The sequence below is a fragment of the Nuphar pumila genome, chromosome 14 (genome assembly GCF_984573655.1).
Source record: "Nuphar pumila chromosome 14, dmNupPumi1.hap1.1, whole genome shotgun sequence".
Classification (NCBI taxonomy): Eukaryota; Viridiplantae; Streptophyta; class Magnoliopsida; order Nymphaeales; family Nymphaeaceae; genus Nuphar; species Nuphar pumila.
In genome coordinates, this window is record NC_143262.1 from 88,779,417 (window position 1) to 88,923,595 (window position 144,179).

Sequence of the window (144,179 nt, forward strand, 5' to 3'; positions counted from 1 at the left end):
CATGACAAACATGTCGCAAATAGTGATAGATCTTACACCACGACCGTCACCAATTTACATCATATCTAGGAGAAGAGATACGTATCGACATGACTACATTGACACTACTTTCGGGCAATAGTCATAGCCCTATGGGCGTGAGACTCACCAATCCCACAGTAAGAGATCTCGGTCAGTACGTGGTCAGATGATGAGAGATTAGATGATGGATCGATAAGGAGTTACAAGGAGAGCATCCCTTAGCGCAAACTTTGCGTTTCAGAGAGGGTTTTGTATGACTAGTGCAAGAGTACAGCATATGTTCCGAGCCATTTAGGTGACTGCCATGAGTGTAACCAATTGAGGAATTGTAAATCTGATCGAGGAGTTATTGCTGAAGAAAATAGGAGATGAATAATTCAGGCCATAGACACAATATGACTTGTTGTATAAGCAAATAGAAGCATCCCAAGACTAGTTTAGGGATGAGCAACATCAAAAAATTTGTGAGAGAGAGGCAAAAAAAATGAAGATCTCACTGTTGATCTTGCCTCACCTAACCAACCTCTCACTTTACTCTTATATAATATGGGTATCATTTTTATGTCTGACGATCTCACGATTGATCATACTTTACTCCTATATAACTTGAATGCTCCTTCTATGACTCACCCTTAGTAGACGCGAATTGGTTTAAAGAGAGAACCAAGTTGTTGAGTAGTTAAAGAGTAACATGACGATGAATTTAGGGATGCTTAGCTTTATTTAGTCTAGTTCGATTATCCATTATTTTGCTTTGTGTTCTTTTTGTTTGCTTAGTAATATTTTATTTATGTGTACTTGGATGAGCAATAAAATAAGATATTTTAAGTAACTGAGTGGCGTAATCGCTAACATGTGATATAATTTTATACGAGTATAAATGAATCAAATAATAAGCCCATTACGTGGTTAATTCAATATCGCATATGGATTGTTTAACTCTATAGCTACATATAGTTTTACTACTTCAACTTTTAGAAAGCGGTTGCCAGTGGCACCTTCTCGATTGAGTGTTTCTTACTTAATAAAAACACCTATAGGAGCAACCACTATTGTGGATACTGTGTATCCGGAAATTGCAAGTTGCCTGTGAACTTGTTGCAACTCGATTTCAAGATATAGACGTTGTTCTGGGCATAGATTGATTGTCAAACCATCATGCCACTATCGATTGTAGAAGAAAGTGTGTCAGCTTTCAGATACCCCATACTTCAACTTTCACATACCAGGGTGTTAGAAAGTTACATAAGTCGGCTATCATATCGTGTTTAAAGGCTAATAAAAAAAAAAGATGCATGAGATTTCTTGCCTACATGAAGAGCATATGAGGATAGTTCTGTAGACATTTAGAGAACATAAGCTCTATGCCAAATTCTCTAAGTGTGATTTTTGGTTAGAACAAGTGTCCTTTCTTGGACACATTATTCTAAAGACGGGATTATGGTAGACCCTGCAAAGATTGAAGCAGTCACCAATTGGTCAAGATCCAAGAATTCTACTGAGATTCGCAGCTTTTTGGGATTAGCTGGGTACTATCGGAGATTCGTTGAAGGATTTTCGTTGTTGGCGGCTTCAATGACGAAGCTCACAAAGAAAAATGTAAAGTTCGAATGGAATGAGAAATGTGAGCAAAGTTTTCAGGAGATAAAGAAGCGTTTGACCACTGCTCCAGTGTTGGTCTTACCTTCTGGATCTGGAGGTTTCACTATTTATAGTGATGCCTCTCACAAAGGATTTGGTTGTGTTCTGATGCAACACGGAAAAGTGATAGCTTATGCATCTCGTCAGCTCAAAACACATGAAGTCAACTACCCGATGCATGATCTGGAGTTAGCAGCAGTAGTTCTTGCCCTTAAGATATGGAGGCACTACCTCTATGGCGAGCAATTTGAGGTCTTTACCGACCATCAAAGCCTTAAGTATCTGTTTTCTCAGAAAGATTTGAACTTGAGGCAAAGGAGATGGTTAGAATTTCTGAAAGATTATGATTTCGAGTTAAAATACCATCCGGGTAAGGCGAATGTTGTCGCTGATGCTCTTAGCAGAAAGGCAGGAGCTCTAGCTAGACTTGCAGATTGGGAGTTATTTTTTTCGGTGGCTCATCAGAAGGCAGAAGCTCAATGCTTACCAGGTCGATTATTATTTGTGCAAACCACATTGAAGTCAGAATTGTGGGATCAAATTAAAGAAAAGCAACCCATAGACCCAGAATTGATGCAAATAAGAAAGAAGATTTCAGAAAATGTAGAATCAGAATTCAATATTGATGAGCAAGGACTTATTAGATTTCGTCAGAGAGTGTGCATTCCCAAGGATAATCCACTTAGAAATGTGTTAATGGAAGAGGCACATCATTCTAGATATGCCATCCATCCCGGTAGCACTAAAATGTATCGAGATATGAAAGATACGTTTTGGTGGAGTGGTATGAAGAAAGACATTGCTGAGTTTGTTAGCAAATATCTAGTATGTCAGCAGGTAAAGATTGAGCACCAAAGACCAGGCGGTCTTTTGCAACCACTTCCCATTCCCGAGTGGAAGTGGGCGAACATATCAATGGACTTCGTTTCGGGGCTTCCTAAGACTAAGAATGGAATGGATTCGGTATGGGTGATTGTCGACAGGCTAACTAAGTCAGCTCACTTTTTAGTTTGTAAGACAACTCACTCGTGTGACCATTTGGCTCAATTGTTTATTAGAGAGATTGTGAGACTTCATGGAGTACCTGATTCAATTGTTTCAGATAGAGACTCGAAGTTCACATCACGATTTTGGCGAAGTTTTCAAGAAGCTATGGGGACACAATTAAAAATGAGTACAACTTTTCACCCTCAGTCTGATGGTCAGTCAGAGCGAACCATTCAGACCCTTGAGGACATGCTCCGGGCATGTAGTTTGGAGTATAGCGACTCGTGGAATGATATTTTGCCATTAATGGAGTTGGCCTACAACAATAGCTTTCAAGCAAGTATAGGCATGGCTCCATTTGAGGCATTGTATAGTCGACGATGTCGAACTCCCTTATGTTGGGATGAAGTCGGAGAAAGAAAATTATTAGGGCCCGAGATGGTTCAGCGGATGGCAGACCAGGTGAGATTCATTCGAGAGCGGCTTCTCACAGCACAAAGTCGTCAGAAGAGTTATGCGGATAAAAGACGTCGTGAGTTAGAATTTGAGCAAGGTGATCACGTGTTTTTAAAGATATCTCCGTTTAAGGGAGTAATGCGTTTTGGTCGAAGAGGAAAGTTGAACCCCAGATATATTGGATCATTTGAGATACTTGCGAGGGTTGGTCAGACAGCATACCGGTTAGCTCTACCACCTTCTTTATCTCGAATTCACAACGTGTTCCATGTTTCTATGTTGCGGAAGTACGTGTCAGATCCCTCCCATATATTGGATACAGTCGAGACTGTAATAGATTTACAAGAAGATTTGAGTATGAGAGAAAAGCCCATTGAAATCCTGGGCACGAAAGTGCAAAAGCTCAGAAACAAGGAGTTATCTTTGGTTTTGGTCAAGTGGAGTCATCACAACAATAAGGAGGCTACTTAGGAGCGTGAATCTGATATCCGCGAGCAATTTTCACATTTGTTTCCAGGTAAGATTCGGGACGAATCTTCTTTTAAGGAGGGTAGAATTGTAAAAACCCCTTCGGCAAAGTCGCCGGAGGGGATAAGCTTAAAAAAAAATAAAAAATAAAATAAAAGAAACGGTTTCCCCAAAGGGGAAACCGCGTAACGGGAAGGGGGTGAGGATAAACCTCACCCCCCAAAATCCACGGGAGGGGGGCGAGGTTATCCTCACCCCCTCACCCTGCGTGAGGGTTATAAAAACCCCCACGCAGGGTCTCCTTCCGCACCCCACTCAGACAGAAAGAGAGAGAGAGGTGTTTACCGGCGACGGCGACGGCGACGGCGGCGAGGTGAGTCTTCGCCTTCCTCCCCATCTCCTTCTTCGTTTTTCTTTTCGGTTGGAAGCACAGAGGGCCGGCAGCCATGGCTGCCGGCGAGTTTCAGAAAATGAAAAAAAAAAAAACAGAAACAGAGTGGGTGGGAGAGAGAGAGAGAGGGGATCGGCCAGCCGGCCGACGCCGGTGACCGATCTCCCTGCGTTGGGGCTGGCCGGCACCGGCCGCCGACCGATGCCCCCAGATATTCAGGGGGAGGGTCGGCCGGTGGCCGCCCCTCCCTGTTACCGAAAAGGGGGCTCTGCCCTTTCGTTTTTTTTAAGGGGGAGGACCGGTTCGGTCCGGGCATCCGGACCGAACCGGGTCGGTCTGGGGGCGACCTAGACCGAGCCCATCGGTCTGGGTCACGCCCAGACCGAGCCCTTCTTTTAAAAAAAAAAAATTGTTCGGCCTGGGTGCGACCCGGACCGACTCGCAACCCAGACCGAACCGAGTCGGTCCGGGTCGCACCCAGACCAAACCGGGTTAAGTGAGTGGGGGTGAACCGGTTCGGAGCAAACCGGTTCCAGCTGAATCGGTTCAGGGCGAACCGGCTCAAGCCGAACCGGTTCAGGATGAGCTGGTTCAGGCCGAACCGGTTCGGGTTGAACCGGTTCAGGCCAAACCGGGTTTGGTTTTTTCGGATTCAGATCGAACCGGTTCAGACCGAATCGGGTCTGAACCGACCCGGTGGAACCAAGGTCCAAACCGAACCAATTGGGTCTGGATCTGGGTTTTCAGTTCGGACCCAGTTCAATCTGGACCGATCTCAGATCCAGATTAACCAGGTTCAGATCTGACTGGATCAGTCTCGGATCTGGACCCAATCAAATAGGTCTGGACTCAGCTAGATGATCTTGGATCCTGTCAGGCAGATCTGGATCCAATCAGATTATCCAGGATCCAGTCTAGCAGGTCTAGATCCAGTCAATCTGTCCTGGATCCAGTCAGAATAGAATGGATCCGGTTCAGATCCAATCAGACTTTCTGGGTCCAGTCAAGCAGTTTTGGATCCAGTTATGATATGGATCTGAACCCAAACAAATAGAGTTTGGATCCAGATCAGAGCTGGATCATTAGATAATCTCGGATTGGCCCGAAATCTGAAATGCACCAAGAGATCCATTTGGATCCGTGGGATCCATTTCAGTAAAACGGGCATATCTTCGCACTCTGAACTCGGAATCGAGTGAGGTTCGGTGCGTTGGATTCGTATTAAAGAGGGGAGTCTAATAGTCTATGAAATTCAGTCAAACTTGAAATACAGAAACTGTGGTTTCTTTAATATGATTCGGGAGGGGTATTTTGGTAATTTTAGTAAGAAGTTTGTGAACTGATTAAAGTAAATTACCTTAATGACCAGATCCTAGTGTTAGAGCTTCGTGAGGCTCGATTTCGGAGAGAGCACAGAGTCAGCACTTGAGGTAAGGGATGTTATAAGTAATCTTAGATGTAAATAAACACGGTTACATTGTTTGTTATTTGTTTTTATTTAAGCATGATCGTTTTGAGAGACCATGACATGCATAAATTCCATGCTTGATAGTATGAGTTAAAATTTTATACATATGTGCTATGCAAGTTAGTTTGGTAAGTCATGCATGATGAAAAGAAATTTTATTGTGATTGCATGTCTAGATCATTGATTTATATCATGCATTGTGATGAGTTATATTTGGATTAGAGTCCCTTTTAGTCTATTCATGTTGTATGAGTGAACATTGTTGAGATCAGCATGCATGACCCCTTAAATCACGGAAGTGGCGACCTGTGGCAAGGGCTACCTGGTTCGCGGCCAGAGTGCAACCACCATGGAGAGTGGGCCGCCGATGATTTAATGATGTAGAGACACTACATCATTGCATGCTAAGTGAGAGCGGTGTGAGTCCTAACGTCATCATGAGATTAAGAATGAGATTGTTGTGATTATTCATGACACCACTCGTGAGGGAACGAGTAAACTTTATAAGTGAGAGTTTGTTCAATGTGTGAACCTAGTTATGACTTAGGATTTCACTCACACTGGTTTGAGACTCTAGAGGATCATGGATGGTTGATAACCATCATGTTAGGATATAGCATGAACCATGCCGAGATTGAGAGCTTGACCTCCCAGCTAGCTACCGGTGGGGTCCCCGTGGTGGTTCACTGCAGTGCCTGGTGGTCTGGGGACCACTGGGAGTGTGTGGTTCATTGTCTGGCCAACATGTAGAATTGGGGTGTTCTACAGGGTTGCTACGCCCATAGATGGCTATTACCGGTATAGCCATCCTAGTGATAGTTGTGTGAAAGAGAGTATTTGAGAATGATAATGGGGAAAATTAAAATATACAAATATGTGTGGTGTATCGAGAATTAAAATAAGACTAGGGGCTTAGACCCTTCTACAATTGTAAATTGTTGTTTAATTACTTATGATTATCTCTTACTGGGTAGTAGACTCACCCCCATTTGTGTTTAATTACAACTGTAGGTTCCAAGTATTAAATCAGTCGCTTGTGAGCAGTTCTTTTTCAGTCTTCAGCAGAGCAGTGGTATATTTCTACTTTCCTTGTCATTGAATAAGGTGAATTTGCTTTATTTCATTATGAATGATGAACAATTGTAAGAAAAAGTTTTATTATGCAATAAAATGAAAAGTTTTTTTTAGCCACTTTTTCACTGTGTAAGCTTTGCACTCTTCCCTCTGGGAAGTAATACCAACCGAACTCGGACTCCTGAGGTCCCAGATCGGGGTGTTACATATTGCCTCAAGACCTGGCGGCACTACCTTTTGGGTGCCGAGTTCATCGTCAAGACGGACAATGTGGCCACGAGCTATTTTCAAACACAAAAGAAGTTGACGCCTAAACAAGCTCGATGACAGATGTTTTTGGCTGAGTTCGACTTTGCCTTGGAGTACAAGGTTGGAAAGTCCAATGTTGTGGCGGATGCCTTGAGCCGTAGGGCTGAACTGGCAGATGCGCGCGCGGAGTCTTCTGAAGTGCATTTGGAGGGTGTATTGCTGAGCCGCATCCGCGAGGGTACGCAGCAGGATCCGACCGCACAACACCTTGTTTCTCTGGCGCAGGCAGGGAAGACTCAGCGATTTTGGCTACAGGATGGCCTCCTCGTAACAAAAGGGGGATGCATCTTTGTACCACGGTGGGGAAGCCTTCGCCAAGGGCTACTCAAGGAGTGCCATGATACACTATGGGCCGGCCATCCTGGTCAGGAGCGGACCTTAGCACTCCTTGAGCGCGGCTACTATTGGCCGCAGATGAGAGACGACGTTGAGGGGTATGTGCGGACATGCCTCATCTGCCAGCAAAATAAGGGGACAAACCAGAAGGTTGTCGGTCTCCTTGAGCCTCTACCAATTCCAGAACGTCCTTGGGATAGCATCTCCATGGACTTTATTGTTAGTCTGCCGAAGGTAGAGGGCCTCAGTTCTATTTTGGTTGTGGTGGATCGTTTCTCAAAGTAAGTCACCTTCATCCCAGCTTCCAAGGAGTGCCCTGCAGAAAAGACTGCAGAGTTGTTTGTAAAGCATGTGGTGAAGCATTGGGGCATACCAAAGAGCATTGTGAGTGATCGCGATGCTCGCTTCACGGGCAAGTTCTGGCGTGAAGTATTTCGGCTACTTGGCTCTGAGTTGCTGTTTTCAACAAGCTTCCATGCGCAGACAGATGGGCAGACAGAGCGTATCAACGGGATACTGGAGCAGTACCTTAGGTACTTTGTTAGTGCCAATCAGAAAAATTGGGTGAAGCTCCTTGATGTGACACAATTTTGTTATAATCTGCAGAAGAGCGAGTCTTCAAGCCACAGTCCGTTCGAGATAGCCACGGGGCAGCAACCACTGACCCCGCACACTCTTGCCACACAAAAAAAGGGAAGGCCATCATTCGCCTATCAGTTTGTTCACGACTGGCACGAGCAAAATGAGTTGGCGAATGCATTCTTACACAAAGCGGCAAAGAGAATGAAGAAGTGGGCGGACAAACACCGTCGGCCCGCAGGGTTCCAAGTTGGGGACCAAGTGTTGGTGAAGTTATATCCTGGTCGCACAGGCATCTTCCGCGGGCGACACCGCGGACTACTCAGAAAGTATGAGGGACCCTTCACCATCACAAAGAAGGTGGGCAAGCTGGCATATAAGCTGGAGTTACCCCCAGACTTCAAGGTGCACCCGGTGTTCCACGTGTGCAACCTCAAGCAGTTCCATCCAGATGATGGAGACCCGGAACGCAGTGTGCCACAACGCGCTCCCATCATGCAAAGGCCCCCGGCAGCACAACGGGCTGAGAAGCACCTCAGTCAGATCCTTCGCCACAAGGTCAACTACTTGGGACAAGCGAAGAAATACTTGGTGCAGTGGGAGGAAACAGTGGAATCAACGTGGGAGCCTGCATTTCGAATGAACAGCCGCTACCCGGCTGAAGTCAGGGCTTACCACGAAACAGATGGCGCCGAGGACGACGCATGATTTGAAGGAGGGAGAATGTTCCCTTGCAACTTACAGTGTACAGTTGCGCTTAGAGTCTGTTTTGCTTTTGTTGAGTCTGATGTAAGCTGCCCGGTTCAGGTGAATCAATACTCCGAAGGGGCAGCCCGTATACTTGAACTGTAATAGCCTGCGGGCAAAATTGTAAATGAAGTAAATGCGTTGAGCTTTCTTTTGTTCACCCTCGTTGTGATTGCTTCTTGTGATTCCAATTTCTCTCCCTCTATTCTCTCTTGCTCTCTTGCACTCTGATTACAAGCTTCTGCGACCGGCAAGCGAGCTGACGAGTAGGCTTGCGGCGTTAAGGAAGGACCGTCGCGCCGCGCTGGCCCATTGAAGGAAATAGGCCCGTGACAGAGAGAGTAGTGCGTTCTTTTGGCCCCTTTTTCGTTAGGTCTCATTATGCCCCTCCAAAAATTATAGTTTTAAGTCTTTTTTTCTCGTGTTAAACACTGTAGATATGATCTATAGGTTTTATTTAGTGGGAACAAGCTTTTGGATTGCCGGAATCTGACGGTGATCCAAAATCAATGGCTATGAAGGTACCAGTTTTTTCCAACTCAAAAAAACATATTTTTTGGTCAAAAAAAACATATTTTTTGGTCAAAAAAACATATTTTTTGGTCAAAAAAACATGATCGAAGAGTCGATTCTCACTAAATCGATCACGTTAAACACATCTAACGATCCAAATCTATCATATAACACTTAAAACCTATAGGGCAAAACCGGACAAAACGAGAAATAGGGCTTAATATGTTTAGTTCTTATTTATATATATATATATATATATATATATATATATATATATATATAGGGGGCAAGGCAGGGACCACGGGGAGAGAGAGAGAGAGATGGCTTTGATTCAAGTCAACAAATCTATGAAGTAAATAAATGGATTAAAAACAAAAGTGTACATCACATATTTGCCCCTTGTTCTCGTGCAACCATTTTCTGGTTTCCCGTTCAAAGATACAAAATTGGTATTCCTCAGAAACTTCTTCTATCTAATATAATATAGGTTTCTTTCATTCTGAAAGCACATAAAATATATGGTCCTCTGCCACAGTCTAAAATAAACCCTATATTGGTAAGGTTTGACATTATGGTCTGCTTAACATAGGGACCTAGTTGGCAATGTAGGTTCAAATGCCATCTTGAATTGAATAGTAGCTTGCATTCCATGACCATTCCAATACCTACAAACTGAACACAGTATAATATATGTGCACTGATTATGATAGAAGCATTTACTTGGTTATAACAAGAAAACTAAACACAGTATAATATATGTGCACTGATTATGATAGAAGCATTTACTTGGTTACAGCAAAAAAGTGGCAAGGTGGGCCAGGAGTGAGAGTGATGCTGCAGTGTGAACTTGATAGAAATTTGGGGAAAATGCACTTAGAATAATTGATGTGATAACGAAGGAGATTAAGCATCTGAAAGAGTAAAGTGCTGTGGGTGCGGCTGGAGACCCACAGTGAGGAAAAAAGGTGTAAAGAGAGCATCATTGAGGAGGGAAGGGCCCCCGGATGCCATTCGGACCTCACTTGTTCCTGAGTTGGGTGCAATGATTAAAGCTGGGAAAGAATAAGCACATTTATTTCGGAAGCGGATCAGCTCATGCTGAACATGAACTTTTTTGCTCATGCCAACATCGTGACCGTCCGTTTTGTATTTTGAAAAGTTAAAAAGTCAATATGATACGTGACATTCATCCAAAATGCAAACAGACGGCCAGGATGTTGGCATGAGCAAAAAAACTCATGTTCAGCATAACCTGATCTGCATCCTTTATTTGCCTTGGGGTATCAAGATGAGTAGTAGCAGTGAGATCATGCCAATCCATCACCACCCTCATCATTATGGTGTTTAGTTTTTCCCGTTATTTCAAAAAAGTGAAACAAAAAAGAAGAAGTTGGACATGGGTTATATGGCAATTTGAGCTAAGGACTAAGGGTCACCCTCAGGCGTCGACTAATTCATCTCAGTTCTCAACCAACAAGCTGTTTAAATGGCAATTGGTAGCTGCTTACACTTTAGGTGCTAAATGATATGTGTTAAATGGGTTTTTCTTCTCTTTTGGTGTATTTTTTTGCAGTTCTGATTCCATAAATGTGCTGAGCATGGTCCATTTAAGAAAAATCCACACCTGAATCATGTGTTTTCGATGAAAAAATGGTATTTGGAGTCGAAAAAAATTACAAAGATTTTGAATGGTTAATTTTTTGAACTTTATAAAAACTCATTCATGTGTAGGAATAAGTACATAGATCACACATACATATACAGTGATTGGTAGCTGCTCACACGGTGCAAAATGAACGAACTAAATGGATTTTTCAGCTTTTTTTATTTTATTTTTAGATTTTGGGATGTGATCATCTTTTGCAGACACATGGGTGGGCTTTTGTAAGGTTCAAAAAATCAACGTACAAAATCTTTGTAAATTTTTGAGGCTCCAAATATCATTTTTTCATCAAAAACACATGATCCAGGTGTTGATTCCTCATAAATCGATCATGCCCAACACATTTACAGGGTTAAAACTGCAAAGAAAACATAGAAAGGGCAAAAAAAACCCATTTAGCACATATCATTTGGCACCTAACTTGAGAACATCTACCGATTTCTCAAGACCATGGGATAAAGATCGCTACTATCAACTTATACTGTGACCATTCATGCAATTTCAAGCCAAACCAACAACTTTATCATTTGAAAGTCAAAACATAAGAATAGGTTTTATATGTGAAACAAAATGTGTGAAACAAATATTAGAAAAGGATGAAAGAAACTAATACTGTGGCACATTTCTACAGTGCCATTTTTACAAATTCAACAATCAACAAGTAAAGAAAGCAAAAAAATTACTGAAAAATAAGGAAATAGAGAGACGACTTTCTTGACGATATTGTCATTGAGGCTCTGAGTGTTCCTTCTTTGACGTGATTTTGTTCTGTAGTTTGGGGTGATTTGGTTGTTTTCGGGGGTTAGAGAGAGAAGGGTCGGTGGTGGCCAACGACGGGTGGTGGCTAGCGACAGTGGTAGCCGGAAATAGAGAGCTCAAAGAAGGCTTGGCTGAGAGAGAGAGAGAGATCGGGGGCTTGCGATGGTGGTGGCCGGAGACGATGGTGGCCGGCGATGGTGGTGGCCGATGATAGTGGTGGTGAGAGATAGGCATATAGAGGGCTCGATTGAGAGAGAGGGACGTATGTTGTGCGGTGGTGGTGGCTCTGCGGCCGGAGCAAGGAGAGAGAGAGAGGTGTCCGAAAAAAAAGAGTGCTGAAATGGTGGTGGACGGTGGCTGCGATGGTGGCCAGAGAAAGAGGGCCGTATGTTGTGCAATGGAGAGAGAGAGAGACAGCAAGCCGTGCGAAGAAGAGGGAGGGACCCAACCCCTAATAAAATTTGGACCGTCTGATCTGAGTTTATCGGACAATCCTACTTGGTTCAACACTTTACAGGTTCCCAGCTTTACATATTTCAGGGATCAGATACATAGAAAGAGAGAGAGAGTAGCGGGTAGGTGCCTACCGCTTTTTTGTGCCAACCGTGTGTTAATCCAGCTTTGGAAAGATAGTTTCTATTTTTTCTAAAATCTAACCATACAGATGTGATCTATATGCTTGATTTTGTGAGAATGGACTTTTGGATCTGATTCCAACACCAAGTTAGGTTTTTATAAGATTAAAAAATCAAAGGTTTATAATTTAAAAAAATATTGCATCCTTAAAAAGACATTGATTTCTCAAAAAACATAATCCAAATGTGATTTTCTAGCAAATCCATCATGCAGATACATCTTCTCAAGGGTCACATTTTTTAAAACAACCTAAAAACCCCAATCCAAGCTCGGTAGGCACACAGTAGGCACAAAAAGCGATAGGCACCTACCTACCTATATATATATATATATATTTGGTACAATTGAAGTCACCAAATTATATGAAATTAATGAGCTGAAAATCATAGGTTTTAGATTTTTTTTTAAATTAAATCTTATGGATGTGATCTACAATGTTTGTTTAGTGATAAATGAGTTTTGAATCATATAAGTGTGACACATAAGTAGGTCTTTTAAGGGCTTCAAAAATTAATAGTCTACAATAAAATAAAATTTTATGACTCAAAAAATCATATTTTTTTATCAAAATAACATGAACAAAGTTTTGATCCTTAGCAAACAAACCTTTCTGATTGAGTCGATAAAACTTAACCTATGATTTTCAGCTCAATAGTTACATATAATTTGATACCTTCCATAGCACCAAATATTAACCCTATATATATATATATATATATATATATATATATATATATATATATATATATATATATATATAGCTTCTAGACCATTTATCTCTTAGACCATCCTAGACATCTTTAAAAAACATACTTGCACAAGTTTTTTTTGCATAATCCAAACCTATCGATGTATTTAGCATTATTTATTTACTAAAAATCATGCTTTAGATTGAACCAATTTAACAAGAATTCTTGATTTTTAGTTAATCAAGATTTTAGTATAATATATATTGTTGAATTTTTTTAAGCTAAAAATACATCTAAACATGAAAATATTTAAACTAATGCATGTTTCTACTCAATAAAACATAAAAATCACGTCTATGGATTTAGATTAAATAAAAAACACATGCATGGAGTAATGTGTAAGTTTCTGACTATTTATCTTCAAGATTGTCCCAGACTCCTTTAAAAAAATATTTTTACATGTGTTTTTAATTACTTAATATAAACTTGTACATATGATTTTTATATTTTATTTTAATAAAAAATATGTTTTAGTTTAAACACTTTTCATGTTTAGATGTGTTTTTAGCTCAACAAAAAAAAAGCACTGGTTTATATTGCACCAAAAAAAATGATTAACTAAAAATCAAGAATTGGTATTAAATTGATTTGATCCAAAGCATGGTTCTTAGTAAATAAGTAATGATAAACCATCTATAAGTTTGAATTAAAAGGGTTTGGGACATAAATGATTTGGAACCTGCATATTATTCCACATGCAAGTGTGTTTTTTATTTTTGAAAGGCAAGTTGGGTTAGTCCGACCCCTATCAGATTCCATTAATCAATAAGAAAGGCATTACAAGGTCTATATATACTCTCTCTAAAAGGGAACAGACGGAGGGGGGTGGTTTTTCCATGATTTTTGAATCTGTCTTTGGCCAATTTGGCCAAGCATCTAGCCACTGGATTAGTTCTATATCTCATTTTTTGTATACAAAATCTATCAAAGCTATACAAAATTTGTTAACGGGCCCATCGGCGACTGTCAGGACCTTCATCTGTTGGAGGGGGTAGGGTTGTTCCATTGCCCTGAGAATCAGAAAATTAATCCTCAACACTCGCCTTGGGGTGGCTCATATCCATAGCACCTGCTGTTTCACATGGAGATCCGTTTTTTCGCCGCCATGTTCGGTTCCGTGTGTGGATCGACCCCGACTCCATCGGATGCTCCGAGTGCACAAGGCCCTTGCGGTTGGGACCAACTTCTCTTTTATTCAACAAGTTAATTGAGATTTAAAAAAAAAAAACTGCTGGGCCTTCTTTGTTTAAGCCTTTGTAGCACTTCTGGAGCGGGTCCGAGTGTTCGGATCAGTAAGTATCTGACTTGACCCAAAGTCCAGAATCAAGCTCCTTTTGCAGTGAATCATAGCCCAGAAATTGAAAATGAACCCTAGGGGAGGATTTAGTTTAGACCTAACCAAGACATTCTTATCCAGTTTCACAGGAGTTGAGAAAAAGGGGAAAGGCAGCAGGGGCTTATACCTTGGTACTGCATTCTTCGAACGATTAGACCACCGGGAAAGCATGTTCTAGCCGTCCACCTCAAAGGTTCCAGAAGTTGTTCATAGCACATTCTCGGAATCGTAAGCCTTGGCTTTTGGTTCTCAGGACTCGCCCTGCAGCATTTAATGGGGATCAAAACATTGCTAGCTTTACCTCCTACCACATTAGCCAAGGAGCGCCGAGTAGTTGGGAGGGTTAATGCTGGTTGTTGCAGTGGTTCAACGGCATTACTGGCCCCCCGATGTGGGTGCCATAGGTCCTAGGGTCGGGGTTATCTCGGCGGAGGGTGTCGGCCAACCGTTAACCCTCTTCCACCAGTCACCGATGTCGCCTTTCATATGTCTCCATCTCTTGGAGCCTTAGCCCATTCACAAGTCACTCTTACCAAACAAGGGTCTAAGATGGCCTACAATTATATATATGTGTGTATGTATATATACGTGTATATGATTTTATATACGTGAGTGTATAAGGATGATAGTGGATTGACGAAAAAATGGGGATTCCTTTTGGGATCGAGGACATAAAACGAAGAATAAACCAGGGATGAAGGTGAAAATCAAAACCCATACGGGATGAAGTTGGGGATGGACTTACTATTGCCTTTGCCTCGCCCCGTCCCCCTACTAGATCCCTGTTAATGAAATTATTATTATATTCTTATATGTTATAATATATATATATATATATATATATATATATATATATATATATATATATATATATATATATATATATATATATATATATATATTCCTAAACCTAAACTCTTATTCCTTTTTTATTTTCTTCTTATTCCTCTTAAAATAAAAATAAAGTTATTTTGAAACCGAGATGGGAATGGGGATGAGAAGACAAGGCGGGGATGAAGTGAGGAATAGAAGGCAAAATCTTGAGAAGAGACGGGGGTGGAGACATTGTCCCCCAAACTCACCCTGGTCCACTCTCATTCCTATGAGGGAATAGGCAGCCCTATATAATCATACCTAGCAATTGTAATACTAGAAACTGACAAAAGATAGCAATTATGAGTGTATAGGCAGCCCTATATAATCATACCTTGATACCAGAAACTGACAAAAGAAATACCATCTAAAAGGGAGTCTTATCAAAACCCATAACTGGCCATAGAATGTTTAAACTCATGAATGCCTTTCACTATAACAATTATGATAATTTTGGATCTAATTTGACTTAAAACAAGCCCCTCATTATTGACTTGCACTATTCTGTCATCAGATTGGGTAGAAACCATTAAGGTGGCACCGTCCATGCCGGCTGGTAGGACCCTAACATGGTGGTGGAACGAGGCCACAAAATGGTAGAGTATATCACCATCCTGATACATTCAAATGTGCAAGTATATCACCATCTTTTGGGCTAATGGTAAGTGCGGTCAATCTTGTGGTGGGAAATTGGTTGTCAACTAGTGCAGTTTTTGTTTACCATCTTGTCCATCCCCAAAGAGAAAGCACTCGTTCGTGAGCATTCGTTAGTTTGTTTTGGTTCAAGAACTCTTGGTCCATGTTGCACCAATATAAACAGATCTCAAAGTTGATCCATTCCATGTACCGAGCGCAGAGGTGATGATCCTTGCATGACAGTAGTTTAATATAGCTAGAAACTCATAACAGGTTTAACCACGTTATGTAATGACTAGGCATACAATGATCAGGGGCGTAGCTAGGATTCATGGTGGGGGGGGGCGCAAACAGGGGTGTAGCAAAAAAAAAAAATTTGTGTGATAGTCGGGGGTTCGGTCAATTTTTTTTTTTTGAGATAAAATAAAAAATGGCTACAATTATTAATAAAAATCTATTTTATATGGACAAATCAAACTATCTGATGCAGTCTTTCTCAACCTCAACGGAAAGTTCTTAAACATTATCTAATGGCAATATATAACAATGGTGCAATAATTTGGAGTTCATGACAATGCATAAATTTTATTTATGACAAACTAAATCAAAATATAAAAGCACCAACTAAAATGGACATCGACGGTTAGCCGCAGCATAAAAATCATCTATAAGAGAATCTATAACTGAAGTCATAGTATATTCTCGTTCGATGTATAATGTCATACAGTCAGCAAGAAAATCGTCGTTCATTTTGTTACGAATTTCCGTCTTCATATGCTTCATTACTGAAAATGCTCATTCTGTAGTGGTCGTAGAAACTGGTAATATCAATACAAGACGAAATAATCTAGTTAGCATGATATAACTTTCTGACCTTCGACTTGCAACCAACTTTTGATACAAATCAAGTAGAGTAGGTACATGAAATCGAGGATAAGAAACCACATCAATCTGATAATGTTGTAACTCTGCTTTCAAGTAAAATATATCTTGTGGTGTAAAATCTTGAGGATAGAACTTCTCTGCAAGCTTACAAATATCAACTATATTAAAAGATTCAAATGAGTTTCTAGGATCCAATGTCGCACTGAGAGAAAGAAGTTCTACTGATGTATCATTAAATCTAGTATTTAACTCCACCAACAAGAAATCTATAGCTTTATTGAAAACATCAAAATGATAGTGATGCTCAACTGAGGGATACTCACAGCCACGGGATCGACCAAGCATATATGAACCACTGAAATCAGGTAGGCAAATATCATTTGTTGAACAAAATGATGTTACCTCTTGAAGGAATTCTTCCCAACCATCTTCTCTCAAAGCTTGAAGCATAGTCTTTGTAGTGTAGACAAATCTCATAGCAGTCAAGATATTTTATTTTTTTTCTGAAGAGCCTGACATAGAATATCAGTAACTGCAAATATTCGATTCATCAAATGCAAGACAAATACAAATTTGAAACTTGTAATGCAAGTGTATGCACCATCAACTTCAGTCTGAGATCTAGCACTTGGAGAATTTGCAATTAGGCACTCAAATACTTTACATGTTGCAACGTACATATCCATCAAGCTCTTTACAGATTTATAATGAGAACTCTAATGAGTAGCTTCAGCTCTATGCAAGTTCCCAATCTGATTAGCCCCACTTCCTATCGACCGTTCCTCAGTTTCTAACAAATGCTCAATTTCTTTTTTATGTGCAACTTTCAACTCACCAATACGCTTAGGCGAAGAAGTAATAATGTTAACAACATTATACAAATGAGAAAAGAATTGCCAAATGTCACGAACATCCTTAAGTGCAGAAACCAATGTCAATTACAAATGATGCGCAAAACAATGGACATAATATGCATAAGGACAATCCTTCAGAAATAAAGCTTGGAGCTTATTCAAAGCACCCTGCATATTACTATCACCATCGTACCCTTGTCCTCGCATATTCTGAATTTAAAGGTTGTGACTACTAAGAATATCAGAAATTTGATTTTTCAGATTCAACGAGGTAGTATCATTAACACTTTTAATTGAAAAAAAATCTCTTAAAATTCCCTCTTCATTGACAAACCTCAATACAATGCACATTTGTTCTCATTTAGATGCATTTTGTGCTTCATCAACAAGGATACAATATGGTGCATCTCCAACTTCATTACGAATCATACCTTGTACTCAGTTTGTTATAATGTGCAAAATCTCCCTCTAGATATCTGGAGAAGTGTATGTGGCATTTCTCGGAGCATTAGCCAAAACAACTTTACCAACATCTGCGCTCATTTTTCCAAAATAATCAACCAGTTCAATAAAATTTTCACGATTCAATGAAGATAAAGATTCATCATGACCCCTAAATGCGCAACCTTGGAGTGTTAACCACTGAAGAGCTAATATTGAGGTTCTTACTCTCAAATGAGCTTTCTGACATTCCTCTTGGGATACAACATTCATCACTTTGTCAATGTGATGACCCGATCTCATCAAAATCTCTGTATTTCTTACGCATACATTATGATATGAAGACGGTGAAGAACCGACATGGATAAGAAAAGCACATTTTTTTCTTTGACTAACCCTCTTTCAACTATTAAACTCAATTGTTGTCAATGCTGAGAGATTCGAAAAATGACTATTATCAAGAAAAAAAAAGCAATAAAAACAATATGCTTTATCTTCTGTCAGAGAATACTCTAGCCAACGAAACTTATCATACCAATGTTCTTGACATCAACCCACTTGTTTACCATATTGTCTACTTGGGTATTGTGCAAGTTTTGGTTGAAAAGGTCCCGCCCTCAGATAAGCCTGTCTAATTAGATCTATTTCATTAACAGGGTGATCACACATACGCTTCCTTTTACCCGAATCTCTTTCAATATAAAAATCAGATTCTGAAGTTAGATTCGGAGATGAAATATGCTCAGGTGATGAAGGAATGGTTGGAGTAGGACTTGGAGTTTCCTCGACTTGTCCATCTAAAGAGTTGTCTAACTTCAAAAAAAATGATAACAAGTTTTTTCTTTTCATAGTGCTCGAAGATTGTCTTCTTTTCATTTTAAATTCTACAAATAAATAAGATACTACATGAGCATAACTTTGATTGTTTCAACTTACAGAAGTATTACTTTAACTGTTCAACACAATAATTATACATAAGTACACCGAATAAGATACAATTACTGATTCATGATAAATAATAAAAAAATAATTGAATAACATCATGTTAAGGTAGTGAAAAAAACTGGAGAAAAGCAAGTATAAATTTTTCACCGAATCAGATGCAACTACTGATTGGTGATGAAATTATTAATCAAACACGTAAACTATCAATAATCTACACAATTAATTATTACAATTTTACACAAGTATACCGAATCAGATACAGTTACTGATTGGTGATAAAATTATTAATCAAACACATAAATTATCAATAATCTACATAATTAATCATTATAATTCTACACAAGTGCACCAAATCAGATACAATTACTTATTGATGATAAAATTATTAATCAAATACGTAAACTATTAATAATCTATACAATTAATCATTACAATTCTACACAAGTACACCGAATCAGATACAGTTACTGGTTGGTAATAAATGACAGAAAAATACCAATATAACAGTATAAGTCTATACCAATTAACAAATTAACATTATAACAATTAATACTTAACAACTATAACAAACTAATAATCGTGCATAGGGTATGAATCAGGATAAATAACAACAATAAATTTGTAAATTGCAACTAGATAAGAGTTAAACATATACTTACAAGTCACTAGAAGAATAACTAGATAAGAGTTAGCACCACTGAAACGATATTCACTAATTCACAACCTTCAAATATATCTTCTTGTCCTTCAAATAAATTCACTGATTCACAACCTTCTCCTACTGTCGAAAGATAATTAATTTGGATATCAGAACATTAAAACATAAGTTAGAAGTCTGGACTTTTCTATAATTCTATATAATTTGAGTAGATAAAGTAGATAATTGATTCTATAATTCAGAAATCAGGACTTATTCAAAAATTCAGAAGTCATTTATTCACAACCTTCTCCTAGCTTTGTTCCAACTAAAATGAGTAGATAAAGTAGAATTATTGCACCAAAAAACATAAATTACCATCAACTGTCAGCATTCATCTTCCACTTTAATTTAATTTGTAAGTTAAACAATTAACATGAGATAAAAGACTGAGAGACATCTGCATATATGTATATATGTATATAATATATACATATATACATAGGAATATATGCATAGGAGCTCATTCAGGAACAAAAAATAGGATTTATCCCCAAAATAGGTAAAAAAAAAAAATTTAAATAAAATTTGATAAAAAAATAGATGCAGTGAATTTTTTTAGGTCAAGATCAACCCTACTTCAGAGTTGATTTGATCAAATCCACTCTAATCCACCTATAATTTGATTAAATTAAACTAGCACATATTTAATTAGTCAAATTACCCAAAAGATTGGTGTCTCATTATCGTGCTCGGTCAATGTTTCATCGTCATGCTTAATCGATGTCTCATCATATCACTCACTCAGGAGCACGGGAGCAGCGCCGGAGGCTTGGAGGAGAAGCGTGGGCGGCCGGCGTCGGAGGAGAAGCTCGGTCGGCATCGGAGAAGAAGCTGGGCGACTGAGCGACGTTGGATATGATCAGTCATCGGGAGTTGGGGGATTTGGGGAAAACGAGGGCAAGGGCTAGGTTACTCAAAATCAAGATCGAAGAAGAAGAGGGGCTGAGGGGTAATAAGTTAAACGGGTCAGATCCAACACAGGCGGGTCCCCGCCCTTGCCAGGTGCTGGATCTTACCCAAGAATCAGGGCTGGGCTAGGACTGGGCTTTTAAAAATATATATATAATTGAGCCAGACCCCCCCCCCCCCCCCCTCGCTCTGCCTTTGACAATGATCATAGCATATCATATTAGAGATTTAATCAAGGCCCAATTTGAGGTCATCAGACCAATGGCACTTACTAGAGCTTATGTCACATGGACACGACTCTGGATGTGATAATAGAATGTTTTTTAAGAAGTTTAAGAAGCTTTTCACTATGACTAATGTATAAAGATATACGTTATGAATACTATATCCTTGTGACATAGGGTAGAGTATAGTTAAGCAGGAAACTTCTAGCTTCTAAAAAAGGAGGGAAATATTTGAGAAACTCAATTTTGAAATATGGGAAAATCGATTATCTTTAATGTGAAGTTCGCTTCATTATTTTTCAAATTGATTCTCTTTGACTTTCTTAATGTTTTCCTTTTGCTTGTCACTTCTCACTTGCTTCTAAGTTTCTCAAAGCTTCCCCTCTTTTTTTAGAAGCGAGGAGTTTTCTGCCTATGTCACAAGGATATTGTATTGTTACATTTATATTGTATATCTTTATGAGAAACTCGATTATCTCTAATGTGAAGCTCGCTTCTTCTTAATTTTTCAAATTGATTCTCTTTGGCTTTCTTAACGTTTCCCTCTTGCTTGTCACTTTTCACTTGCTTCCTTTTCACTTCATATGTTTTTCATATTAAAAAATAATAAGTTTGATAACAAGCTTTCATGTTAGTTTATATGATTTTATACTTGTATTCATCAGTGTTGTGAGAGGCGTACGCCTCACAGGCAAGGCGCACGCTCAAGGTACTGAGGCGCACACTCAGTACCTGAAGCGCTGCCTCCTCAACGGTGATTTTGAGATTTTCTTTTTTTAACAGTCCTGGTCAGGTAAAAAATGATGAAGATATCGAGCAATTTACAACATTATGCCCAACTTATCATCTATTTACAAAAGGCCGTTTGATTTCAGAGCTATTACATTAAACAACCTGTTTATTTATTTTTGTTAAGGTACTTTATCTGAATGCATTTTAATGGCAGCCTGAGGTATAAAATGGTGTTTTTTTTTCAGTTTTTGTAGGAATTCCAAGCTTACATGTATAAGTTTTAATTAAACAAAAAAACTTCTGAGGGGCAAGGCGGGTTTGTCGGCGACCTCATGGATCTGTCGGCGGCCTTTTTTATATATACATGGAAAAACCGCTCTCAACATCAGATGTAGCCAGTGAGGGTCTGTCGGCGGCCTTTTTTTATATATACATGGAAAAACCGCTCTCAACATCAGATGTAGCCAGTGAGGGTTTGTCGGCGGCCTCATGGTACATACTACAAATCGTCGTCCTCCAATGCATAATTTGGTACACTCTCTTCATCTTCCTCTTTGAGTACTGCGGTGCGCGGTTTCTCATCGGCGAGCAGTTCTTGGAAAATGCTGCAAGCATCGTCTTATTCAAGGTCGATTCTGACGTCGCCTCCCTGTTCGGCCCCGATCAGTTAATGGCGGACGCAGAGATCAGTGATGAATCTTTATTTTATTTTCTTATGATTTTGTACTAAAATAACTAAAAGCAAATTAGTAGTTCTTATTTAAAATTTTCATTATTTTATTAATATTATATATTTTATTATTTTGATCATGAAGCTTACGCTTCAACGCCTCACTTCATAACATGCTCAACGCCTCACTTCGCCTCATGGCATTTAACAACCTTGGTATTCATGTCGTTTCTATTTTGCTTTCTCCCGGACTTCATATTGCTTTCAATGAGTTTATTTTTCATTTGGCATGCACTTATATAATCGCTTCACAACTGCTTCTTGCTTCCAGCTTCATATTACTATTTAACACTCGCTTCCCGCATTGCTTCTCGCATCCATTTCGTTTCCTGGTAGCTATGGGGGTAGAGCATATCAAAAATTTTAAGATTTGTGAAATATTTTTGCAACTACGAGGATGTAGATCATACTGCATTGTGTTCCTACACATCCATAGAGATTTTGAAGAATGGCAACTTATGAGTGGCCTTAGAATCTCGCGCGTGTTGATTTGATTCACTGCAAATGCTTTGTGCATCACCTTTTCACACCAAACTACAGTTTAGATAATCAAAAAAAAAAAAAGGAACAAAAAGAAAAAGAAAAAAAGGATAAGTGTCAAGTGTGGCGATTTGCACCAACCAGCCATTATCCAAGAGCCGTGCTGTAATAGATCTCTCTCTCTCTCTAAAAAAGGAGTGGCCTTGAAAAGGAGGCCTCATGTTTTGTGAGAGAAATTGGGGGTGAGGTCAATATTGAGGACATGTCTTTCCATTAGGTGTCACATGATTCTTGCCCCCATCATAGACCCCACCACATTCTTTAAAAGATCACTCCCCAACCTTTTCCTTTTTAGGATGCGGGCCTCAAAGACCATGTCCTTTGTGTTTGGAATCATTGCATCCACAATGGACCTAACAATAAGGCCTACTCTAGTTACTAGTCAAGAACAAAAGGGGGCATTTATGCCCAACAGTAATGGAATTTGCCTCAATAATGTAGCTATGTGGCCTTTGGCCTTGAGGTCAGAAAGAGGTGGATCATTCTCATCTCAAACCAACCGAGTGGTGATGAGTTTGATCCATCTTTTAGTTGGTCTAGGATCTGCTTCTGATCCAATGTTGTCAGTATCATTGCTAATCGGCCTGAATCAATCGATTCATATGGTATTGATAGAAAATCCATATGAAACTGACCTGAACAAGCTTTTTTTCAAATAAATATAAAATGGTCAAATACGTTTTTAATATTTTTAGTACTATTTTAACATTGTTGTGATGTGTCTTTTTGTGGTTAAAAGTTTGCCGAATCAGTTTCATTCAGCCCGAATCACCCAGTTCTCTGAATCGATTCAGGGTCCGAGATGATTCTTACAACATTGGTCTGATCCCCTGTGGTTGATCAAGGTCCGGATCTTGATCTAATCCTGCAGGATTGAAGTTACTTTGTTTTATTCAATTGTTGCATGCAATACGTTGGGTCTCATATGCCCTGATGAGACAAAGGCCGGGACCATGTGATATATTCAACCAAGCAAGTACCACCATGATCCAAGATTGATCCAGTTGGTTAGAGTTCAGGCTGACCTGCACCCACTAATGGACTGGTTTTCACTAGGACTATGCCTCATGGTTTGGTGCCAACTCATGAAGGACCAATTTGGCTTAAATCAATCATCGTTATGTTTTGTACTTCCAAGCTCTTTCTTAAAGCTGATAAATTTGCTTATAGTCGTCATGTGTTTTTTTTTTTTGACACAAAATGCTGGGGTTAGGCAGACCCCTACCAGTTATACAACCATATACCATTGGAATTCGAACTTGCAACATCCCAACACAAGGTGACATGCACTAACTGCTCTTGCCAGACAAGTGGAGCCCCGTTGGTATAGGCATCATGAACTTGTCTGGATGAGATTTAGGGTTTTGGGTCATCCGCAATGCCATAAAAACATTTTTGTTGGTTCAATGAAAAGGACTAGTGGAATAACTCACATAACATCACTCTTTATGCTTTTTCTTGTGTTTAAGTTGGTGACATAAGGGGAGTGAAAGGGGCTGATCAATATTCATGAAACAATATTGCAGGGATAGAACCTAAGGTTTCATGTTTATGGTCTGTATCATCATTGTTGATGGGACAATATTGTTGGGGCAGAACTTGAGGCTTTATGTTTGTGGTTTATATTATGGATAAACACAGTGATGGCACTTTCAAAGGTGGAGCAAAACCTAGCCTGTATTACTTAAAAAGTATAAACTCCTATGGATATCTTGATTCAAATAATGGAGGATATGCACATTGTACCATTTACGAAATTACTGTGTGTGTGTGTGTTGTGCATGCATGCAAGAGCAAGAAGGTGATATATTATTTTACTATTTCAATAGGCTTTCTTGGAACCTTGCATAGAAGAGATGTAAAACAATGTTTCATATTATGTGATTTTGGAAAGGGATTACATCCTATGATTTTGTTGCCCCTGTCTGGTAATATCAAACATAAAGTTGTGAAATCTCGACTCTTGAAATGCCCAATACTGACCGGAATGGTTTTTTGGCACAGTAACTTTTTATTAAAGTAAATGATTAATGTCACTGGTCTAGTCAGTGGAGTCAACTATCAAGGTGATGACCTCCAAATCTCAACCCCCTCCACCTCCTTTATGGGTTAAATGATGAAAAGAAGAAAACATAAGTTTCCTTTTGACGTTATTCCTTTGGGCTATTAGGCAATTGGCATAATGTTTAAGAATGTGGGTGAGTAGTTCATGAACTATTCCAAATCAATGTGAACTTGGCTGGAAATCACACAAACCATGCTCCCCACTCATTTATTGGACATCACTCAGCTTTGTTAGTAAAAATGGCTCTCTCTCTCTCTCATTAGAATGGCTTTTAACTGATAAGGACATCTTGAGGTTATTTATGCGGTTACCTGTTCATGTGATCAAGGATGATTCTTTACACCTTGGTTTTGCACTTAGATGAGCCCGATTGCTTTCCCATATGCACAGTACAAATTTCCACTTTTATATATATATATCATTGGGAAGGTTCTTGGCTTGATCATTATCATAATCTTGAAAAACAGATTGACATTCACGCCATACTGTTGGGGAAATAATCTCAACCTTCTTTTGCCTGTGCTGACATTGTATTATTTCAATATCTTGGGAGTAAATGGGGCCAAATTAATTAAAAATAGCCAGTAATTAAAAAGTTGAGAAAAATTTAGACCATCTAATATAATTATTGGCAACATAGGTCTATTTTGTTGTAATATACTTGACAGATCATCTGGGCTAGAACCTAAAAGATTCATTGTTGATTTATGAAATTGAATCGGTGGTCTGTAAGCATTTTGCATAGGCCCCATGAGTATCATAGCTTGGGTAATATGGCTGCTTGAAAACTCATATCAAACACTAGGGACACCCAAGGCCATACCATGCAGACAACCAAGATGTTGGTCATACATGACCAAGGATGGCCATGATTCACGCATGGGTTCATGAGTTGAAACCACCCAGGAGTGGGGTTTATCCAAATAAAGCACATTTGAACGTGTTTTATTTGGATAAGCAACGTGAAGTAGTTATTGATTTTATCTCGTTAAAGAGAAAATCTGTAGATCTCTTGATACTGAGTAACGGCTACCCAGAGGGCATCAAACCATCACACTCTCCTTAACTAAGGGAGAGGATCTCACCTAACGAAGATCAATCAAAATCAAAAGTAAGAACCCCTCTAAAGAAGGCCTATTACAATACCTCATATCTTTATCTGTGCATCATGTACCCCTCATCCTCACACAAGAGTACTACAAAAATCTGTCAGTACTATCTTGGGTAATTACAATGTTTGACAAAATGTAGTTTTGAAACCATAATGTTGTTGATTTTGGTGGATCTCAATGTTGCTGCAATCGGTTTTCCAAAAATAAAAAAGAAAGCCGGAATCAGTTTGAACCCAATCGAATTGAATTGTTTTGAATCCATCTATCAAAAAATGATTCTATCATTTGGCCCAATATAGCTGAACTGGGGTTGAATCGGCTGTTTTTGCAGGAGGGCCTGAATGGCCTCCACTTGAACAAAGCTGCCTGATTCTATTCGAATTGGCTAATTTGATTCGATGTTGAGAACACAGGTGTATTTGATACACTTCAAAACACAGACACACACAGGTGGGTTTGATAATAACTAGCCGTACCAAGAATGGTTTATTGTGTAGAGAAAGTAGGACTTCTTAATGGGGTAGTATTTGCTACCTTCTTGGTAAGGAATTCCCTGATGAAAAAATGTAATATTTTTATTTTCATTTTTTGTTCACGTCTGACAATGTGATCTACATATTAAGTTTAATAGAAACAGATCTTTGAATAATGTATTTTTAACATGTCAGATTTTATGAGGATTGAAAATCAACTGCCTACAATGTACCAAATTTTTGAACCTCAGAAAAATATATTTTTTCACTCAAAAAAACTATGACCCAAGGTCGATTTTTACTGTTTTAACTATGTTAAACACATCCATAAGGTCAGTTTTGGTCAAAACAACCTCTCCCTATGAGTTTCAGCTAGGGAATTCCTTACCCAGGAGGGTAGCAAATGCTATCCCCTTCTTAAAGAAGGATGCAATAAAAACAATCCTGTCTGAGGGTGATTCTTCCATTACTTCTCCAATGGTCTAATAGAATGTAGATAGCTCAAGAGCATAATCACAGGACAACTAATAAAAACCCACATCATTCCTTCTAATCTGTATCCAACAGTGCCTAGGAGGTTGGCCTGTGACACATATTGCCTGTGTGCTTAGAATTTAGTAATACTTTGCCAGACCCGTCCGTGTGAGTGTGACCATGTCTACAGTAAAGGAAAAAAGAGGGTGGCAGAATGGCGTGTGTGCTCACACCAATTATTTAAAAAAGGAAAAAGAATTCCTTCATCCACCAACTCCTGCTAGTGGCTACAGTTCTTACTAACTGTCCCCTTCCCTTTTTTAGCTCCATTCTTTCTTTACATTTATTCTCACTGAGCCCTCTTTAAAACTCTGCAAAGATCTCAAAAAAAACCTCTATCAACAACCAAGTGTCGACAGCCAGCACCATGACAAAAGCAGAGGAAGGAGATGCTGATAAAACCACAGGACTTGACCACAAAACTACCAGTGGTGGGTTCAGAAACCATCTTGGCCTTACTACCAGAGAGACAGAGCTTAGACTTGGTCTCTCTATCTCTCATTATGAAGATGTCTGTGATGAAAACAAGGGAAGTAGAAGTGGGTATGTGGCAAGCCAGAAGAGTGGTGGTTCAGGCCTTGCTGTTGGTTGGAAGAGAGGGTTTTCACATGCCATTGGAGGTGTTGAAGACAAGAGAGTTGGCTCTAGTTTTGGAAATCGATGGTCTTTTATGCCATTGTGTTCTGTGGGGGTTGGTATGAGAGGCATTAATGGGATAGCAGATGGTTTTGGCAAGGATGAATGTGTGAAAGATTCAGGCCTGGGCCAAGAAAAGATGGGTTCAGAATCTTCAGATCAGAAACAAAAGATTGAGCCACCAACTGCTGCACTCCAGAGGCTGGTTTCTTCAGAAAAAATCTCTCCCCTTGTTTTTTTTTTATTGTTTTGAGTTCTGTCACAAGGCTTCTGTTTCTTTATAACTCTTTCTGTGCTTTCTTTTTTTTTCTTTTTCTTTTTTTGTTTTTTTCCTTTCATTTTCTGAGGAGTTTTCATGATTTGACCTCTTGGTTCTGCTGATAGGTCTTGGCTTTTATCTTTTTCCTTGTGGATTCGGCATCTGACATTCAGTTGAACGTGTTTCCCTTTTATTTCTTTACTCTTTGTGATAACCATCTTCAGGGTTGTTTCTGTTCATCAGTTTCATAATTACAAATATGGCCCTATGAGACAGATCAACTGACATGGGTGCCTATATATATATATATATATATATATATATATATATATATGGAACTTTATGGAAGCAAATGAAAAAAATGCTGGTTTAGTTGATTATGCATATTATCTGTGAAAGTGCAAATTATGAGGCATCTTCTTGGAAAACTGTGTTGGATTTATAGAAATGAGGAGAGCCACAAGGGTGACAGGGTTTACCCACATGGGTATAGGGTGTATTTGTAAATTTGCATACTGTGACTTAGTCTGTCATATGTCCCAGACTTCAGTGTCTGGCTTGTGAGTTGTGACTCTGGTTATCTAGCTATTTAGGGCAGTATTGGATTGCAGTTACCAACTCCACGCTTTGAATTGCAGAAATTTTCTGTCTTTGCTGGCTAGAAACTCTGCAGCATACATTGTCCTTTTCTTTTTATAGCGTTAGCCCCTCCTTTGCATCCTTGTCTTCTTAAGACTGCCAGTTTCATGTCAAAATAGTTCATGGTAGTATGCTCTTATCTTTATCTCCATCCTTTCTTTTTGCTTGCTTGCTTCCAACATCTCTTGTTTTTGTACATTCCTTTTGAGTCTTTGTTTATTTCACTCTACCTCTTCCTCACACACACACACACACACACACACACACACACACACATATATATATAGTGAAACATTAGTACATACTTTGTCTATGTCGGCTGCTTTCATCTTCTTTTCTTTGGGAGTTAACATCGTGGTAGCGTCCTGGCTGCTTTATGATACTGGTAACTGGCCCACTCACTTGATGAAACAAAGTCAGAAAATTACAGCAATATAAGAGGCATAAGCTAACTGTAATGCATGAAATCTTTTTGCCAGCAGAGAAAGCTAAGATGATCTGTGAAATTCAAGTGTCAGTTTGCATGTCTGCTTCTTTTCTTATTTGTTCTTTTCCTTGAAAGAATGTGTTCATGAGCATAGATAAAAACAAGTAATATTGGCTCTTCTCTTCTCTCTTTTGGGTTGCCATGGAAAATTCAGAGCGCCCCCTGTTGTGGGCTGGCCTCCGGTTCGCGCTTCACGGAAGAATTTAACTCCTCAACCAAGAACAGACATGGAGAAGGAGAAAGTGGTGGAGGTGGAGTCCTCAGAGAAGCCTGAGAAGAAGGTGGAAGATTCTCTGTTTGTGAAGGTTAACATGGACGGCTTCCCCATCGGCCGGAAGATCGATCTCAAGGCTTATAATGGTTATGTGTCTCTGTCTCAAGGGCTTCAGCAGCTCTTCAGCAGGTTCTTAGATGGTAAGCTCCTTTGTTTCTCTACAAAACTAAGTAATTCTGATAGTATGGAAGCCTTCTTTCTCTCTTATGTGAACCTCTCAATGTTTGTTTTCCATCTTTCCTTGAAGTCTTCTCTCTGTTTGACCTCTGGTTCTGTAATTTCAAGTTGATTTTTCTGACACCAAACTCTTTTTCAACATTTTCTTCTGTGGTTTCTACCCTTCATCATTGAAAATTGTTGTTGTTCTTTGGGATTGTCATGGCTGCTAAGTCTCCTTGTCATTTATGTATATGTGGTTGCTTTTGTGTACTGAACACTACGATGTCAATTTTGATAGTGATGTTCTTCTTTGGTCTTATCTTATCTGTGTTTCTCTGTCATTGTTTTGCTTGATTTTGCTTTTCTGTTTCAATTTTATTTTCTTTCTAATGAGTCTTAACTGTGATTGTCAGTACTTAAGAAGAAACCAATTTTTATCCTCCTATCTACGTGTTTTGCAGTTTTTCAAGGCATCCTATATCTCTTTGTTATCCTCATCATTATTCAATGAGATTTTTCATTTTTTCTAGGCAAAAATAAAAGTTTTGCTGGCCACTGGACCCGGGACTCGGTTCGGTTACGTTGACCAACTCGATCCGATTCTTTTAGTTGCGAATGATTTGAGTATTTGACCCAGCCATTATCCAAGCTGTTATGGACATTGGCAGGGTTGATCTCACACTGAGTCAGGCTTCAGTTGGTTCGAGTCTTTGCTGCCTAGAAACCTAGCTGCTGCCTGACTTGATGCACTGGCTCCTGTCTGCGATCCAAATCCTACCTGCATCATGTCCAATTGCCAACCAGCCTAGCCCGGTTAGTGCAACTTGCTCTTGCTATTATGCAAGTCAAACGGACCGCACCCAGTGCTGGCCTCTCGTATTTGAGCGAGTCGAAGAATTGGTCAAATCCGATGATCGAACCAGATTTGTATGAATCCTCCACAACCTGATCCGAACCCGGATACTTCAAAAACGTTATCATGGAGTCAATGTTAATCCTCATCGTCAATCTTTGTCTCTTCAAGATGGGTTGGCTTTAGGACTCATTGAATATGATTTGGCAAGGTTCTATAGCAACTTGTTGGCCTAACACTGATCAATTCTTTTGCAGCTAGACCAAGTTGTGGGTCAACCAGAATCCTGTCATGTCCAATCAGTGGGTAGACCATAACTGAGTTAGGCTGATTCCCTATTTCCATCGGACCCACTAGTTCAGATCCAATTCCCTATTGCCATGGGACCCAACCTACTATAAACCGGGCAACTTGACCCTAAATTTGTATGGACTTGGTCACTTGAGTATAGTCAGATAGAGCCTTTGAGGCTATAATCTTATCTGATATTCAAGGTCACAACTTGGTTTGGCTTAGACAAGTCAGTCCCATGTGTGCATCACCATAATAGGAGTTGGAGCCAAGCTTCCAACATAACAGTATGTCCAATCAATGATGGGACTCAACTTGATTTTTTTTCTTATTATGACAAGGAACGCTCACCGAGGAAAACCCCGGCTGGGGCCCCACAATCATGTCTTGTAGGGCCCCACCTCTAAAAGCTATGGACACACCCATGCACCAAGATCTGGTGTCTTCATCTCAAGACCCTCACAACCACCCTGCTTGCAACACTACTCAAGACTCAACTTGATGAAAGCCAATTGCATTCTTTCATTTAACCTACAACAGGAAATGGTCCAAATTCAGGAACTCTACACTTTTTTCTAATAAGCTTATGGTTGGATTAGGTGGGTCAGCTTAAGGTATTCAAGTTGAAGGATATCAGTAGTTCAATACGCGGGGGGCCGCATCCCTTATCCTAAGGCCGAAGCAGTAGGTTCCCTGGTAGGCAAGGGGCATGGCTGAGGGGTTTCTAACCGCTTGTGGGTGGACTATACTGCAAAGCATCAATCTCTCCCGGGTTTCACCACCTGAACTAGGGTTTTCCCTTGATTTAAAAAAAAAATGAACTCATTTTTCATGAACTCAGTCGTGTTTTGTGTGGGTCCATGTGACCCTTGACCTGGTTCGCATCCGACCGGGGTCAGTTGTGCCAAATGAAGCAATCTTTTGTTTTCAATTACTGATTTTTTACTATTTTAAAGGTGATTTAGTTTGTGATTTATTGTTTAATAATGTTTCTAGTTGACATCAAGATGGAAAAGGGAAGGGATGCTGCTGAACACGTCCTTGTTTACGAAGACAATGAAGGGGACCGTATGCTGGTTGGAGACGTGCCATGGGAGTGAGTATTTCTTCTCTTTGCATTTCTCTTTTCCGTGGGGACTAGGTCAATCATCAGATTGGGTCTCGGTCAACTCGAACCAGGCAACTAGGTCCTGCTCTAGTGGTCGAGTTCATCCATATGGGCTCGGTCCCGTTGCATTCGGCTGCTCGAGCACATACACCAACTTTGCGAAGTTATGTTGAATCGGGTTCATCCATGTGGACTTGGCCCTTTTGCTTGAGTCATGATTAACCCGTTCAGCTAAGTTATACTTGGGCCCATTTGGTGAAGTAGGTCCGGTTGCGTAGAGCCAAACTGTTTTTTTATGACAATGAACCGGAAAACCCCGGGTGGGGCCCATGATCACCCTCACCCTGCCTTATGTGGCCCACTTCTGAAAGCTATGGATAGACTAGTGCACCAGTGGGGTTTGATCTTGTGCCTTCATCTCAGCACCCCCTGCTGGCCACGTGGCACCCCCGCCCGCGGTGGTGCTTAGAGCCAAACTGGTTAATATTCCTGATTTCAACTTTTACTGAAGGACCTGACTATATTAACAATCCAAGGTCCAGTTTAGGACAAAGTCCTTGGGTTGACAGGATCTACAATTGGGCTTGCAACATGATAAATCAGTGCGTGTTTGGCATCACTAGAAAGCTGATCAAATAAACATCTGAGTTCATGAACTTGGTCATGTTTGCATCTAAAGTTTGAGCATACCCTAATGATACTACTACTAGGAATTGGAAAATGACTAGGGCTGGTAATCTAGCCCAACCAGGTGAACTTGGGCTTATTTCCTCTCTCTCTCTATATATATATCGGGTTTTAGGAGGGTTTTTTCTAATTTTTTTTTTTAAATCTGACCATGCAGATGTGATCTACATACTTGATTTTATAGGAATAGTTTCTTGATCATCGGATCACAAGTAGGTTTTTATAAGATTTAAAGATCCATGATCTACAATTTTCGAAAATATTCAATGCTTGAAAATCATATTTTTATAGAAAAAATATTATCCAAGTGTCATTTTCTGCCAAATCAGCCCAACACATCTGCAGGGTCAGATTTGTGAAAAATAACCTGAAAATACCTATTCACTGGTAGCAGGCTCAGAATGTGGTAGGCAGCTACCACTTTTCCATATATATCGGTATTTATAGTCCAGATCCAAATCCGGGTCTATCTCGACCAACTTGATCCCTTTGGCAGGGCTAGGCAAACCCTAAGGCCTATGGAGAACAAAGGTTAGTAGATGTGTCCAGATCCAAATCCGGGTCTATCTCGACCAACTTGATCCCTTTGGCAGGCCTAGGCCTAACTGCCCCCCAAACCCTAAGGCCTATGGAGAACAAAAGTTAGTAGATGTGACTAGTCAATGAAACATAAAACAAACAAGGAAAAGAAAAAGAAATCATATTCCACTACCCAGCGCGATATTCTACTGGCTAATAGTTTGAACTAAACTGCAGGCCAGTGACACTCTGCTTTAAAGACTTGACCTGCTTGATTGGATCTGGCTTGACCTGGGCCCAGATGCACTGGCCCACAGACTCCAAAGATTTGACCTGGTTTATTGGAGTTTGACATGAGCTAGGGACAGAATTAGGGTCGCTGAGTTTATGGACTCAATCCATAGTTTATGCAATTGACAAAGTCGGTGAGTCTTGACCCGTTGCTCATCCCAATTCTTCTTGGATCCGACCCGAACACCTGAGACTCAAAATTATACTTACAATAGTGTTCAAGCCAAAGTTTTACGATGATGAGGATAATTGGATCCGTGTAAAAGTTCTGGGAAGAACTGAGGATAATTGGAGTGGGCAGGATCCGGTTCAGCTCGCTTAGTCCCTAACCGGTAACTTAGTTCAATTTAGACGACGCTTCTTGAATGCCTCTAAAGCTTTTGGAAAATTAGACACATTAAGTGTAAAACTGCACCGCCGCGTCCCATTTGGACCGGGGATGAAGGACATAAAACGGGGATGGAGGCGGAAATGGAGGTTAAAATCAAAACACCTGCAGGAATGAAGGGCAGGATTTTGAGACACCATAACATTCAGAACACATGATCCAAAGCATGCCAAGTACAACAATAAGCACATCCAAAGCATGCTAATATTGCTCTAAAACATTTTTATGATTTTTTTTACTTTAAAAAAATCATAAATTGACCCATTCGAACGATTTGATTTGATTCGGTTCGAGTTTGTTTTTTTTTTTTTCGAAAACCCATTTGATTCAGAAACCAACTCTAAAAGGTGAGCCCATTTGGGCAAATGTCTAGTAGCTGACTGAGTTTATGAAGGTTTTTGCCTATCATGCTAACCAAGACTTGATCACATTTTCTTACCTAACTCTTGCTGCTAATCTAGTTCATTGTCATAAGTATACATTGCATGTGAATGGACCATGTCAATCATGGGCATGCCATGTGATGCATGGCCATCAATGTCCACTTTGGAATGAGACATGTCTATCATCCACACGATTGTATGTCTGAACCGGGATCCTGTTCCGAGTTGGTGGGTTCGAGATTGATCATGATTTAAAAGTTTCTCTCATCATGCCATTGACATGATTGTTGGTATTAAGCAACTCCTTGATCAGCCCACCTTCAATGGTGGTTCAGACCCTCTATTTTTTAATGGAGGAAGAAGGGAAGAAAGGGAAAGATGAGAGAATGAAAGAGAAAAAAAGAGACAAAACTCTAGAAAATCTCAATAGGAGGTATGAGACCCTCTTAACCCATTTTTATAAGTATTCTTTCTTCTTTCAAATATTTTCTAATTTTTAAATTTTCGGCTCAAACTTTCTAAATTCTAATACTTAACCTACCACTACTACACCACTTATTTGGTAAGTTTTGAATTGATTAAACTGCTTGATAAGTTTTGAATTGATTAAACTGCTGTTTGGATTAACGCTAAACATTGCCAAGTTCATGAACTCTAGTGCTCCTAGTAGTAAAATGGCTAAACTGCTGCTTGAGCTAATGCTAGACATGGCCAAGTTCATAAACTCTAGTGTTTCTAGTAGTAGAATAGCAAAACTGCTGCTTGGGCTTATGCTAAACATGGCCAAGTTCATGAAATCCAGTCCAGTGTTTCTATTAGTAAAATGGCTAACTTCCGGTTGGCCTAATGCCGAACATGACCAAGTTCATGATTTTAGTGCATCTGGTAGTAAAAATGGTTAAGCTGCTGTTTGTCTAATGTTAGACATGCCCACGTTCATAAACTCTAAGTGCGTGTTTGTTTCATGCACTTTCATATGAGACAGGTTCATTTTGCATGAAACAGGTGCAGTTCCTTGGAAAGACAGACAAATAAGGGTGCACATGAGCCGGTCTCGAGCCGACCTTAAGCTCAAAAAGCTTTGCTCGTTCAGAAAAAGATGTTTAAGCTAGGCTTGAACTCGAGCCTAACTTCAACAGCATGTGTATAAACTCGGCTCAAGTCAAGCTCGAGTCTGGCCTGACTTGGGTTGTTTTAAAAAAAAAAAAAAGCTTTTTCAATGAAAGTGAGAAGGGTGGGATTCAAAACACCCACCTCTCACACAAACGTCAAAAAAAAAACTACCCACTTGGATGAAACCTTTGTTTGTGCCTTTCATCCAAAAAAAAATTATACATGTCCTAAAACTAGCCACTGTATGACTATTTAAGCGAGTTTAACCAAGCTCTAATGCTTGATCAAGCGCCCATCATTTATATTTGATTTTGACACACAAAATCCAAAGATTTCCATGAATTTTCTCCATTTGGCAGGAAAACTGATTTCCAATGGCGTCCAAAAGCAGAGATGGGATCAGAAGATCGGCAAAGCGATCTATCAGGTGATCTAGCCAATCACATGTTGCCATATCGGCAAAGGTCAGGCCCCACTGAAAAAAGGGATCACACAATTGGTTAGATCACCACAGATCTTCTGCTCCCTCCTGAATGTGCTCATAAGATTACTAGAGGATTATGGTCACATCCTAACTTATCAGTTCTCATGTAAAACTGGACACTTATTATGGGAATTGTCTTTCCTAGCGAAACTTTCACACAGATTTTTTTTCTTTTCTCAGGATGTTCGTTAGCTCGGTAAAGAGGCTTTGGATAATCAATGGCTCAGAAGCACCTAACATTTGGTAAGTACAACTTAAAAGTTAATGACTAATTATCATTTTGTTGCCCACAAGGGCTCCTCTCATCTGGTAGGAGCCACTTGTGAATGTCACAAGTTGATGGGACAGTCACAAGTTCTAAACCCACGAGTGATGTCCCTTGCGGGCAAGGTCGAAGCTGGGTGTACTCCTCAGTGGGCAAGGTGACCTTAAGTGTTTTATCAACAGGAGGCCAGCCAAGGTGTGGTAGGTGATGGGAGGTTTTCCCTTGGATTATCCACAAACAAATTATCATTTTTTGACATGATACTGACATTTCTCTGCTTTATGCAGCTGCCACAAGATCAGCAAAGGATAAGTATGGTTGACAAAAATGAAACCCATGGTTCATCAGTGAGAAGGAAGGAGAGAGTATAAAGCTCATAGTTATGAGAGGGGGGGGTAAGGGATTGTTCTAATAGGTTTCTCTTTTTCTTATCAAGCTTGTGTTGGGGTTGTTTAAATATTCAAAGTATGGTCTGTTTTGACAATGTGTCCAATATTTTGGGGGTCTGAATGTTTTTGATAATCAAGCTTGGTAGCTAATGTATAAAGCCTACTATGTTTTCCAATATAACCGGGACTAAGTGTTTCTTCTTATAATCCTAGCTCTTCCCTTGTTGAATGAATTTCAATCTTTATGTTCTTGTTGCCTGCAGCTCCGGCTTTTCTGAGTTGCAATGGTAGCCTTAGAGTGTGTTTGCAAGCCTCCTTTCACACCGAGCCTTCTTCTGCAGTAAATGAATCCCGCAACAGGAAACGTTTCTGCGGAAAGGGATGTCCAGCATTGGTTTTGGGTGATGAAAGGGAACCCGATGTTTGTGTTGCCATGATGGACCCCACGAAAACACATCGTGGTCTTGTGTTTCCGCGGAAAGCCCTAGCTTTCCGTGGCACACGCAAACGGGCCTTTAATGTTTTTCTAACTTGATCAATGAGAGCACAATTGCTTCCTTGAAAAGCCATTACTAAATATTGTTGGATGTAGGAAGGAAAGGTGAGAGAATTCAAATGAAGAAAACGTGGGCTGTTTTCCTTTTTGGAAAAAAAAAAGGTTTGGTCTTGATGATGTGGAATAGTCTCATATTGAAGAGGTTTGAGTTTGTTGTGGACTTTATAACCTACATGTAAACTCTTACACTTATTCCTAAGAACAAGAGGATGAGATGACTACCATACACACACGCTTGCGCCTGTCGTGTCGGTTCGGGTTCGGGTAATTGGTCCTTTAGAGCCATATTCAATCAAGACCAAAGTACCTTTTTGCCCAAAGTTTCTGTGATTATTTGGATTCATTAATGGGTTATGAGAAATGATAATGGGTCACGACTCCTCATAGTCTGTGTCCGTTAACGGGTCTCGACTCCTCGGATTCTGTAACGGATCCCTTCCACGTTTTTGTAACCGTTCGTGGGTTATAAAAATGTTGTTAGGGCTGAAGTTACGCATATGCTAGACGCACAAAATTCTGAGGAAGAAAGACTATGTTTTCTCTCTCCCTGTTGCTCTCGCTCTCTCTTTCTTTGGGTTCTCCCTGAAGGGGCTTTCTGCAACAGCGGTTCAGAGAGGTTGTCTTCGAAGGACGATCCGTCGGAGTGCACCGATCCTGATCGTCGAGGCTATTGTATCCTGGGGGAAGGACGTTGAACCTTGTTTGCACTGTATGTGGGGGCGAATCTTCTCTAAGGGGAGTACTTTCGTACGCATTAGCCTGTTATACAATATTAACATGTTTTCGTTGTTTTTATTGTGTTCTCTGCATCTGTTTGTTCATGAGTTGTTATTTGAATTTTGGTATTATGCGGAAATCGATATGCTTGCTCCATGTTCATGTTTTGATCGACTGTTAATCATGATTTTCATGTTGCTGTATATCCTGATTTATGTCATGATGTTGATTGTAAAACTGTGTGATCTGAAATATGATCCATAAGTCTTAGAGAAGATTCTAAGCATGTCAACTTCTGCTTTTGTACCAAAAGCAGACATGTTCGATATGCCTGAGAAGTTTGTCGGTCAGAATTTCAAGCGTAAGCAGAAACGCATGAAAATCTGGTTCACTACGATAGGATTGTTATTTGTTCTAGAACTCGACTGCCCTTCAGTTTCTGAAACTGACCCTGATCCTGTTGTGGTTAGTGTTGCGATAGAGTGGAAAGAGAAGGACAGTATATGTCATGGTTGCATACTGTTGGCTCTGTCCAACACGTTGTTCAATGTATACTGTTCCCCGTCTACCACTGCTAAAGCCCTATGGGATCAACTTGACAAAAAGTACAATACTGAAGACCAAGGTTTTAAGAAGTACTCGGTTGCCAAGTTTCTGAAATATCAGATGGTAGAGTGTAAGTCGATCACTGAGCAGGCACACGAGTTTCTGCTGTTGCTCCAGTTTGGCTGAGGTTGATATGAAACTTCCTGAGAAGTTTCAAATAATGACCATTGTGAAGAAATTTCCTAAGTCTTAGGTATACTTTGGTATATCTCTCAAGCACCGTAGAGGGAAAATCTCTCTGGATGATCTTATGGTAGCCATTGTCATTGAAGAAGAACACAAAAGTCAGAAACAAATTATGATGCCAACTGAACAACCTAAAGTGAACATGATGACTGGATTTTTTAAGGGCAAAGGACAAAAACCAAAACCTGAAATGAAAAACCAATTTAAACCTAAGGCTAAAATCCAGAAAAAGGCAAAGAACAAACCGTGCTGGAACTGTGGGCAGGTTGGGCACTGGGCTAAGGAATGTCCTTTCAAGAAGGCCAAAGCTCATGGGACCACAAATGAAACGCCTCAAGTCAATATGGTGACTGAGGTCGTTGGGACTAGTACTGGGTATATTTCTGTTAACCCGCAAATCTATTACGTTTATGAGCCAACTGAGTGGTTGGTTGACACTAGGGCTAATGTGCATGTTTGTACTGATAAGTCTGTCTTTGTCTCATACCAGGCTGCTGCAGGCAGATCCATGACTATGGGCAATTCAACGGCTGCAAAGGTGTTAGGGATTGGATGCGTGGATCTGAAGTTTCCTTCAGGACAAGTTCTATCTTTACACAGAGTGCACCATGTGCCTGTAGTTAGAAGAAACATTTTAAGTGGTTCATGTCTTGTTAGAGAGGGTTATGAATTTAACTTTAAATGTAATAAAGTTGTTATTTTATATTCTGGAACCTTTATTGGCAAGGGGTATTTAGATGATGGTTTGTTTAAACTTCGTGTTGACCATGTTTGCAGTGATAAATTAGAGAAGAACGTTTCTTTTGATTCATTGTCTAATGTTGCATATAATATAGAATCATTTGATTTGTGGCATAATAGATTAGGTCATGTGAATTTCAATTCTGTGAAACGCATGATGAACTTGAAGATGATTCCTGAGCATTCCATAAATAAAATTAAAAAATGTAAAATTTGTGTGCAAGCAAAACAATGTAGGAAACCATTTCATATGATTGTTAGAGATTCTGAAATATTAGAACTGGTGCACACAGATATCTGTGAGTTTAATTGAGTGTTAACCAGAAATCATAAAAAGTATTTTATCACTTTTATAGATGATGAGACTAAATACTGTTATGTGTATATGCTAAAATCAAAAGATAAAGCTTTTGATAAGTTTCTTATTTTTAAGAATAAAGCGGAAACACAAACTAGTAGAAAACTTAAAAAATTGAGGTCTGATAGAGGGAGAGAATATACCTCTAACAAACTTGATGAATATTACAAATCTGTTGGCATAATTCATGAGTTTACAACTCCATATTCTCCTCAATCTAATGGGATTGCAGAAAGAAGGAATAGAACCCTAACTGACATGATAAATGCTCTACTTGGGAGTTCAGCATTACCTACCTATATGTGGGGGGATGCTCTGAATACGGCTTGCCATATTCTGAATAGAGTTCCTCAAAAGCATAAGGACAGTAGCCCTTTTGAACTCTGGAGAAATAAGAAATCGAGCTTAAAATACCTTAAAATGTGGGTGCCTTGCAAAGGTACTTGTCCCAGAGTACAACAGGAAGAAGCTAGGTTCTAAAACCGTAGATGTTGTCTTTTTGGGTTATGTAGAAAACAGTTATGCCTACAAGTTCTTAGTAATTAAGTCTAAGATATCTGGCATAAATGTAAACTCTACTGTTGAGCTTCGAGAAGCTACATTCTTTGAGGATGTATTTTCCATGGAAGTTGGTGTCCCTCAAAATCTTTCTTCTTTAGATATACTTTCAACTTCTGGTTTCATTCCCGAACATGTGGAAAAGATAACAGATGTGGGGGTAGAACCATCTTGTTCCCATCCTAGACCCATTGAGTCTGAGAAAGTGGCTGAACCTAGAAGGTGCAAGAGACCACGGATTACCAAGGATTTAGAAAGTGATTTTATCACTTACCTTATCGATGATGATCCTCTCACTTTTCGATATGCAATAGCTTCACTTGAAGAAACACATTGGAAAGAAGCTATAAAGAGTGGAATGGACTCCATTGTCTCTAATGGCACTTGGGAATTGGTTGACCTCCCTCGTGGTAGTTCCACTATTGAGTGCAAATAGATCTTTAAGAAGAAGTTGAAACCAGATGGATCCATTGACAAGTACAAGGCAAGACTAGTTGCCTAGGGGTTCAAACAAAATGAGAGAATAGATTATTTTAATATCTATTCTTCGGTTACTTGGATGACCACTATTAGGATGCTTATTGCACTAGCTTCCATTTATGATCTCTCAGTCTATCAAATGGACGTGAAAACTATCTTTTTACATGGTGATCTCAAAGAAGAGATCTATATTTATCAACCTGAAGGTTATGTGGCTCCTGGTAATGAAAACAAAGTTTGTAGACTTGTTAAGTCATTGTATGTACTAAAACAAACCCTTAAACAATAGCATGAGAAGTTTGATAATATTATTTTATCATTTGGCTTTGTTGTCAATTAATCTGATAAATGTGTTTATTGCAAAGTTAAAAGTGATGTTTGTATTATTTTATACATGTATGTAGATGATATTCTATTGTTTGATTTCAATATGAGAATTGTGAATGAGACAAAGTCGTTTCTTAGTAGTAAATTTGATATGAAGGATATGGGTGTTGCAAATGTGATCTTAGGCTTAAAGCTGACTCGTTCAGCTGAGGGGATAGTCATTTCTCAATCTCACTTTATTGAGAAAGTACTTAAGAAATTTGGTTATAACCAAGGAAGATCTGTAGCAACTCCATATGACCCTTCTATTCCTCTTCATAAGAATACTATTGGTATCCCTGTGTTTCAATTAAGGTATTCTCATATTATTAAAAGTTTGATATATCTTGCAAATTGCACGAGACCAGATATTTTGTTCTCCGTGACAAAATTAAGTAGATACACAAGTTGTCCAAATCGCACTCATTGGAAGGCATTGGAAAGGGTACTTAGGTACCTGAAAGAAACTATTTCCTTGAGTTTGCATTATAAGAGATTTCCTGTTGTTCTTGAGGGATATAGTGATGCGAGCTAGATAGCCATGAACTCTGGGAGTTATGGCATAACAGGGTATATATTTACCTTGGGTGACGGCGCAGTCGCCTGGAGATCAGTAAAGCAGACCATCATGTAACGATCTACTTTTGAGATTGAGCTCTGTGCTTTAGATATCACAGGATTGAAAGCTGAATTGTTAAAGGGACTTCTTGAGGAACTTCCTTTAATAAGCAAACCAATTCCTACTATATCTGTGCATTGTGACAATATGGCCACAATTGCAAAAAACAAAAGCACAAAATATAATCAAAAGCAAAGAAGACACATCTAAGTCAGAATAAAATCTGTAAGGAAATTGGTGTCTCAATTAGTGGCTATTGTGGACTATGTTGGATCCAAAGAGAACACAATTGATCCATTAACGAAAGGACTAGATAAGTCATTAGTCCGAAAATCCAGATAAGGGATGAGACTGAAACCCATAAGTAGTTCATCTATAGTAGCAACCCAACTTATCTGAGTGGAGATCCCACAAAGTAGGTTTAATGTAGTAATAACAAGCTGTAGGGTGAACTGAATAGCACCTTATTTATGGAATACTATGTATCTGTGTCTGTTCCTCTGATTACTCTAGAAAGGTGTTGTAGTTGCAAGTTAAGGAAGAATTAAAACTCTGATTGGGTTCAAAGCCTTATGGGCGAGATGTTAGCAGTGCATCTCTAGAGAAGCCCACCTATGTGAGCTTGATTGTGTGGTCGCAGTTTAAGGAATTGAGTTATTCCTAAAGTCGCTCATGAAACAGGATTCGGGTGCATGACCTTTAACGCACCACCCCTAAAGATTACAATCAGAACCTTTATCATGTTATTGCTAATGGACACTCCTACACCAAAGGTTCAAGTTCAAGACTCCAGTTCACTTCGTTCCTGTGAGGGTAAAGCTAGTCAATTAAGGTAGTGGTTCAAACCGGAAGGTACCATTACTGAAAGCATGATATGTCCTACTGCAGATTATCCCATCTTTGGTTTCTTCTCGCTTTCATTCTTTGAATCTATGGGGAAATGTTGAATATAGGAAGAAAAGGTGAGAAAATTCAAATGAAGAAAATGTGGGTTGTTTTCCTTTTTGAAAAAAAAAGGTTTGGTCTTGATTATGTGGAATAGTCCTATATTGAAGAGGTTTGAGTTTGTTGTGAGCTTTATAACCTACATGTAAACTCTTACACTTGTTCCTAAGAACAAGAGGATGTGATGACTATCAGACACACGCGTGCGCGCCCGCGTGTCGTGTCGAGCTCGGGTTCGGGTAATTGGCCCTTTAGGGTCATATCCAATCAAGACCAAAGTACCTTTTTGCCCAAAGTTTCTGTGATTATTTGGATTCATTAATGGGTTATAAGAAATGATAATAGGTCACAACTCATCATAGTCTGTGTCCGTTAATGGGTCTCGACTCCTCAGATTCCATAACGGATCCCTTCCACATTTTTGTAACCGTTCGTGAGTTGTAAAAACGTGGTTAGGGCTGAGGTTACGCATATACTAGACGCATAAAATTCTGAGGAAGAAAGACTCTGCGTTTTCTCTCTCCCTGCTCCTCTCGCTCTCTCTTTCTCTGGGTTCTCCCTGAAGGGGCTTTCTGCAACAACGGTTCAAAGAGGTTGTTTTCGAAGGACGATCCGTCGGAGTGCACCGATCTTGATCGTCAAGGCTATTGTATCATGGGGGAAGGACGTCAGAGCCTGTTTGTACTATATGTGGGGGCGAATATTCTCTAAGGGGAGTATTTTCGTACGTCTTAGCCTGTTATACAATATTAACATGTTTTCATTGTTTTTATTGTGTTCTCTGCATCTGTTTGTTCATGTGTTGTTGTCTGGATTTTGGTATTATGCGGAAATCGATATGCTTGCTCCCTGTTCCTGTTTCGATTGACTATTAATCATGATGTTAATCATGATTATCCTGATTTATGTTGTTGTATATCCTGATTTATGTCATGATGTTGATTGTGAAACTGTGTGATCTGAAATAGGATCCATCAAATATATCATAGTTGAGGTTCGCCGATGAGCCCCAGTAAGGTGTGGGTTTTGGAGGTGGGCTCATTAAGTGACTTGTGTTGCTTAGACAGTTCCTTGTCATTAAAAAAAGGAAGAAGAAGAAGAAATATTGTTGAGGAAGCCATGGGCATTTCTTGGTTGCCTCACAGTGGATGATTAAGTTCAAGAACCCTACTTTGAGGAAATGTGAGCTCAATAACTTGCACAGATTATCTTGCTTCAGAATGAAATGCATAAGAAACATTGTACTTTATGAAAGTAGTTTGCATGATACTGAACTGTTAACTTTAGAATAAAATTTGGGCTATGAGTAGGGCTGATAAATGATCCAAAGTCCAAACTGAGGGTGTTTAAATTTGGCTCATCCTTGTGGTAAACCGAGCCAAGCTCGCACTTATGGTGAGCCCGAGTTAAACGAGTTGAGTTTGTGGTATCTCATTTACAAAAAAATATATTTTTTAAGTTAAAAATAATAAAATTTAACCCTAAACCTATCGAGCCAAGCTTAAACAAGTTCACTAGCAAAATAAATACATTGTATCATGGTTGTAAAGCGACACTGGCACAGGAAATCTGTATGGAAGGCTTCCGTTTGCGGGCTTGATATTGAAATGGGCCGCAAGTGATGTAGCACTCTTGAAGCATGGCATATGGCCGTAAGTGTTCGAAAAGACCCCCGTGGCATGGAGTATTGAGTTGAGCATATGCACTTGAGAAGTTGTGTGCACACTTAGGCTTGCTTGCTGAGTTGCTTACGAGCAATGTTGTGTTGCCTCGTATCGTTGCCACATAACAACGTGCACATCACCATAGGCCCCATCGCACTGCACACACGTGCACCATTTTTTGCCGATGATGGATAAAATCTAGCACATTCTCTTTCACTCGAACAAATCAACATCTTCGTCGATACTTTTTTAATTGGGAGGTAACTGAAGCCAAACCGCAAGAGCTAGAATAGATCAAGTATCCTTAAGGAGTCCTTGTGCAAGGCAGAAAAGCAGAGTGGGGTCAAACAGTTTAACCATCTCTACTCTATGATATAAATTTATGTAAAATATATTTATTATTAGTTAAGAAGCCTATACCACATGTGTTTGGCCCAACACTCGCTGTTCTAGTTTGACATATAGTTACTAGAAGTTTCTTGCCAAATGGATAAACTCACTTTCCTGGAAGCACACTTCACAAGCAAGAAACTCCTTGCTTCTTCAAAATGAGGAGATGCTTGAGAAACTCACTTCCTTTTAATGGGAAGCTCGCTTCTTTCTTTCCTCCTCAAATTTATTCCTCATCGCTTCCTCAGAGTTTCCTTCGTTCTTTTTGTGTCTTCTCTCTCACTTCTTATATTTTTATATTAGAAAAGAGTAATTACTTGTAACAATATTGCATGTTGATTTTATATAACTTTCTGCTCATTTCCTCACTGCATATTTGCTTTATATGGATTCCCAATGTTGTCATCATCGGTATGGGCCCCTGAATCGTTTGGCCAACCATTTAGGTTGTTCAAATGAGCACCTTATGAGCCAAGCCAAGAGCAACTCATCTTGTTTCCTAGGCTTCATACTTATTTCATGGGCCATGGTTGTTTGTTTTCACCAATCTTGTCAAAATGGTTCTCTTAATCAATTTTCAAAAGGATTCAAAGAATCGGCTGATTCAGAGTCGTATCTAATCGGGCTGAGTGGTCGATTTAATTTGTTTAAAATTCAAAAAAATCACAAAAAAAAAATTTACAAAAAAAAAAATTAAAGGAAAGATCAGTTCAATCCCAATTCAGCTCAAATAGGATCAATGCAGGCTGATTCTACCGACTCGGGGTTGAATAACTAGCATGGATGGATTTGAACCCGAAACGAATCAATTTGGGACCAATTAGAATCGGCCGATTCGACAGGATTTTGATAACATTGGCTTGCACTCAATAATCTGTCGTGCTCACTGTACAAATTGGTACTCTCGACCTAACAAATTTGAAGAATGGGGCAACTATATGCCTTGATACTGTCTAAATACTCCAAACCTACTTGTTTCTTCTAGTAAAAGTGGTATAATTTTTAAGAAAGGGTATAAATTATTTAATTATAAATTACAGACAAAACTGTATGTTAATGAGGTTTATGTGCGGTTTTAAATATAAATAACTGATTTATATTTTAGCTGCATTCACCCTTTTTAACTAGTCTCCATTCACAGACCTGACGGGAGGGTTATCTTAGTTGGAAAGGGGCTTGGCTGTTACACGGGCAGTTGAGGGTTCGATTCCTGCTGGCATTATCCCCCTTGCTTAAGCCGTAGCAAGCATAAGCCCTGGGGTCGAGGGTACTAGCCATAGCATTTACTGCAGCCGGATGGCGACTATGTGTGTGTGTGTGGATGCAGGCATGTGTTCATATGTGTGTGTGTGCATGCGCAAGGTTATTTACTCAGTTCTATTGGATCTATTCCCATTTGTGTCAACCATAAAACCTAGGGCTGGGAAACGAGACGAGCAGCTTGCCATTCAGCTTGGCTCCGCTGGAAATTGAGCTCGATGAGCCGAGCTATGAGCCAGCTTATTTAACTAAACGAACCAAGTATGAACATGATTGGCTTGTATAGGTGTGTTTTATATATTATATATTTTATGTATATTATATATATTATATGTGTTTTATATATTATCAAGCTTAAAAACACTTAAGCTTAATTAAAAAAAAAAATGAACCAGCTCGTGATTGGCTCACCAAACTCGAGCTGGAGTGTACCCTTAACAAGCCGGGCCCGAACTGCCCATCCTCCACTCATTTACCAATTTGCAAGTGAAAGATGCACAGCTCTCAAGTGGGATGCACGCAGGGATACAAACGGATCAGATTCAAATAAGCTAAATACATAGAAAAGTTGGATCTAGATTGGGTCAGAACAGCTAAAAATCATAAAAGTTTTATACTGGATCCAGTCCATTTGCATCCCTAGGTGCGCGGAAAATCAAGGAGTAGAAGTTGAAAATATAGAGGAACACCAAACAGGTTAGCCCACCGAGTTTTACTACGCTGCCAGAACAGTGACCATCAAGGGCGTAGCTAAGGGGTAGCCCAGTCCTGCCTCCCGAAACAGTAAGATTTTTTTTTTTTAAAAGCCCAATCCTAGCCCAGCCCTAATTCCATATGAAATAGATTTTTATCCATTTTTGTAGCCCAGTCCAGTCCAGTCCAGTCCAGTCCAGTCCTAGCCCAGCCCTGACTGCAGCAAATAGTTTGATTTGTCCATATGAAATAGATTTTTATTAATAATTGTAGCCATTTTTTATTTTATCTCAAAAAAAAAATTCGAGGGAGGCACTGCCCCCGAACCCCCGACTATAAGTATGGCAGTGGACCTGAAAGGGAGGCTGGGGACAAGGTCTTCACACCTGCCCTGTCTCAAAATTCTGCCCTCCATCCCCGCCTTCATCCCTGCACAGGTTTTGATTTTAACTTCCATCCCTGGTCTAAACATGGTGAGGCGGGGCAGGGCCCTGTTTCTCTCCGGTCCAATGCTATCCCTAAAAATATTCTAGTTATTTTTACTAACGGGGATTGGGGACGGGGTGGGAAAAAACTTAAGTCCATCCTTGCACAGGTTTTGATTTTAACCGCTGTTCCATCCTTGTTTCATGTCCTCTATCCCCGGTCCAAACAGGGCGAGGTGGGGCGGAGCCCCGTTTTCTCTCTGTCCACTGCCATCCCTAAGTATAGCAAGCAGAGCGCTAGGTCTATTATCCTAGCGGCAGTTTCCCATGAAAACATCACAAAAATGTTAAAATGACTTTCAAAATAATAAGATTTTCTTTCCCCCTTTAATAATTTGTGGTAGTTTTGTACACCAAAAAATGAGTGATTGCAAGCCATAGTATGACCATGGCGTCAATACGTTATACGTGTTCCTCTTTTTTTTTTTTTTTTGCTTTTGGATGAGTAAAAGTTGATGAAAAGGCAAAAGAGAGATCTTGGACATGGTCTTCAATGTGGATCACAAAAATTATGGGAGTGTATTTCATTGTGGGCCCCACATAGCACAAAACAAACAAATTATCTAATTGGATCGGGTCTCCTTCATATCAAAACCCAGATAAATCGGGCTTATATTTTATGAAAATTGAAGATGGCTTAGAAATCTGATGGATCTTGAGTCAAAAGGTGATAAAGCAGTTCTGCTCATCTACTAGGAGCAGCGCCTGTACATCACCAAGTTGAGGGGACGTCACAAGTTTGAAACTCACTCGGATTGGGTTTGGTTCTGATTCAAGTAAAACCAGACCCAAAACTGATTTGAGATATTGGACTCACTATAAGAAAATTCATACCCAAAATCAATAAGGAATACATGAATCAGGCCCGGACTATACCAGGTAAAATAATTTTTTTTTTATCCTTTTTTACATTGAAAAATTGTGGATCTAATCGAAACTCAGGTCGGTTCTGAGTCTGGTATGAAATTTCACAAACCATACCTAGCTCCATATATTACTCGGACCCTTCAGGTATAACCCTGATTGTAATTGGATCCTCTTAGTTATCACCAAACACTACTGACCCTATAGGGTTTGGTACAAGTCGGGTTTGGGGCAAACCGGACCCATTGACACCCCCTAGGCAAATGACACTTGGGGTTTTTACACTAGTAAACTCACGAGTGAGTGAGGTGCTTTTCTTCTGTATTAAAAAAATGGATAGATCCAATCCAAACCTGGGGAACTCAGACCTGATAACTTCCGGATCCAGATAAGGTTAAAAGTTGCAACATCAGTTGTGTCTGGCAGTCGTGGGCCTCGTAGGGATGCAAATAGTTCGGATCCGAAACAGCTAAATACATGGAGATTCAGATCGGAATCGGATCCAGAACAGTTAAAAATTGCAAAAGTTCAGTACTGGATCCGACTCACTTGCATCCCTCGCGTCGTGGCACTCGTGGACAGCAAGGATTCAAGGAATAGCATGAACGTAAAATATTTCAATACCAAGGGCTTTTCAATTTCATTAGGGCTCAATTGACCAATTTATAAAATTTGAAATTTAGTTATTACCGCCCATCCCCTGTACGCGAAGTTCGCGCCACCCATCTGCCTCCACCCTTTCAGATCCGACGGCTCAAAATGCTTTCTGAAAAAGCAGGTAAACATCATCGGCCCTTGGATTTTATCGACGGCTGAGATTCTCTCTTCCTCTTCTTCCTCTCTCTCGCGCCCCCCTTGGCTCCTCTTCTCTCGGAGCGTTCTCTCTCTCTCTCTCTCTCTCGGTTTGGAGGCGTTCTATCCATATCGGAGGGGCAGAATTGTGAAGAAAGACCGGTTTTCGGGCGATTTTGCGGTGAGTAAAGTTTCTTAGGGTTTTTCTTTGCTTTTATCCTTTCTTTTTTTTGCCTGTCGCCGGCAACCGTATCAGGCCGGAGAACCGATTTCTAGTGGGTGATCTATTGGTTCTTGTTTTTTTGGAGTACGAAAGATCGATTCTTGTGTGTCTTTTAGTAAAAGGAACGGTTTTGTGCTGATTCTTTCTTGCGCATAAACGGAGTGTCGATTCTTTGCTGTGTGGCTGGGTCTCTCTCTCTCTCTCTCTCTCTCTCTCTCTCTCTCTCTCTCTCTCTCTCTCTCTCTCTTTCTCTCTCTCGGTTTCGAGGCATCCGATACGCCTTGGAACCGCAGAATTGTGAAGAAGACCGGTTTTCCGGCGATTCTCCGGTGAATAAAATTTCTTAGGGCTTTTCTTTGCTTTTCTCTTTTTTTTGGCCTTTTTCCGATGACCGTATCCGGACGGAGAATCGATTCGTAGTGGGTGATCTCTTGATTCTTCTTGTTTTTTTGGAGTCCGAAAGGTCGATTTTTGTGTGTGAGTAAAAGCAGCGGTTTTTGTGCCGATTTTTTCCTGCGAACGAGCGGAATATCAGACACTTTGCGGTTTGTGTGAGGGACTCTCTCTCTCTCTCTCAAAGATCCATTTTGCGTGTATTTTTGAGTAAGGGTACTTTTTTTGTGCCAATTCTTTCCTGCGCATGAACGGCACATCGACTCTGCGGTTTGGAGGACTCTGCGTGTGTGTGTGGAAACTGTTTTCTTTCGAATCTTGAAGGAAGCGCGATCCCTATGGCAGTAGTCTTGATAGAAAGCGGTTTTCCGACCAGCTACGGTGACATCGTACCTTTCTGCAGCCCAAAGATGCGACTTTTTCTCTGTCGGAAGCCGCAGTTTGCCTGAAGGAGGACTGCTTCTTGGGAGCGTTTTAGACGTCTTCCGCTGTCGAAGAAAATCTCTACTTGTTCGACTTCAAGCGGTTTTACGGCTGATTTTGTTACTCGATCTCTTTTTCCGTTAAAAAGAAAGCAGCTTTTTTCCGCGGAAAGGAGTTTTGATGCTTTTTTCAACTTTCCTTGTAAATTTCGAAGAAACACGCGGTTTTGTGCCGACTATTTTTTTGTTAGGAAGCGGTTTTCTGAACAGTCTACTGAAAAGACCGAATCATTGTGCAGTTTGAAGAAAGGTTCCCTTCTGTCTATCTCCTTGACGGAAAGAAGTTTTCCGTCTAGTTTACACATATTTCCGGAAAATTCTCTGTAAAACTGGGTTTTTAATCGAATATGAGTTCCAAGGGCTTGGTAAGTGAATTTTCTTGGTTTTTAATCCAACCAATTTAGTGTTTTTTTTCGTATCTAAGTGTGAAAGCTTCACGCCGCATTCACTGAGGGAAGAAGAAATTTTATGGCTTTCGAAATCAAGTCTTTTGGGGTTTTTTCTGTAACGAAATTGTTTTCTAGTTTAAAAATTTCTATGGGTTCTTATCGTTGGGGTTTTCCTTCTTGGTTAAGTAAAAGGAATTTCTGCCCATTGGTTTCATGATAGTAGGATTTCCTTGATCCGACGGTTATGCCGTCTCTATGACGGAGGAAAGAAACTTTCTGGCCGTCGATGAGTTTTCTTTTATGGTTTTTCTTCAAATTGGCAGGAAAATTTTTCCTAGTATCTCGTGAGGCTATTGCTGAAACTTTATTATTTTATTTCCTTTTCTAAATTTTTCCTTTAAGATCCCTTCGCTGCTACATTTCTTCTTTCTTTGCATCTCTGACATAATAGGTTTCTATATATTTTCCTTTTTTTGCCGACGTTTTTGTTTCCAGATTTATTATGACTTAGAGTCTGATTTGCATTCAACTGCCCATCTGCCTCTTTCTTTCTCTTGCCTTGTTTGCTTCTTCTTGTCTCCTTTGATTTCCTTGGAATCTTGATTGATGAAAAGAGCCCTCGCCTGGGTGTTTGTTTATATCTTGCAATTTGTTGGTCTGTGCCACACAATTTGATGTATATTAAGGCTTCTTTTTCTTTTTCTTTTTCTTTTTTGTTTTTTTTGTTTGTTAGTTTTGCTTGAGGAAAAGGCCCCCGATCCGATCAATCTTCTTGTTGGTACTTATCAGTACTAAATTTTACTGAAATTATTTGTGATGTTCCTTCATTGTTTGAGTTTTCATTTATGCTAGTTGAGTGTATCATTCAATATGGTTTCTTCTTTTTCTTAGTATTTTCTGTGGCCTGCAGAAAAAGTGAGATGCCTCCTGTGTGTGTGTGTGTGTGTGTGTGAAAATTGGTTATTGATGTGATGAATTCTAAGTGGCTGATTTTTCTGTTTCTGTTTCAGAATTGTGCTTGTTCATAGCAGCTGGATACAAGTGGTTTTAGCTCTCTGTTTGTGTTCCATCATTGAAATTTCAGTGTTATAGCATGGCAGGCGCAGGAAAGATGGAGAAATGTATCCTTTTTTCCCTTATGTTGTCAGTTGACAATAGCTTTTGGTTTGCTTTTGTTCATGTGAAAAAATATCAAGATAGTAATTGGTTTGTGAAGTAGCTTGTTTTAGTGCCTCTGAACTCTGAAGAACGTTATGTAGTTGTTGTGTCAGTGCCAAGTTGTACGTTTGCAGGTCTGTGTTAACTGGTATACTGGCACTAAATGGTTGTTGTTTGGGTCGATATTATTGAAAAATATATATATTTTTCTCCAACTTGTTTGATGCCAGAATATGCATCGGTTCGTAGTTAACAGCACGAGTTATTCAATCTGCTCACTAATTGAGTTTGTACTTGTCATTTATCTTGATCATGTTTTGTTGCTTGACTCAAAATCATCCAGCTATTGAGCAAACAAAACAAGTTTCTAAAGCAAATCCTCCTGCTAAATCATCTGGAGTGAATGTGGTACTCTCTCTCTCTCCTTGTTTTGTTGATTTGTGTTGCCCATATGTGCACATCCACGGATACACACATGCACGCCTACAAACAATGTCTCTTATTTTTGTGAAAATATCTCCAAGAATATCAAGTTCAAAGATGACTAATAACCCACAAGAATCACAAAGAGAGTAGGTGCACAAAGGCATAATGAAACACTTACAAAGGAGCACAATTACACAAAGGCATAAAAAAGTTATCTTTTATTGAGAGAGTAAGCACTCCAAAGCATAACCATACAATGGGAAAATACCCCTTATTTATAGACTACAAGGGATCCAAGGAGGGGCTCCCATATGACCGTTGGAGGGGTCCAACATCTATAATGTGGACCCTTCAATCAATAATAAAAAAAGAAAAAAGAAAAAAGAAAAAAGAAAAAAGAAAAAAGAAAAAAGAAAAAAGAAAAAAGAAAAAGAAAAATAAGAAAAGGGAAAAGCATATTCAAGTGAATATGTGTGTTATATGTGAAAAGACAGATTTACCCCTAGAGGGTATTACAAAGAAAATATATATGAAATACAATTTAAGACTTCCCTTCAAACTTACAATGTAATGACTGAAAGTTTGCCAAGAAGAAAATTGAATCTAGGAGAACACAACGCCTTAATAAAAAAACCAGTCAGTTGATATTCTGATGTTACATAAGGAAGATCTATAACTTTCTTCAGATATTCTTCTTTAACATAGTGACAATCCATCTAGATATACTTCGTGCGCTTATGAAATGAGTGATTTTTGACAATATAAATTACATTCTTGTTATCACAGCACAACTTTATGGATTACAACATGCCATTAATGAGCATGTGTTAAAATAGATAAAACGAATTGGGTCTGGATCTTAGGGTCCAGACCCAGATGTGAATGGCTACGTCTTTTCACCCTCCCTCAAGTTGTACATGGTTTTGAACCATGAACAACTTGTCTTTTAACATCCAGAATCTATCTTTGATAAGTCCTTTTGTAAACAAGTCGACAACTTGATCAGCAATCCGAATGTATTCTGGTTCAATTTTTTTTTTGTCGACCTTCTGTCTTATAAAATGTTGACAGGTATCTGATCCATGTTACTTCAGCTGTAGCAGCTGCCATTGATCTATATTCAACTTTTGTACTCGACTTGGCTATGGCCTTTTATTTTCTACTGCTCAAGGAGACAAGATTTAAGCCAATGAAAACACAGTATCCTGAGGCTGACCTACGCTCATCTGGGTCTCCTACCCAATCTGCATCTGTGTAAGTAAGAAGTTCATGCATGTGATGGTCATGCATACTTTTTCTGTACAGAAGACCATCTCTAATAGTTTCTTTTAAATATCGAAGAATGTGTTTAACAACTTCCATATGTCCAATATGTAGTTCATGCATGAACTGAGATACCTGATTGACAGAATAGACAATCTCGGGCCGAGTAAAGGTAAGATACTGAAGCATTCCTACTATCCTGCGATATCCTGTAGGATCCTCATACAAATCTCCTTCTTTGGGGACTGAGTTTCTGATGAAGTACATTGGGTGTGCTCTGAGGCTTGCAATCTGTCATACCTGCCTTGCTAAGAACATCAACGATATACTTATGTTGAGTAAGTGTCATGCATTCAAGAGTCCTGTCAACTTCTACTCCAAGAAAGTATCACAACTTACCAAGATCCTTCATCTTGAATCTATGGTTCAAAAGTTTTTTAACCTGTTCAATATGTTCATTAAAGTTACCTGTAATGATAATGTCGTCAACATATATCAATAACAGGGTAACTATATCTTTGCATTTGAATATGAAAAAAGAACGGTCAAGAAAAGATCGACTAAAACCATATTTTTCAACTTCAATCGAAAAACTGTCAAACCAAGATCGAAACGCCTACTTCAGACCATATATAGCTCTCTTTAACCTGCACATGTATTCTTTAGAGTTTCCTTCTGTATACCCAGTGGACTGCTCCATGTACACTTCCTCCTTCAGAGTTTCATGTAGAAACACATTTTTCACGTCCAGTTGGCTGAGAGTTCACTGATGTTCAACAACCAATGTCAGTATGACTCGGATAGTGCCCATTTTCACGACTGGATTGAAGGTCTCATCATATTCTTGTCCTTGCTCCTGTGTGTAGCCTTTGGCAACCAATTTAACTTTGTATCGCTCGATAGTGCCATCTGACTTATATTTTATCTTATACACCCACTTTGACCCAACCATATTTTGATTGTGTAGTCTGAGAACAATATCCCAAGTGCCACATTCATGAAGAGTCTCAATTTCTTCGTTCATGGCTTCAATCCATCTCTTAGAATTTATTGCTTGATAAAATGTTGTGAGTTGATCTTCCTTGCCGAGAGAGGCTAAAAAGAGTTGAAAATCCATTGTGAAGTTCTCATAACTAACCCACCTATCAATTGGATGTCGATATCGGGTAGATTTTCTGTGAACAGGTGATTGTATGAAAGCAGAAGGAGAATTCTGCTCCTGATTAGAGTTGAGAGGTATCTCTTTCTCACGTGTAGAGTAAACAATGCCTTTATACCTTTCGGGAGCCGACAGTGGTCTAGAAATCACACTTTCCTGAGTTCTTTGCGTAGCAGTGGATACATTTTCCTCACCTCTTTGATTACATTCAGAAGAACAAATATCATCAATACTAGAAAAGAGATCTGAGTTCAACTAAGGATGATAAACTTCAATGTTTGGAGGAGTGTCAACACTATGACCAAAATTTGATTCGTTAAACACAACATTTCTGAATATTTTGATGCGCTTGCTCACAGGATCCTAGCATTTGTACCTTTTGTAATCATCAACGTACCCAACAAATTTGCACTTTAAGGCCTTATCCTGAAACTTGTGTTGCATTGAACTGTCAACATGAACATAACATACGCACCAGAATACACGCAAATCATGATAATTTGGATGCACACTATGCAAAGAGAAATAGGGTGATTTGTTTTCCAGGATGTTCATGGGCAATCGATTTATGACATAAACTGCTGTATGAAAAGCCTCTGTCCAGAAGGAAACTGGAAGATTACTATCGTGCATCATGCTCATTGCACTCTCGACAATACGACGATGCTTTCGTTCAGCAATCCCATTCTGTTGAGGTGTATGAGGGCAAGACACCTGCCTCTTTATCCCATTTGATTGGAGAAAACTAATAAAATCATTTGAAGATAATTCACCCCCTCCATCACATTGAAAACAAATGATATTCTCAAAGAATTGATTTTGAACAAAGGAATGAAAATTTTGAAATAACTTGAAGGTTTCAAATTTACTTTTTATAAAGAAGATCCATGTATATCGAGAATAGCTGTCAACAAAAATGAGATAATATCTAGTGTCAGACATTGAAGAAACCGGGGTCAAACCCCAAACATCAGAATATATGATTTCAAATGGTCTTGAAGCTCTTTTATTAATGGAATGAAATAGAAGAACATGACTCTTACACTGAAGACTACTAGAACAGTTTTTATTATCGACACTTAAATTCAAACTTGACTTGGGAATAAGACTACTTGAAACAAGCTTATCAATAAAGTGACTACTATAATGACCCAGACGACCATGCCAAGGATTTGGCTCAATACATTCAGAAAGATTAAAAACACTATCAGAAGGAACTGAAGATGGTTATGTGAGCCTCAAGGTGGAGTCAACAGGCTGAACACGAGAGGAAGGATTCTCTTGGAACACATACATATTCCCTTGGTGTTTTCCTTCAGCGAATGTTTCCCTTGTGTGAAGGTCCTTAACACAAATAGAAAAAGGAGTAAACTCAACCGAATCTTTAATGTCATCAACAAGCTTAGATACAGAAACAATATTTTTCTTGATATTAGGAGCATGAATGACATTTGAAAGAGCAAGAGAAGAGTTAGACTTAGGAATTACATAATTTTCAATGTGCAAAATATGGTGTTGAGACCCATCTCCACTGACTATACTATTTCTACCAACATAAGGAACGAGATTTAGGAGCTTACCAGCATCACCAGTAACATGGGTGGCTGCACCAGAATCAACATACCAAGTGCCTTGATCATTCTGTTTGATGTTCAATTCAGCTATGGCAGATAACAAGAGTTTTTTGACTTCTCCACTATTCTTCAATGTATTTGTTCCCTTTCTTGTCTCCAATTGATTTCCTCTATTTTGCGGGTTAAACCAACAATTTGCCTTTATGTGCCCCCTTTTGTTATAGAGAAAGCAGGTAGGTATTGTTCTTTGCCTTTGCAGATTAGGAGGCATACTGGGAGTAGGTAATATTCTACGAGCTCCTTGTCCATTCCTCTCTTGACCTCTCCTTTCTCGAGATTCATACTTGCCACGTCCTTGACCATAGTTAACTCCGGTGGCAAGAACATCATGTGCTCCAATGGGGTTGTGATTACCTTCAGAGAATCCTTTCAAAGTCATTTCATACTGTAAGCGCTTAGCGCAGAGATCTTCAAATGTAGGTAAGTTTGGCAAACACAACAAGGAAGTAACCATCATATGATAATCGGGTCCCAGCTCGCTCAAGGTTTGTTGCACCATATCTTTGTCACTGATCGCGCAACCAACAATAGTCAACTAATCTGTGTAGTTTTTATTTAGCTTAAATACTCCATGACAATCATGGAGTCATTTCTCAGCATTTGAAACTCTTTTAAAAATAAAACTCTAGCTTGAGAAACTTGAGAATACGTCTCAATAAGACGATGCCATAGTTGCATAGCAGTGCAGTTATCTGGGGTTGCCACAAGCACTTCCTGTGACAGCGTGGAAGTGATGTAGGCAACCAAAGCCTGGTCTCGCTTCATCCAAGATATATATTCTGGATTTTTGACAAAAGTAATGGAAGTTTCACCCTCCCAAGTCTTGTCATCTTATGATATGAACTCTGGAGGAACAGAAACAGAGTCATCTAGGTGTTAAGAAAGGTATTGACTTCTTATGAATGGGATGATTTGTCTTTTCCATGTGAGAAAATTATAGTTGTTCAGTTTCTCATATACAAGTTGGCTAAGAAAGTTGGAAGAGAGGCCAGATTGAGAAGCAGAAAAAGAATCCATAGGCGATTGAAGGCGAAAGCAAGACTTTGAATCAGAACTAAGAACAAGTTTCAGAGAACTCTGCTACCTTTTTTTTTTCGAGGCAAAAACCGAGGTTATGCAGCAAGACGATCTGAATAAAAGTCAGCCAATGAAGTGCAAAACAGAAACACGTTATTTGAATATAACGTGCTTTTCTTTTCAAAAAAGAAAAACAAATAGGAAAGAAAAACAAATATGAATAAAAGAAAGGAAACCCGAAAGGAAAAGAGATCTGATGTTTTACTCATATCGAAATCTCTAAATATGACCTTGTCTTTTTGAAAAACAAAAAGAAACAATATAGACGTGATATGAAAAGAAATTGAAAACACGTCAAAAGAGAACGAGTAAGAAATAGGAAATAGAAAAATATGCAGAAACTTGCACAGAGAAGGAGAATAGGAAAGGATAGGATTCAGACAATATCCATTCGATTTTAGAAGAATACGTTGGCTGGAATATGCAGATTCAGATTTTAGAAATAGGAAAAGAAAATAGGCAGAAAAAAAGAGAATAGGAATATGCAGAAAAGAAAGGAATACATTGGCTGGAAAAGGAGTAAGAGAAGAAGAAATACCTTGGACTGAGACCTTGGAGAGGATTACCGCTCTGATACCATATCAACAAAGAACGAGAGGAGAGAGAAGCTCTGAAGGTTGCAGGAGAAACCCCAATAGGGTCGGCTATGCTTGCTTTTCATTAAGTAAACTCATGTACAGAAATTAGGGTACAAAAATACCCATTACAGACAATACTAAAATTATAACATGCCATTAATGAGCATGCATTAAAATAGATAAAATGAATTGGGTTTGGATCTCAGGGTCCAGACCCAGATGTGAATGGCTACGTCTTTTCAATGGGCCCTTGAACATGAACCCCCATGTCCTCCAATAGCTGGCGAATCCAAACAATCTCTATGGTTGTAGTTGCCATGACTTGATATTCAGCTTCAGTAGATGACAGGGACACCTTTTGTTGCTTCTTGCATCTCCAAAAAATTAATGATTCACCCAAGAACACGCAAAAACCAGTGGTGGAGTAACGGTTATTTAGATCACCTCCCCAATTAGAGTTAGTATAAGCAATTAAATTTAATTTAAAAGACGAAGATAAAAATACTCCCGTATTCAAAGATCCTTTTATATATCTAATGATTCGGAGAATTGCACTCATATGAACTGATGTAGGGGCATGCTGGAATTGACTTGCAAGATGAACGGCATGTGAAATATCAGGTCTAGTGATGCTAAGATACATCAAAGACCCAACAAGTTGCTTGTAAGGAGAGATCTTTTACACGAACCCCATTATCGATTTTTAACTTTGTTCCTACCACTTTAGGAGTTTCACAAACTTTATCATCTGTTATTCCTGACCTATCAATAATCTCAAATGCAAGTTTAGTTTGAGATAAAAAGTAACTCCTGTGAGAATAGGCAATTTCAATGCCTAAAAAGTATGTCAGAAATCCCAAGTCTGATATTTCAAATTTATCTTTTAGTATAGATTTTATACTCTTAATCATTTTAATATCATCACCTGTAATTAGTATATCATCAACATATAATAATAGAATCACAGTTTTTGCATTGGATTTCTTGACAAACAAGTCAGTAAAACATGAAGTAAATCCATTTTCGATCATTAAGTTATTAAATCGATCATACCAAGCTTTGAGAGCTTGTTTAAAACCATAAAGAGTTTTTTGTAGGTCAAAAACTTTACTGTTATGAACATTCATTCTTGGAGGAGCATCCATATAGACTTCTTCGTTTAGGTCACCATTTAAAAATGCATTTTCGACATCTATTTGATATATGTTTTATTTTTTAATTGAAGCAATAGTAATAAGACACCTAATAGTAATCATACGCACAACGGGGACAAAAGTTTCATCGTAGTCTATTCCATATTCTTGACTATACCCTTTGGCAACTAGTTAGACTTTATACTTTTCAAAAGCCCCATTACTCTTGGTCTTAACCTTAAAAACTCATCTACATCCTATTGTCTTCTTTCCACTTTATAGATCTTAAAATTCTCAAGTTTTAGTTTTTTTAAGGGCTTTAAGTTCATTATCCATGGTTTCTCTCCATTCGACAATTTTCTTGGCATCTTCAAAGTTTTTAGATTCTTCGTATGAATGGATGACACTAAGGCATGCTCTATATTTAGGTGAGAAGGATTCATAGGATATAAATCTATAAGGAATTCTTCTAGCTCTTTCGGTTCTTCGAGGATTTAGATTATTTGTAGAGGTAGGCTCACTAGATTCACTATATTTCTCAATTACACTTCTAAAAGTGTTTCTATCTATATGTGTATAGTTGATAGGGTCACTACATAGTTTTTCTTCGATAGGATGATCAATAGATTGATAAGAAGATTTATCATTCTCTTCTATATTTTCATCATCACTAAGATCATTATATACGAGTTCATCATCACTAGAAACATCATCATTTCTAGATAACAACTCAAACACAAAAGAATAATCTACATTCTCTTTATGAGGTTCACTTTCTTCAAAACCACTAACATTTTCTAAAAAGGTTACATTCCTAGAAACATATAATTTATCATTTTTAATATCATATTACCTAAAACCTTTTTGAGTTTTGGAATATCCAAGAAATGCACGAGGAATTGCCTTTGGTGAGAGTTTATCATTTTTATCGGTAAGAACAAAACATTTGCATCCAAAGACTCTTAACCTATTGTAGTCGGGTTCTTTTTTATATAGAATTTCAAAAGGTGAGATTTTATTTAAATTTTTTGAAGGAAAACGATTTATAAGATAAACAGATCCAAGAGCTGCCTCAGCCCAAAATCTTTTAAGAATGTTTCGAGAAATACGCAAAGTTCTAGTGGTTTCAATAATATGCCTATGTTTTTTTTCGGCTAGACCATTTTGTTGAGGTGTTTTGGGACAAGATTTTTGATGAACAATTTCATAGTTTTCAAGATAAATTTTAAATTTATTTGAAAGATATTTACTTCCAGAATCAGTCTTAAGATTTTTTAGGTTACCATTAAATTAATTTTTAATCATCACGTGATATGTTTTAAATGATGCAAAAACTTTGTGTTTATGCTTAATGAAATATATCCAACAATATCTATAATAATCATCAACAAAAATAACATAATATGCAAATCCTCCTTTAGATATAACGGGTATCGACCCCCATACATTCGAATACACAAGTTTAAATGGTTTGGTTGTGAACATAGATCTTTGTTCAAAAGGCAAGCTTCTCATTTTTTTCAAGAATACAATCATTGCAAGTGAAGTCACTTTTACAAAATCTTTAACAAAATTTAAATAAGAAAGCTTGATGGTGTTAGGATGCCCAAGTCTTTTATGCCAAACATTTATATCTTTATGTTGGGAAAGATTACAAAAAGATTGTTTTGGAATTTGTAAAAACTCCATGTATTTGAGATCTCATTTTCTAGAGCCTTCTCCAATCAACTTTCTGGACTGGCAAGCAAATTTAAATTTAATGAGAAGTTAACATCGCATTTATGGTCCAAGAGTTAGAGACCGCAAGCAAATTTAAATTTAATTTTGGTATAAATCTAACTTTGGGAATAAAAAAATCTTGTTTTTAAAACTTCTCAACTCCTTTGATTTCAAGAGAAGCACCATTTGCGGTTGAAACAAAAAAAAGGTAAAACATTTTTTGTATATTTTGAACGATAAAAATATTGGGAGTCACACCCGAATCTAAAAGCCAATGAATCTTATCGGGGGTAGAAAAAGATGATATAGCAGCACCGGAAATGGATCCTTTGAAGAGATGTTGAAGAGCTTCCATGACATGACTTAATTATAATGCTCCATTGTTGGAAGTAGATGGATTCTTCTCCTTGTGTGGTTGAAACGTGTTTCCACCTTCTTCTTTCACTTTTGACAAACCAGCTTAATATGTACTGGTTATTTACAAAAATGACAAATAATTTTTTCATACTCTTCCTTGATTCCATCTTCCATTTTGGCCTCCTTCCCTTACTCCTTGATTTTGATTTTGAAATTTGTTGAAATGAGGAGACTTATAGGTTTTCAAATTATTTACCGGCCTAGAGACGACATAAGCTCCTTCATTCTCATCTTTGGTTGAAGGCATAGCTAGAACACTTTGATTGGTTTTACTCATTCCAATTCGTGTTTCTTCCCCACTTAGCTTAGTAAGAACATTTTTAAGAGGTGGAGAAGTGAAAGGAGATAGAAGAGAAAATCTTATTTGCTCGAATTCGGGTCTAAGATCATTCAAGAAATTAAAAAATCGATATTCTTCTAATTGTTTGTGTTGTAGCTCAATGGCGTTTCCAATCTATTTTGGTTTAAGAATAGCAAGCTCATCCCAAATAGATGATAATTCGGTGAATATTCTCTAATAGTCATTTCGCCTTGTTGAAAGGTCAAAGACTTTTTTTGGAGGTAATATTTGTGAGATAAATCTCTCGAAGTATACATCTCAAAATATTCCCAAACTTGAAACGCCTTTTTAAACTTCAAAATGTTGGCATTGATTTTAGTCTCAACCAAAGAAAAAAATCCATAAAAGAATTTTGTAGTTTTTCATCTTCCATTCTTCATGTTTTTTGTTATACTTTTCAAAATCTTTCACTCTTTCCTCTCCATCAAGAACTTTTATTTTTCCTTTTTCAAATATAGTAATTTTTGCCTCGGGTTCTGGAATTGTATATTTGATGTAGCTCCAAAGCCCTTTTCCCTTGATATGAGCTTTCATATTATCGACCCAAACATAATAGTTTGACCCGTTGAGTTTGAATCCGAAGAAAAAATGAGTCATTTTCTGCTATTAAGGAGCTTTTATGAGAAACAAAAGAGTCTTTACAATTAGAACACTTACCATGATGGGTCTTCTTTTTGCTGTTTCTTAAAGCACATCAAACGGGAAGAATCTTACAAGAGCCTTCCACGCTAAAAAAGAAAAGAGATAAGAAGGCACGATTTTCGCGGCACCGATCACGATGACTATATCATATACTTCCACTTCTCATAAACCAAGCTCTGATACCATGCAAAAATATCTCCAAGAACATCAAGTTCAAAGATGACTTGAATAACCCACAAGAATCACAAAGAGAATAAGTGCACAAAGGCGCAACGAAAACACTCACAAATGAGCACAAATGCACAAAGGCATAAAAGATTTATCTTTTATTTGAGAGAGTAATCACTCCAAAGCATAACCATACAATGGGGAAACACCCCTTATTTATAGACTACAAGGGATCCATGGAGGGGCTCCCATATAGACGTTGGAGCCCCTCCAATGGTCATATTTATGACCGTTGGAGGGGCTCCAACGTCTATAATGTGGACCCCTCAATCAATAATAAAAAAACCAAAAAGGAAAAAGAGAAAAGAAAAAGAAAATTAAGAAAAGGAAAAAGCATATTCAAGTGAATATGCGTGTTACATGTGAAAAAACAGATTTACCCCTAGAGGGTATTACAAAGAATATATATATATAGAGAGAGAGAGATACATACAGACATATATATATGAAATATATATGTATATGTCTCTCTCTCTCTCTATATATATATATATATATATATGAGATACAATTTAACAATTTTGTGTGTACCATTCTGTACTATTTGCAGGTTCCTACGAGATATCATACTCGTTCTGATTTGACACCTGGACCAGTGGAGGTTTCTACTTTTTATTCCGGAGGAAGTGGTTTGGTTCAAGAGTTGCCAGTTGATCAGGGAATGTATTATCCTACAACTAATTGCTATGAATACTATTACCCTGGTAAGTTGCTGAATTCCATGAATTCATTGCTGTCAGCTTCTTTTCCTTCTGTCATTTTGGATCTCCTTATGTTTTGACATTTCAGTATACATGATTTTGTCTTGCAGGTTACGATGGTTCTTTTGGGGAGTGGGACAATATGGGCTATTTTCCTAATGGAAATGGACATGGACATGATATCCCTTATTTGGTGGGTTCTTCTTCTTTAATTTACATTAGTTTTAAGCAGTATACTAGTTAAACATGGTGCACTTGATTAACATTGATTTAGGTTTACCATTGATTGAGTATCTACACGTGTATGTGCGTGTGCATGCATTTCCACATGTTCATGTGTGCATGTGCATACATTGTTAGTAAGTCCTATAGTGTAGTCATCTGACTTGTTTCAGTTTCTTGGCTTGTTATGGATCTTTATTTATCTTCTTAGATTCTTATGCTTGGTTTGCAAAGGGCATTACTAGCTTGCTTATTCTGTTCTGAGTTTCTTTTGTTGTATGATAATCCTTTGCCACTTCTTAATAACTCGGTCTTCAGATATTCTCCCATATATTAGAAACTACTGCTTCATATTGTGATTTCTTTTCTTCAAATTCTTTTCAGGGTAATCCAACAGATGGTAATTCAATGGTTTACTATGTCCCTGGCTATGATCCATATGCCTGTGGGTCGTTGATGTCCCCTAGTGGACAATATTTTGGGCAACCTCCTTTTTATTCGACTGGAACGTATTCACAGCCTTTCCACTCTCCTGCTGTTCCTTATGGTACAGATGGTGTGCCATCTTTCTCATGGGACCTCATGCCTCTTGTTGGTGATGGTCTGAATGGACCTGCTGGATTTGGTAATTCTAAATCAAATGCAAATGGGAACACACCTGCGCACACAAAGGCCTCAAAACACACAAAACCAAGCATTGCTGCTGATACAAAGGGTTCTATGAAATCACCGTTGGATGATCCATCTCATGCTTCCACTGCATCCGTTAATGTTCCTGCCCCTGCGATCCAGAGTGAGCCTTTGAAGCCTTTGAGCAAGGTAGTATGTGAATGAGGCTATATGTTGGTTGTCTTTTACTTGTTTGCCTTTTTTGTGCCTTGGTGGACATTTTTAATTGTTTATTAATTTTAGATTTTGTATTGGTTTGATTCTAGTATCTTCTGTGCTGATTTTCCTCTCTTCCTTGAATTCACTATAACTGATTAGTCAATTTAAAAAGTCTTTCCGTCTTCTTATTCTCTCTCTTTTGACCTTTTAGCATTTCTTACAAATAATGTAGAACTTCCTCTTCTTTGAGGAGAATAGAAATATTTGGATTCACATAATGCTGTTGATGGTTTTTTCCCGAGTACTGAACTGTCTTTGAGCTCTAAGTTGCCTTACGGTGATTGTGTGTGAATATTTTTGTAGCATATGTTCAGTGGATCTTTATTTTCACATTGATTAGTATGCTGTTGCTTTTTGTTCTCTTTAAGGCTAAATCAGTATCATCATGTTTCTCACAGGTGCCATTTCTGGGATCTGGTTTTCAACCTGCCGTTCTTCCAAAAAAACATTTGACTCTCGGAAAATACGCATTGCACCCGAATCAAGGAAAAGGTGGCTTGCTTTCTCAAAATGGTTCCAGGAATTTTGTGCCCAATGGTCGGAGTTGGTATGGCAATGATGCTTTTAGGATGAGTGGCAAGCTTAATGTAAATGGATCTTTCGATAAGTTGGTGGAACAGAATCGTGGACCCCGTGCTAGCAAAGTTAAGGGGTCCCCAGTTGTAGAAGAAATCCTCGATAAGTTGAATCCTGCCATGCGAAGAGACCAATATAATTTGTTGGACTTTGAGACAAAATACGACCAGGCACTCTTTTTTGTCATAAAATCCTATAACGAAGACGATGTACATAAAAGCATTAAATATAACGTGTGGGCAAGCACCCCAAGTGGAAATGAGAAACTTGATGCTGCATTCCATAATGCTGTGGAGAGATCAAGTGCTAAGGGCAGTAGGTGTCCTGTATTCCTCTTCTTCTCGGTATGTTTTCAACTATCTGGTTCTGATCTTTCTCTAGAATTTGCCATACTAATTTAAGATACGATCTGGATACTTTTCACCTAGAATGCAGTGATATTAAAAACTTTCTTTCATTTCCAAGTGCTTTGGAAAGGTCTAGCAATAACTCTTTGCTATAAGGTATTTGTTTGTCTGCATGAAACGTTAATCTTTATAAAATAGTATTCGCTGCCCGTACTCCATAGCCTTCTGGTTCAATTTTTTGGTCAGGTATAATGTTCATTGAGTTTTTTAGTCAGGTTGGGGGTCACTTTGTGAGGTTTGAACCTGAGACCCCTCAGTTATGACAGTGTGACCTAACTGTCCATTATCTCATTCAACCGCAAATTGATATGCGAAAACAAATAAAGATCAAATGAATTTTAGTATTCTGATCTTTATGGAAATTCAAATTTTTAATGCAACTGTTGAAGTCCATCTTTTCCAACCTGGTTATTTAATTGATTTTCATTAGGTGATTTACTAATTTGCATGATATCGGTATCCATTAGTTGGTGCTATAGATATTCTTGGTAGTCTACTTATTCTGTGTTTGCTTTGTCCTGTTCTCCAGGTAAATGCTAGTGGACATTTTTGTGGGTTAGCAGAGATGATTGGAAAGGTAGATTTCAAGAAGAGCATGGATTTCTGGCAACAAGATAAGTGGAATGGGTTTTTCCCTTTGAAGTGGCACATAATTAAAGACATTCCCAACTCACAGTTCCGGCACATCATTTTAGAAAACAATGAAAACAAACCGGTGACAAATAGCAGGGATACACAGGAGGTGTGTACTGTTGATGCCTTCTTTCATGAAAGTTTTCAGTCATGGATGAAATTCATTTTTTATGTCTACCGGCAAGTATATAACATTTTTTTCCGCTGTTTTCTCTCAGATTAAATTTCTTCAAGGGTTGGAAATGCTTAAGATTTTTAAGAATTATGCTGCTAAGGATTCAATAATGGATGACTTTGGCTATTATGAAAGGCGAGAGAAATTACTGCTGGAGACCAGGAATATATCGCCTGTTTTGCCACCAAAAGTCGATTCGCAGGTGAGCTTTCTGTCTTACTGAATTACCATATGCCAAAAATTTCTTTCTATTTCTTTCATTGATTACAAATGTGGATCCCCACTCACAGTATGACAAAATATATGAAAACTTTTATCTTTTTTGCTGTATGTGTTTATGTTGCCATGGACTATTGTTACTAATGGGCGGAATTTGTGTTAACTGGTTTGCAGTTGGATGAAGTGGACACAGGGAAAACTAAGATTCTTGAAAATGATAGGAAACCTTCATTAATTACACTCACTAAGAACATGTCACTCTCTTCGCACCCTGTTCGACCAGGGACGAACCCCGCTAAGAAAAGTGGGACAAAGAAAGAAGACAACACGGAATGATCACGACAAGCTACGATCAATATGGTGGCATGGTGCAGCAGATATGAAAACATGGTCATCATGGTACCTTCTCATATTTTTTTATTGGAGAAGGATCTCCATTTTGGATATGGTCATGCCCTTCCCTCCGATTTCTGTACCATATCCTCTCCTAGTTCTTGCTTTCACCTCTTTTATATTTTTCTTTTTTTTTTGGGGGGGGGGGGGTTCTGTTATTAGTTTCATGCGAGTAATCTTATTTTGTAGGCTTACTGTGCAGTAATGTTAATAACCACAGTGAGCAATTTTCTTTTCTTTCTTTTTTTTAATCAGTTAGGCCTTGGGTTTTTAGATAATAGGATTCTGTTTAAGATGTTAGCCGGTAGTTTTGTGGGGTCCCTCCTTTTGCCTGGCCCTTATCTTGGCAATTTATAGTTATCAGGTCTTAAGTGTAGTGGAGGGAATTTTGAATAAAACAAAATTAGTATATTATTTCTTTCTTTTCTGTGAGTTGGTGTTCTCTATATCTACATTTTCTATTTGGAATTCAAGGAACTGCATTTCATGATATTGGTCTTGGTTATGATAGTGTGATCCTAACCATCTAGCTATCTCAGTCGAGCCCCAAGCATGTCCAGAGATACGCCAGGACACAGAGACATGCTTATCTTTGTGCAATTTTTTATTAAAAATAGTATACAAAGGTACACGACACTAAGGCAAGTTGAAGAACCCCGGTGACAGTTGCTAACCTCGTGGTCAAGGAACCTGCTAGTTGAAACTCTTGTGATTAAGTTTTTTCAGAGTTGTCAGTCAGGGAAGCGGGAGCCAGAAGAAGCACTTTCAAAATTTAGGAAGGGAGAAGCTTGGGACAACTTAGAAGCAAATCAAGAATCGTCTCGGAAGCTACCTAGGAAGCAAACCATGAATCGTCTTGAGAGAGAGAGAGAGAGAAGCAAAAAAAGTAAGAAAAATACAAAAAATAAAAAAGTATAGAGAAGCGAAGGGGAAGCGAGCTTTCCCTAAATGGGTTTCTTAAATTTTTTTTTTTTTGCTTCCCCGCACGTTTTGGAAGTACCATGTTTTGCACTTTCGAAACACAGGCGCTTTTCCATATAGTATGATGCTTCTGGTAACCATGAGTTTTTACCATATTTGACTCCATATGTATTTTGCGTGTTTAAAATAGTTGGAATCGACTTACAAATTATAATTTTTTTATGCAAAAATATGTTTTCTTAAAAGGTTGAAAATTCAATAAGGCCATTGACTTTTTCAAATGAGAAAATGCTATACATTGAAAAACATGGTCAGATTTCTATTTAGCCAAACATGTAGATCATAGATGGAAGGTCATATGCCCCAAAAAAAAAATCAGAGATCACAGTTTTTTTTTAAGACAAGCTGTACAACTATATCACTGGGTTTTAAACCTGCAACTTCCCAACACAAATTGACGTGCACTAGCTGCTCCTACCAGACAAACGGAGCCCCGTTGGTAAAGATCAGAGTTTTTCATTAAAGGGTTCCTTGCCCACTAGGGTGGTAAACATTACCCCTTTCATTAAAGGGTCCCTGACATGGTTTAAGTATGTGGCACTGGGTCTCTTGACAATGTCCAAGATCCAGTGATTTTCTAGTGGAAAAGATGAAATAGATTAGGTTGTACCTGTTTCCGCCTGGACCGGTTTCCATTTTGATCAAACTTTTTTTTCCATTTTTGAGCCTGAGCTAGATTTGAGATATATCTATTCAGAACCGGCAGGCAGGCTACATTATGGGTCGGATCCAATTCATACACAGTTTGGGACTGATCCGTTTGCTTTCCTAAATAATGAAAATGTTTGGCGCTTTTACTGTAAGTAGCCTATAAGTTGGTCCGACCCAAGGGGTTTGGTGTAGTGGGATTGGGCCTAGACCATTTGACGGGCAGTCTAGGTTCAAATCCCATGGGTGTCATCCCCCTGCATAAGCTGAAGCTTGGCGACTTCCTAGGGTGGAGGGGTAAGCCCTCGGAGTTTTATGATGGATGACATGCAGAGACCATAGTACGGCAGGCTAAGCCAGCATGGCTAGGTCTCTGCGCCTGGGGCAGTTTCTCCAAGTAAAAAAAAAAACTTATAAGTTGGACAGCTGTTTTGCAGTTCACCTTGTTATTAGGTTTTGGGAGAGATTTGGTATTTTAGGTTGGATAGGAGTAGGGGTGTCAATGGGTCGGGTTTGACTCGCACCCAACCTGTACCAAACCCTATAGGATCAGGGTTTGGTGATAAATAAGAACCCCTGATTAGAATCTGGGTCGGACCTGAAGCTCCAATTAATATATTGAGCCGGGTATGGTTTGTGAAATTCCGTACCAGACGTGAGCCTGACACAACTTCCAATTAAGATCCACAAATTTTCAATATAAAAATGATAAAAAATATTTTTTTATGATCTGGGTTTGGTTTGTGTAATCTTGATAGGATCCAGGTATGGGTTCTCTTATGGTAGGTTGACCCGAATCAGGACCTGGTATCATAATCTCAAATCAGGTTTGGTTCTGATTCCACATGGGTCCGAAGCAAACCAGACCCATTGACAACCGTAGATAAGGGTTAATAGGGGTTAGGGTTACCTAATCCCAAATACGTCCAAACCTTAAATTCGGTCTTCCTTTTGAGCCTGTGCCAAACCCTGGACTAATTTGGGTCAGGTTGACTCAAACCTTCTGGTCATGGGTCAGGTCAGTTCCTTTTATGGCCAGTCTGCGAACATGCAATTACCATTTACCAGAAATCAAGGGACTCACTTGAATGGATGTTACAAACCACCAACGCTCAGCCGCTCAGGATTTCCATGCGGATATTGGGAATTCCAGTTCCAAGAACAACATGAAATTTTATTGCGGCTGACGCAGCAATTAGGGCGGTCAACAGATCGGGTCAGGGTTGAACCGGACCCACACATAAAACTACTAACTGGGTTCGGGATTTATTGAGACAGGAAAATAGAATCCCATAGCAGGACTTGCATAATTCTAGAAATTTATTATCATTATTATTATTATTAATATTAATATTATTATTATTATAAAGTAATGGGTCCATGCTAAACCAATTTGGTGCTAAACCCCATGATAAATGGGGTTTTCGGGCTTATCCGGTGCTTTTCATGCGGTTCTGACCCCATAAATGTGTTGGGCATGGTTGATTTACTGAGAATCCACACCTGGATCATGTGTTTTGGATGAAAAAAAATGATGTTTGGAACCTCAAAGATTTTGGACCATTGATTTTTCGATCTTTATAAAAACCCATCAATGTGTTGGAATCAAACGCTTCAGCTGATCCCTCTAAAATCAAGTACATAGATCACATCTGCACGGTCAGAATTTAAAAATAAAATAAAATAACCAGAAAACCCCATTTAGCAGGCGGTTTAACACCAAATTGGTTTAACACGGACCCGTTACTCTCTCTCTCTCTCTCTCCTTACATCTTAGTGGTCAGGCCTATTTTTCTCTTAAATTAGATTTTCATAAAGCCTTTGATTCTGTGCATTGGCCCTTCTTATTTCAAATGTTATCCAATTTTGGCATTGGTCGTCGTTTTTCTGGGTGGGTGAAGGAATTGGTCTCTAATGCTCAGGCCATGATTAAGATTAACGGCACTAGAGGTGGTCAGATCAAATTGGGGCGTGGACTAAGGCAAAGCTGCCCTCTATCGCCTTTGTTGTTCAATGTCATTGCTGAGGGTCTCGTGGTGTTGCTCAAGCGTGCTGCGGAGAAGCGCCTGATAGATCCTCTAGATCTTCCGGATTTTTCGGACCATATTCTTATTTATGCTGATGATATGATTATTTTTGGGCGAGCAAACGTGCAACAAATGCTTAGATTCAAGCTTATTCTCCAGTTCTTTCTTTCTCTTTCTGGGCTTTCCCTAAATGATAGCAAATGCTCTATTACTATGTTCAATGTTCAGTATCCTATGCTTGCAGCGGGTCAACGGATTTTCAATTGTGCAATCTCTGAGTTGTCGATGACGTATTTGGGCCTGCCGTTACAAGTGAAGCGCCTCTCTTCCGCTGCTTGGGCTCCAACTATTTAAAAAGTGAAAAACAAGCTTTTTTCGTGGCAGGCGTCTTATCTCTCCATTGCTGGCCGTCTGACTTTAATCAGACATGTTCTTTCTTCTATCCCTGAATTCTTCATGTCAATGTTCGTGATGCCTGTGGGCGTGGAGAAGCAGATTTGTCGTTTAATGACGGATTTTCTTTGGTCTGGGTGTCAGCTTAAGAGTAAGCACCATTTGGTTGGTTGGCGAACGGTGTTGTTACCTAAGCGTATGGTTGGCTTAGGTGTTTTTGCTCCAAGACAGAGGAGTATTGCTCTTGTGGCCAAGCAATGTTGGATGGCCCATCAACCAGGTTCTCCTTGTGCTCGTTTGCTTCATGCTAAATATGGTGCTCCTGATTTATCTAACTTTCGTCATGGAACCCGGGGGCTGGCGATCTCGCACTTGCGAAGCATGTGGCTGAGAGCCTTATCGTCCTTCAGAGATCAAATTGGGGATGCAGGTAATTATGATTAGTGGTTGCATTGGGCTATTGCACCAAATGGTGCGTTCCACACCCATAAAGTGTATAGATCGTTGCTCCCCCCAGGAGCAGATTGGTTCCCTGAGTGTGCGTTATGGGGTAAGGGCCATACCCCAAGATCTCAGGTCTTGGCTTGGTTAATTTTGCATGATAGGGTTCAGACTCACAGTTATTTAAAGAAGTTGGGCTTTCAGTTCCCAAGTTGGTGTGTGCTGTGTCAAGCTGCTGAAGAAACTACTTTTCATTTATTTTGGTCCTGCCCAATCTTCGTGACCCTATTTAATAGCACGTGGAGATCTCCGAACGTAATTGTTAAAGAGGAGTCTTTTGCGCTTGATCTGCTCCTAGGCCCTATTGAAATTAGACGTTGCAAGCGGTGGAGACTGATCTGGAAGACATGGTTGCTTACTACTTGGTGGTTTGTTTGGATGGCACGCAATGATGCTACTTTCCGTCAAATTCCGGTCATCCTTAACAATATTGTCCATAAAATCTTGGTTGATGTATACGCGATTCTACGTATGCATCTTAGAGACCTCTCCTTCCGTCTGAACAACGTTCACTCATCGGTGGTTCCTTCTTATCCAGAGGATCCTGGTTGAGCTTGGCTTTGTTGTTTGTTGCTAGCTGGCTGTAGTTTCTTTTTCTTTTCCTTTTGCTTTTGTTTTTCTATATTTTAGTTTGTTCTCTATTTTGTTGGGTTCATGGGTTCAACATTTTGTTGATCTTCATGAGTGATAATGTTGATCCTCTTTCGGCTCTCTCTCTCTCTCTCTCTCTCTCTCTCTCTATATATATATATATATATATATATATATATATATATATATATAGAGAGAGAGAGAGAGAGAGAGTACCCAACAAACATGCTGAGTTGGGTCGGGCACCCGGCAAAAACCATGACCCAAACCGAGCCTGCATATTGCTCGTGTTGGGTTTGGGTCTACCACACATATTGTTTGGATCAGCCCTTTTCATGCCCATACCCGAACAAAAATTTCAATTTCACCCAAAACTCCCAGTATCCAAACATCCCCTTATTAGTGAAAAATGAAACTAAAAAGCAAGAATATAACTTACTATCATCCTGAAGATAAAAATATTTCCTCTAAATATGTCATAGTTATTTGTTTTTCTCCAACTAAAAACTTATTATACAGAGGTTTTTTATGCTTCATCTCTTTAGAAAAGAAAAGGAAGAGGCTACCAAACCTACAAGTACAGAACTCACTTAACAAGTTAACATCATTAGCTGCTATATACAGACATACCCTTAACATACTAGTAGAAACAATACCTAGGAAGGAAGCTGGAATGGACTCTCATTACCAGAGTGTTTGGACTTCTTGCCCATAATGTCGCCTTTACTGCAAGGTTCGACGTCGAGGAGCAACTTCACAACTTCTCTCATGGTTGGACGCAGAGAGGGAAGCTTGGTGGTACAGAACAAAGCTATCTTGAGCAGCTTGATCATGTCATGTTCAAGAGATGCAGAAATCCTGGAGTCCAGAATATCTAACACTTGTTCTCTGCCAACAAGATGAGCAGAAACCCAGTAGACAATGTCATTACCGTCCCCAAATTCAGGGTCGATGGCATGCCGTCCGGTCACAAGCTCGAGCAACACAACTCCGAGGCTGTACACATCACTCTTCTCTGTTGCTCTCATGGTATAAGCTAGTTCTGGACAATATTAAACAAGTAAAAATTGAGTTCCTGACCATGAATTTGCAGAACCCAAGTATGATCTACTAGTGATCCAGTAATGGAAGTAACCAGTATGTGTGAACCAGCATTCCAACAATCGGTATAAGTGACACCAACCATTAGTGCTGGTTTACGTTAACGATGATCCAGACAGTTGGTGTGCACCTCAACGCTTGTCGATTACATGGATTGCCGGTTATCTGGCCACTGCATCATTCTTGATAAAATTTAAGCACCAAGCAGGTGCAAGATTGTGCATGGGTATCACCAACTACAACTGTTGATTTTCAATGCCTACTGCAATAGTGGACAGTGAAGTTCCCGTCCTGGCCAACTGATTTTCACATTCGAAATCGATGGCCTGCATGGACCTCAAAGGATTGTGGTGTCCTTGGACCATTCCTGATGAATATCTTACAAGAAAGAATAGTGCTAAGAACAATTACCAGGAGCAATGTAGCCGTGTGTGCCAACAAAATCAGAGCTTGCTGAATCATTCCCTCCACTTAAGCTTTCAATTGTTCTAGCTACACCAAAATCTGCTACCTTGGGCTCATAAGTGTCATCCAACAATATGTTGGTTGATTTTATGTCCCTGTGAACGATGGCAGGCACACAGTCATGGTGCAGGTATGCAACCGCTCTAGCTGCTCCAATGGCCACTCTGCATCGGAGGCCCCAATCCAGTTCTGGCTTCCCTTTCTTTCTTTCGCAATTTAGTGCATCACGCAGATTGCCATTCTCCATGTACTCGAAAACAAGCAGGTTCAGTCCCCCTCCATAAACACAGGCATAGAGCTGTATGATGTTCTTGTGTCTGATTCTCCCTAGCACCTCCATTTCTGTTTCTGAAGCTTCCTGTGATCCAGGCTTGCTCCACAACTGTTTCACCGCAATAGTCCCCCTGTTCTTCAAATGCAGGCGGTACACTTTGCTGCTTCCACCACTTCCTATCAAATTCTCCTCCTCCAAATCACAGATCTCTTCGGCAGTGAAATTGATTTCACGAAATGATTTCATCTCCCATGTAAGCTCTTTGCTCATTTTCCCATCATCAAACCCAGTTTCTGCCATCGATAAGAGCCTGAATTTTTGGTAGAGCAAGATTAGCAGTCCCACAGAGACAATTAGCAGCAGAACAGCCACAATCCAGATAAAAAACTGCGGCTTTGCAGCATTTTGTTTATGGTAATAGCTTGGAGTACACACGTGCAGATGGTACTCGTTTTGATCTTGGATAGTTCTATCAATACAAAGATCAGGATTGTTGGAAAAGACTTCGCCTGTAGCTGCTGCTGTAAGAAGCATCGAAGGAACTTTGCCAGATAAATGATTGTAGGAGAAATCAAATGAGCTCAGTTTTAGCGACTGCAAGATATCTGGAATCCGACCCGAGAGCATGTTTCCAGATAGATTCAGTGAGTTCAAAGAGACCAACTCTGAGAAACTTGGAGGAATGTTTCCTGTAAAAGAGTTCTTTGCTAAGTTCAGGTCTGCTAGCTTGCTACACTTTGAGAGTTCTGAAGGTATTGATCCAGTTAAAGAATTCTTCTCCAAATGTAGAGTAGCCAATTGCTGAAGGTTCCCAATTTGAGATGGTAATGCACCACTAAAACCATTGTTGTTAGCAATGAGTTTCTGTAATTGCAGCTGCTGGCCAATCTCAGATGGGAGTTCACCTGAAAATCCATTGTTGTCAATTAACAACTCTATCAAACTGATCGACTGTCCTATCTGTGGACTAATTCCTCCCACAAAACTGTTATTGGATAGATCAATGATGACTGCAGAGGGTAAACCCCATAATCCATCTGGAATCCTTCCACTCAACAGATTGTTACTAACCCTAAACCTCTTTAAAGATTTGCAATTCCCATAGTCCTGTGGCAATGAGCCTGTGAACTTGTTCTCAAGGGCAAGAAGGAACTGTAAGTTTGAATTCTGGCACAGGTATCTCGGAAACTCGCCGGTGAAATCATTTTCTGAGATGTCAATGCTATTCAATGGCGAGTACTGCCCCAGATCTGGGGGAAACTCGCCATAAAATCCATTTTCGTAAATAGAAAATCCATCTAGATGACGGAGTTGCCCGAATCCAGCTGGGATCCTGCCGGTGAAGTAATTGGAATATACTTGGAAAACAGCAAGATTTGAAAGTTGGCCTAATGCTTCAGGCAATTCTCCGGCAAACATGTTATGTGAGATATCGAATTGCCTGAGAAGAGTGAGGTTTCCGATCTCGGGCAGTAGTTTACCATAGAGCTGATTCTGGTAGAGCTCGATCTTGTACAGTTTCTGCAAGTTGGAGATGCCACTTGATATTTTTCCAGCAAGAGCATTGCCGGAGAGATCGAGGGACCCGAGATTCTTCATCTGGTAAACAAACTCTGGCAACTTGCCGGTGAAATTGCATTTGGCCAAGTAGAGAAACGAAAGATTTCCCAGTAAATTCAAGCTTTCCGGTATCGATCCGGCACTGAAATGGTTATCTGCTAGACTGAGAGATGTCAAGCTAATCAAATTCCCAATCCACACCGGGAACTCGTCCGAGAAGAAGTTTTTCGAGAGGTCAAGAACGCGAAGGCCTCTGAGGGAAGACAAGTCCGGCAACTTGCCGACGAGGGCATTGCCAGAGAGATTCAAACTTTGGAGAGACGAGCAGTTGGCGATTTCCGGCGGGATCTGGCCGGAGATTGAATTGGACCCCAAACTGAAGATGGTAAGACTCGGAAGGCGGAATATCGAAGGGGAGAGAGTGCCGGAGAGCGACCGGTTCTCGAGCGAGATCCCGGCGACATGGCCGGAAAACTGGTCGCATGAAATTCCGGTGAAGTTGCAGGGGGAGCCGGCATCGATCCAATCGGACACGAATCCGGTTGGATCGGCCAATTGTTGCTTGAATTGGAGCAGAGCAAGAGTTTCTGGATTCTCGGGAGAGGCAAGAGTCAAAGAGAAGAGCAAAAGTAGGACAAGGAGAGGAAAAAGAAAACTGGGGTTTCCTGCCATTGAAAACTAAAGAGTCAGCATTTTCTAGAAATTCTTTTTTCCTTGTTTCTTTGGAAAATCTGGATCTTTTTTGTTTATTTCCTTCTCCTTCAGAATAGAGTTCTAGTCAAACGAAACCCAGAAATTCAAATTTCTTTGGCGGTTTGTCAAAGAAAACATTGAAATTCAAATTTTCGAGTCCTTCCCTCTTTCTAAAAATCTAGAAAAGTAGAATTCTTCTTCCAGAAACCATAAAAAAAGAACATGATAAAATCATTTTCTTAGGACAAGTAAGCGCGGGAAATCGTGAAGACATGGTAAAATCTCGATTTTGTTGCGAAAAAAAGCAGAAAGATAGGAATTTCTCAAAATAGGAGATCCCTTGACTTCTTGTTCACGATTTCGCTTAAAGAGACATTATTTCTACACGGAAAAAATCAGAAAGTTCATATTTCAATTATCCGATGCAAAAATTCTTTGTAAAAACAGCTAAAAATTTTCTTTGCGGGCGTAATTTGTGCATATAAACAGAAATCCCAAACAAAAAAACTTGAAAATTCATCTTTTTTTTTACAAACGTAGCTAACTTTGCACAAAATTCTTCAGGAAAAAAGAAAAATCTTACCTTTTACATCTCCAGAACTCTAAAATCCCTCAAAGGGATGCTAAAATACCGTCAAGATCTAACGATCAACATCGATCGACTTCTCGAGACTACGATTTCACAATTTCCCGAGAATTCAAGAGACCCCACCTCAAATTCCCACGATTTCTTCCGTTGGAGACTCGTAACTCCTCGAACGAGAACCCGCAGGCGAGTTATCGTTCTGGGGGAACAAATGAGTGATTTTTTTCCGCTCAGGAGGAAGAACAAAATGATCCCACCTCAAATAAAGAAAGAAATTATCGGAGGGAAAAATATTTTTGATTTGATCTCTCTCTCTCTCTTGCTTTTCGGCTCTCTCTCTCTCTCTGTAAATCTGGGGAAGAATTCTTCGAGAAAATCCATCCAAAGAAGATAAAACAAAAATGGAACGAGAGAAAAAGGGATAGAAAAGGATGAGGCCAAATGGGATGCCCTTGATCACCCGTTTGTTTCCCGGGAAAATGACCCATTTTCATAGTTTTCCTACGGTGGTGAAGCAAACATCTCTAAGAGAAACCAAATCGGTTACACTCATCCCTATCTTCACACCCCTCCTTGAGATTTATTGATGCAAGTTGTTTCGATCAAATCGAACTTTATAAATGTGATCTACATCATTCATTTGGTAAAGATCGATATTTAAATCGCTGAAATCTGACTTGTGTACCGGATTTTTTGGCGATTAAAAAATCAACTATTGGCAAAACACAATTTTATGAATTAAAAAATGATATTTTTTGTCAAAAAATATAGAATTCAAGAGCCGATTCTTGTTAAATCCACCATGTTGAATCCATCTATACGGTCAGATTTGATCAAAACTACCTACAACATAAGATTTGAGAGAGGGGTATGAAGATGGGGGATGACATAAGGGATGACTGGAACCAAACTCGCGAGAAATCGACAGGGGCTTGCTATGGTTCCCACTTTCTTCTTGTTTTTTTTCAGTGGAAAGTTGGATTTTCACATGAAAACATACCCAAGAGCCCCACTGAAGAAAAAAAATCTGACATGAGAAATGCAGGGCACACATGGTAACAGATTGTGTCTCGAGGGGTGCTCGTTTCGTAGGGAAGGCAATTCCCCACCTAGCGAAACAAATGGGCCCGCACTTTTACTTTCTACGTTGGTTTTTTCTCTTCGTTTACCTTGTATTGATCTTTCTTTGTTTTGTTTCTCCACCACATATTTCTCAAGATTGATTGATTGATTGGCCTTGTGATCATATCGGTGGCTTGTCTGGTGTGATGTTCTTTGGGAATGAGGTCCATGGGGGCTCCAAATTCTTATAAGTTCTTCATTATAAAAAAAAAAACAAAAAATCTTAAGGATTTTACCAATTGGAAGCCAGCCAAGGTGCAGTCGGTGATGGGATTCCCTTGAATTATCCAAAAGAAAACAAAAAATCATGGGAGCATGTTGACCACCTGTCAAGTTTATCCAAACACAGTGTGATAGGTCTCGTCTGATCAATCTTTTTTTCATCTCACTTGAGAATTTTTCATGTGATATTTAATAACTGTCCCACATCTCACTTAGAGAAATTTTCATCTCATTTTTGGAAAAAATGGAAGAGTGGCCCACATTAGATTCATCATGTAAGATGTGTGATTAGGATTTAATATAGCAGAAGAATCAGTCATATACAGTATTGCATATGACCTGATCTGCACTCTCTTAAAGCTGACTAAAAACACTAGGGATGGCAGTGTGTGTGTGTGTGAGGTGGCCTCCACCCCTGCCTTGTCTCAAAATTCTACCCTTCAATCCCTGCCTTCATCCTGCATGAGTTTTGATTTTAACCTTCATCCCTGCCTCTATCCTGGTTTCATGTCCTGCACTGCACCCCCAGTTCACCCGAAAGCAAAGCTGGCCCGTTCTCCAATAATTTTTGTATGATGGTAATGATGTGCTTTATGGTAGGAAGGGCAGGAGAGCAAAAGTTCACAAACCCTCATCGTTGAGCTGATTTGAATATCTATTACAAGGCCCTACAATAATTGCAGGGTTGCAGCTTTTCCATTCAATCAATAATTGCTACTTGAAGATTAATTTCATGGTGAGAGGGCCACATGAAATTGTTGGAAGTTCATGAACATTTGTATTTATTTCATGGTTCACGTGGTAACAAACAAGATCTAAATCTCCAAGAGATATGATGGGCCACAGTAGCCAAAATTAAACAAAATGTGAAACCAAAGTATGCCCCACGAATATTGATGCCCTATTTTTGAAAATAAATATGATATAGAAAAAATGTAATATTTTGAAATATCATATTTTTATCACGTTATTAGTATGGTATTCATGTGTATTTGTATTTTTTTATAGTTTTATGTTTTTTATTTTTACATATTTTAAAATTTTAAATAAACAAACAATTTTTCAAAAAAAAAATTAATAGATCCCTAGATTTTTTATTTTTTGCCAAGAAAAATTTGAAACCCACGAGTTGCATCACTTGCCACAAGGTTGAAGCTAGGTGTAGGGACCAAGGTTTTTGCCAACCAGAGGTCAGCCAATGTGCAGCCAGTGACGAGGGAGTTTTTTCCTTGGACTATCACAAAAAAAAAATATGCCCTAGGAATATTAATGCCCCCTTATCATTAGATAGCATTGTTACTGTAAGAAGTTTCATTAAATGTTTGCTAATCTATATCATAGTCATAAATCTTGTTATTGAGATTTTCACAGTAAAAAAAATCTTGCTATAAATTAAAAAGGTCTTTTTTTAATTGTTGGTGTATCTAAAATCTAAAATTAAAAAAAAAACATTAAAATATAAAAATATACATTATATAAATGTCAGATGAATATCATAATAATATCATGATAAAAACATGATATTTTCAAAAATATTGTGTTTTTCTTTTTGCGATGCTAGTGATTTTAAAAAATCTCAATATAAAATTGTTAGATTTTCGGAAAATGGCCGATAGTTGCGACTATTATCTATGTACCAAGTAATTGACTATTAGGTAGTAATTTATACTTTTCCACGAACAATTGCTTCCAAGTATTCAAAATTGAACCTGTATCATTCATTTCTTAAATTATATGGATAGGACATGATATTGCCTGATTTTTTTTTTTATGACTTGTCACACAGTAATGACAAAAAAAATGATTTTTCATAAACCTCACTCATTATTAAAGCAAACCTAACATCTCTTTTCTCATTTTTCAAAATCATCCTTCTTTTGTCAATCAAGAAAAGCCATCCCTTAGGGGGAGTTTGATTCGCGGACATGAGAGGATAAAGACACCATGTCTTGTCCTGTTCACGAACAACTTTATATAAGGACATATGAGGTAAATCGGGAACCTGATCCGCAAATGAACAACTAAGTTACGCTACTCCTACAGATCTAGGCTGCCAAAAATAAGAATAATAGAAATTGATAAATTAACTAATGCATAAAATCAAACAAAATAACAATTTTCAATCCAATCAACCCTTATAACGAGTATTTATATGAAAACACAAGAAATACTAGGCTTATTTCGAATCTAAGATGGTTTCATTACATCAAAATATATAAAACTAAATAGAAACTCAAATAAACCTTAACTAAACTGGATCCAAATGAATCACTTATGAACCCGGCTTGCACGCAGCTCTGCTCCTGTGTCATTCTCCTCAGGTTGGGGAAGACTTGCCTTCAAGTTTTGATCTTGCTTACGCTTCTTCTAGTTCCTCTCTACTTGAAGGAAACAAAAAAATGTTAATTTTTTTGTTATACAAATCTACTAGAACTGATGAGATCGAATCCAAAGATTGACTAAGCAAGTGCAGAATGATGATTTGATCCTTTGATGGTGGTCGTAGCAGAGACATAAAAAAGTCTTCACTTGAGACATGAACCAAATTAGAAAAGTTTAACTTAAGAGTGGTGCAGACCAACCACAATTCAGTTCACGACCAAGACACTGTACCTACACTACAAGAAAAGCCCTGATTACCGACGAACATTTGCGATGGATTTTTTTCGTCGCTAATTAGCGATGGAATTAGCGAGAGAACATGATTCGTCGCCAATCTTTGAAATATTTTCGAAATTAGCGATGGCATGAAGTCCATCGCAAATCCGTCGCTAATTAGCGACAAACAATTTTCGTCGCAAAAACTGTAGCAACCTAACGACGGATTTAGCGAGAAAAAATATTATGTCGTAAATTAGCGACGGATTTGCGATGGAATATTTTTCTCGCTAAATCCGTCGCTAATTTTTTATTAAATCTACCAAATTAGGGCATTAAATTCTCCCTCCTTCTGTCTCTCACTCGTTACGCTTAGGGCGCTTCCCCTCCCTCCTCCCCCAGGTTGACCCACGTCGTCGTATGGCGACCAACGCCGAGACCAGCCGGCGACGGTCACTTGCCCCCCGGCGACGCACCTCCGGCGACGCACCTCCGGCGATGCATCTTAGGCAACACCCGGACGACAGGTAAGGGGCTCGTTTTACTTTTTTTTTTTTATGTTTGTCGCCAGAGCTGTCGGTAAAACGGCGATGCCGCCGGGCAGCCAGTGGCACTGGCAAGGCCACCGTCATCCACGGCATTCTCGTCTTCCCGACGAGAAACCACCGACCGGAACCACAGCCCGACGGCCATGGGAACCAGAAAAGGGGGTTTTCAAAACCCTTTCCCGATTTTTTGTCGCTGGCAATCCGGCGGTCACACCCCCCACTGGTTGCTTCAGAGAAGCACACCAACTGTTCGACAACATGCCTCAACGGAATCTCATATCGTGGTCTTCGATCATTTCTGATTTTGCCTAACATGGTCGTGGAGAAGAAGCACTTTTACTCTTCTCTCGGTTCCAGGCAGCACACGAGAAGCCAAACCAGTTCATTTTAGCCAGTCTTTTGCAGGCTTGTTCGAGGTTAGGCGCAGTGGAAGAGGCCGCCCAGTTGCATGATTATGCAATGAAATCGGGTTACCATTCAGATGTCTTTGTGGGCATGGCTCTGATTGATGTTTACTCAAAGAATTGTTGCATTAAAGAAGTGCGATTGGTTTTTGATGAGTTGCCGGTGAAGAATGAAGTTAGTTGGACTTCAATTATTTCTAGATACTCACTTGTTGGAAAGAGTGAGGTTTCAATTAAACTATTCTGCCAGATGGCGGAAACTGATGTTCAGCCTGATAGGTATGTCCTCTCTAGCGTGATTAGTGCTTGCTCGCTTCTTTCATTGCTTCATCATGGCAAATAAATTCACACTTATATTACAAGGAAACAATGTGATTTAGATGTTTTGGTAAATAATGTGCTTATTGATATGTATTCAAAGTGTGCACAATTGAGTATTGCACGTAAGTTATTCAATCATATGATTGTTAAGAATGTCATCTCATGGACTATAATGATCACTGGTTACATGCAAAATTCATTTCATTGGGATGCCCTACAACTGTTTTCATTGATGAATGGACAGGGTTGGAGGCCAGATGGGTACACTTGCACATCTGTTCTGAATTCTTGTGGTGCGCTTGAGGCTTTCGGCTATGGTAAACAAATACATTGCTACACTATCAGGGCTAACGTTGAGCATGATGAATTTGTCAGGAATGGTCTTATTGACATGTACGCAAAATGCGATTCTGTAGCAGATGCGAGGAAAGTATTTGATACAATGGTTGATCACAATGTGGTTTCATTTAATGCAATGATTGAATGTTATGCTCAACGAGGTGAGCTTGAACCAGTGGTTGATCTTTTTAACGAGAGGAAGGTGGACATCATTGAACCCGAGCCTGTTGACGTTTGTCAGTGTGCTGGGAGCATCAGCATCATGCACAGATGTATGGTTGAGCAAACATATCCATGCCCTCATCATCAAGGCATGAATGCCATTGGATATTTTTGCTGGAAGTGCTCTTGTCGATGTGTATTCCAAATCTTCCAGTGTAGATGATGTATGAACTGTGTTTGAAGAGATGTAGGAAAGAGATGTTGTGGTGTGGAATGCTATGGTTTCTGGATATGCTCAAAATGCAAATGGAGAGGAGGCTCTCAAACTCCTCATAGAAATACAGCATGAAGGAATGATTCCCAACGAGTTTACTTATGTGGTCGGCTTTATAACAGCTAGTCAATTAGCTTCTCTCTTACATGGTGCGCAGCTTCAAACTAGTTATTGTGCCTTTTTTGTTTGGCATGGCCTTTTAGTATTCTTTGTTTGAATTGGGCATTGAGAGTGCCAACAAAACAAACAGAGAAAGTTGCTTCCTTTCTTCTGAAATTTGGATTTTTATCTCTTGGTCTAAAATTTTATGACTTTATTAAGAGTGTTATTTCTGTTAGGATCAACTAGTTGGTTTTGTTGAAAGAAAGGTAGTTCTTTTTTTTTCATCATTGACTTGTTTTCAGTGGCTAGTTCCATTAAAATAGGATGAAAAAAATAGCTGCCTTCATACACCAGTCATGAATTAGTTGAATTGTTTCCAAAGAGGGAGGGAGGGAGGGAGGGAGGGGGGTGGGTGGGAATTTTTCGACCTTATAAAGAAATTATTTATGTTTCATCTACCCACTTGATGAAACTTGTAGATACTTTGCTTATGAGCTATCATTTGATGGAAGCTATACTTTGAGGAGTTTTATGATGCCATACCATATGCTGAACATCTAAATCTTCTTATTCAAAATTCAGTCCTGCAATCAACTGGGCTTGGAGTTTTTATCCCCTGAAAGCTTGCAAGAGTCTCTTAAGCTGTCACAAGAAATCCGCTGTCTGCCAAAAGATCACGAAACCAAGAAGCATGCTTTGGAGGTTGTATCCTCAGACAGCTCGTATTATATTTTCTTTCTACTTGTTAACTTTGGAACTTTATTTGGTCATCTGTAATATTTTTCTCTTGTTGTTCAGGTGGGGAAAATGGCATTGTATGCTGCCAGTTGGGCTATAAGAGAAATTCGGAAGTTGGCACTTTATCCCAGGTTAGCAAGCACTTTCTTTTTCTGCAGAAGCAAAAAAATAGACATATTTTGTTATGTTTTGCACGATGAAAAGTACTTAAAACAAGTTTTAATAAACATTTCAGGCTCAATTCTGATATCCAAATCGAAGACAGAAACCTTACATCTCTAGTTTCGGAGAACTTGGAAAAAATCACAAAGCAAAGACAAATCACATGCAGTTGAGCTTTCATTATTTGAGTTTGCTAGTGCTTAAGCTGATAATCATGATGGTATTTTGTAACATAGATTACTTACTGTTGATGTATGATATATTTCTTTATGTGAAAGTTATATTGGTGAGAAAATTAGCATAGTGCATGTGAAGTTGGCTTTTGATTTTTCAATCCTGTTGTTGGTTTTATTGCTTTTCCTTCAGCAAAAACATGGAAAATAAGCTGCGGCGGCGCACAAGGTGCATGAGGCGCACGCCTCGCCTTGAGGCGCGCCTCAAGGCGTATGAGGCGTATGAGGCACATGCCTCAGGACTCTTTTTTTTTTAAATTTTGCGACGGATTAGCGACAGATATTATCCGTTGCTAATTTTTAGCGATGATATGTTTTGCGACAGATTGTATTTCGTCGCAACTCCGTCGCTAACTTGCCGACCAAAAGTTAGCGACGAAATTTATCTGAATATACTCCATCGCAAATCCGTCGCTAATTAGCGACGGATGTGCGACGAAAATAAGTCATCACAAATCTGTCGCTAATTAGCGATGGATTTGCGACAGATAAATTTTATCAGAATTTAGCGACTAGAATTATGCGACGGACGATATGCGTCGCTAATCTGTCGCTAAACACGTTAACGATGGAATTGGCGACGGATAGCGTCCGTCGCTATTTGGTGTTTTTCTTGTAGTGCTACTATTCTATTGCGGAAGCTTTCAACTTGAGATTTTGGAAATATGTCAGGGATTGTTACTACTAGAATTCAACATAGTAGATCATAGATTTTAGAAAAATATAGAACTGAAAAAATGCAGACAATGGAATGATCTTTCCAACGCACCAAAAAATAGAAATTTTTTGATGTTAGGGTGCGGAGATACACAATGATTATGAGACCTAACTAGCAGGTCACTAAGACCATCTCTCAGAGAATTGCTTGTTATGTTCGGGTCTGTTTTCAAAGACTGTAAGGATAGAATCTGCCAATGGATAAAACAAAAAATTTGAAGATATATTCGTTATCTTTTTAATGAATCCAGAAACATAATTTTTTGATATTAGGATAACGAGATATCACATAAACACCAAGACTGATTGATAAACTAGAACACAAGCATAGGAATAACAACCTCTATGTTTGGGTCCATTTTCATAGGCTATAGGAATAAAATCTACCAACAGACAGAACACAACAGTTGTTGAAATATTCGTCAGCTTTCCAACGAATCTAAGCATGTACATATCCGATTCAAAACTAAAGAGATATACCAAACATACTGTGGTTGGGTTAAACCGACTAGATTTTTGAAAAATCAAATAGTGAGCACAAATACAATAAATTATGGTCTAATTTTATCTTTAGGTGTTTAAAGTTCAACATACATTCAAAGACACTTCCAAAGGTGATTTCTACAATGTCAATATCCCTTCCTCCTTAACCCAACTCCTGTTAGATAAAAAAAATATAGGCAACACACGATCGATGATCAACCACACAAGCTTTTATAAAAAATTTAACTTCACAAATTCAGATTCTTTCAAAAGATGTTCAATTTTCAAATATTGAAGACACATAAGAACTCAACATTAATACGATAGATTCAGGAATCAATAACACTCGCAATACAAGTTCAACAAAATAAACAAATTTTTGTAGTCAAACAAAAAATTATGAAGATTGATCAATTTAAGCACAACGTTCTTCCGGGACAATGGCAACAATAGAAAGAATGAAGCCCACGATTGCCACAAGTTAACAGCAACTGCACAAGGGTTCACAATAGCAGCAAGGGTTTGACACAAATTCTTGTAGCAACAATATCCACTGCCTTGCAGGTTGCGCCATGAGTTCTTAAATAACCTATAATTTTCTTACTCATGACAAAGCTGAAGTCTCAAGGATTCAAGCTCACGTCACCTTCAATGAAAGCATTCCAGCCATTTTCAGAGCTTTAAAAAATTACAAATAAGAGGCAAAAAGCCCTTTGCATTTTTCAACATACTTTTATAGAGAAGTCAAAGCTAGCATAGCCTCTCATTGGCCATGTGGGAGGGAGTAACTCTTGAGGCCAATGAGAGGTCTCAATGCAAAATATGCAATCTTCTTGCACGACTCAAACCTCACATCCAACCAAACTAGGCCACATATAATGAAGCTTACAACACAATGGATCCATATTCACATTGGCTCAATAAATGCATCCTCTCAAGGTGGCCAATGTAGATCCAAAGTTTTAGTTTTGGATTCATCTCAAAATCCAACTTAAAAATTAAACTTTTAGCAAAAGAATGAACCCAAGGTCTAGATCCAAAGCTAGATAAAATAAAATAAAAACTACCCATATTTTCAATACATCCTATAGTACCCAAAGTTAAGCTTAACCGATATCAAAACTATCTGAATCCATAGAATTTGACACCATAAAAAACAAAAAATACAAACTTGTTGTTTAAAAATAAAAAAATAGAACCACACAACAACATTAATCTTCTGTCATTGATGAACAAAAAATCTCAAAAAAATTGAAGTATGCAAAATGACCAAAATGCTCCTAAGATCCATTTGAACCCAAGTTGGTCGAATTAGGCTTGGATCTTTTGGGGTAAGACTTTCCGGACCGTCTTCACAAGTGGATCACTCTCTTGCTCCTCACTAATATTTGTATGCTCTGGATACGCTGCATCAAAAAGGCACTTGGATCCTTTTAGAATCAATTGGACCCCAATATAGCTGAAATTGATCAAAGTAAGCTTGGATGGGTCCTGGGTCAAATGGATAGGATAGGTTTTCAACATAAGTTGGTTACATGATTTGTGTAGGAGTTAATGTTTGGATAGGTTCCAGTGGGTTTAAAAGGGAGTTTTATGGATCGAAAATAAATCTATTACATCAAAAGATCCAAAACTAAATATAAACTCAAATAAACCCTAATTAAACTAGATCCAAATGGATCTCTTATAAACCTTGCACTCAGCTCGCAGCTCTTACATCAATACCATAGAATATGTTTTATTTTATTTTTTTCTCAAATGTATCATATCCTGCTCTGTCATTTCCTATTCAAGGTGGGGAATGGCAAAGCACTCTGGGACAATAAAATGTATCTTAAAGGGATGTAGTGTCATGCCAGTTTGCATGTCCTGTGTTTGCATGGGTGTGAACTCGACGCGATGGGCACCTCGGGCATTCAAACACCCTCTTAAGGTCAGGTGCTAGAAAAGTGCATTTGTTCTAATATTTTGAAAGGGCACGAGGGGTAAGCTCATCGAGTTTTATGCTGTGAGGACAATGACTGTAAGTACCGCAGGCAGAATCAGCGCAGCTAGGTCTCTGTTCTTGGGGGTGGTTTCTCCGCATAAATATATAAAAAAAAAAGAATACAACAACAACAACAATAACTACGCCTTCATCCCAAAACAATTGGGGTAGGCCATATGAACCAAAAAAGAAAATCATTCTGGGTCTTTCACATGAATCCTTCTCCTCCCATCAAATAAGGTAGGGATGGTTTTGGGTATGATCAGTAAGGAAGGTGCAATTATAAAAAAAAAAAAAAAACAGAAAATTATACATATATACAGTCGAACCTGGTAGGTGACGTATAACTTGCAGCTTGGTCTTATGTCATCACCTTACCTCATGACGATGATGGCTACACTAGAGAGGATTGGGTCAGAGGTACATCATGGGTCTCTTGGATTTCATTCATGAATCTTTTGTTGTGCTCTCAGCCGTTCATTTGTCATGTTTCTAGATGTCGACCATCTAAAGCACGAATGGTTTAAAAAAAAAAATGTGGGGTCCAACTAGTGACATGCAACCCATCCATGGGTGTCTAGGTGTCGTTCATCATTGTGCATATTTTTAAATGTTTCCAAGCTGAAAGGGCATCTCAAGTTCTAAACCCACGGGCGTATTCTTAGTTGTGAGGTTAAAGCAGGCTGTGTCCTCTTTTGGACAAAAGAAACTTGAGGGTTTTACAGCAATATGCTCACGAGTGAATGAGATGATTTTCTCTTGTTATGTAAAAAAGAAAAAAAAAATCACTTTTGAGCTTAGGTTCTGGAAGTTGGCCTTGGAATAATAAGATCTACAAATTATTATAAAACTATGTCAAAGTGGTGACATTGAGAAAAGGTGAAGAGCTCACATTTATCACGATTTTTAGCTACATGGTTCGTCCAAGTAAATTGGGTAGGGTTTGACCGGGACCCGACCCAACCCGACCCGTACCAAACTCTATAGGGTTAGGGTTTGGTTATAAATAAGATGGTCCTATTAGAATCCGAGTTGGACCTGAAGTCGGGTATGGTTTGTGAAATTTCATACCAGATCCAGGCCCACCTGAGTTCTGATCAAGATCTGCAAATTTTCAATGTAAAAATGATTAGAAAATATTATTTTATCTAATATGATCTTTGTTCATGCAATCCTTATCTGATCCAGGTATGGTTTCTCTTATGGTGCACTACAACAAAGCAGTAGATTAGCGACGACCACATTCCGTCGCGAATCCGTCGCTAACCATGTTAGCGACGGATTAGCGACAACGAGGCGACAGTATGCTTACGTCGCGAATATTTCGACGCTAACTGGCGACGGAATAATTCCGTCGCCAGGTCCGTCGCTAATTGCGACGGAATAACGAGCGCTATATTCCGTCGCCAATCCGCCGGTACTAAACGGCGACCACAGCTTGGCGACGGATTTAATTCCGTCGCTAGATTAATATGAATAGCGACGGATGGTTCAGTCGCTAAGCCGTCGCTAGATTAATATGAATAGCGACGGAATCATCTATCGCTAATCCGTCGCAAACACGAAAAAAAATCAAAAAAAAATTATTTAAAAATTAATTACCGAGAACTGAACAATTTCTATTTCCTGTATAATTTATATTTCCTGTAAATAAAAAACAAACCGCACAAAAAAATTCATATAACAAGTATCTATAATAATTAATCGTTCCACCTTAAAATTAAGAAGTTTAATTATTTACAATTCAACAATTACAATTAGGAAAAATAAAAAAAATAGAACTTCTTCAACACAGTTCTCTAATCATCGCTAAGATTTTGTGCGTCTTCTTGTTCATTGTCTTTATCTGTCCCTTCAGCTCCACTACCCTGATTATCGCTAGCAGCCTACACAAGAAAAGAACAGTCAGTATTGATAAACAAAATATAATGAAATAAATTACACACTATATGTGATTCTATCATGTGCTCATGTGTGATCTAAGGCAATAAAAAAACTCTATATGTGATTCTATCATGCTCATATGTGTGCTAAGGCAGTCAAAAAATTGAATATGTGATTATAGCATGTTCATATATGTTCTAAAGCATCTAAAAAAACTCTATATGTGATTCTACCATGCTCAGATGTGCTTTAAGGCAGGCAAAAAACTATATATGTGATTCGATCATGCTCGTATGTGTGCTAAGGCAGTAAAAAAATTGAATATGTGAATATAGCATGCTCATATGTGCTCTAAGGCAGGCAAAGCCAAAAATTTTATATGTGATTCTATCATAAATGATATATAACATGTTCATATGTGTTCTAAGGCAGTTAAAAAACTCTATATGTTATTATAGCATGCTCATATGTGTGTTAAGGCAGTCAAAAAACAGAATATGTGATTATAATATGCTCATATGTGTTCTTAGGCAGTCAAAAAACTGAATATGTGATTATAGCATGCTCATATGTGTTCTAATGCAATCAAAAAAACTTTATATGTGATTCTATCATGCTCATATATGCTCTAAGGCAGACAAAAAGTTAAATATATATATATATATATATATATATATATATATATATATATATATATATGTGATTCTATCATGCTCATATGTGTGCTAAGGCAGTCAAAAAATTGAATATGTGATTATAGCATGTTCATATGTGTTCTAAGGCATATAAAAAAACTCTATATGTGATTCTACCATGCTCAGATGTGCTTTAAGGCAGGCAAAAAACTATATATGTGATTCGATCATGCTCGTATGTGTGCTAAGGCAGTAAAAAAATTGAATATGTGAATATAGCATGCTCATATGTGCTCTAAGGCAGGCAAAGCAACTTTATATGTGATTCTATCATGCTCATATGTGTGCTAAGGCAGTAAAAAAATTGAATATGTGATTATAGCATGTTTATATGTGTTCTAAGGCATCTAGAAAAACTCTATATGTGATTCTACCATGCTCAGATGTGCTTTAAGACAGTCAAAAAAACTATATATACGATTATACCTGAGAGGGACCTGGAATCGAAGATCCCCTATCCTGAACAGCGGCCTTGATCTCATTTCGGAGAAAGGGGGCGACGGTGTATTGGAAGTAGTTATTCAGTGATTCATTAATGATCTCGCGTACATCATCACCGAAAAGAATAGTCGGCTGCTTGGAGCTTATGTCGGCGCAAGAAGTCGGTGAGCCGTAACTGGAAGAACCAATAACTGGTGAAGTGTTCATATTACTCCCAAACCCGAACACGCGACCTTTTTTGGGTTCACCTGCTGCAGTCACCCATGCTGTAGGATCAAATGATGGATGCTGAGTAGCATCTTCGCCATATCGCTCTACCATCTGTTGCTCATATGCCTCCTACAAAATAATGTTTAAAGTATTCATTAATAATTAATGATAACATTATGATAACTTGCATATATATTGCAATGATTATTAATAGAATTAATACATACTGTTGTCGTTCTCGCCTTCTCTGATACGAAGACTCCCGTGGTCTTCCGTTTATGTGTTTCTACAAACACATCCTTATATGGTACACTGCCTCCTTTTTCTGCTTCCTGAGAAGTTAAATGACAAAAGATTTAGTACACAAGTTTGCAACAATACTTATAAAATTAATATTATATATTAATGAGTTACCATTTTCTTTAGGTGGCTCCCAAATGTCTTAGATCCACCTTTGTGTAGATGGGCTTCGGGCATCTTCGATCGATTTTGTGAAGCCTTCGCAGAGCGATTTTTAAATGCATCTCCCGCCCACATATCGCACATTTCATCCCAGTAATCTCTCCTGATAGTAATAGGACCATGGCCCTTCCACAGTAATGGATCATCTACTACGCCAGATGCTTTTTTTGCTGCAGTCTTCATAGTGTGCAGCATGTCTGCAAATCGATTGGCAGCCACCTTCTGCCACACCTTCCTTGCATCATTTTCTTCCACCGTAGTTGCAAAGCGATTTGAAGCCTACAAATATTTTCAGAAAGTTAGTAGACATTGCTTAAATAAATTAAATATGAAACACATTAACTATGAGTAACAACTGTATACCATGAATGAGGACCACAATCTGTCTAACACCTCCTTTGGGTACTCTTTCCATTGAGCAACTGGTCCTGGTAGATGTTGAAGAAGTGAATTCCTAATCTCCCGTACTACTTCTTGTGGCTCAAACCTCGTGCTGCACATGAATTGTTACACAGTAAATATCAATATAAAATATTTAAAAGATATGCAATAATTGAAAACAAAATACTTACGGTCGATTATCGATATACACTATTCGAATGAGTCTTCTTGTGCCAGCCTGAGAAGACCATGTTTCCTGTGTTGGTTGTTGACTTGTGTGATCAACTGGTGTAGGTGGGTCGTGTACAGGCGCAACATCATCTGTAAAAAAATACATTAGAAATTCTCAGAATGTGCATTTGAACTAATCAAGCATCTAATTAGTTATATGATATACCTATCACAGGAGCCCGTGAAGATGAAGGTTGAGTCTGGCTACTACTGAATGAGCGACCACTATAACCTCCACGAACCATATTCTAACAAATAACATATGTCATACAATACATTCAAATAATTCACATCAAGTATTACAATGCATTCAAGTCATTCACATCAAGCATTGCAATGCATTCAAATAATTCAAATCATTGACATCAAGTATTGCACTAATTCAAATCATTCGTTAATTGCATAAATTATAATACATTCAGATAATTGAAATCATTCACATCAAGTATTACAATGCATTCGAATCATTCGTATCAAGTATTACAATACATTCAAATAAAATTTTTAATCATTCACACCAAGTATTGCAATACAACTCACATCAAGTAATTCAATGCATTTAAATAGAGGTTTGTAGTATAAGATTTTGCTCACTAGCTTGAGAATTCTTCCTCGTCACTAGTTTGACTTTCTTCTTCTTCTTCTTCTTCTTCTTCTTCTTCTTCATTGTTTGCCCATCCACTTGGTACATCATTTGGATCACATTCCTCTATGAATGTTTCATCGGCCAATGGAGATATGACATGCATATCATGTGCAACATCGTGACCATAAGCGAAGTCATAGACATCATCTGATTGATAGTAATCACTGTCTTCAGCTAACTCATCTTCCTGTAACTGATCATACTCGGGGTATAGTTTGAATTTCACCTTGCAAACTGCCCACCATTCATTTCTATCTGACTTTTTTATACTCGGATATGAAGTATAATAAACTTGTTGAGTCTGCGAGGCTAATATGAATGGTTCATATGTTCCAAACCTGGATTTATGATTCACCTCCACAATGCCTGAAGCTTTGTTGAGTCTTGTTGCAGTTGGATCAAACCAATGACACTTGAATATCGTAACCCTGTTATTCATGCCTAAGTAAGTCAACTCCATTATTTCCTCTATAACACCGTAGTAATCATGTTCATTTTCACTGTAGTTGCTACCCTTGACACACACGCCACTATTTATCGTTGATTTGTTTATACCGTAGTCTTTTGTATGGAATCGATAACCATTTACGATATACCCGTTGTAGCATTGCACAACTTTGGTCGGACCATTTTCTAAATCACATATTCCTTGATCTTTAACATCACCATTGCGAACCTACGCACCAACATAAACAATGATTGTGATCACGATCAATTAAGTTACTTAGTGTTGTTTATAAGTACAAAATTTATGTTAGCTTCTTTACCAACTGTTTCAACCACTCCACAAACTTAGTTTCACGTTCTTTTTGTACTTCTGCATCAGTGAGATGTGAAACTTCGTTTCGCAACTCCAGATCAAATCGTCTACAAACCACAAATACTTATATTACCGAGTCATGTATCCACATATAGAACATAAAAGGATTTATAATTGAGTTGCATATACATATACTTACTCGATGTATGGGTCGATCGCTGAGCAATTAAAAAGAATATAGATGTGTGTTGCATCTTGCTCTCGATCTGTCAATAGCCTTGATCGGCAACTACCAAATGCATGCCCAAGTGGTTGAAATATCGACAGCTTGTCAGCTACAGTTACTTGTTCTCCATCATCGTTACGGGGCGGGCATGTGTAACGTGTTGGAATATGAGGTTCGAAGTACATAGATGAGAAATTTGAAATCTCTTCTAAAGTGTACGCCTCACAAATAGAGCCTTCTACTCTTGCTTTATTACGAACCTTTTTTTTAGGTCGAACATGCATCTGACAAGAATATACATTTCAAATTTTAAATATCTGTCATTAAAGAGACAAATATAAAAAAACATATACCTTTCAAATGGGTACATCCATCGATATTGCACAGGGCCACCAACCCTTAGTTCATATGGCAGATGTATGATCAAATGTTCCATAACATCGAAAAATGCTGGCGGAAATATCTTTTCTAACAGACAAACAGTGGTGATGACAGAGTCCTCGAGATTCTTTACATCTGATACAACGACCTCCGATGCGCACAATGTTCTGAAAAATCCGCTCAACTCAGACAATACCCCCCATATAGGTTTGTCTAACATATCATGGAATGCTAGGGGTATCAATCGTTGCATAAAGATATGACAATCATGGCTCTTCAACCCATATAACTGTCCATCGTCAATCTTCACAGCCCGAGCAATGTTAGAGACATATCCATCTGGAAATCTCAGTTGTCTCAACCATTGACATACATGTTTTATTGGATCAGGTCCGAGCACGTACTTCGCCTTTGGTTTCAGTACTTTGCCATTATACACTTTGAGTTCCAATTCTGGTCTTTTACATATTAATTTTAAATCCATACGGGCCTTCGGATTATCCTTCGTTTTTCCTTTAATATTCATTACTGTATTGAACACATTATCAAACACATTTTTCTCTACATGCATCACATCCAAATTATGTCGTATCAATAGGGTCGGCCAATACGGTAGTTCCCAAAAAATAGATTTTTTCGTCCAATTGTGATCCTTCCCAAATCCACGGAAGGGTGTAGGACTGCGGGCATCTGTTAATACATCTGGAAAGTATCGCAATCTTCTTAGAATCTCTATGCCAGACAATCTTGAGGATGGACCTTCTGTTTCAGTTGTGCTTGCTGTAAATGCATTCTTTTGACGTCGGAATGGATGATCGCTGGGTAGAAATCAACGATGGCAATCAAACCAGCACGGCTTCCTTCCATGCCTCAATCTAAAAGCTTTGGAATCCTCCATGCAGTACGGACAAGCCAACCTCCCATGTGTGCTCCAAGCAGATAACATACCATATGCAGGGAAGTCACTGATTGTCCATAGAACAACGGCCTTCATGTTGAAATTTTGTTTTTTGTGGGCATCATACGTGGTAACACCGTCATCCCACAGTACTTTTAATTCATCAATCAATGACCTTAGATATACATCAAGATTTTGGCCAGGTGAGGTCGGACCAGGGATCAACAGAGACAAGAAAAGATTTGGATGTTTCATACACAAGCTTGGTGGAAGGTTGTATGGAGTTACAAATACTGGCCAGCATGAGTATGGAATTGATCTACCCCCAAATGGATTAAATTCATCTGTACATAGACCGAGTCTAACATTTCGCACTTCCATTGCGAAGTTCTGATGAGTACGATCAAAGTGCTTCCAAGCTTCAGCGTCAACAGGATGCGTGATCTTGTTTTCATCGTGTCGAACTTTATTTGCATGCCATCTCATGTGTTTAGCTGTCTTTGAAGACATATACAATCGCTGCAATCTAGGAGTGATAGGAAAGTAGCAGAGCGACTTGTATGAAACTTCCTTTGATCTCGTGCTACCATTGCCTCTTGTCTTTGGCTTGAACCGAGGATGCCCACATGACGGGCATGATATGTCATTTTCCTGCTCCTTGAAATACAACATGCAGTGATTTGGACAAGCATCAATCTTTTTGTAACCCATACCTAGAGCGTTGACCATAACTTTCGCACGATAGAAATTTTGTGGCAATTTCTCATCTTTAGGCAACATACTCTTCACAATCATGCACAAACGGTCAAAACATGATTGACTCAAATTATACTCGGACTTCAAATTCATTAGTTGAAGAACTGCAGACAAGATAGTGTGACTCTCACAACCGTTCCAAAGTGGCTCATCAGCATCTTTAAGTAAATCATAAAATCTACTAGCTGCATCGTTTGGTGATTCTTCATCTACGGCAGTTCTTACATCACTAGAACTCATAGCAGAACCCAGTTCTGTTCCTGCAGCATCAAATATCAAATTCGTATATGGATTATCGTGCACCACACTCACCCGTGCATCAAAATTGTTTCTAAATTCTTCTCCATAAAACGTCCAGTTCTGATAATCACTCACAAAACCCTTCCTGTATAGGTGATGTCTAACGCCATGAGGTTCTACAAATCGATTATTCTTATAAATCTTGCAGGGACACCTAATCCGACCTGTGGGATCTACCGTACTGACACTCGCCGTTGCAAATTCAATAAAACTATCGACACCATCCATATATTCATGCGATAACTCATTGTCTACTATCCTACGGTACATCCAATCACGGTTTGCAGTCATTCTGTCGTATGATGTTACGAATAGTATCCTAACGAATTAAGAAAAAAACAATCAGAATGCTACGATGAAGAAAATATCAAATTTATCATGCAATATACTATGTCAAACAATAACAAGAATTTTGATGCATGCATTGATAACTTAATATTTTCATGTGCAAACTATTAATGACACGATACAATCATTTGATGCATGCTTTTATTATAAAATTTCACATGGAAGTCAAAATCAAATTGAAAGTAACTACATGCAAACATGGATACAATTACATCAAACATTGCAATACATCATAATCATTCATATCAAATAAATGGCAAACATGTACCTGCAGCAAACACACTTCATTATCTCACTAACTACTACCATGCTTAGCATGGACTCCGTACTCCAAAAATAAGAACACTTCCATATTCCTACATTAAAATCATGCTCAGCATGATCTCCGAACTCCAACAAAGCAGTCCTAGATATCAACAACTAAGTGAGTGTGTGAACAATAAAGTGTTGCATTCAATAAATTAAATAACATGTGATACGTTTGCATCACTTACTCACCACGGGTATTTACCCGATTTGCATTGTTTTTGTCATTTACTTACCACAGGTGGCCGAGCACGAGTTGGTTCCGTTGAAAAATCTGCACAAAAACAAAACAAATTAAGTAACAAACTAACTAATCATGAAACAAGATGAAACACTAACTAAAAAAATTAAAACAAATTAAAACAACTCTAACTAATTGAAAGAAGAGAAAAGAAAAATAGTTTATATGTTAAGTCAAATCTAACTAGAAGATGCTAATTTAACAAACCAGCTATAACATGTTGAACCAATCGACTAACATAAAGTCATAGACAATTTCTAATCTGAACTACTTAGCAAAGGAATAGTAAATCAATCAATTAGTTTACTAGAAAAGATGTGAACTCCGTTTAACCACCACTATCATAAAGAATTCAAATAGCACTAATCTAACTAACTGATTGTGAGAACATTAAATACCAATCTATCTAAGAAAAATATAATTATAAAAGACTAATAGATTGAAATACTCTAACTAACCAGATTTCAAGAAAACAAATTGAAGTAAAACTAACTACCAGTAGACATTAACAAACTAACAAATTGATAAAAATTTATGAACTACTCTAACTAGAACAAACTAACAAATTGATAAAAATTTATGAAATACTCTAACTAACCACAGTTGATTAAATCTCAACCTAGCCAGTTGATTTCGATTTGAATTTTTTTTTTTTAATTTAGTCATTATAGTTGTTGATTAAACTCAAAACAATAAATCTTTTGCTACGATTTTATTAATTTTACAACTGTTGGGTTCAATCACAATAGTCTATTATATTTTAGCAGTGTGGTTCTTCATAACTACAGTCGTTTCAAATTTCAGCAGCTTGAATTGTAGTACCGTTGTTATTCTTTTTATTTCAACAGCAGTAATTGTTTCTAATAATTACGATCTGATTTTAGCACAACATAAAAGTATTAATTTTTTTTATTCAAATCATCAGCAACTTATATTTTTATTTTGAGCCGATGTTTGTAATCCAAATAGTCAATTTTTTATATATATATCAGCAGTTAGACATTCTTTTTAGCAGTTGATTTTATGACAGCATATTTATTATAATTTCCAGTAGTTTGATTCAATCTTTTCACAGCAGTTTGACAAATTGCAAATCAGTAGCTTGATTTATCATAGTTCAGTAGTGGATTTTGATTTCCACAAAAATTTAAGAATAGTTCTACTTTTATCGACATGATTTTCAAATACAACAATTTGTTTTCAATTTGTTAGTTTGTTTTCAATTTGTTAGTTTGAAAGCACGGCAGGGGGTTAAACCCCCTGCCTTTCCGGCAGGGAAGGGGGTTAAACCCCCTGCCTTTCCGGCAGGGAAGGGGGTTAAACCCCCTGCCGGAAAGGCAGTTCCGGCATGGGGGGTTGACCCCCTGCCGTGCCTTTACGGCAGGGGGTTTAACCCCCTGCGTTTTCGGCAGGGGGGGTCGACCCCATGCCTTTCCGGCAGGGGGTCGACCCCCCCTGCCGAAAACGCAGGGGGTCGACCCCCCATGCCTTTCCGGCAGGGGGTCGACCCCCCTGCCGGAAACGCAGGGGGTCGACCCCCCCTGCCGGAAAGCACGGCAGGGGGTTAAACCCCCTGCGTTTCCGGCAGGGAAGGGGCGTACATCGTGAAGAAGAAGAAGAAGAAGAAGATTACCTGCGTGTCGCCGGACGGTGGCGGGAGGTTGACGGGGAGCGGCAGCTGGCGAGCGGCGGCTGGCGAGCGGTGGACGGGGAGCGGCGGCTGGCGAGCGGCGGCGGCCGGACGGTGGCGAGAGCCGACGGGCGGCGGGAAAGAGCAATACAGGGAAAAGAGAAAGAGGGATGGGATTAGGGATTTACGCGACATTTAGCGACGGAATGTTTCCGTCGCTAAGCCGTCGCTAAACCAAAATACCAAAAAAGCGACGGAATATATTCTGTCGCTACGCCGTCGCTAATTAGCGACGGATTAGGGACGACAAAGTTCCCTCTCTAAATCCATCGCTAAAATGGTGTTCTTGTAATAAAAAGTAGCGACAAAAACATGCAGTCGCTAATCCGTCGCTAAGTAGCGACAGATTAGCGATAAAAGTCGTTTCCTCGCTAATCCGTCGCGAATTAGCGACAGATTCTATCTCTAGCTAATCTGTCGCTAAGTAGCGACGGAAAAAATCCGTCGCTAATTTCCGTCGCTAATTAACAATTTTCTTGTAGTGGTGGGTCAAAACCCAATTCTCTAATCTCAAATCTGGTCTGGGTCTGGTTTCACTGGATCCAAACCAAACCCCACCCCTTGACACCCATACCTGCAAGTAGGGGTGGACAACGGGCCAAGCCGACCCGGCCTGCCATGGGCCGGGGTTGGGCCATGGCTTTAGGCCCAAGCCCATTAGGTACCGGGCCAAAACCTAACCCGTTAGGTACCACTACAAGAAAAACGTGGATTGGCGATGAACGCTATCCGTCACTAAACTGTTTAGCGATGGATAGCGTTTGTCGCATATTTCTCGTCACTAATTAGCGACAGAACTGTTTTGTCGTTACTTTCGTCGCTAATTTTGTGATGAATTAGTGACAGATCATATCTGTCGCTAAATAAGCACGGATTTAGTTTTGTGACAGATTATATTCCGTCGTTAATCCGTTGCTATTTTAGAGATGGAATATAATACGTCGCAAAACATCATCGAAAATTCATCGCTAAATATTAGTGACGGATATTATCCATCGCTAATTCATCGCAAAATTTTAAAAAATAAAATAAAAAAAAGTGCCCTCAGGCGTGCGCATCATACGCCTTGAGGCGCATGCCTCGAGGCGAGGCACGCCACAAGCCGAGGCGTACACGCCTTGAATTTTAAGTGAAAAAAGTATTGATGCTCAAAAAAGAAAAACATGTTCAGGAAACAGGGGACAACGATTGCGAGGTCCAGCTATACAAGAAACATTAAGTGGAGAACTAAGGCTACTTATCAAAAGCATATGGATAACAACTTGTCGAGATTGTGGATTGAGGAAATTATATTAGAAATAAACTGACCCAAGAGTTGAAAGGAAAGGGCACCTCATGGTACCAACCACCATAGCACTCAACAAGGTTGAACAAATAAATGGTTTAATGAAGCAGGTGGTGCATAGGAGTTTTGTTATCAAGAGCTGCAGGGACGAGAATAATTGAAGTAGAAAAAAGAAGAAAAAAGAAAGAAAGAAAGAAAGGGAAAAGCTGATTGAGAATTCTAACATATATAATGCAACATATATATAGGCATCAAATAGTGAAATTACCATGGAGCAACACCAATAAGTCCAGCTCGATTAGTGCAGCAATAAAATTGTGTCTTTGGTGGAGAATGCTTGTAAGCCCCGCCAACTGTTAGGAGATGAGCGTAAATCCACATAATGCTACTGTAAATATAACAGCAAACCTATCGAAAACTGGCTTGTCTGATCGTATTAAGTGAGGGATGTACTGCATAAAAGTGTTGACAATATGCAGGTGAGGATATTATTGGAATTTACATTAAAGTTGTCATCTTGCATTGCCAGGGAGTTTAATTCCTTTTATCTTATGGCAAAAGTTCCCAACTACCTTAAGGATTCACTTTTTACTAACAAAAAGAAACAACTTCATAAGATAAAAGCAAAAGAAATGAGCTCTGAATGTAATGTTTCATTCTCAAGTGGAGCAAAACTCACTAGAACATTTAGAATCATCAAAGAAAAGCAATATCAATTACCTGTGAAAATATCACTAGCACAATAAGTGCAGGGAGCTCAATTCTGATGCACTTCGCCACCTACAAAAGTGTCACATCATCAACTCACGTTAGTGAAGCTCACAACAAACTTAGACACACTCAGTTGCACATATCCCATTGTTAGATGGGTCTCATTTTATTTTCGGATATCTGTAAATGAACTACATGAATGTTAATCTCATTTTTCTAACAAGACATATGAAACAAAAGAGTCACATACTTACCCCAGGAAAACCAAATTCAAAAAGCCCAAGTCCAACTAGAGTTATAAGAGGGACCATTGAAAGAGGACTAAGAAACCTGGAGTGAATAGAAATGCATAAACTCGGTACTGCTAGATGAATTACATTGATTTTGAAACATTATTTCCCTGCAGAAGCTAATAAGCATACCTGGTAACATTTCGCCAAAGTCCACTAAAGCCAATGATAATCTGGAGAGTAGATGCAACTATCAGGGCACCCTGTGTTCCACGCATTGTTTGAATAAATTTATGCATATGCAACAATAGGCTTTTAGTTTTTATCTGCCACGGATAAATAATAAAAGACTGAACTTCAAAACCGAATGGTTTTTTCAGTGGTTTTTCCAATAGTTTTTATCCGCCACTGGGGCAATGCAAGCAGCATGCATGGACGAAGGGCAATTGGGGCATTTGATGTTGTTTTCCGGCGGGAACCCATCAGCATAAACCTCTAGACAGATAGGGCAGAAGAAGCTTGAGTGAAGCCTAAGGATGCAAGCAGCGCAGAGACGATGGTAGATCCCACGATGGCGGACATCGTGGAGCCATCGTTCGCCGACGGACTGGCAGGCGTTGTTGCTATGCCCCTGCGCTTCTTCCTTCATCACGTTCATCGGTGCATCGATTTGAAAAACCAAAACCCTAGAGGGAAGGAGGAAAAAGAATAAGAGAGCGACAGGGCTTTTCCTCGAAACCCTAAAGCAAAAAACGTAAAGAATTTGACATTTCCCCCCAGCGCCGCGCTTCTCAATGCCCGACCTTCCTCTTTTGCTGCAGTCGACGCCCGCATGCACCGCAGCTCAAAAAGCACGCTTCATGCATGGTTGTTCCCTTTAACACGCCGCGAGCCTTACGCGCTTCAGCACCGCGCACGTCATTGCCGACCACCCAATCGTCCCTGCAGCATTGCAGCTCCATTTGTCGTGCACTTTATCGCGTGCCCGTTTCGGCGTAGTAACTTGCAGGTTTGGGGGGCGGACGAGGAAGAGAAGGCTTGGGGGCGGCTGCGTACAGTGAAAGGGGGAAAAGTGTGAAAGTAACGAAAAAAAATTGTGCCCCCGTTTAAATCGAAAAGTAGCGATGGATTCGCGACGAAAATATTGTCTCAAAATACGTCCCTAATTAGCGACGAAAATATTTCATCGCTCATCTGTCGCGAAGTTGAGATGGAATTTTTTCGTCGTTAAGCCGTCACTAATTAGTGACGGATTTTGAGATAGAATTTTTTCGTTGCTAATTCCAATTTTAGGGACGGCTAGTTTTCGCTCGCTAATCCGTCGTAAATTTGCGACGAAAATAATTTGTCGCAAATTTTCGTCGCTAATCAAGGTTTTTCTTGTAGTGTACATGGGTCGAGCCTAATCCGGCTCGCAAGCTACCAAGCCAGCCCAATGGACTCGAGTTATTTATTATTTTTTTATAATATAAAAATTAAAAAAATTAGCTATTACATAAAAACTTGGTAACTATTACTATTTACCTAATTAGTTACATTAATTTTATGAAAACTAAAAAAAAAATTAATTGGGTGCATGAAAAGTTGTTAACTTGTTAATTATTACTATTTACAAATATATTTGGACCAGGTCGGTTCCAACCCAGCCCACTTCACATTGGTCCATTAGACCAATGGGCCACTCTTCAAACCCAAACCTATTAAGAACCGGGTCATCTGGCCGGGCCGATGCCCATCCCTACCTGTAAGTGGTAAGAAGAGAAGGCCAAGGATGGAAGTCCAAATTTATAATGTGAATTCTAAATGATTGCTTGGTCATTGATTTTATAGTGTTAGGATGTGTTTTCTTCTTGACATCCTCCGTTTGGAGACCGATTTCTCTCCTCAACCTGGTGTTGATAATCTTACTATTAATATATTCCACTTCTTTTCAAAGGAAAAAAAACAAGTTTATCAAGATTTTTATATTATGCAAATTTATCATGTTAAACAAATATCTTCGATACTTGTGGCAATTGGTGCATGAATTGAAATGAGCAAAGCATAGTTCTCCTCAAGAAAATAAAGAGCAAAAGTATAGCGGCATAAATATCAGGATATTAGAAAACTAACATGAATTTCTTTTGGTAAATATCTTCATCTAGAAGTGATTATTTTGATTAGGTGTGTCAACAGGTTGGGTTTACCCAGACCAAACCCTATAAGGTCCGGGTTTGATGACAAATAAGAAGACCCGAAGGTCTGATTAATACATGGACCTGGGTATAGTTTGTGAAAATTTATAGCAGACTCGGGCCCGACCCGAGTTTCGTTTAAGACTCGTAATATTTTAATGTAAAAATGATAAAAACATTATTTTATTAGGTACGGTCAGGGTCTGGTTCATGTTGTTCTTATCGGGTCCACGTATGGTTTTTCTTATAATAGACCTGATTAGACCCGGGTTCGGACCCAATACGATACCCAGAAATATAATCCAACTCTGGTTCCACCTGGGTCCGAACCAAAACCGACCGGTTGACACCCCTAACTGTGATCCCTTGTCTGCTACATTAACACTGACTCATTTCCAAACGCCTCCAAGCTAGCTCTCTTTCCAAACAAAACCATAAAAGTCCCCTCTAAATCTCTTATACTGGAGATGTAAACTCAAAGCTCAATTAAAACCATAGTCATAAATCTCCTTCTTGGAAAATCTCAGCGAGAAAAATGCCATGATATTTTAAAAATTTTGGTTTTCCTCAAAAAATCTTGGAAATTTTTGGCATATATAAAATACATAAAATCTAATATATATATATATATATATATATATATATATATATATATATATATATATATATATATATATATAATTTGAATAAAAAAGTAATATCCATAAAAAACAAAAGATTGTTTTTATCCGATAATATCACAATAAAAATGTGATATATTAAAAAAAAGTGATATTTTTTAAAATATGCCGTTTTTCTCTGCTTATGTCAGCCTTTGAAAATCTCATGATAGAATTGCTATATTTTCAAAAATACGATGATACTTATGATTATAATTAAATTTTGTTTATTAAAATGATTTGTATCAAATTTGTTACTATGGGTTCAATTTTGGTTGTGCAAGATAGATACAATTCAATTGGATTTGGATGGTTGGGACAGTCGCTCATATTTAGATCACGAAGAAGTCATCTCAATCGAATGGACTCTTTCTCAGCATGACTGGATGTCCTCTACCGACCCGCCATTAAAATCGAATTTGGTAACACCCACACATCCAAACTGGATCGTGGTTTCTCCGTGTAAATATAAAAAAAAAAAATCACCATTAGGTGCTATCTGAATGGATTGCATAAGCTTGCCATCCAACAAGGGTCATGGATCAATATGATGTGGATCTCAATTATGGATATGGATTTCAAATTTATTTAGGTCATGTTTGGGGCATATGAAAATTTTTCTGTCGTTTGGAAGTGAATTGAGTGAGATGAGGAAAAAGATCAGGTGCAATCACATTTTACGTTTCAAATGTGTTGCTGCACTTAAGCACCCACCATCTGCCGTTGGACCCCACAGCTGACAAGCTGCATGAGAAATGGAGGGTGGCCAGGTGCAGCAGCGCATAAAAAATGTGTAATGTGATTACACCTTATCCGGCCCAGCCCAAATCCGGTTCTTAGTCCCCTATGTCATCCCTATCTTTATGTCCGTTTTGGGGATTTCATTGATACAAGTTTATTTGATCAAATTTGACTCCATAGATGTGATCTACATCATTCATTTCGTGAGGATCGACATTTATACCCCAAAATCTGAATCTTATGTGGGATTTTTTGTGATTTAAAATAAACAGATTTTTCCTTGAAAAATACAATCCAAAAGTCTATTCTTACTAAATCGACCATGTATAGATTTGATAAGAACAACTTGAATCATAAGATTTAAGAGTGGTATGAATTGAAGGTGGGGGATGACATAGGGGATGACCAGAAAGGAACTCAAAGGGCTTAAGTACCTCTATAGACACGTCAAGTCTTGGCCTCGTAAAGTGTTTGTGTTGTCGGTGTAAGAGCCTGGGTTCAAGTCAGCCACTTCTTATAAAACACAAAAGGTTAAGAATATCTCTAGTTCACTTTTGGTCGGCGTGCCTTAGAATATAGGATAACATTTAGTATGTTCCTCTTTGAGCTACTTTGTACAGTTGTGTCTAGAGTTTGTTTTGTTTTGATTGAGTTTTGATGTAAATGTTAGGTCACTTGTAACTTTTTTTGGGTCATCCTTGCACTTTGGTTCAGTTTGATCAATACCCTGAAGGGTTAGCCCGTAAATTTGAACTGTAACGAGCCTGTAGGCCAAATAGTTCGAAGTGGAAATGAGCAACCCTAAGACTTTGAAAGATGAGTATGTGACGGTCGAGCGCCTAGTGGATACTCAACACAAGACCTTCACTCCATCAACAAAGGCCGAAAAAAAGTCGGACCATAGAGGTAAGAAAGATGATCGATGTGACAACAAGGGTGAAACATCGACCCAACACCATTTCGACAAGAAGCAAAATTATAAGAAGTACAACAATGATAACAAAGGGCGGGTTGTGACTTGTTGATCTATGACAATAGGCATATTGAAATGCTCAAAGCACCTCGTGAAGGACGACGAACAAGCCAATGCAATACAGGCAAAAAATAGTGACACCGAGGTCATGCAACCAAGGATGAGAGTTATGCAGTCGGTTAATGCAGTAAGAAGCTTCGTAGTCTAAAGCATACCGGTTAGCAAAGAACTCATGTATTTAGAAGTCATTGCGAATCAGAAGTCTATTATAGCAATGGTAGACTCTGGGGCCATGCATAACTTCCTCTCGCAAGAAGAGGTGAAGCGGTTAGGCTTAAAGCCTGAGCCAAAGCAGAGGACCATCAAGATGATGAACTCTGAGGCCAACCTCATCCTTGGTGAAGCAAGGGATGTGGCTATCCAAATTGGGAGTTAGGCTAGCAAAGCCAACTTCTCAATGGTGACCCTGAACGATTTTTGAATGACTTTGGGCAAGAAGTTTCTTCACAGCTAGAATGTAATGTTGTTGTCAAAGTTTAACTCGTTGACGATCATGAGGCAAAACTCTTTACATGTGGTGCAATGCCTTACTATTAAAGGCAAGTTTTCAATGTTATCTATCATAAAATTGAAGAAGGGTGTTAAGCGGGGAGAGCAAACATTCCTAGTGGTCATGCGCATCAAAGAAAGAAAGGTAGAAGTAGCAATGCCGCCGACCCTTGTCCCACTGTTAGCAGTCTTTCGAGGAGTGATGCCTCTGAAAATACCGAAGCATCTGTCGTCGAGATGCGAGGTCAAACACAAGATTTAGTTGACCCATGAAGCAAAGCCCCCTGCCATGGTCCCTTATTGCATAAAGTCAGCTGAATTGAAGGAGCTGCGTAGGCAACTGGACGAGATGCTGGAAGCAGGCATTATTTATCCATCAAAAACACCCTTTGGTGCCCCTGTGCTCTTCAAAGGAAAACATGATGGTTTCAAAAGGCTATGTGTGGATTATCGTGCATTGAACAAGGTCAAAGTGAAAATTAAGTATTTGTTGCCACTGATAGTGGACTTGTTCAATCAGCTAGGCAATGCCCATGTCTTTTCAGAGCTAGATTTGTGATCAGGTTACTGGCAAGTGAGGATTACTGATGGTGATAAGCCAAAGACAACTTGTGTCACTCATTATGGTGCCTATAAAATTTGGACGATGTTATTCGGGTTGACTAATGCTCTGGTCACGTTCACGGCATTGATGAACAAGAGTTTTTACCCTTACTTAGACAAGTTCGTGGTGGTATATCTTGATGACACCGTGATCTACAACAACAGAATGGAGAAACATGTCGGGCACTTGCGAACAGTGTTTTAGGTGCTCAAGGAGAATGATCTTTGTATCAAGTGAGAGAAGTGTCTCTTCAGCCAGGAGGAGATCAATTTTCTTAGCCACGTCGTGGGGCATGGTTTGCTACGCATAGATGGACAGAAGATAAGAGCCATCTAGAAATGGAGTCCGTCAACTAAAGTGTCAGAGTTGCGGTCATTCCTTGGCTTGGCAAACTACTATCGATGATTCATCGAAGACTACTCACTCATTGTTACTTCCCTCACAGATTTGCTGAAGAATAATTGGGTATGGATTTAGATAAGAGCCTATCAAGATTCTTTCGATGGCTTGAAGAAGGCCCTGGTAAGGAAGCCATTGCTGCGGTTACCGGACCACACAAGACCCTTTGAAGTCTACACAGATACTTCAGATTTCGCCATCAGCTTAGTTATTATACAGAAGGGATATCTGATTGCTTACGAGAGTCAGAAGTTAAAAGATGTGGAGAGGCGCACTGTGCACAAGTGTGAGATGACGACCATCGTGGACAGACTTAGGACCTGGCGACACTATCTTTTGGCTGCCCAGTTCATCATCAAGATGGATAATGTCGCCGTGAGCTATTTCCAAACACAGAAGAAGCTGACGCCCAAGCAAGCTCGATGGCAAATATTCCTAGTTGAGTTTAACTTTGCTTTGAAGTATAAGGTGGGGAAAGCCGACGTTGTTGCTGATGCCTTGAGTCGCAAGGTTGAATGAGCGACTGTGCGAGAGGAGCCTTTCGAAGTTCACTTGGAGGGTATGTGGTTGGACCGCATCCGCGAAGGAATGCAGCAGGACATAACTGTGCAACACATTGTCTCTCTGGCGCAAACAGGAAAGATTCAACGATTTTGGCTACAGGATGACCTCCTTGTGACTAAATAGGGACGTGTCTTTATGTTGCGATGGGGAAGCATTCATCGTGAATTGTTTAAGGAGTGTCATGATACATTATGGGCCGGTCATCCAAGTTAGAAGCGAACCTTAGCACTCCTTAAGCGCGACTATTATTAGCCGCAGATTAGAGACGATGTGGAGGGGTACATGCGAACATGTCTCGTCTGTCTGCAAGACAAGGGGACAAACCAGAAGACTTTCAGCCTCCTTGAGTCTCTACCTATTCCAGAACATTCTTGGGAGAGCATTTTTATGGACTTCATTGTTAGTATGCAAAAGGTAGATGGCTTTAGCTCCATCTTCGTGGTGGTGGATCGTTTCTCTAAGTATACTACCTTTATCCCAACTTCGAAGGAATGCCCCATATAGAAGACTGCAAAACTGTTTATCAAGCATGTTGTGAAACACTAGGGTGTACTACGAAGCATTGTGCGCGATCGTGGTGCTTGCTTCACGAGCAAATTCTAGTGTAAAGTGTTTCGACTAATCGGCTTCGATCTGCTATTTTGAATAAGTTTTTACCCACAGATGGATGGGCAGACAGAGTGCATCAATGGACTGATAGAGCAGTATCTCAGGCACTTTGTTAAGAAAGATTATGTGAAGCTCCTGGATATGACCCAATTCTGCTACAATCTTTAGAAGAGTGAGTCTTCAGGCCATAGTCAATTCGAGATAGGTACAAAGCAGCAACTACTGAATCTGCATACTCTAGCCGCATAGAAAAAGTGAAGGTCATCCTTCGCCTATCAGTTTGTTCAAGACTGACACGAGCAGACTGAGCTGGTAAAGGCGTTTCTGCACAAGGAGGCTAAGAGAATGAAGAAGTGGGCAGACAAGCGTCATTGACCTACTGAGTTTCGTGTTGGGGACTAGGTGTTGGTGAAGCTTTACCCGAATTGCACAGTCATCTTTCGTGAACGACATCGCGAACTGATAAAAAAGTATGAGGGATCATTCACTGTCACTAAGAAAGTAGAAAAACTAGCATACAAGTTGGATTTTCCCCCGGACTTCAAGGTGCACTCAGTATTTCATGTGTGCAATCTGAAACCTTTTTATGTGAACGAGGGGGATCCAGAATGTAGAATGCTACAACGTGCTCATATTCTGTAGAGGGCCTCGGTAGCATAATGGGCCGAGAAGCATCTCAACAAGATCCTTCGCCACAAGGTTAAATACTTAAGCGAAACGAAAAAATATTTTGTGCAGTGGAAGGAGACAGCAGAACCAATGTGGGAGCCAGTATTCTAAATGAAGAGACGCTATTCAGATGAAGTCAGGGCCTACCATGAAACAGATGACGCCGAGGGTGGCACATGATTTGAAGGGGGAGCCTGTTCTCCTGTAACCTACTTTGTACAGTTGTGTCTAGAGTCTAGTTTGCTTTGGTTGAGTCTTGATTTAAGTGTTGAGACACTTGTAACTTTTTTCGAGGCACCCTTGCACTTTGGTTTAGGTTGATCAATACCCTGAAGGGTTAACCCATAGATCTGAAGTGTAATGAACCTAGGGGCAAAATAGTGAATGAATGTAAATGCGTTGAGCTTTCTTTGTTCACCTTCGTTGTGATTACCTTCAAGTGATTGCAATTTCTCTCCTTCTCTTCTCTTTTCGCTCTCTTGTGCTCTCTATACTCAAAGCTTTTGCAGCAGCAAACGAGCGACAAAAAAGGCTTGCGACGGTAAGGAAGGATCGTCGTGTTGCACTGTCATATTGAAGAAGTAGGCTCGTAACAGGGTATGGCCCTTTCTTTAGTTACCCCAAGCCTGAGAGCAGATTGTATGAAACACTGCAATGTCACCCAGCAGCCAGAACCATTAATCTTGCCTCTCTCTATTGTAGCTCAGATCAAGCGGGACCCAACACGGGATTAACGGTCCTGGCTGCTGGGTGACATTGTGTTTCGTAGGATAAGCTCTTCCCCAAGCCTTGCCTATGCATTTACTGAATGGACTAGGATTCAAGAAAGCTTGGTCTAACTTCTCATCTTGCATCCATGAAGGTTGTGCTCACCTGATAATGGTGAATGTGGATATCACAAGTTCGAAACTCATGGGTCTTCAGCTTTTGCTGTGAAGCTCGGGTTTTGGTGTATTTGGCGGGCAAGAAGGACCTAGGGTTTTATGCCAATGAACTTAGTGAACGCTTTCTAACAAAAAAACTTCCAGTTCTGTCAAGGATTAGTTTGGCATTAACATTATAGACTGGTGATCCTAAGGTGTAAAGATAGGTGCAATATGATTCACAAATTTGTGTATTAAGCACTTGTATCTTGGGGACAGGCCTGTCAGTTGTAGGGCACAAAGCGTGATGAAGGGTGATCAGGTGCTTAATGCACAAATTTTGTATCATGTGATTGCACCTGATCCGGACTCGATCCATGGCGTTCGGGTCTGGATACCTGACTTGAGTTTTGTCAAGTCAAAAAAAGAAATTTCAAACCCCATCCGCATATCTTAAAGGATGTTTTAAGCATACATTTAGAATGTGAAAAGATCATACGAGCAATATGATTGCACCAATATTTGTAGATTAAGCACCTATCACCCTCTATCTTGTGGACAGGGTCTGTCAGTTGTAGGGGCCCAAGACCTGATGGAGGGCAATCAGGTGTTAGGTGTTTAATGAACAAATATTTGTGCAATCATATTGCACCCATACATATGCATTTTTTCTTTTCTGAAAGGCAAGCTGGGGTTAGGCAGACCCCTACCAGTTATACAATGATACCATTGGGATTCAAACTTGCAACTTCCCAACACAAGGTGACATGCACTAGCTGCTGGAGCCAGTGTTGTGAGAGGCGTACGCCTTAGTACCTGAAGCGTACGCCTCAGAGGCGAGGCGCACGCTCAAGGTACTGAGGCGTTGCTGTGATGCGCCCCTCATCAACCTCTGACCAGTTGTGACCACCGACCACCAGAGTTGCTGTGCTGCAGCTGCTGCTCAGTCTTCTCCGACCACTGGACGAGCGGCATATCCCTCGCTTCCGTACCAGCTGGGCGCGTGGTCCTTCTCTTACTGCCTCCCCTCCCACCGCTTCACTTCCATACCAGTTGTGAGAGGCGTACGCCTCAGAGGCGAAGCGCAGGCTCAACGCCTCGCTTCGCCTCATCGCATTTAACAACCTTGGCTGGAGCCCCTGTTGGTACTTTCAAAACCAAGTTAGGGACTTGGTGTATGAATTGTAGGATCCTGAACCAACTTATTTACATTCATATATTTCGAAGACTTAAAATTATATACGGCATCGCTGCATGCCTGTTTGACAGCCATCTGTCTTGGCTTTTCTTGAGATGGGTGCGATGTTTGAGAAATGTTGAGATGGATGGTCAGCAGTAACGGTGCTGCATGCTAAGCATGTAGCGTCCCTGCATAAAAAATGACCTCTGTTTCTAAAGCATAGTGACAAAACTTAAAAATGGCAAAATATAGGCAGTTAAAAACTCACGATAATTTGATTTTTTTTTAATCTTGCATTTTTAGCAAATTATTAGCAATAAAAAAAATAAAGAATAGAAAATTAATTTTTATAAGAAAATATAAATGGAAAATATTTAAAAATAAAAACCACATTGGCTTTTTTTTCATGATAAATAGCCATTAAAAACATAAATATCACATTTAAATTATGGTATTTTTGTTTTGATGAAAAATCATGATATTTTAAAAATATCACGAGAAAATACTATTTTTAACTTTCAACTAATTTCTCATGATATTATCGTGAGAATTTTATAAAAAATCTTGCAAGATATATGAATATCTCTCGCCGCATTTGTCACTATGTTCTAAACGATCACGTTTTCATTTAGAAAATAATTAAGGATCTTACCTGACAGTGTTTTTGGAAGCAGACGTGTACTGGATCTGGGCCTGTACTCATGGATCCAACCACTTCAAATCTTTACTTGTAAGCTTTATCTTATCAGGAACACGAACCCATTGGTTGTGACATCATCGGGTTTGGTCGGTCCTCCGATTGAGTCCAGCACTTTATATATTTCCAAAAATGAATCACTAACGTGATATCCGAAAGGGTATTTGGGCTGGGTGCAAATTTACACATTGAAATCATTTTTGGATTTGGATCAGCATCTCATGTTCAATCTATGTCTAGATTTAGATCAAATTTGATATATTTGTACATTTTACATGTAAAAACCTTGATTTCGATATTCTCTCACAGCATTTGGTATCACAATATATATATATATTTCAGATCCAGATTCAATCCTGCGTTTTCTGATCTTATTCAGGCTTGGACTCGGATTCTGATAGACTACAAAATCCAAATTCAGGTTCGACTCAGTCTGGATCTGCCCATATCCGATCCGTTTGCAGCCCTAGCTTTTGAGAAGATGCACAGCTGATAAAAGTGAAAAAATCAAGCATAGAAAATAGAAGATATGGTGTTGCTCTATGTTCTGCCACCATCATAATAGGGAGACGTACATTATCAATTTCACAAACAATTTATGCACTTTAATAATAAAAAAACAATATTTTAAAGAGCCAAGGACTACTTTATCAGAGCATGCAAGTATAAGAGAACAATGGCAAATTCCTAAAGGCACTTCCTTAGGATCATTGGGATCCAAAATGACTTGTATCAATAAAACAATTGTACTGTGCATCTTTATTGTTTCCTTTTTTTTCATTTTTTGAGATTAATTGTTCTCTTATTTTTCTTTTTTCTTTTTTGAGATGAATTGTTCCCTTTATTTTTCATCTTTAGCTTTTTGTCTTTTTCTTTACATAATCATGCACATGTTCAAAGGTGTGAATGAGTCAGGCTCCAGTTGGATCTAAAATAATCGAATTTAGTTTGATCTAAAAATATGATTTTTTGAGACATGAAATTTTAGTGCATTGTAAGCCATTGATTTTTAAACCTACTTACATATCACAATCACATTATTCAAAACTCATTTTCTATTAAAGAAAACTTTTATATCACATCCATAGGGTCCTAACTACAATAATAATAATAATAATAATAATAATAACAATAATAATAATAATAATAATAAAATTTGAAAAGAAAGTAATTTGTACTCAATAATTTTATGCATCCAATAGCACCAAATACTAACCCACTAAAAAAAATACCCAACTTACCAACTAGTTACAAAAAGTACTTCCTAGTGATAGAATCTTTAGGAGTCCTTGTTGCCCTAAACCCTTGCGCCACTAGGACCCTATCTTCTTCAATGGTTCAAACCATGGGACTATTGTACTTATGAGAGGCATGAAGGAACTCTCAGTTGGTCACATGTGGGAATAATTTATTGTCCCATAAATTATGTAATTATCTATTTGGGATTATCATACACAATCAACCTAGTGGGACATCAGTACATCTGATAGCCAGTAACCAGCTAGAGCTCTCTTTTTTTTATAATTTACAAAAAGCTGCTTAAATTATCATCTATTTACAAGAAGCTACTCAATTTTTGGATTGTTGGATAGGTGGGTTGGGGGCTTAGCTACTTGACTGGCAGTCAAAGGTTCGATTCTCATGGGTGTCACCCCTTTGCGCAAGCCAATGCCGAGCATAGGTCCTGGGGACAGGGGTCCTAGCCTCAGAGTTTTACGCTGCCAGGACCATAACCGTAGGTATGTCTCACTGAGCCTGCACCACCACGTCTTAATTCAGAAAAAATATAAGTGTTTGGACAACTAATCTTATGTCCTCGTATAGTCTTCAGACATACACGCGAAGTAAATTAAAGCAAGCTGGATCTAGTTGTGTAATGGGTGTTTAATAGATGTAAATCTGAGAACCGAGGATTAGGGTGGACATTGGGCTGGCCTCACCTGGACTGATCCGAGGCCTGTTTACTGCCCAACAGGCCCGATCCAGGCCCACCAAAAGCCCCATGCGACTCTTGTAAGGTTCAGGCCGGGTTCCAAGTGGATTGGGCTGGGCCCTTTAAACCCAACTAGCACTCGGACCATGTTTCATTGTATTGGAATTTTACTCATACCTGGAACCCAGCCCATTTGCTAGTGGTCCAGATCAGGTCCAACTCTTATCGGTTCGGGCTACAGAATGCAGCCCAATCCCATCCTGATGTCCACCTCTACCGAGGATCATAGGTTTACATATCTCTGGCCAAAACCATACTAAACACATCTATGAGGTCAGATTGAGTGGATGCAACTTGCGCCTATGATTTTTAAACTAGTTTGTGGAGAGTGGGATGGAGCTTAGGCTGTTAGGCAGGTGATCCAAGTTCAAATCTCATGAGCATCATCCCAGCTCAAGCTGGCGACGAGTTTTATGCTGTCAGGATGGTGATCCTAAGTATGGCAGGCAGAGCCAGCACGACTAGATCTCTGATCCTAAGGCGGTTTCTCGGAGTAAAAATGAAAAAAAATAAAAAATGAAAGCAATTTAAATACTTTGGGGTTGGGACTTCTATGTTATTTTTAACCCAAACATGACTAAAACTTGCGTCCATCTTGAAAGATATATAAATCTTGAATTTCTAGAAATCTATAGTATTAATAGTAGGAATTGGAAAGTCAAGGAAGGCATTCAAGCATATTCTAATTTCTAAATAAGTTAAACTACCAAGAAGATGAAGAGAAAGTTTATTCTGTCTGCTATGATTTTGTTGAAAGATCTTTTGTTCTAGAATCTAGACATCACATAAGGACAACCCCTTCACTTTATTGGCACTTGTGTTTGCTCTAGGGAAACCACAGACCGTGCAGATGAGGAGGGGAACAGTGAGGGTCTCAGAAGTCAGAAGGGGAGGGACGAGTTCATCGAAGGGAGCCAAAGAACCCTAGGAGAAGGGCAGAGGTGGGCCCCACTTGTGGGGATCCCCCAATTAGGGTTTTCATGAGTAGCTGAAGATTGCACTTACCCTCCTTTATAATCCACTAATTAAAGCTGCCCATTAATCTTTCTTGGACTTCATAGTACTGAACCTTATGGAGTTGTGGGCTTCTTTTTTTTCCACTAGCAACTAAAGATTGTGACCCCCACAAAAGGGGAAGCAGATCAGGTCATGCTGAACATGAGTGTTTTTGCTCATGCCGACATCGTGGCCGTCTGTTTGCATTTTGGATGAATGCCACGTGGTTTTGTTGACTTTTGAGCTTTTTAAATGCAAATCGGATGGCCACGATGTCGGCATGAGCAAAAACACTCATGTTCAGCATGACCTGATCTGCTTCCCACAAAAAGGGTTCGGGGTAGTGGGATTGGGGGGGCATAGGCTGCTAGGCAGGCGGTCTAGGTTCAAACTCATAAGTGTCTTCCTTGAGCAAGCCGAAGCGTGGCGACTTCCTGGGGGCAAGAGGTAAGCTCATAAGGTTTACTCTGCGAGGATAGTGATCGTAAGTACGGCAAGCTAGGTCTATGATCCTAGTGGCATTTTCTCAGTGTAAATATCAAAAAAATGTGATCCCTCAATGGGATATGTCTGACCCACTTCTCGCAGAGACTTACCATAAAATGATCCCAACAAGCCAAAAGTGAAAAACTAAAATATATCAAAATTTTATTCCTTGGATAGTTATTTTTGTGGGTTTTAAATATATCAAAATCATATGACTTCACAAATACCGGTCATTTTCTTAGAATTGTTTCATAAACTGATGTAAACTTGGAAATCCACGATATTTTCAACATATCACCTATTTGAAAATATCGTGTTTTTATCACGACATTATCATGCTAGTAACATGATATTTATATTTTTTATATTTTTATATGTTTTCTTATTTATTTTTAAAATTTAAATAACTAATATTTTCTTTAAAATAGTTTTTTTAAATTTATCTTGAGATTATCCTTGTTCCATGGCTTAGATTATGCTAACAAGAGAGAGAGAGGGCACACTTTTCAAAGTTGGAGGTTTATAGCATGCTAGACTTTCTTTTCTCTCTTTTTTTCCTTTTTTTTTTTCTGAATCCCCTCCACTCTAAAGTATACATGAGCCTCACTCGGATTGTTCAATCTCCAAAGGGAGGGAAGGAGGGAAAATAAAGTAGAGAAAATAAAGGAAGAGGTGATTCTCTTCCCGTACATGCATGCCTTTTATGTATTTGATTGACATGATGAGATTCCGGATGCTATCATGTCATTCCATATTCATGGCAACAAGAGGGATTGTATGCTCATAGCCTTTATGCAGGCATGCTTGTATTTTTGTGACATTCATGGCATATATGGATATGCATGTATTTATCATGCTATCCTGATCCGCAAAAGCTTGCATCATTATACTTCGACTTATTTATTCAACAGAGAAAGCTGGGGTTAGGCAGACCCCTACCATTTATACAACCATACCATTGGGATTCGAACTTACAACGTCCCCAACACAAGGTGTGCACTAGCTGCTCCTGCCGCTTGTCTGGTACGAGCAGCTAGTGCACATCACCTCAGCTTGTCTAGTAGGAGCCGCTAGTGCACGTCACCTTGTGTTGAGATGTTGCAGGTTCAAAACCCAATGGTATAGTTGTATAACTGGTAGGGGTCTGCCTAACCCTAGCTTGCCTTTCACAAAAAAAAAAAAACTGAATTACCATGCAAAAACTCTTTTACGAAGAATCACTGAATTATCAATAATTATCATGATTGCACTGATATCAAACAATTTAGTTGGCAAATCAAAATATTGCCATATTACAAAAAACACCGACTCTTACCTTGCAAGGGGGCTGGCCCAAGTGGCCCGGTTCTTGGTGAGGGTTCCACACAAGGTTGCCGGAAAGGGAAATGATAACGGGAATCGTCTTGGGAAAACAGAGATGGGAAACAAGGTTTCTTACCATGAAACACATGGAAAACATCTAAGAAAAGTAATATAATAAATTAATGAAACAAAAAAAAAACAAAATAACACGTATCCAACGAAAGGTAAACGCTTGGGAAAGACATGAAAAACATGGGGAAAACACATGAGAAACATTTTTCCCGTAGCATAGGAAATACATTTTCCATAGTGTGGGAAACACATTTCTCATGAAATTTTTGGCATTTTCCAAAGGTATAAAAAAATGCAGTGTTTTTAGTTTCTGAAACCGTTTCCTAAGGAACACGTTTCACACCCCTCTTATAGCATTTCTCGTAACCCTGGTTCCTATCTTTCTAGTCGTAAAAAAACGGGTCAGCTCGAATCAATGAGAACAGTTAGGCTAACTTACACCTGCTCAAGTCAATACAAACGGGCTCAGTTTGCAAACGCTTGGAGATAAATTGGTTGTATGTATGGACTCATTGTTTGGTCAAGCATCATATATGAAAAAATATTAAAATAAAATAAAGATGTGAAGACATTTAAATGATTCTAACCAACCTAATTAAATTCAAGTTGATGACTGCATATTCAATGTCTTGTTATGAACTCATCCATTTGGGCAACCCCAAAAAACTTGAGCTCTTGAACTTGGGCAGCAGATCTACTACTAACACTCAGTCTGAAACTGGTCGGTCTTGTCTTGGCATCATTGGATCAGTGATGGACTTAGGCATATAGAATCTCGAGTCACGAGTCTCGAGTCTCGAGTCGAGCTGAGCCAATCGGGCCCAGGTTGAGTCAACATGAGTCCCAACCGAATTGAGCTATGGTGGCTTGATGCTGCTTTTGAACATTGACCAAAATTTGTCCCAATGACTTGAGCCCCCTTTTCCTCTTTTGGTGTTTCACACTGTTCATTCTTGATATTCCTCATGCTCAAAGGAGCAGTTGCTTTTGTCATTGTTTGAATAAATGGGGGGTACTTTTGTCGGTGTAAAAAGATGAGAGCGGCTTTAACTTTCTTAAATCCACTTTAAATTTCTGTTACTCAACGGCTTTTTTTCCCTTCAAACAACCTGCTTTTCCTTCCTCACTCAGTCAATAGCACCACTCTAATTTCCTGCTACAGATCACATCAGAAAAGAAGAAAAGAAAAAGTTCACGAAGACCCTCCTTCTTCCAAGAACAAAAAAGGATAGTCTTCCTTTGAATATCCATGCTCCCCGAATACACTGGCCTGTTGTAAACGACACATTCTATTGAAATTCCACAAATTCCTTTCTCTTTTCTCCCCTTTATATAGTAACTCTTCTCTTGATCTCTAGTATTTGGGCTTCACTTCTTTTCAATTTTGATAGTGCCACCAAATCACCATCGCCCATTTCCACCTGAAAAAAGAAAAAAAAAAGATGGTTTCTGTTCTTGCTCTAGCATTCATTCCCTTCCTTGTCACTTCTTGTTTTGCTTCACATTTAAATGCTGCTGCTGCTCTGTTGGCTTTAAAACATCAGTTTCTCAACCCCCACCCTGCATTGAACAGTTGGGATGAATCCAGTCCTGGTTCAGTTTGTTCTTGGGTCGGAATCCAGTGCAAATTCAGCAGGGTGGTCTCTCTTGACATATCAAATTACAATCTCTCAGGTTCTGTATCCCCTAAAATATCTGACTTGGATGGCCTAATCAACCTCTCTCTTGCTGGAAACAGTTTCTCCGGCGAAATTCCTGCTGAAATCAGCTCGCTTACGGTGCTGCGGTCGTTGAACATATCCAACAATGTGTTCAGTGGGACCATTGAGTGGGACTTCTTCAAATTGAAGCACTTGGAGGTTTTAGATGCTTATAACAACAATCTCACTGGATTTCTTCCATTGGGTATTTCAAATTCTTCACATTTGAGGCACCTTGACCTTGGTGGAAATTATTTCCATGGAAGTATTCCTCCAACTTATGGTGGTTTCAGTGAATTGGAGTACCTGTCACTAGCAGGCAATGATCTAAGTGGAAGAATACCAGGTAAGTTGGGAAACTTAACAAATCTCAAACAACTATATTTGGGTTATTTCAATGATTTTGAAGGCAGCATACCAGCAGAGTTCGGTAGATTGATCAATCTTGTTCATCTTGACCTTTCTAGCTGTGGGCTGGAAGGAGAGATCCCAGCCCAGTTGGGAAATTTACAATTTCTTGACACAATTTTTCTTCAGACCAATCTTCTCTCTGGTTGGATTCCCAGTCGGCTAGGAAACTTGACAAGATTAGTATCTCTCGACCTTTCAAACAATGCACTCACCGGTGAGATCCCCAAAGAGTTTCAAGATCTTAAAGAACTTGGTCTTCTCAATCTATTCATGAATAGATTGCATGGTTCAATACCTGATTTCATTGCTGAACTACCCAAGTTGGAAACTTTAGGCCTGTGGGAGAACAACTTCACAGGCGTAATCCCGGAGAAATTAGGCCAGAATGAGAAGCTTCAAAGGCTGGACCTGTCTACCAATAAGCTTACCGGTTTGATACCTGATAGTCTCTGTTCTGGTAATCAGCTGAGAATATTGATTCTGTTGAACAACTTCCTATTTGGCCCAATACCAGAGAGTTTAGGTAGGTGCCTAGGCCTTAGCAGAGTAAGAATGGGAGAGAATTACTTGAATGGGAGTATCCCTCCCGGTTTTCTTTACTTGCCTGAGCTAACTCTAGTGGAGTTGCAGAACAATTATCTGTCTGGAGTTCTTTCTGAGAACAGCAACAGCACGACGAAGCCCCCAAAACTGGGTCAATTGAATCTCTCCAATAATTGTCTCTCTGGTCACCTGCCATCTTCCATTGCAAATTTCTCTGATCTACAAATGCTCATCCTAAGAAACAATCATTTTTCAGGGGAGATTCCAGCGGAAATTGGTGAATTAAGTCATGCACTAAAGATTGATTTCAGTAAGAACTACTTTTCAGGCATGATCCCGCCTGAAATTGGTAACTGCTCTATGCTTAACTATCTAGACCTTAGTCAGAATCAGCTTACAGGCCAAATTCCACCAGATATTTGCAGAATTCCAATCCTTAATTACCTAAATGTCTCGCGCAACCACCTTGATCGGTCCATACCACGATCAATCGGATCAATGAGAAGCCTCACTGTTGCTGATTTTTCTTTTAACAATTTATCTGGCAAAGTACCAGAATCAGGCCAATTTGCATGCTTCAATGCCACTTCCTTTGCTGGGAACCCCCTGCTATGCGGATCAGTCCTCAACCCGTGTAATTTCACGTCACTTTCCGGCAAGCACAGTCATGTTGCCAGGTATTTCAAGTTCATGGTTGCACTTGGCCTGCTGTTCTGCTCGTTGGTCTTTGCAATTGGTGCCGTTGTCGGAGCTAGAGCTATTAGAAGAAGCAATGGCCATAAATGGAAGCTAACTGCATTCCAGAAACTTGATTTCAGTGTGGAGAACATATTTGACTGCCTAAAAGACTCGAACATAATTGGGAGAGGAGGGGCAGGAATTGTCTATTGTGGTACAATGCCCAATGGTGAACAGATAGCAGTAAAAAGACTAATGGGTATTGGGAATCATAATGACCATGGGTTTACTGCTGAGATTCAAACCTTGGGTAACATCAGGCACAGGAACATAGTCAGATTGCTAGCATTCTGTTCTAACAAAGAGACCAACCTCCTAGTATATGAGTACATGGGGAATGGGAGTTTGGGTGAAGTCTTACATGGGAAAAGGGGTGCTTTTCTTGGGTGGGACTTGAGATGCAAGATTGCCATGGAATCAGCTCAAGGGCTAAGCTATCTGCATCATGACTGTTCACCCCTCATCATTCATAGAGATGTGAAATCCAACAACATACTTTTGGACTCAAACTTTGAATCCCATGTTGCAGATTTTGGGCTGGCAAAGTTTTTGCATGACGGTGTCACACAGGAGAGCATGTCTGCAGTTGTTGGTTCATATGGCTACATCGCACCAGGTAATCGTTTTCCTCTTTTTTTCTTTTTCCAATTTGATTCGATTTATTTTCTGATACGTATGTGGGAAGACCAACTTCAACTTGGTGCATAACCTTACTATTTTTATCTTCATAATCAAAATAGGACAAATGTTTATGAACCATTAGTGTTTCTAGCAGGAATTATGGAGTTCATGATATTGTTCTTCATTTTATTTAGATCTACCAGTAGTGGAAATGTGGGATTCATGAATTTGGCCATCACATGATATAAAAACACACTTTTGACTTGGAGACCTTGCAGTTCATGACCTTGGTCACACTTCAAGTGATATCAGAAAGTGCCTCTGTGTATCAAGGTGAACTCTTGGACGCAATCTCTTAGCCTGATATGCGGAACCCTGAAGGCCGCTGGAATTCATTAGTTACACCAAATAGTGAAAACACTTCAGGCTCAAACATTGGAAGTATGCAAGTTGATGATTTCTTTCATGATTCAAGCGGTTTATTGATTCAGTTTTTCAATAGAATTATGACATTACTATAGTGCAATGCCCCTTCTTCCATTGGAACAAAAATCAAAGTGGTCATCTTTCTTCTATCGGAATACTAGGTTCCATATAGTATTCAGGTCAACAGAATCAGGTCTTGGTACTCTAACCTGACAGACCAACCCTGTTATTAGCAGGTTTATAAAAAACCGTGCTCTCTTCTGCAAATGATTTGGAAATTAGTCTGTTTTGGGGTCTTGGTGAAATCACTTCAAATATTTGCCTTTCTTCTAAAAAAATTCACTTCAAATATTAGATATGCCCCACCCTCTTTAGTTATCACGATTTCCAAGATACCCGCTTGTTTTCCTTTATTGATTGAGAACACATTACTTTTACAAACATCAAATTTGCATCTCACTGTTTCAGAAATCGCCTTTTAATTGGTGTAAAAAACATTCAACATATATTTTTTTATGGAAATTACCAGGAGTATGTTTGGCATCAAGTGTGACCAAGTTCATGAACTTCAACATCAATTTGGTTATCACCAGAGTTTCTACTAGTAGTAAGAAAATCGAATTTCATGAACTTGGTGATATTCAGTTTCTTGATTGATCTTGTTTGTTGATGCAGAGTATGCATACACATTGAAGATCGATGAGAAGAGCGACGTCTATAGCTTCGGCGTCGTCCTTCTGGAGCTGATCACCGGGCATCGGCCAGTGGGGGAGTTTGGAGATGGTGTGGACATTGTCCAGTGGGCTAAGATGGCAACAAACTGTACCAAAGAACAAGTGATGCACATAGTTGATCCCAGGCTTGGACAGGTACCACAGGAGGAAGCCATGCATATGTTCTTCATTGCCATGCTATGCCTTCAAGAGCACAGTGTTGAGAGACCAACTATGAGAGAGGTGGTTCAAATGCTTTCAGAGTTCCCCCAAAGAGGGTTGACCAATACTGGACTTCCTCCAAATCACACTCAGAGACTTTGTTGCTGATTCACATGATTAATCAAGCAAAGCAATCTCTGATAGTGCAGTTAGTCTTCTGAGCTTACAAGGTTTTGCAAATGGAGATGGATCAGTATGTGGGGCTACAAAGGAGCCAAAATGGAACTCATGGCTCAAGAAGAGCAATGTCAAGTTCAAATCCAAGCTACTTTGGTGTTTGTATCTTTACCATATAGGTAGGTTGACTTGCCAAGCCAATAGATAAATGAAGGGTTTGTGTACTTCTATCTATCTATCTAGGTGTCTAGCTATTGTCTTATTTGGGATGAGGAGGAGAGCGTTCACCCAATAGGGGTGGAGGAAGGCTTGAAGGGTGTTTTGCCTCTTGTATAATATTATATTTGTTGTTAGTAACATTATGTCTGCAGCCCAAAGAATTAACAACAAACAACAACAACAACAACAACAACTACGCCTTCATCCCAAAACAATTGGGGTCAGCGATATGAACCAAAAAAGAAATTCATTTTGGGTCTTCCACATGAATCCTTTTCCTCCAATCATTTCTATCCAACGCCATGTCCTCAGTGAGGTTCAAAGCATTCATATCCTTTCCTATCATCTCCATCCAAGTCTTCCTAGGCCTACCCCAACCTCTTTTAACTAATATATTTTCCCATTTCTCCAACCTTCTAACTGGAGCATCATTAGGCCTTCGCCGAATATGTCCAAACCACCGTAAACGATTCTCTCGCATCTTATTTTCAATGGGTGCAACACCTACCTTCTTACGTATCTCTTTTAGTTGCTTGAAATTTTTTTTGAAAGGCTTAGTTGCTTGAAATTATTGCAATATATATATAGTGTAAACTGGTATGCACCATGAGATCTAGATGCTTGGTTTTATAGAAACATACCCTTGGATCATGACGTATAAGAAGGATCTTTTAAGGCTTGAAAATCATTGGCTCAGAACTTTTGTAAATATCCAAGCATGCAAAATCACAATTCTTGATCCAATTACAATGATCCAATAGTTGATTTCAAGCAAATACACCACACCAAATGCATCTGCAGGTTAGATTTGCAAAAAAATCCTATAAAATTGTAATACTTGACCTAGAGAGCCAAGTGAGCTCATGCCCACCTCGGTCATTAAGGGGTCATGAAGGGATGCCTTTCCCTCCCCCACGTAACAGTGTAGTAGGGAGGGGAAAGGCCCCTAAAACATTAAAAGGGGAATAATGAGGAGACCTTCCCCTCTCCCACGCATGGTGTAGTGGAGGAGAGGGAGAGGTCCCTCATTATTATGGCATTGATGGGGATTGAAACCCATGGGTCTCCTCTCTCAATTTCCCATTTGCGGTGAGAGAGAGAGAGAGAGAGAGAGAGAAAGGGAGATCGGGCATGATCCGGCCAAGGCAAGCCGCCAAGAGGTAAGCCTCCCTCCCCTTATGCTTTTTCTTTCGTTTATGTGATGAGAAAGATGGCACCGGTAACCATGGTGGTTGTCGGCGCCAGTCTTTACAAAAATAGGGCTGACAACCACTACAAGAAAAACGTGGATTAGCGACAGACGCTATCCATCGCTAAACAGTTTAGCAACGGATTGGCGATGGAGTAGCGACGAATAGTGTCTGTCGCATAATCTTGATCGCTAATTAGCGACAGAACTTATCTGTCGCTACTTTCATCGCTAATTTGCGATGAATTAGCGACAGACATGATCTATCGTGAGTCCATCTCTAAATAAGCACTGATTTGGGTTTGCGACGGATTATATTTCGCCGTTTAACTGCATCTCCATCTTGAACCTAAGTTAGAATAAATTCCAGAGTGTTGAACTCCCATGTTGCTTTTAACATTTGTAGCTTGTGTTGCAATACTTCCACTGTGTCTGTTGGCTATAAATAAAAATACTTTATACATGTTATTTTGCTTAGATGCACCATTTATCTGTAATGTATAAATGTTTTGCTTGCATCTACGACATATGCACATATACAACCATGCACCAGGAGGCTAGGTTGTTTTATGCAATTACGCATGGCAATAGCCCACAGTCACAATCTGATTTCAGATAGCTATATCCATCAATGTTCTATCTGCAATTTCATTAATTGTATTTGTATCCAAGGACTATATAATCATCCAAACTACAATTCGTATGATATTTTTGTTGCATTTTCTCTGAAAAACTTTGGCACATATCTAAAAATACTGGGAAATACTATGTTTTGCTCATGTTGTCAGATATTATTGATCACTTATTGAGCAATAAATGTTTATTCATCTTTTGAGAGATGTGCATCCTGCTTTACCATTCCAGTTTTTTTCAATCATTTGTAATGGCAATCGATCTTTCTGTAATGAATTAAACACTTAACACAAAGGTTATCAATTAAATACTGCATAAACTTGGACCCCTATCAAAATTTTAGACCAAAACAAGAATCTCATATGACATTCAGTGCATCTATCTATCTTTTAATTTGCTGATAGAAAAGAGAAAGTTCATGTTTATTTAATTGGATCTGGCATTGGACATCATATGTTTATTAAAAGTTGTGAAATGCAAAACCAAAAGTCAGAAATATGGCATAGCAAAGCAATCGGTCAAGAAATACATTGCAAGCCTGCCCAATCTGGGGGTGACCTAATTGATTGCAATTATAGTAGCCCAGTAAAAATATTAGTGCGTATCAGCACAGTGAATCCCAAAGACAACTAATCAACCATGAACTAAAATGAATACTCAAAAGTATAAATCATATCCTCTTAGGAAAGTGAATAAATGACAAAATACTCTGTTTAAGAATATAAAACCATGATGCTGACCTTAGAGCTTTTCTGGCTGACTGTGCCCTTGCTGGAACCAGAATGCAGAGGCTTGGCGGGGAAAGGAAAAAGAGAAGAGGGAGGAGGTGGCACCACAGACAAGGCTCACGGCAATGACACAGGGCGGCGACAGAGATGGAGTGAAGGAAGAAGGAAGGAAGGAGGGACATATGGCATCGGCCAATGGTGGTCGGGGACGGTCCGGCTCTAGCGAGACTGCAGATGGGGAAGGGAAAGAGGCGGTGGTGGTTATGGCGATAGCACCCGGCTCTGGTCCACTGCAGACAAGGGGAAGGAGAGGAGACATCACGACGGAAGTGAAAGAACAAAATGAAATGGGGGGAGAATGCTCGATTAGGGCTTTTACGGGGGAAAGGGGGAGAGAGCGAAAGCGAGGGAGAATTTTGTGTGTTGTTTTATATCGAAAATTAGCAACAGATTTTGTGATGGACAATTCCGTCTTAAAATTCGTTGCTAATTAGCGACAAAAAAAATGTCGTTCATCCATCGCTAATTTGCGACGGATTTTGAGACAAAATTTTTTTGTCGTTCATCCATCGCTAATTGGCGACGGATTTTGAGATGAAATTTTTTCGTCGTTCATCCATCACTAATTAGCGACGGATTTTGTGATGAAATTTTTTTGTCGCTAATTCCAATTTTAGGGATGGATAGTTTTCTCTAGCTAATCTGTCGCATATTTGCGACAGAAATAATCTGTCGCAAATTTCCATCGCTAATTAACATTTTTCTTGTAGTGAACTGCAAGGGTTGCCGTCACCATTGGAGTGAGAAATGACTGACTCGGTTTGAAATAACCCAGACCAAGTTCAGTCGTGATAATAGCAGGACAGAGAGCCTTTGAGCTCTCTATCATGGCTCTATTCGAGTGCAACTAGTCGGGCCAAAAATGAAGAAGAGACTCAGTTTGCGTTTGCAAACTGACTTAATTTGGGCTTCCCAGACCGAGTTTGGTCGTTGTCAGACGAGACAAAGAGTTAAGTCTCTTTGTCTCAGCCTGTAGAATGGACCGACTCGGTCTCGGCTTCGCCCAAACCTAGCCAAGTTGCATGTGCTAAGCAAAACTGAGAGGTGGGCTCTTTGTCTCAGTCTGTAGCACTGACTGTCTCGGTCTAGATTTTTTCAGACTGAGTCACGTCGAATATTGGCAAGACAAAGAGTGTTTGCCTTATGTCTCGGCGATATTCTAGACTGACTCAGTCTGAGCATTCCCAGATCGAGTCAGATCAGATTGGGAGCGAGACAGAGAGTTAGCTAATAAGCAAGTTCACTCAATCTGGGTTTTTGCTCAGACCGAGTTAGACCTCAGGGAAGCGAGACAAAGAGCAAAAGCTCTCTGACCCAATATGTTTGTAGGACCAACTCGGTCAGGGATCACCCAGACTGAGTTAGGGCAACAGGAAGAAGACATTGAACATTGGGCTCATTGTCTCAGCCTGCTAAGTAGACCAACTCAGTCTGGGTTTACCCAGACTAGATAGAGAGCTAAACTCTATGTCTCAGGTAGCTGCACAGACGAACTCAATCTGGATGTAACCCAGACCGAGCCTGATCAGTAGAACATACGAGACAATAGCTCTGTCTTGGTTTTTCGGACTTAGAACCAACTCAGTCTGGGTTTGGCTGCACCAAGACCGCAAGGAACCCGCCTAGGTGCAACCCAGACCGTGTTAGGTGAGTTTCGAACCAATTAAAGTATTAATATATATATATATATATACATGGTTATGGAGGAAACCGAGACTAAGAGTGTCTCGATTTCTTGCCATAAACTGGATCCAGTAGGACCAAGTTAGATCGAATTGGGTTTTAAACTTATTAGACCAAATCGGGATCAGGTCAGGTTTGGATCCAGTTAGCAGATTTTGATCCAATAGGACCAAACCAGAATAGAGCAAAGTTGGATCCAGTTCGGACCCAAACTCAAATTGGATCAGTGAGGTTCCATTTTTATACCAAACTTAGAGTGAACCAGGATTCATATTGGTTATAACAGGTCTGAATCTTGTATACAAAACAAAGACTAGATCTCTATCCAGTTTGAGATCCGCAATACAGTGGATTTGGATCTGGATCCAAGTTAAAGAATCCAAAACTAAACCAGGAAGGTTCAGTTTAGATTTAACTTAGACCGGACTAGTTCTGAGTTAGGCTTAGTAAGAAGTTTAGATTCGAAGGATCCAAACCCGTTCGGGAAGTGAAAGAATCATTTTTGCTTTTATGCTACCTATTCGGTAATTTAGGCATAACCCTTCACTATGAACTCAGAACTGGATGAATTTTGGTGCATTAGATTCGGGACATAGAGAAGAATCTGACTATCCCATTTTCATAGTCAAACATATAGTACGAAAAAATGAGTATTGATAGACCATTCTTAGAAAGGGTAGTTTGGTAAATTTAAAAACTATAAGAAATATCGGTTTGACAATTAAGTAAGTTTTATTTACTGAACATATCCCAATACCTCAACAAGTGATTCAACTACAGGTTTGAAGTTTGGTGCATATATTTTGAGGTAAGGGATATTATAAATATGTTTAGTTGATAATACATGGTACATTTGTTACTTGTATGAGTTAGCTTACATGTAATCATATATGTTTGAGAACATAGATGTATCTTATATTTGATACAGTTGCATTCTAGAATGTGTTTTCAGGTTACATGAGAGATAAAATGAATGTATATGAGTTTGCTGTAATGCCAAGAATGAATTCATGTATTTATAAGTTCTCAATACAAATTACATGTTAAAGAGCTATGGTATTTTAGACAAAAATACATATATAGAATGTAAAACTACATGCATAAGAACAAAAATGAGTACTTGAGTAAAGTCCTTGGAGTCCCTTCTTAAGCTTAAGCCAACTTAGCATGTGAGACTTACCCCTATAAATCTCGAAAGAGGCGACAGATGGAAAGGATTACTTAATGGCCGTCAGAGTGAGAGTCGTCATAAGCATGGGCCACCGGTAATTTATTGATATAGTATCACTACATCGTCTGCATGCTTAGATCTTTTGGGAATATCAGAACCCTAAGAAGAACTTAAGAAAACTTAGTTAAGTTACAAAGGAAATAGTGAACTCGGGGTGGTTCATGTGGAAAATCAATGAGTTGTTATATATAGCATAGCGACTATATTTTACACGACAATTGGGACTCTAGGCAGATGAGGATGTAGCATGAATTATGAACCTTAGGGAGTATGTATAGTTTTTTAGTTTGACTATCCCACTAGCTACCAATGTATTATTTTTCACTGCAGTGTCTTGTGACTCCCGTGGGATTATAAAGAATGGTTCATAGTTTAGCCAACACTGTAGAATTAGGGTATTCTATATGAGTTGCTATGCCCAAAGTAGGCTATTACCATTATAGTCAATTTAGTATAGTAGTTAGCATCGAGTGGATGCTAGTTATGAGTTTTGAGATGATAAATGAGAGGATTTAAAAGAAACAAACATGTGTGTTATGTAGTGTAAAATTAAACTAAGACTAGAGGATTAATGCCTACTGCAGTTGTAAGTTAATGCCTTTAATCATTTATAAATACTTCTTATTGAGTTGTAGACTCACCCCTTTTTATAATTACAACGGTGGGTTCCAAGTAATTGACCAGAGTTGCTACTCTTCTAGCTGATGTCCTTAGGCGGCTAGACGAAGATGAGTCTTTATTTTATGTTTTCATTTTTATTGAACTTATGATATGAATGAATGATGTAACCTATGAGGGCTTTGAATTTATGAAACTATGATATGAGTTAAAATAAATAAATTTATGCCATGGTTCCACTGTGGTCACTTTGTACTCTTTTCTCTGGAAAGTAATACCTACGAACCCGGACTCGAGAGGTCCCGGATCAGGATGTTACAAAAAATATTGGTTCATACTAGTTTAAATATTTTGTTGGTTCATATATCTTAGTTTCCCTATATATATCACTAGAATATGAGAACTAATGTGTGAACCACTATTTTTATCAATTTTTTGTTCTTTTCTCATGAATCTAATAATGCAAATGTTATCTACATGCTTGGATTTATAAGAACCCGCTCTTGAATAATATGATTTTGATGCATAAAAGTAATTCTTTTAAGGTTTTAAAATCAATGGCTCATAATTTTAATAAATATTCAAGCATTCAAAAATCACATTTTTTCATCTAAAATACATGATCCAATGGTTGATTCCTAGCAAATTCACCATGCCAAGCACATTCACATGGTTGGACTGCAAAAAAAAGATTGAAAATGCACATATTCCTAGTTCTCATATTCTAGTTACTCTCTCTCTCTCTCTCTCTCTCTCTCTCTCTCTCTCTCTCTCTCACACACACACACACACACACACATATATATATATATATATATATATATATATATATATATATATATATATATATATATATATATATATATATATATATATATATATTGGCTAGAGTGTCGCACCCTCAAGTCAAATAGGTGCATGTTTTGTTTCGTCAACTTTACTCATAGAAGTGTTTAACATGGTTCATTTATTAGGGAATGCACTTTTGATTGAGTAATTTCAACATAAAAATATGATTTTCTCAATTGTAAAATTGTAATTCATTGTGGACCATTGAAATTTTGAAGTCCTTAAAAGATCGGCTTATACAATGCGAACTGTCGATCTAAAACATGGTTTTGATTCGAGAAACTATATATATCATACATGTAGGGCTTGATCCACCCAAAAAACAAAAAGATAAAATGTGATGGAACCAAGGTTGTTAAATGCGATGAGGCGAAGCGAGGCGTTGAGCCTGCGCTTCGCCTCTGAGGCGTACCTCTCACAACTGGTATGAAAGTGAAGCGGTGGGAGGGGAGGCAGGGAGCGGCGGTGGAGCAGCTGGCCGGCACGTGGCGGTGGATCCACCGGCACTTGGGGTTAGCACAGCCGACGAATCGGGCGGAGGAGGAAGACTTGGGGATGAAGGAGGGGGTTCTGGAGGTTGATGAGGGGCAATTTGCGCATCACAGCACGCCTCAGTACCTTGAGCGTGCGCCTCGCCTCTGAGGCGTACACTTCAGGTACTGAGGCGTACGCCTCTCACAACACTGGATGAAACAGGCTGTTTCCATTAGAGAGTATGTTACACTCGAGAGAGAGAGAGAGAGAGAGAGAGAGAGAGAGACTTAAGTTATGGATTTTCTCCAATGAGGGAAACCTCTTGATGAATTAAAAAAATTAGTTTTGGAAAAAAATCTTGAGAAAATAAAATCAGCATATATACATTTAAGAAAGAAGACAAAACACAAAGAACAATACGAAAAACATAAAAAATCAAAAAATTGTTAAGGTTCTAAAAATAAATGCGATAAAATGTTGATATTTCCAAAGTAGGTGACATGTTGAACGTATTGCCATATTTTCTGGATTTTATTAATTTTCAAAAGTTCAGGTCCGAATGCAAATCCAGTTATACCGAATCAAACTGGGTCGGATTTGATCGAGTTTATATATGAATCATCAAACCTCGGACCAGTTACATTTCCATAGAGATACCTCATGAAACTCCAATCCTGAGAAGTGAGAACTGGATTCTGCATATATATCTTATGTTAGATCCAAAGATCTCTTGTTTCAAATTTGGTAAATATCCAAATACCTGCCGAACCTGATCCGGTTTCACTTGTGAAGAACATTAGACTTGACTTGGTCAAGTAGCAAACTCACCACCTAACCTCTCAAACTACACCCATTTGACGTGGACTCCGGGTCCAAATGAGCTATTGGAAGAACGCTTGTACTTTGGCTCAAAGAATAAAGCCCGTGGATCAAACAAAGCAAACTTTCGGGTCCAGTAAGTGCTCAACATGGATCTCATCTGATGAGGTCTATGTAGCTAGAATGGTCAATGGGTCAGGTATTCGACCCATCAGGGTGCACCCAAGCCTGCCCAAAAAACAAGCACTCAAGTTCGTGTTTGTATTATGTCGGATCAAGAAAATGAATCCCAAATCCATCCCATAGAGGGTATTTGGATCTTCCTTTTTCTTTTTGCATAAAAATGTATAAGAAAACACTCAGGCCAGCTGGGTTGGGGCAGATATCCAGCAAGAAACATGGCTAAAACCCGACCCACATATTACTTGAATTGGGTTCAGGTTAACACTTTTTTTTTTGCCCATATCCAGATAAATGGCTTTGGATTGGGTACCAGTCAAACCCGAACGATTGACCACCCTACATAAGGCAATCTCCTTCACCAAATGAGTCCATGCCCAAAAACAAGAGCAAGGATCTATATCCCACAAATTCAAAGGCATATGGACTCAGACAACTAAACCTTATCCCCACTTGGCTGGGGCCCTTAGCGATGCAAATGGGTTAGAGTTCCCATGCAGATCCACTTTACAGATCCAGACCCAAAATTCAGTATACGAACTGGAATGTGGGTCTGATTCTGGATATACAAATGTCCCTGTTTCATTGAATCTAGTAAAAGAGGTTTAAATCTAACTAACTGATCTAAGACTCTACTATGAATGTATCGTATCTAAGCTGACCTGGTTGGCAAAACCAGATAGAATGTCGTGTTAAATGTGATTCGACCCATATTTGACATGTCTGGATCCTAGGTGATGCAGAACGGACCCATGAGGTCCCTGGTCCTAATGTTCCGGGTTAGGATCTGAACCCTATGCAGGATGGTGTGAAGTCTACATTGGGTTCCAACACACATTTAGAGAGTAGTCAGGGTGATCCACCTGTATCAAAATGACAAAGGAAGCATGGATTAAGCTTTTCACCTCTCTAATTGGATTTGATGAGACTAATAAGTCATAATAGGTTCCAGGTCCATTTCGGGTTTGAACCTGGATTGGGCGAAAAGGGTAAGCTTTGTTGCTTTACATTAACAAGATGGGCCTGTTTGGACTGGATCCCAAACTGAATCCAATGGTACATTCCCAACCAGTTCTGAATGGGGACCGAGAAAACCCAACAAGCAGACACGTATGTTCCTGATCAGATGCTGATGCAGATTTGGATATGGACTATTCATGCATGAAGTACATGGTTCTGATCATTTCAGTCATGGTCTAGACCCAACCCACTTTTCCCTCTACCTATTAGAGATGTAAACAGGCCAGACTCGGTTTGGATTTAGTCTTTATTGAATCAGACCTGATTGGATGCAGCTTAATCAGATTTGAATTTGGTTTCAGAGTTGGGTATGAAAAGGCCACACAGGATCTGGATCCAGTCAGTGAATCGGATATGTTTTATATGTAGCCAGATCAGATTATCGGTCATATTCGGATTTGGTTGAGATTCAGATTCAGACTCAGACTCTGGCTCACAAGCAAACCCACATACCAAATTCAACTAATAGGATATCATATGCTTTACCAAATCCAATTAAGGCTGCAAATGGATTGGATATGATCAGATATCTGATTTGAGTCCAACACGTTTTTTCGAATGTGTATCTTAAGTAAGATCCGAATGTACATTCTGATCGAAATCAGATCCATTCATTTGGATTTCTTTTGGATTCCAGTTGGATTCGCTCTGCATTTTAAGTCAAACCTATAACTGATCTGGTTCAAAATCAGACCCAATTACATTTTTGTTTACATGTAAATAGCTTGTTTTTGTTCCATTTTTTCTAGATCCAGTATTACGATACTTATTTTGGATTCAGATTCGGATCTGATATTTACATTTTGTAATCAGATTCAGATCTGGCAAGACCCGACCCAAGTCCGATCCGTTTGCACCCCTAAATCCAACTAATTGGTTTCAAAATTCAGTCACATATCTAGCTCAAAGCCTCAAACCCGACCCAGTCCGTGCCTACTTACGACTTACGAGTCGAGCCATGGAGAAGTGGGTTCGGGTCCAACCTATATCTAACCCAACCCATCAGCCATGACATCGTTGATGGCACTTCTGCAAAACATGATCACAGCAAGGGCATTTAACAAAGAACAGCAAAACCCTAGGGTTTCATTTATATCTATCTGCTCGTATGGATAGGCTCCGAGACTTTTCCCCGAGAGAGAGAGAGAGAGAGAGAGAGAGAGAGAGAGAAGGGGGTGGGAAAGCGATGTCTCACCGGAAGTTCGAGCACCCAAGGCACGGCTCTCTTGGGTTCCTCCCCAGGAAGAGGGCCTCCCGCCACCGCGGCAAAGGTCAGAAATCCAACTCCCCCTCTTCTCTGTTTGGTTCTTCTGTTTCCCTTCTTCCTTTCTATTTCATGATTTCTACACACTAAAAAGTTTGTCCTGCCTTTTCATCGCCGAAATGGTGATCGAACCTCTGAACGACATGTGTTTTTTTCGCTTTCTCTTTTGTTTTCATTTTCGCGCATTAAGTTCTTGATTTTTTCTTTACCTCGTGGCGTTTCATATGAGTTTCTTCCTATCCGCCGGTGCTTCGGAAAGTGTCGTATTGTCAAAACAATGGTTTCGGCCGATCAGTATCGGATTAGTGGAAATCGCTCGTCGGTTTTCTGCTGTGTGTCTGGGAACTAAAGGTGATAGGCTTTAGTGTTTATTGCGATGGAGACGTTCCGTGGGCCGAATTATGGGTTGTTCAGAATATTAGATCGAATTTATCTGTCAATTATAGTGTTTTTCGGAGGGAGAGTTTGTTGTTTGAATTCAGTTGGGATGAAGATAAGTAAATAACGTGCTTTGGGGTTTGGTATTGTTTGGGTTCTCTATTTTTTTAGTTTCATTTATTACCTTATATATGTTTCACAATTGGTCCTCTGTTTGGCCGGAGCCACATCCATACGAGATCGTGTCCGATCTATGTCCTATACTGTTTCGTTGGTAAATTTATTAGTTCGGTGGGGATGTTTCGATTGATGCCCTCTCTGTGTTCTCATACAATCTCTTCTCCTGAAATCTAGATTAAACTTCTGCTTGAAGTTGTACTGAAGTGAACCATAATTGCTCTGTTGAGTATAATGATGATGGGACGGTTGAGTAAAAATGATTCACAAAGATCATCCTGAGGATACTTCAGTAGTTCTGTGCCCACTTTTAATTTCAATGATGACATTGAGTATTGGATATATTTGGAATATTCAACACCCATGTATTATTTCCATGAAGATGGCCGAGCAACCTCTGAAGGCGGTTTGCTGATTGACTTGTTCGATTTATCATTCTTTGTAGGTTCCTGTAGTTTAATAAATTGTATGCATGCGTCAACATTTGGTTTTGTTGTTTATATATCTATAACCTATGAAACTTCATATTTTATTGGATGTCGTTATGGTGGTTTTTTTCCTTCTGTCTTCCCTAAATTTGTATCTTGTGCACCACCTTGAATGAAGTAAATGTGTTGCCATCTTCTTTTTGTTTGTTTTGACTATTAGGTGAAGTAGATAAGTTGGAGTTTGTGTTTCCATGTTATCTGTCCTCTTCTCGTGTTGTTTTCCTTTGTTTCCTATTTCTTCACCAATGCCGGGGATCCTTGAAATGCACGATTCATCTTCACTGTGCCACTTAATTGCTACACAGCCTTGTTAATTTTTGAATTTGAATCCCTATTGGTGGGTTTTATGTTCCTTGGAAAGTAAAGCCTGCCCTCTTTTATTGAGCCCTCCCTCTCTATTATTAATTTTCCATGCCTAAGGTTGCCTTTTCCACGTTCTCTTAGAAGCAGTTCCTGTCCTATCCATTTCATTAGATTATGTTGTAGTTATTACCAAACCATTCTTTCCTTTTGTTAGAGCTTGTTTTGCTGCCTATATGAATCATAAACTGTGTGGTTTTGGGCTTCCTTGTTGACAAGTTTGCTATGAATGAAATTTTTGGTATATATATTTTTTCCTTTTTTTTCATTTCTGTCATCCTTGTTCTGTGTTGTCAAAACAGCTGCGGGTCCTTTTCCTTTGATTGTTTGAGTTGAATCCTTGCTACTGATTGTTTTAAGGATGTATGTGCACCATTTTTAATGTTATTGTAATTAGTTATGATTGTAATTTACTCATTCATTATCGTGTCTGTTTCATGAAATGCCTCAGTGAAGTCTTTCCCAAGAGATGACCCAAGAAAGCCATGCCGGCTTACAGCCTTTCTCGGATACAAGGCTGGAATGACACACATTGTCAGGGAGGTGGACAAGCCTGGATCAAGTAAGCTGATTAATCATCAAATTGTCTACATTTTGTTGTATTCTATGATTTTTTGTTTGAATCTTTCCTGATGCTATATCTTACTTGCAGTTTCCATTTTTTTGTCTACAATTAAAGTCATCTTGGTTTGTTTGTCTCTCCTGAATTATGTTACTCTAAGCTTTGTTTTATCTTACTATTGATATATTAAACCTTTCATATTAGCATGCAATTCATGCTTACTGAGTGGACTAACTATGAGATCCCCACACTAAGTATTCTTTAATAAGTTTTTGGAATTGGGATAATCTTAATAGTGAGCAACTACGTCACATGGGTGCGGGTGCGGGGATTCGGCACTTCCAAAAAACCCGGGTGCGAGGCTGCGGCAGGGTAAAAAATGTAAATATATATATACCGTAGGTTCCCCCGGCGCGGGTCGGGGGTCCAGTTTGTTTTTGCTGGTGTTTGTTTGAAGACTTGTTACCCACGTTCTGCTTGTTGTGTACTTTGGCGCAGCGGGACAAAATTGATGAACCGAAAGGATTGGCATTCTGATCGACCCAGCCTGCTGCGTTCTGCTGACTGTCATGATTCAATCATGTCTGAAACTCCCTGGTCTTCACAAAAAAAATATTAGCAAAGGTTTGATGTGGTTTGTTGGAGAGAGTCTTCACGAGGCCTACGGCTCCACCGCCACTGCCTAGGGTTCTTCAAATTTCATTTTATATACAGTTGCACACAGATGACATCTAAAAGAAATTTATTGGATTTGACATGTGGAAAAGAGAGGTCTACACAAGGCTATGGCTAGAGCACCCATCTCGTCAGGAGAAAAGTGAATACTAATAGCCACCAAGGCTACCACCACCATTATCATTTATTATGGAGAGAGAAAATCCTTGACGAAGAAGGATCTGGATCGTTGAAGCCTTGAAGGATAAAGACTTCAAAAGACTCTTGAATTTTGGTTTTAATTTTTGAGGAAGATGGATCATCATTTCCAAGTTAACAGTATGTTTTCCAACGCTGTGAATTAATTGTTTGGAGGCAGGAATAGCATGGGATGCCAACAAAGCTCGTCAGATGTTGTGGACACTAGTGCCCCTTTATAAAACAAGAGCAGCAGCAGCAAGCAGCTGTCAGCAGATTTTTTTTTTAAATTCCGCAGCCCATTTCGTAGGGCAAATTTAAAAAAAAAATCCAAAAAATGGACCGAAATGACCCTGGGTGTGGTCAACGCACCCAGGATCGGGTTGACCGCACCCGGTGCTGCACCCGCACCCGCGTCGAGTCGCGTTGACGTGGGTGCGGCACCCTGCTAGCCGAATCCCTGTGACATAGGTGAGCAAGCCAAATGATTTGTGCGTTACAGCTTAGGTGGTTTCAATGGTCTAAAGTTATCCAGAATTTGAAGGATGCATAGATTGGATCTGACTGTATTTCATCTGTGCATTTGATTGTTTCCAACTCCTGGCGATAGGTCATTTTTCAAGGAATCATTTTCTGTCAACCATTTCAAAGGTGTTTTTCGTCAGTATAGATTATTTGTATCTGATTTGAACATTTTCTGATTGGCAATCTGTTGCAGTGTCAAGTCATTTCATTTTATATGAGTGTTTATCTTGTCTCAGAGCTTCACAAGAAGGAAACATGTGAGGCGGTGACTGTCATTGAAACACCTCCAATGATTGTTGTTGGAGTTGTTGGTTACATCAAGACACCACGAGGCCTTCGCACATTGAACACAGTTTGGGCCCAGCATTTGAGTGAAGAGGTGAGGAGGAGATTCTACAAGAACTGGTATAAATCCAAGAAGAAGGCATTTACAAAGTACTCAAAGAAGTATGATAGTGAAACCGGGAAGAAGGAGATTGAGGCTGAGCTGGACAAAATGAAAAAGTATACATCAGTTGTTAGAGTCCTAGCCCACACTCAGGTACAAATCTTGATTTACCTGTAGTTGTACTAATTAGTGTATTTTCTTTTGGTTGCACATCTGAGCTTGATCATATTTTTTGCTATTTTTTATATTTTTCTGTTACATGCAATTTTCTATTACTTACATACATGTTAAAAGTGGCTGCTGCATAATGCTGTACTGAAATTATGTATTCCTCTACTTAGATGTTACTTATCTTGCTTGACCATCCTGCAGATCAGAAAAATGAAGGGTCTGAAACAGAAGAAAGCTCACCTGATGGAGATCCAGGTGAATGGTGGAACAGTGGCTGAGAAGGTTGATTATGCCTATAAGTTTTTTGAGAAACAAATCCCTGTCGATGCTATCTTCCAGAAAGATGAGATGATTGACATTATTGGTGTCACCAAGGGTAAGGGGTATGAGGGAGTTGTGACTCGTTGGGGTGTCACCCGCCTGCCTCGCAAGACCCATCGTGGGCTTCGGAAGGTAGCTTGTATTGGTGCTTGGCATCCGGCTAGGGTTTCCTACACTGTTGCCAGGGCTGGACAGAATGGATATCACCACCGCACGGAACTGAACAAAAAAATCTACAAGCTCGGCAAGTCTGGACAGGAATCCCATTTCGCCCTGACAGAGTTTGATAGGTTAGTTGTCTTTATACAACGTGTACATTGTGTTTTTGTTTACTCTGGCTGTCTTAGTTTCAAACATGGTTCTGGGTATGAACAAATTAAGCTGGGATTTTTTATGCACGCAAGATTGAAAAATGCAATCCTATTCTGCCTGATATATTTTGATCATGAGGGCTGCATTTCTGATTTCTTCTCACTGTGGACAGGACTGAGAAAGATGTAACACCCATGGGAGGGTTCCCTCACTACGGTGTGGTGAAGGATGACTACATTCTCATCAAGGGGTGCTGTGTCGGCCCCAAGAAGCGCGTTGTGACACTCCGTCAGTCATTGCTGAAGCAGACATCCCGTGTGGCCATGGAAGAGATCAAGCTGAAATTCATTGACACCTCATCCAAGTTTGGCCATGGTCGCTTCCAGACCACAGAGGAGAAGGCGAAGTTCTACGGGCGGCTTAAAGCATAGGAAGTCGAACTACTACAACTTTTTTTGTTGAGTTTTTATTTTCCAGTTGAGATCTTTTCCAGGCAATCAGGACTTTCTTTACTTGAGATTATGTTTTTGGCAGTAGTAACAGATTGTAGTGTTCTATTCCTGAGACAATATACTTATAATTTGGTATTCAATCCTTTTATAATATTTTGTTCAGGTCTTCTATGCATTGGCATCAAACCTAATGGATTGGACTTTTCCACCGAATGTGATGCAAATGCTTTCTATTTTCTATGCTGCTTGGTTCTTTTGGAGTGAGTCCGAGTCCATGCCTCAGGAAGCTTGCTTTGGAAGCATATGAAATTACATGCTTCTTTCATGTTTCGAAAACTGGATGCTGGCGTCCCACAAACTGGTAGCTTGCTTCTTTCAATATAAATGTCTTTCTCATGTAAAAAGATTGTATGTTTTTTAATTTATTTTTTATGACAAAATCTATGTATGCAATGATTATTTTCTATAAAACCTTGGGCTCTATTTGGGAGCCCGGCTTTGAGGAGATGAGTGGGGGTGACGGGAGTGGAGAAGAAAATGGGAGATGAGGCTGAAGTTGTCAACAGCCTTGTGACGATATATTGCACCACCTCTACCCCCAACACCATTCTCTTCTCCCAAAGCACCTGTGAGGGTAGGTGATATTTTATTAAATCTTCATTAAATACCATCTCCCATCTCATCTTTGGCTCTCAAACAGAGCCTTGATTTTTTAGTAGTGTAGAACATATTTTAACTAGTTTTGTCATTTGTCATTGCTATTGTTTTGTATTTGCTTCCTATTATGTTTCATAGGTTCTGGTTTGGGGATTGCATTGAGATGGAAACACCATTTTCATGTGTTGCCAAAATATGGTTTTGCCAAAATCTGGTGTTGAGGATTGAACAGTGAAAAGTGTGAATGGTGAATGTGGTATTGAAGCTGCCAACTCTATTACCAATGCAGTGTTTGCCAAAATCTGGTGTTGAGGATGGAACTGCAAAAACTGAATGGTGTGTATTGAAGTTGCCAGCTCTGTTCCCAATGCAGTTCTTGCAACACCACTGTTCCCAACCAGCAGAGAGCATGAGAGCTGGTGAAAGGGCAAAACGAATCCAATTCAAGGCTTTCAAACAGAGCTTGATGCTTCATGTGCCTAAGCATTTCCTAAGCACTCGTTTTTTTTGCATCAATGCACATGGCTCCTCATATCTGAAGGCTAGGGGTTTACACCATCCGGAAAACAACTGTAAGTGTGGCAGTCTTGGCCAATGCAACTAGGTCTTTGATCCCGAGGGTGGTTCCCCGTTTCTCACAAGAAAAAGTTGGTCAAAAGCTAAAAAAAAATGCAGTTTTGAGCTGCAAGTTTTTTTTATTAAGTATAGGCTATTTTTCTGATGCTTTGATGGTACTCACTTTTGGCACAATTCTTTGTTTTGGCCGAGATTAAAGAAATGCCAATTCACTACTCAAAATGTTAAGCATGACCACTTGATTTTTTTTAATAGCTTTACCCTTACGTCTCCTAACAAAATAGGCGCCATGTAAGTAATCGTCTGAAAAATCAGACGCCTAAATTTGTAGGTGGCAAAGGGCAAAAGTGTCAAGTAAACATTAAATTGGCCATCTTGGTTGTATTCTCTAGCTCCTGATTAGTAATGGTATTTCTAATAAAAATGAGGGTCATCTATGTCATTGTCTATTTTTTTTTTTTTTTAAAAGAACACCTCAAAATGCCGGTGGAAAAATCTATTTATGGACCAATCTTTCAGCCCTAATTCTAAAAAATGACTCACCTTTTTCTGAAATTCCTGATATAGTGGTGGTTGGACGAAATCGCATTTTGGACATGGCACTGAGAAACAAAAAGAATAAAAAACATGGGGAAGCATCACATTTAGGAGATAATTTAGCATGATATTGAGCAACCCCCTGTTGTTATTGAATGCCTAATTTTCAATAACAAGTATAAATATCTGACTAGGTGTGGGTCAGCTTAAGAAGCTCAAGTTGAAGGCCTCCGGGAGTTCAATATCCAGGGTGCATGCTTCTTGCCACAAGCTCGAAGCCAATGAGAAATTATCTTCAATGGGCAATAAGGTAGTTAGGTCTGGTAAACGAACAGAGCAGCTCCGGGCCCTACTCACTTTTATTAAACGATTGATTATTTTCAATCTAACAATAATGCTAAAAATTGATTTCTTGAAATCATAATTATTATGGGTTACAAAAGGGGTGGGGAGGCAGTTTCTAAAGTGAAAAACATAAATGAGCTATTAACAATGGGGATTACTAGGACTTAACAAAGGGAGATAGACATCATGGATGAATCTCTGGAGTTCAAAACTCAAGGGGGGTGTCTGTTGGGTTTTTTAAAGGCAAGATGGGGTTAGGCAGACCCCTACCACTTATACAACTATACCAATGGGTTTTGAACCTGCAACGTCCCAACACAAGGTGACGTGCACTAGCTGCTCCTACCAGACAAGTGGAGCCCCTATTACCTATATCTTCATGAAAGATGGTTTCGAATGCATCGTGTCATCCTCCGGTTGCATTGAAAAATGAAAAGAAAAAAAGAGAAGAGAAAATTTCATTAGGTGCCAAAATTTTGACCCTAATTTGAAAAATAGAGCATCACATTTTTGAATTTCTTCTTGATATGAGTTTCTGGTTCTCTGAAAATCATGGAAAAGGTATTTACTTTCACTATTATGCATTAACGCAAGTTAAAATCTCAACAACGTTTTTAAATTTCCTGGTATGAGTTTTTTTTTGTTTTACTATTATCTCCGCACCGAGGTGGTATCTCATGTGGTAGTCGGGGTCGTGTGCCAAGCTGAAGGCCCAGTTTTGAATCCCTCTGCCATATCGAATTTGATAGGGGGTCTGCCTAACCCAGCTTGTATTTAAAAAAAAAACAATAAAGTTAAATCTCAAGTTAATTTATAATAATAACCATCGTGATCAAATGTTCAGAACAATTACTCTTTTCTTTTATAAGGTTAAATGATTGTTGTTCAATTCTAAAGGATAATATGAGAAAAAATATAATATATATGAGAAAAAAAACTATCTCAAAATAATGAATGCTAAATTGAGGTGTCTGACACTTTCCAAGACACGTGGTTTATATAGGGATTTCAAAAACGTGAGGCACATTATTATATTAGCGGCAGAATGAAAAAATAAGTTGACTAGCATGCACCTTTTTTTTTTAGAGAGAGACTCACCCCCTCCTCCCTCCCAAAAAATCATTGACCGCACATTGAGTGACCTCTGGTCGATAAAACCTTTGAGGGCCTCCCTGCCCACCGTAGAATACACCGAGCTTCAACCATATGCCAAGGGAGGTTTTCGAACTTGTGATGTCCTGTCAACTTGGTTACATTCATAAGTTGCACCTACCAGATGAGTAGAGCCCTTATAGGCCTTGGCAAGCAACACCCATGCCATTTCATTTTTGTCTCTTGACATCACAAAGTTTTTTTTATTATTATTATCAAGTTGGGGGATTAAGCCTTCCCCCCTACAGACCTATTGAGGTTAGGTAGGGGATTAATATCGCTAATTCTTAAGATGGTGTCTGTCAGCTTGTTAAGGACACAATGCATGACTATTTACATGAAGCAATTTTCAACATTGTCCGTAATGAGTTATGCAACTTTTTTGGGGATAGGAGAACTTCATCTGAAAGTGTCTGTCAGGTATGAAAGTTTCATGTCATTTATTTCATTTCGTTAGATTTCAAGCTATTATATGCTTGATTTCATCACATATGAGCATGATTTCATCACTATGAAAGTTTTTGACTGCCTTATAACGCATATATGCATATATACATGATTGAATCACTATAATTTTTTTTGACAACATTAGAGCACATATATGCTTGATTGAAACAATATGAGAGTTTTTTGACAACAATAAAACACATATAAGCATGATTTCATCACTATAAAAGTTTTTTGACTGCCTTATAACACATATATGCATGATTGAATCACTATGAAAGTTTTTTGACAACCTTAGAACATATATATATATATATATATATGCATGATTGAATCACTATGAATATTTTTTCACAACCTTAGAACACATATATAAGTATGATTTCATCACTATGAAATTATTTGACTGCCTTAGAACACATATATGCATGCTTGAATCACTACAAAAGTTTTTTGACAACCTTAGAACTCATATAAGCATGATTTCATCACTATGAAAGTTTTTGACTGCCTTATAACACATATATGCATGATTAAATCACTATGAAAGTTTTTTGACAACATTAGAACACATATAAGCATGATTCCATCACTATAAAAGTTTTTTTACTGCCTTATAACACATATATGCATGATTAAATCACTATGAAAGTTTTTTTACAACCTTAGAACACATATATATGCATGATTGAATCACTATAAAAGTTTTTTGACAACCTTAAAGCACATATATAAGCATGATTTCATTACTATGAAATTGTTTGACTACCTTAAAATACATATATGCATGCTTGAATCACTATGAAAGTTTTTTGACAACCTTAGAACACATATATGCATAATTGAATCACTATGAGAGTTTTTTGACAACATTAGAACACATATAAACATGATTGTGATACAGAAGACATTTATTTGATGATTTTATAACACATATATGCATGCTTGAATCACTATGATATTTTTTTGACAACCTTAGAACACATATCTGCATGATTAAATCATTATAATTTTTTTTCTGTCAGCCTTAGAACACATTTCTGAATTCTGTTAATGTCCTTCACTTTATTGCTAGCTAGTCTATGTGTAATTCATTCATGTTACTTTAATTGCCTTAGATTAGGTGCATTGCATATAATTTATTTCATTATATTTTGTTTATCAATACTAACCTTCTTTTCTCTTGTAGGATGCTAGAGATAATCAGCATAGAGGAGCTGATGGAGGCATGGATGAAGGGGTAGATCGAGATAATGGAGAAGATGATGCTTAGAATCTTGGCGATGATTAGATTCATGTGTTGAATTTGTTGTACCTTCTTGTTGTTTCAAAAGAAACTCTTTGTAAATGTTCACTTGTAAATAATTGGAACTTGACGAGGATTATAGTGGATCGATAAATTGTTTCAGCTGCTTTGTATATGTATTTTTATGTGTACTTTATTTTTTATACACAGGATATATAAATTGTATAACGAGAAAATTTTTCTCGATATTTATATTTCAAACAATTTTTTTTATTTTTTTTTATGGATATTATCCATCACTAATTAGTATCAGACTCCAATTTAGCGATGGATTAGGGACGTATATTTATCCTTAAAAAAACTGAATCAGCCGATGTTTTGCGATGGATTGTAATTCATTGCAATTTTGTCGCTAACATTAGTGATGGAATTAGTGACAGATGTGTATTTGTCACAAAACCAAATCTCTGCGGATTAACGATGGCCTTGCGATAAATCATGACATTCGTTAATTCATCATAAATTAGTGTCAGAAGTAGTCAAAGATATTTTCTGTCACTAATTAGTGAATATAAAATTATGATGAAAGTTATCTGCCGCTAATCCATCACTAAATTGTTTAGCGATGGATTTGTGATGAATTAACGATAGATTACAACTGTCGCTAATCCACAGATTTCTTATAGTGTGAGGTTGAGACTTTACAAGCCAGGTGGTTTATCTTTCCAAATCACATTATCTGCATCCTTAAATACACGACATTAGTGAATAGGGGGGTGGGATCAGGAAGAAACCCTTTTGTAGTCAATAGTGTGGATAGTGTTGTGCTTACGTACTACATTGCTGCGTGTCGTTCATGCTTGTGTGGGCAAGGACACTTGAGGAGCAATGAGAAAGAGATTATCCCTGAAAATTAAAACATGTTTCTACCAGTTGACCAATAAAAAAATACTTATCACAAGAAATGATGTTTAAGCGATATTTATGATATGTTGAGTGCCTTATTAAAATATCACAAATTTATAGCAATATTTTAAAATAACCTTGATACTTTATCACAGAGTTTGACACTTTCACGGTTCTTTTCTTTAATTAACATCCAATTTGGCCTTTTGCCTGGCCTAACAATGGAAAAGAAAAGTGAATTACAAGGGATTAACTTTAAATAATAAGTCATGACATTTGTTGTGTGCCACCTCAAGGCTTTTATTTTTTGGGCCAAGTCAAGGGAAAACATGATCGAAATCTCTTTTTTTTACATTGGTCAAAACCCTCGAGGTCCTGGCCGACCTATAGTGGAACACCCAACTTCAACTTGGTTCGAGCTTAGGATGCAGGGTTAGCATCACCTTCTGCCCTTCACACCTTTGGTGGATCTGGCACATGGTGCAAGACACTGAAAATCACCATCAATGAAAATTTTCAGTAAAAGTTAATTTTTATGCAGCGGCATGACATGCTTACTATGCATTTCCACTACTACTGACCTTCCATCTCAACATTTCTCGAGATGACACCGCACACATCTCGAAAATTACCAAGATGGATGGCTGTCAAAACAGGTCGCCACCATGCAACGACATCGCATATGTGGTTACCCATTTAGTCAGTAGGGTCATGTGTCAAGTTGAAGGACCAGGATCGAATCTCATTGGTGCATGGGAGCTGCCATTGCTTTATCATGGTCGAGGCACAACTGGATGGTCGTATCCTCAACCCAAAGTTTTACCTCGCCGGGAGGCGGGGTCATTAAGGGGGGTGTATGATCGTGCATGATGATGCAGCAATCAAATGCTGGACATGACTGTATCTTGGAAAGGTGAAACAAACGGGCCCGACCCCCTCTCTCCTGTGCAACGTCCGGGGATGAGACTAGTGTTGAGTTTGGTGTTAAGGCCCGCCTGCGAGACCAACAATGAGGCAAAATGCTTGTTCTCTCTCTCTCTCTTCCTCTTCTTCTTCGTTCCTCTTTCTCTCTCTCTTTTCTTCTTTCTTTGTTTCTCCCTCTTCTTTTTGTGTTCTTCCTCTCTTTTTTCTTAGGGCTTTTATTTTTTATTAGAGTTTTTTCTTTGATTTTCATTTAAGATTTTTTTTTATATTTTCATTGATTAGGGTTTTAAATCAAATATTTTTAATTAAGGTTTTAGATATTTAATTTGATTAGGATTTTTTTCATTGATTTTTTATTAGGATTTTGAATCATTTTTTTTTAATTAGGCCTTCTAATACTTAATTTGATTAGGCTTATTTTAATGTGATTTTTTTTTGTAAGGGTTTGAATTAAGGCTTTTTATATTTAATTTTATGGTTTATTTTTCTTTTAGTTTAAGATTTTTGGGTTTACTTTTTTTTGTATTTTAAGGTTTTATGATTTATTTATATTTTTGCATTTATATATAAAAAATATAAATTCTTATTTTTTTCGCAAATTGCTCAAATCTAAACATTTTTTCATACTTGGATCCAGTTTGAGATCCATATTTGAAGCAAAAATCTATAATTTTTTGATAAACTTTTACAATTAGATTCAATACGACACTAATTAAATCTTTTATAAATAAAAAATATCAATTTTTATTTTTTTTCAAATTGCCTAAATTATAATTTTTTTTTTTAGTTTTTAGATCTAATCCGAGATTCATATGCTAATAGACTCCTATGGTTGGCTGATCGAGTCGTACTATCCAAAACTAAGTTATTCGAACTATTATACATATGTGTTTAAGTTGTCCGTATAACTAAAATCAAATGCAATGCTGAACACAAGGAATACGACTTCTTGTTCAGTCAAAACAAACATTGGACGTACTTGTGTCCAAATCTTTGAAGCGCCATCAAACACTCACCTTGATGCCCCTTACGTGTCCGCAAGGAACCATTGGAGCTTGCCTTCTTGGCTGTGCTTCTTCTTCAGCAAATCACGAATCATCCTAACCGTTGAATCGTTATGCTAAACAAGGCGTTTACCTCCCCCCTTCTCCCGTCTCCAACCGAACCAGGACAGTTGGAAAGTCTCCCTCCGGCTCAGATTCCGGCCGATCGACACAAGTTTTCGCAACATAGGGGACGGAAAAGCGCCGCCTGAAGAATCCGATCGCGTTTTCTCCGGCCATGGCTGGCAGTTCCCTCCGGCCGGTGGGGTCGGAATCCACCACGATGGTTATC

At 39.1% G+C, this 144,179-nt stretch overlaps 6 protein-coding genes and 1 long non-coding RNA gene across 11 annotated transcripts in view; 6 read left to right on the forward strand and 1 right to left on the reverse strand.

Moving 5' to 3' along the window:
• Nucleotides 1-27,429: 27,429 nt before the first annotated feature.
• LOC149817315 (auxin-responsive protein IAA28-like) lies at nucleotides 27,430-36,010 on the forward strand. Its single transcript, XM_089987779.1, has 5 exons — nucleotides 27,430-27,623; nucleotides 28,962-29,221; nucleotides 31,381-31,480; nucleotides 35,538-35,600; nucleotides 35,910-36,010. Exons 1-5 carry the CDS (start codon nucleotides 27,457-27,459, stop codon nucleotides 35,932-35,934), a joined length of 615 nt encoding a protein of 204 aa, XP_089843905.1. The 5' UTR covers nucleotides 27,430-27,456; the 3' UTR covers nucleotides 35,935-36,010.
• Nucleotides 36,011-48,366: 12,356 nt separating this feature from the next.
• LOC149817316 (YTH domain-containing protein ECT4-like) lies at nucleotides 48,367-66,250 on the forward strand. 4 transcript variants are annotated; one of them, XM_089987882.1, is made up of 11 exons: nucleotides 49,561-49,639; nucleotides 50,512-50,556; nucleotides 50,789-50,899; nucleotides 51,280-51,344; nucleotides 62,103-62,256; nucleotides 62,364-62,446; nucleotides 62,860-63,294; nucleotides 63,762-64,283; nucleotides 64,876-65,088; nucleotides 65,198-65,356; nucleotides 65,548-66,250. In XM_089987882.1, the coding sequence occupies exons 3-11, from the start codon at nucleotides 50,872-50,874 to the stop codon at nucleotides 65,707-65,709; spliced, it is 1,821 nt and encodes a 606-aa protein (XP_089844008.1). In that variant the 5' UTR covers nucleotides 49,561-49,639; nucleotides 50,512-50,556; nucleotides 50,789-50,871; the 3' UTR covers nucleotides 65,710-66,250. The 4 variants fall into 4 exon arrangements, with proteins under 4 accessions (XP_089844011.1, XP_089844009.1, XP_089844008.1 ...); XM_089987885.1 differs by lacking the exons at nucleotides 49,561-49,639; nucleotides 50,512-50,556 and adding an exon at nucleotides 48,367-48,472; XM_089987883.1 differs by lacking the exons at nucleotides 49,561-49,639; nucleotides 50,512-50,556 and adding an exon at nucleotides 48,550-48,566.
• Nucleotides 66,251-71,354: 5,104 nt separating this feature from the next.
• Nucleotides 71,355-76,028, reverse strand: LOC149817317 (uncharacterized). The gene is made up of 2 exons (XM_089987264.1): nucleotides 72,420-76,028; nucleotides 71,355-71,949 (listed from the first exon to the last, which is right to left on the reverse strand). Exons 1-2 carry the CDS (start codon nucleotides 74,977-74,979, stop codon nucleotides 71,564-71,566), a joined length of 2,946 nt encoding a protein of 981 aa, XP_089843390.1. The 5' UTR covers nucleotides 74,980-76,028; the 3' UTR covers nucleotides 71,355-71,563.
• Nucleotides 76,029-82,200: 6,172 nt separating this feature from the next.
• LOC149817318 (uncharacterized) lies at nucleotides 82,201-82,780 on the forward strand. The gene is made up of 3 exons (XR_016427728.1): nucleotides 82,201-82,380; nucleotides 82,477-82,547; nucleotides 82,652-82,780. It is a non-coding gene; the product is annotated as an uncharacterized LOC149817318 (long non-coding RNA).
• Nucleotides 82,781-116,052: 33,272 nt separating this feature from the next.
• On the forward strand, nucleotides 116,053-120,092 carry LOC149817319 (uncharacterized). Its single transcript, XM_089987062.1, has 2 exons — nucleotides 116,053-118,618; nucleotides 119,725-120,092. The coding sequence occupies exons 1-2, from the start codon at nucleotides 116,053-116,055 to the stop codon at nucleotides 120,090-120,092; spliced, it is 2,934 nt and encodes a 977-aa protein (XP_089843188.1).
• Nucleotides 120,093-130,920: 10,828 nt separating this feature from the next.
• Nucleotides 130,921-136,223, forward strand: LOC149817320 (large ribosomal subunit protein uL3-like). Of its 2 annotated transcripts, XM_089987853.1 has the most exons (5): nucleotides 130,921-131,075; nucleotides 132,923-133,033; nucleotides 134,647-134,951; nucleotides 135,171-135,580; nucleotides 135,775-136,223. In XM_089987853.1, the coding sequence occupies exons 1-5, from the start codon at nucleotides 130,991-130,993 to the stop codon at nucleotides 136,031-136,033; spliced, it is 1,170 nt and encodes a 389-aa protein (XP_089843979.1). In that variant the 5' UTR covers nucleotides 130,921-130,990; the 3' UTR covers nucleotides 136,034-136,223. The 2 variants fall into 2 exon arrangements, with proteins under 2 accessions (XP_089843979.1, XP_089843980.1); XM_089987854.1 differs by lacking the exon at nucleotides 130,921-131,075 and having other exon boundaries at nucleotides 132,927-133,033; nucleotides 134,604-134,951.
• A 7,776-nt stretch (nucleotides 136,224-143,999) lies between these two features.
• The window catches only part of INH3 (inhibitor-3), a 10,036-nt gene continuing 9,856 nt past the window's right edge, over nucleotides 144,000-144,179 (forward strand). Inside the window, exon 1 of the mRNA XM_089987571.1 lies at nucleotides 144,000-144,179. This exon is cut by the window's right edge and continues 281 nt beyond it. Within this exon, the coding sequence (XP_089843697.1) occupies nucleotides 144,126-144,179 (54 nt within the window). The 5' untranslated portion in view covers nucleotides 144,000-144,125.

Bases quoted from the DNA above. Each gene is read 5' to 3' on its own strand.
- LOC149817315 (XM_089987779.1), top strand. From the start codon at position 27,457: ATGCCATTGTGTTCTGTGGGGGTTGGTATGAGAGGCATTAATGGGATA. The intron at 31,481-35,537 runs GTGAGTATTTCT...TTCTTTTCTCAG, and splicing joins GTTGGAGACGTGCCATGGGA to GATGTTCGTTAGCTCGGTAA. The intron at 35,601-35,909 runs GTAAGTACAACT...TGCTTTATGCAG, and splicing joins TCAGAAGCACCTAACATTTG to CTGCCACAAGATCAGCAAAG.
- LOC149817316 (XM_089987881.1), top strand. From the start codon at position 51,249: ATGTTTTGTTGCTTGACTCAAAATCATCCAGCTATTGAGCAAACAAAA. The intron at 62,257-62,363 runs GTAAGTTGCTGA...TTTGTCTTGCAG, and splicing joins CTATGAATACTATTACCCTG to GTTACGATGGTTCTTTTGGG. The intron at 62,447-62,859 runs GTGGGTTCTTCT...AATTCTTTTCAG, and splicing joins GACATGATATCCCTTATTTG to GGTAATCCAACAGATGGTAA.
- LOC149817317 (XM_089987264.1), bottom strand. From the start codon at position 74,979: ATGGCAGGAAACCCCAGTTTTCTTTTTCCTCTCCTTGTCCTACTTTTG. The intron at 71,950-72,419 runs GTAATTGTTCTT...AATATTGTCCAG, and splicing joins ACACGGCTACATTGCTCCTG to AACTAGCTTATACCATGAGA.
- LOC149817319 (XM_089987062.1), top strand. From the start codon at position 116,053: ATGGTTTCTGTTCTTGCTCTAGCATTCATTCCCTTCCTTGTCACTTCT. The intron at 118,619-119,724 runs GTAATCGTTTTC...TTGTTGATGCAG, and splicing joins ATATGGCTACATCGCACCAG to AGTATGCATACACATTGAAG.
- LOC149817320 (XM_089987853.1), top strand. From the start codon at position 130,991: ATGTCTCACCGGAAGTTCGAGCACCCAAGGCACGGCTCTCTTGGGTTC. The intron at 131,076-132,922 runs GTCAGAAATCCA...GAAATGCCTCAG, and splicing joins CTCCCGCCACCGCGGCAAAG to TGAAGTCTTTCCCAAGAGAT. The intron at 133,034-134,646 runs GTAAGCTGATTA...ATCTTGTCTCAG, and splicing joins GGTGGACAAGCCTGGATCAA to AGCTTCACAAGAAGGAAACA.